The sequence below is a fragment of the Haemorhous mexicanus genome, chromosome 7 (genome assembly GCF_027477595.1).
Source record: "Haemorhous mexicanus isolate bHaeMex1 chromosome 7, bHaeMex1.pri, whole genome shotgun sequence".
Taxonomy (NCBI): Eukaryota; Metazoa; Chordata; class Aves; order Passeriformes; family Fringillidae; genus Haemorhous; species Haemorhous mexicanus.
In genome coordinates, this window is record NC_082347.1 from 8971885 (window position 1) to 9113562 (window position 141678).

Consider the following 141678-nt stretch of genomic DNA (forward strand, 5'->3'; position numbering starts at 1 on the left):
GTCACCAGCCCAGGTTCTTAGTGCCAGATTGCAGCAAGTACTTGGCACTGTCAATCCAGCCTGACTTGCCACTGGTGCCAGCTTCACTCGGGGAGGCATCCTGCGCAATGCCGAATTTCAGGAGCCAGCCAGCCCCTCTGAGCCACAGGCCCTGGAACACATAGGCAGGCCCTTCCACCTAAGAAACGAAAGCGAGCAGCCCAGGTTCTTGGTGTCAGATTGCAGGAGGTACTTGGCACTGTCAAGCCAGCCTGACTTGGCTCTGGTACCAGCTTCACTCGGGGAGGACACCTGAGGAGTGCCGAATTTCAGGAGCCAGCCCTTCACTCTGAGCCACAGGCCCTGGAACACATAGGCCGGCCCTTCCACCTAAGAAACAAAAGAGAGATGCCGAGGTTCTTGGTGTCAGATTGCAGCAGGTACTTGGCACTGTCAATCCAGCCTGACTTGGCTCTGGTGCCAGCTTCACTCGGGGAGGCATCCTGCGCAATGCCGAATTTCAGAAGTCAGCCCTCCAATCTGAGCCACAGGCCCTGGAACACATAGGCAGGCCCTTCCACCTAAGAAACAAAAGTCACCAGACCAGGTTCTTGGTGTCAGATTGCAGCAAGTACTTGGCACTGTCAATCCAGCCTGACCTGGCACTGGTGCCAGCTTCACTTGGGGAGGAATCCTGCACAATGCAGAATTACAGGAGCCAGCGGGCCATTCTGAGCCACAGACCTTGGAACACATAGGCAGGCCCTTCCACCTAAGAAACAAAAGTCACTAGCCCAGGTTCTTGGTGTCAGATTGCAGGAGGTACTTGGCACTGTCAATCCAGCCTGACTTGCCCCTGGTGCCAGCTTCACTCGGGGAGGCATCCTGCGCAATGCCGAATTTCAGGAGCCAGCGGGCCATTCTGAGCCACAGACCCTGGAACACATAGGCAGGCCCTTCCACCTAAGAAACAAAAGTCACCAGCCCAGGTTCTTGGTGTCAGATTGCAGGAGGTACTTTGCACTGTCAATCCAGTCTGACTTGCCACTGGTGCATGCTTTGGTCTGGGAGGAATCCTGTGCAATGCCGAATTTCAGGAGCCAGCCGGCCACTCTGAGCCACAGGCCATGGAAAATATAGGCAGGCGCTTCCACCTAAGAAACAAAAGAGAGACGCCCGGGTTCTTGGTGTCAGTTTGCAGCAGGTACTTGGCACTGTCAAGCCAGCCTTACTTGGCTCTGGTGCCAGCTTAGGTCGAGGAGGCATCCTGCGCAATGCCGAATTTCAGGAGCCAGCCGGCCACTCTGAGCCACAGGCCCTGGAACACATAGGCAGGCCCTTCCACCTAAGAAACAAAAGTCATCAGACCAGGTTCTTGGTGTCAGTTTGCAACAGGTACTTGGCACTGTCAATCCAGCCTGACTTGCCACTGGTGCATGCTTTGGTCTGGGAGGAATCCTGCACAGTGCCGAATTTCAGGAGCCAGCCGGCCACTCTGAGCCACAGGCCCTGGAACACATAGGCAGGCCCTTCCACCTAAGAAACAAAAGTCACCAGACCAGGTTCTTGGTGTCAGTTTGCAGGAGGTACTTGGCACTGTCAATCCAGCCTGACTTGGCTCTGGTGCCAGCTTCACTCGGGGAGGAATCCTGCGCAATGCCGAATTTCAGAAGTCAGCCCTCCAATCTGAGCCACAGGCCCTGGAACACATAGGCAGGCCCTTCCACCTAAGAAACAAAAGTCCCCAGCCCAGGTTCTTGGTGTCAGATTGCAGGAGGTACTTGGCAGTGTCAATCCAGCCTGACTTGCCACTGGTGCATGCTTTGGTCTGGGAGGAATCCTGTGCAATGCCGAATTTCAGGAGCCAGCCCTCCACTCTGAGCCACAGGCCATGGAACACATAGGCAGGCGCTTCCACCTAAGAAACAAAAGTCACCAGCCCAGGTTCTTGGTGTCAGTTTTCAGCAGGTACTTGGCACTGTTAAGTCAGCCTTACTTGGCTCTGGTGGCAGCTTCACTCGGGGAGGAATCCTGCGCAATGCCGAATTTCAGGAGCCAGCCGGCCACTCTGAGCCACAGGCCCTGGAAGACATAGGCAGGCCCTTCCACCTAAGAAACAAAAGTCACCAGCCCAGGTTCTTGGTGTCAGATTGCAGGAGGTACTTGGCACTGTCAATCCAGCCTGACTTGCCACTGGTGCATGCTTTGGTCTGGGAGGAATCCTGCGCAATGCCGAATTTCAGGAGCCAGCCGGCCACTCTGAGCCACAGGCCATGGAACACATAGGCAGGCGCTTCCACCTAAGAAACAAAAGTCACCAGCCCAGGTTCTTGGTGTCATTTTGCAGGAGGTACTTGGCACTGTCAATCCAGCCTGACTTGCCACTGGTGCATGCTTTGGTCTGGGAGGCATCCTGCGCAGTGCCGAATTTAGGAGCCAGCCGGCCACTCTGAGCCACAGGCCCTGGAACACATAGGCTGGCCCTTCCACCTAAGAAAGAAAAGAGAGACGCCCAGGTTCTTGGTGTCAGACTGCAGGAGGTACTTGGCACTGTCAATCCAGCCTGACTTGTCACTGGTGCCAGCTTCACTCGGGGAGGAATCCTGCGCAATGCCGAATTTCAGGAGCCAGCCGGCCCCTCTGAGGCACAGGCCCTGGAAGGCATAGGCAGGCCCTTCCACCTAAGAAACAAAAGTCCCCAGCCCAGGTTCTTGGTGTCGGATTGCAGCAGGTACTTGGCACTGTCAATCCAGCCGGACTTGGCTCTGGTGCCAGCTTCACTCGGGGAGGCATCCTGCGCAATGCCGAATTTCAGAAGTCAGCCCTCCAATCTGAGCCACAGGCCCTGGAACACATAGGCAGGCCCTTCCACCTAAGAAAAAAAAGTCAGCAACCCAGGTTCTTGGTGTCAGTTTGCAGCAAGCACTTGGCACTGTCAATCCAGCCTGACTTGGCTCTGGTGCCAGCTTCAGTCGGGGAGGCATCCTGCGCAATGCCGAATTTCAGGAGCCAGCCGGCCACTCTGAGCCACAGGCCCTGGAACACATAGGCAGGCCCTTCCACCTAAGAAACAAAAGACACCAGCCCAGGTTCTTGGTGTCAGATTGCAGGAGGTACTTGGCACTGTCCATCCAGCCTGACTTGGCTCTGGTGCCAGCTTAACTCGGGGAGGAATCCTGCGCAATGCCGAATTTCAGGAGCCAGCTGGACACTCTGAGCCACAGGCCCTGGAACACATAGGCAGGCCCTTCCACCTAAGAAACGAAAGTCACCAGCCCAGGTTCTTAGTGTCAGTTTGCGACAGGTACTTGGCACTGTATATCCAGCCTGACTTGCCACTGGTGCCAGCTTCACTCGGGGAGGAATCCTGCGCGATGCCGAATTTCAGGAGCCAGCCCTCCACTCTGAGCCACAGGCCCTGGAACACATAGGCAGGCCCTTCCACCTAAGAAACAAAAGTCACCAGCCCAGGTTCTTGGTGTCATTTTGCAGGAGGTACTTGGCACTGTCAAGCCAGCCTGACTTGGCTCTGGTGCCAGCTTCACTCGGGGAGGCATCCTGCGCAATGCCGAATTACAGAAGTCAGCCCTCCAATCTGAGCCACAGGCCCTGGAACACATAGGCAGGCCCTTCCACCTAAGAAACAAAAGAGAGACGCCGAGGTTCTTGGTGTCAGATTGCAGCAGGTACTTGGCACTGTCAATCCAGCCTGACTTGGCTCTGGTGCCAGCTTCACTCGGGGAGGCATCCTGCGCAATGCCGAATTTCAGAAGTCAGCCCTCCAATCTGAGCCACAGGCCCTGGAACACATAGGCAGGCCCTTCCACCTAAGAAAAAAAAGTCAGCAACCCAGGTTCTTGGTGTCAGTTTGCAGCAAGTACTTGGCACTGTCAATCCAGCCTGACTTGGCTCTGGTGCCAGCTTTAGTCGGGGAGGAATCCTGCGCAATGCCGAATTTCAGGAGCCAGCCGGCCACTCTGAGCCACCGGCCCTGGAACACATAGGCAGGCCCTTCCACCTAAGAAACAAAAGTCACCAGCCCAGGTTCTTGGTGTCAGACTGCAGGAGGTACTTGGCACTGTCAATCCAGCCTGACTTGGCTCTGGTGCCAGCTTCAGTCGGGGAGGAATCCTGCGCAATGCCGAATTTCAGGAGCCAGCCCTCCACTCTGAGCCACAGGCCCTGGAACACATAGGCAGGCCCTTCCACCTAAGAAACAAAAGTCACCAGCCCAGGTTCTTAGTGTCAGTGTGCAACAGGTACTTGGCACTGTCAATCCAGCCTGACTTGCCACTGGTGCCAGCATCACTCGGGGAGGAATCCTGCGCAATGCCGAATTTCAGGAGCCAGCCGGCCGGTCTGAGCCACAGGCCCTGGAACACATAGGCAGGCCCTTCCACCTAAGAAACAAAAGTCACCAGCCCAGGTTCTTGGTGTCATTTTGCAGGAGATACTTGGCACTGTCAATCCAGCCTGACTTGGCTCTGGTGCCAGCTTCACTCAGGGAGGAATCCTGCGCAATGGAGAATTTCAGGAGCCAACCCTCCACTCTGAGCCACAGGCCCTGGAACACATAGGCAGGCCCTTCCACCTAAGAAACAAAAGTCACCAGCCCAGGTTCTTAGTGCCAGATTGCAGCAAGTACTTGGCACTGTCAATCCAGCCTGACTTGCCACTGGTGCCAGCTTCACTCGGGGAGGCATCCTGCGCAATGCCGAATTTCAGGAGCCAGCCAGCCCCTCTGAGCCACAGGCCCTGGAACACATAGGCAGGCCCTTCCACCTAAGAAACGAAAGCGAGCAGCCCAGGTTCTTGGTGTCAGATTGCAGGAGGTACTTGGCACTGTCAAGCCAGCCTGACTTGGCTCTGGTGCCAGCTTCACTCGGGGAGGACACCTGAGGAGTGCCGAATTTCAGGAGCCAGCCCTCCACTCTGAGCCACAGGCCCTGGAACACATAGGCCGGCCCTTCCACCTAAGAAACAAAAGAGAGATGCCGAGGTTCTTGGTGTCAGATTGCAGCAGGTACTTGGCACTGTCAATCCAGCCTGACTTGGCTCTGGTGCCAGCTTCACTCGGGGAGGAATCCTGAGCAGTGCCGAATTTCAGGAGCCAGCCCTCCACTCTGAGCCACAGGCCCTGGAACACATAGGCCGGCCCTTCCACCTAAGAAACAAAAGAGAGACGCTGAGGTTCTTGGTGTCAGATTGCAGCAGGTACTTGGCACTGTCAATCCAGCCTGACTTGGCTCTGGTGCCAGCTTCAGTCAGGGAGGCATCCTGCGCAATGCCGAATTTCAGAAGTCAGCCCTCCAATCTGAGCCACAGGCCCTGGAACACATAGGCAGGCCCTTCCACCTAAGAAACAAAAGTCAGCAACCCAGGTTCTTGGTGTCAGTTTGCAGCAAGTACTTGGCACTGTCAATCCAGCCTGACTTGGCTCTGGTGCCAGCTTCAGTCGGGGAGGCATCCTGCGCAATGCCGAATTTCAGGAGCCAGCCGTCCACTCTGAGCCACAGGCCCTGGAACACATAGGCAGGCCCTTCCACCTAAGAAACAAAAGACACCAGCCCAGGTTCTTGGTGTCAGATTGCAGGAGGTACTTGGCACTGTCAATCCAGCCTGACTTGGCTCTGGTGCCAGCTTCACTCGGGGAGGCATCCTGCGCAATGCCGAATTTCAGGAGCCAGACCGCAACTCTGAGCCACAGGCCCTGGAACACATAGGCAGGCCCTTCCACCTAAGAAACAAAAGTCACCAGCCCAGGTTCTTGGTGTCATTTTGCAGGAGGTACTTGGCACTGTCAAGCCAGCCTGACTTGGCTCTGGTGCCAGCTTCACTCGGGGAGGCATCCTGCGCAATGCCGAATTACAGAAGTCAGCCCTCCAATCTGAGCCACAGGCCCTGGAACACATAGGCAGGCCCTTCCACCTAAGAAACAAAAGAGAGACGCCGAGGTTCTTGGTGTCAGATTGCAGCAGGTACTTGGCACTGTCAATCCAGCCTGACTTGGCTCTGGTGCCAGCTTCAGTCAGGGAGGCATCCTGCGCAATGCCGAATTTCAGAAGTCAGCCCTCCAATCTGAGCCACAGACCCTGGAACACATAGGCAGGCCCTTCCACCTAAGAAAAAAAAGTCAGCAACCCAGGTTCTTGGTGTCAGTTTGCAGCAAGTACTTGGCACTGTCAATCCAGCCTGACTTGGCTCTGGTGCCAGCTTCAGTCGGGGAGGAATCCTGCGCAATGCCGAATTTCAGGAGCCAGCCGGCCACTCTGAGCCACAGGCCCTGGAACACATAGGCAGGCCCTTCCACCTAAGAAACAAAAGTCACCAGCCCAGGTTCTTAGTGTCAGACTGCAGGAGGTACTTGGCACTGTCAATCCAGCCTGACTTGCCACTGGTGCCAGCTTCACTCGGGGAGGAATCCTGCGCAATGCCGAATTTCAGGAGCCAGCCCTCCACTCTGAGCCACAGGCCCTGGAACACATAGGCAGGCCCTTCCACCTAAGAAACAAAAGTCACCAGCCCAGGTTCTTGGTGTCATTTTGCAGGAGATACTTGGCACTGTCAATCCAGCCTGACTTGGCACTGGTGCCAGCTTAACTTGGGGAGGCATCCTGCGCAATGCCGAATTTCAGGAGCCAGCCCGCCACTCTGAGCCACAGGCCCTGGAACACATAGGCAGGCCCTTCCACCTAAGAAACAAAAGTCACCAGCCCAGGTTCTTGGTGTCATTTTGCAGGAGATACTTGGCACTGTCAATCCAGCCTGACTTGGCACTGGTGCCAGCTTAACTTGGGGAGGCATCCTGCGCAATGCCGAATTTCAGGAGCCAGCCCGCCACTCTGAGCCACAGGCCCTGGAACACATAGGCAGGCCCTTCCACCTAAGAAACAAAAGTCACCAGCCCAGGTTCTTGGTGTGAGATTGCAGCAGGTACTTGGCACTGTCAATCCAGCCTGACTTGGCTCTGGTGCCAGCTTCACTCAGGGAGGAATCCTGCGCAATGGAGAATTTCAGGAGCCAACCCTCCACTCTGAGCCACAGGCCCTGGAACACATAGGCAGGCCCTTCCACCTAAGAAACAAAAGTCACCAGCCCAGGTTCTTACTGCCAGATTGCAGCAAGTACTTGGCACTGTCAATCCAGCCTGACTTGCCACTGGTGCCAGCTTCACTCGGGGAGGCATCCTGCGCAATGCCGAATTTCAGGAGCCAGCCAGCCCCTCTGAGCCACAGGCCCTGGAACACATAGGCAGGCCCTTCAACCTAAGAAACGAAAGCGAGCAGCGCAGGTTCTTGGTGTCAGATTGCAGGAGGTACTTGGCACTGTCAAGCCAGCCTGACTTGGCTCGGGTACCAGCTTCACTCGGGGAGGACACCTGAGGAGTGCCGAATTTCAGGAGCCAGCCCTTCACTCTGAGCCACAGGCCCTGGAACACATAGGCCGGCCCTTCCACCTAAGAAACAAAAGAGAGATGCCGAGGTTCTTGGTGTCAGATAGCAGCAGGTACTTGGCACTGTCAATCCAGCCTGACTTGGCTCTGGTGCCAGCTTCACTCGGGGAGGCATCCTGCGCAATGCCGAATTTCAGAAGTCAGCCCTCTAATCTGAGCCACAGGCCCTGGAACACATAGGCAGGCCCTTCCACCTAAGAAACAAAAGTCACCAGCCCAGGTTCTTGGTGTCAGTTTGCAGCAAGTACTTGGCACTGTCAATCCAGCCTGACTTGCCACTGGTGCCAGCTTCACTCGGGGAGGAATCCTGCGCATTGGAGAATTTCAGGAGCCAGCCGGCCACTGTGAGCCACAGGCCCTGGAACACATAGGCAGGCCCTTCCACCTAAGAAACAAAAGAGAGACGCCCAGGTTCTTGTTGTCATTTTGCAGGAGATACTTGGCACTGTCAATCCAGCCTGACTTGGCTCTGGTGCCAGCTTCAGTCGGGGAGGCATCCTGCGCAATGCCGAATTTCAGGAGCCAGCCGGCCACTCTGAGCCACAGGCCCTGGAACACATAGGCAGGCCCTTCCACCTAAGAAACAAAAGTCACCAGACCAGGTTCTTGGTGTCAGATTGCAGCAAGTACTTGGCACTGTCAATCCAGCCTGACCTGGCACTGGTGCCAGCTTCACTTGGGGAGGAATCCTGCACAATGCAGAATTACAGGAGCCAGCGGGCCATTCTGAGCCACAGACCTTGGAACACATAGGCAGGCCCTTCCACCTAAGAAACAAAAGTCACTAGCCCAGGTTCTTGGTGTCAGATTGCAGGAGGTACTTGGCACTGTCAATCCAGCCTGACTTGCCCCTGGTGCCAGCTTCACTCGGGGAGGCATCCTGCGCAATGCCGAATTTCAGGAGCCAGCGGGCCATTCTGAGCCACAGACCCTGGAACACATAGGCAGGCCCTTCCACCTAAGAAACGAAAGCGAGCAGCCCAGGTTCTTGGTGTCAGATTGCAGGAGGTACTTTGCACTGTCAATCCAGTCTGACTTGCCACTGGTGCATGCTTTGGTCTGGGAGGAATCCTGTGCAATGCCGAATTTCAGGAGCCAGCCGGCCACTCTGAGCCACAGGCCATGGAACACATAGGCAGGCGCTTCCACCTAAGAAACAAAAGAGAGACGCCCGGGTTCTTGGTGTCAGTTTGCAGCAGGTACTTGGCACTGTCAAGCCAGCCTTACTTGGCTCTGGTGCCAGCTTAGGTCGAGGAGGCATCCTGCGCAATGCCGAATTTCAGGAGCCAGCCGGCCACTCTGAGCCACAGGCCCTGGAAGACATAGGCAGGCCCTTCCACCTAAGAAACAAAAGTCATCAGACCAGGTTCTTGGTGTCAGATTGCAGGAGGTAGTTGGCACTGTCAATCCAGCCTGACTTGGCTCTGGTGCCAGATTCAGTCGGGGAGGCACCCTGCGCAATGCCGAATTTCAGGAGCCAGCCGGCCCCTCTGAGCCACAGGCCCTGGAACACATAGGCAGGCCCTTCCACCTAAGAAACAAAAGTCAGCAACCCAGGTTCTTGGTGTCAGATTGCAGCAGGTACTTGGCACTGTCAATCCAGCCTGACTTGGCTCTGGTGCCAGCTTCACTCGGGGAGGAATCCTGAGCAGTGCCGAATTTCAGGAGCCAGCCGGCCACTCTGAGCCACAGGCCCTGGAACACATAGGCCGGCCCTTCCACCTAAGAAACAAAAGAGAGACGCCGAGGTTCTTGGTGTCAGTTTGCAGCAGGTACTTGGCACTGTCAATCCAGCCTGACTTGGCTCTGGTGCCAGCTTCACTCGGGGAGGCATCCAGCGCGATGCCGAATTTCAGAAGTCAGCCCTCCAATCTGAGCCACAGGCCGTGGAACACATAGGCAGGCCCTTCCACCTAAGAAACAAAAGAGAGACGCCGAGGTTCTTGGTGTCAGATTGCAGGAGGTAGTTGGCACTGTCAATCCAGCCTGACTTGGCTCTGGTGCCAGCTTCACTCGGGGAGGCATCCTGCGTGATGCCGAATTTCAGAAGTTAGCCCTCCAATCTGAGCCACTGGCCCTGGAACACATAGGCAGGCCCTTCCACCTAAGAAACAAAAGTGAGCAGCCCAGGTTCTTGGTGTCAGATTGCAGGAGGTACTTGGCACTGTCAATCCAGCCTGACTTGGCTCTGGTGCCAGCTTCACTCGGGGAGGAATCCTGCGCAATGCCGAATTTCAGGAGCCAGCCGGCCACTCTGAGCCACAGGCCCTGGAACACATAGGCAGGCCCTTCCACCTAAGAAACAAAAGTCACCAGACCAGGTTCTTGGTGTCAGATTGCAGGAGGTACTTGGCACTGTCAATCCAGCCTGACTTGCCACTGGTGCCAGCTTCACTCGGGGAGGAATCCTGCGCAATGCCGAATTTCAGGAGCCAGCCGGCCACTCTGAGCCACAGGCCCTGGAACACATAGGCAGGCCCTTCCACCTAAGAAACAAAAGTCACCAGCCCAGGTTCTTGGTGTCAGATTGCAGGAGGTACTTGGCACTGTCAATCCAGCCTGACTTGCCACTTGTGTCAGCTTCACTCGGGGAGGAATCCTGCGCAATGCCGAATTTCAGGAGCCAGCCGGCCACTCTGAGCCACAGGCCCTGGAACACATAGGCCCGCCCTTCCACCTAAGAAACAAAAGAGAGACGCCGAGGTTCTTGGTGTCAGATTGCAGCAGGTACTTGGCACTGTCAATCCAGCCTGACTTGGCTCTGGTGCCAGCTTCACTCGGGGAGGCATCCTGCGCAATGCCGAATTTCAGAAGTCAGCCCTCCAATCTGAGCCACAGGCCCTGGAACACATAGGCAGGCCCTTCCACCTAAGAAACAAAAGTCAGCAACCCAGGTTCTTGGTGTCAGTTTGCAGCAAGTACTTGGCACTGTCAATCCAGCCTGACTTGGCTCTGGTGCCAGCTTCAGTCAGGGAGGCATCCTGCGCAATGCCGAATTTCAGAAGTCAGCCCTCCAATCTGAGCCACAGACCCTGGAACACATAGGCAGGCCCTTCCACCTAAGAAAAAAAAGTCAGCAACCCAGGTTCTTGGTGTCAGTTTGCAGCAAGTACTTGGCACTGTCAATCCAGCCTGACTTGGCTCTGGTGCCAGCTTCAGTCGGGGAGGAATCCTGCGCAATGCCGAATTTCAGGAGCCAGCCGGCCACTCTGAGCCACAGGCCCTGGAACACATAGGCAGGCCCTTCCACCTAAGAAACAAAAGTCACCAGCCCAGGTTCTTGGTGTCAGACTGCAGGAGGTACATGGCACTGTCAATCCAGCCTGACTTGGCTCTGGTGCCAGCTTCAGTCGGGGAGGAATCCTGCGCAATGCCGAATTTCAGGAGCCAGCCGGCCACTCTGAGCCACAGGCCCTGGAACACATAGGCAGGCCCTTCCACCTAAGAAACAAAAGTCACCAGCCCAGGTTCTTAGTGTCAGACTGCAGGAGGTACTTGGCACTGTCAATCCAGCCTGACTTGCCACTGGTGCCAGCTTCACTCGGGGAGGCATCCTGCGCAATGCCGAATTTCAGAAGTCAGCCGGCCACTCTGAGCCACAGGCCCTGGAACACATAGGCAGGCCCTTCCACCTAAGAAACAAAAGTCACCAGCCCAGGTTCTTGGTGTCATTTTGCAGGAGATACTTGGCACTGTCAATCCAGCCTGACTTGGCACTGGTGCCAGCTTAACTTGGGGAGGCATCCTGCGCAATGCCGAATTTCAGGAGCCAGCCCGCCACTCTGAGCCACAGGCCCTGGAACACATAGGCAGGCCCTTCCACCTAAGAAACAAAAGTCACCAGCCCAGGTTCTTGGTGTGAGATTGCAGCAGGTACTTGGCACTGTCAATCCAGCCTGACTTGGCTCTGGTGCCAGCTTCACTCAGGGAGGAATCCTGCGCAATGGAGAATTTCAGGAGCCAACCCTCCACTCTGAGCCACAGGCCCTGGAACACATAGGCAGGCCCTTCCACCTAAGAAACAAAAGTCACCAGCCCAGGTTCTTACTGCCAGATTGCAGCAAGTACTTGGCACTGTCAATCCAGCCTGACTTGCCACTGGTGCCAGCTTCACTCGGGGAGGCATCCTGCGCAATGCCGAATTTCAGGAGCCAGCCAGCCCCTCTGAGCCACAGGCCCTGGAACACATAGGCAGGCCCTTCAACCTAAGAAACGAAAGCGAGCAGCGCAGGTTCTTGGTGTCAGATTGCAGGAGGTACTTGGCACTGTCAAGCCAGCCTGACTTGGCTCGGGTACCAGCTTCACTCGGGGAGGACACCTGAGGAGTGCCGAATTTCAGGAGCCAGCCCTTCACTCTGAGCCACAGGCCCTGGAACACATAGGCCGGCCCTTCCACCTAAGAAACAAAAGAGAGATGCCGAGGTTCTTGGTGTCAGATAGCAGCAGGTACTTGGCACTGTCAATCCAGCCTGACTTGGCTCTGGTGCCAGCTTCACTCGGGGAGGCATCCTGCGCAATGCCGAATTTCAGAAGTCAGCCCTCCAATCTGAGCCACAGGCCCTGGAACACATAGGCAGGCCCTTCCACCTAAGAAACAAAAGTCACCAGCCCAGGTTCTTGGTGTCAGTTTGCAGCAAGTACTTGGCACTGTCAATCCAGCCTGACTTGCCACTGGTGCCAGCTTCACTCGGGGAGGAATCCTGCGCAATGGAGAATTTCAGGAGCCAGCCGGCCACTGTGAGCCACAGGCCCTGGAACACATAGGCAGGCCCTTCCACCTAAGAAACAAAAGAGAGACGCCCAGGTTCTTGTTGTCATTTTGCAGGAGATACTTGGCACTGTCAATCCAGCCTGACTTGGCTCTGGTGCCAGCTTCAGTCGGGGAGGCATCCTGCGCAATGCCGAATTTCAGGAGCCAGCCGGCCACTCTGAGCCACAGGCCCTGGAACACATAGGCAGGCCCTTCCACCTAAGAAACAAAAGTCACCAGACCAGGTTCTTGGTGTCAGATTGCAGCAAGTACTTGGCACTGTCAATCCAGCCTGACCTGGCACTGGTGCCAGCTTCACTTGGGGAGGAATCCTGCACAATGCAGAATTACAGGAGCCAGCGGGCCATTCTGAGCCACAGACCTTGGAACACATAGGCAGGCCCTTCCACCTAAGAAACAAAAGTCACTAGCCCAGGTTCTTGGTGTCAGATTGCAGGAGGTACTTGGCACTATCAATCCAGCCTGACTTGCCCCTGGTGCCAGCTTCACTCGGGGAGGCATCCTGCGCAATGCCGAATTTCAGGAGCCAGCGGGCCATTCTGAGCCACAGGCCCTGGAACACATAGGCAGGCCCTTCCACCTAAGAAACGAAAGCGAGCAGCCCAGGTTCTTGGTGTCAGATTGCAGGAGGTACTTTGCACTGTCAATCCAGTCTGACTTGCCACTGGTGCATGCTTTGGTCTGGGAGGAATCCTGTGCAATGCCGAATTTCAGGAGCCAGCCGGCCACTCTGAGCCACAGGCCATGGAACACATAGGCAGGCGCTTCCACCTAAGAAACAAAAGAGAGACGCCCGGGTTCTTGGTGTCAGTTTGCAGCAGGTACTTGGCACTGTCAAGCCAGCCTTACTTGGCTCTGGTGCCAGCTTAGGTCGAGGAGGCATCCTGCGCAATGCCGAATTTCAGGAGCAAGCCGGCCACTCTGAGCCACAGGCCCTGGAAGACATAGGCAGGCCCTTCCACCTAAGAAACAAAAGTCATCAGACCAGGTTCTTGGTGTCAGATTGCAGGAGGTAGTTGGCACTGTCAATCCAGCCTGACTTGGCTCTGGTGCCAGATTCAGTCGGGGAGGCACCCTGCGCAATGCCGAATTTCAGGAGCCAGCCGGCCCCTCTGAGCCACAGGCCCTGGAACACATAGGCAGGCCCTTCCACCTAAGAAACAAAAGTCAGCAACCCAGGTTCTTGGTGTCAGATTGCAGGAGGTACTTGGCACTGTCAATCCAGCCTGACTTGGCTCTGGTGCCAGCTTCACTCGGGGAGGACACCTGAGGAGTGCCGAATTTCAGGAGCCAGCCGGCCACTCTGAGCCACAGGCCCTGGAACACATAGGCCGGCCCTTCCACCTAAGAAACAAAAGAGAGACGCCGAGGTTCTTGGTGTCAGTTTGCAGCAGGTACTTGGCACTGTCAATCCAGCCTGACTTGGCTCTGGTGCCAGCTTCAGTCAGGGAGGCATCCTGCGCAATGCCGAATTTCAGAAGTCAGCCCTCCAATCTGAGCCACAGGCCGTGGAACACATAGGCAGGCCCTTCCACCTAAGAAACAAAAGAGAGACGCCGAGGTTCTTGGTGTCAGATTGCAGGAGGTAGTTGGCACTGTCAATCCAGCCTGACTTGGCTCTGGTGCCAGCTTCAGTCGGGGAGGCATCCTGCGTGATGCCGAATTTCAGAAGTTAGCCCTCCAATCTGAGCCACTGGCCCTGGAACACATAGGCAGGCCCTTCCACCTAAGAAACAAAAGTGAGCAGCCCAGGTTCTTGGTGTCAGATTGCAGGAGGTACTTGGCACTGTCAATCCAGCCTGACTTGGCTCTGGTGCCAGCTTCACTCGGGGAGGAATCCTGCGCAATGCCGAATTTCAGGAGCCAGCCGGCCACTCTGAGCCACAGGCCCTGGAACACATAGGCAGGCCCTTCCACCTAAGAAACAAAAGTCACCAGACCAGGTTCTTGGTGTCAGATTGCAGGAGGTACTTGGCACTGTCAATCCAGCCTGACTTGCCACTGGTGCCAGCTTCACTCGGGGAGGAATCCTGCGCAATGCCGAATTTCAGGAGCCAGCCGGCCACTCTGAGCCACAGGCCCTGGAACACATAGGCAGGCCCTTCCACCTAAGAAACAAAAGTCACCAGCCCAGGTTCTTGGTGTCAGATTGCAGGAGGTACTTGGCACTGTCAATCCAGCCTGACTTGCCACTTGTGTCAGCTTCACTCGGGGAGGAATCCTGCGCAATGCCGAATTTCAGGAGCCAGCCGGCCACTCTGAGCCACAGGCCCTGGAACACATAGGCCCGCCCTTCCACCTAAGAAACAAAAGTCAGCAACCCAGGTTCTTGGTGTCAGTTTGCAGCAAGTACTTGGCACTGTCAATCCAGCCTGACTTGGCTCTGGTGCCAGCTTCACTCGGGGAGGAATCCTGCGCAATGCCGAATTTCAGGAGCCAGCCGGCCACTCTGAGCCACAGGCCCTGTAACACATAGGCAGGCCCTTCCACCTAAGAAACAAAAGTCACCAGCCCAGGTTCTTGGTGTCAGATTGCAGGAGGTACTTGGCACTGTCAATCCAGCCTGACTTGCCACTTGTGTCAGCTTCACTCGGGGAGGAATCCTGCGCAATGCCGAATTTCAGGAGCCAGCCGGCCACTCTGAGCCACAGGCCCTGGAACACATAGGCAGGCCCTTCCACCTAAGAAACAAAAGTCACCAGCCCAGGTTCTTGGTGTCATTTTGCAGGAGATACTTGGCACTGTCAAACCAGCCTGACTTGGCTCTGGTGCCAGCTTCAGTCGGGGAGGCATCCTGCGCAATGCCGAATTTCAGGAGCCAGCCGGCCACTCTGAGCCACAGGCCCTGGAACACATAGGCAGGCCCTTCCACCTAAGAAACAAAAGTCACCAGCCCAGGTTCTTGGTGTCAGTTTGCAGCAGGTACTTGGCACTGTCAATCCAGCCTGACTTGCCTCTGGTGCCAGCTTCACTCAGGGAGGAATCCTGCGCAATGGAGAATTTCAGGATCCAACCCTCCACTCTGAGCCACAGGCCCTGGAACACATAGGCAGGCCCTTCCACCTAAGAAACAAAAGTCACCAGACCAGGTTCTTGGTGTCAGATTGCAGGAGGTACTTGGCACTGTCAATCCAGCCTGACTTGCCACTGGTGCCAGCTTCACTTGGGGAGGAATCCTGCGCAATGGAGAATTTCAGGAGCCAGCCGGCCACTGTGAGCCTCAGGCCCTGGAACACATAGGCAGGCCCTTCCACCTAAGAAACAAAAGTCACCAGCCCAGGTTCTTGGTGTCAGATTGCAGGAGGTACTTGGCACTGTCAATCCAGCCTGACTTGGCTCTGGTGCCAGCTTCAGTCGGGGAGGCATCCTGCGCAATGCCGAATTTCAGGAGCCAGCCGTCCACTCTGAGCCACAGGCCCTGGAACACATAGGCAGGCCCTTCCACCTAAGAAACAAAAGTCACCAGCCCAGGTTCTTGATGTCATTTTGCAGGAGATACTTGGCACTGTCAATCCAACCTGACTTGGCTCTGGTGCCAGCTTCAGTCCGGGAGGCATCCTGCGCAATGCCGAATTTCAGGAGCCAGCCGGCCACTCTGAGCCACAGGCCCTGGAACACATATGCAGGCCCTTCCACCTAAGAAACAAAAGTCACCAGCCCAGGTTCTTGGTGTCAGATTGCAGGAGGTACTTTGCACTGTCAATCCAGCCTGACTTGTCTCTGGTGCCAGCTTCACTCAGGGAGGCATCCTGCGCAATGGAGAATTTCAGGAGCCAACCCTCCACTCTGAGCCACAGGCCCTGGAACACATAGGCAGGCCCTTCCACCTAAGAAACAAAAGTCACCAGCCCAGGTTCTTGGTGTCATTTTGCAGGAGGTACTTGGCACTGTCAAGCCAGCCTGACTTGGCTCTGGTGCCAGCTTCAGTCGGGGAGGCATCCTGAGCAGTGCCGAATTTCAGGAGCCAGCCCTCCACTCTGAGCCACAGGCCCTGGAACACATAGGCAGGCCCTTCCACCTAAGAAACAGAAGAGAGACGCCGAGGTTCTTGGTGTCAGATTGCAGCAGGTACTTGGCACTGTCAATCCAGCCTGACTTGGCTCTGGTGCCAGCTTCAGTCGGGGAGGCATCCTGCGCAATGCCGAATTTCAGAAGTCAGCCGGCCACTCTGAGCCACAGGCCCTGGAACACATAGGCAGGCCCTTCCACCTAAGAAAAAAAAGTCAGCAACCCAGGTTCTTGGTGTCAGTTTGCAGCAAGTACTTGGCACTGTCAATCCAGCCTGACTTGGCTCTGGTGCCAGCTTCAGTCGGGGAGGCATCCTGCGCAATGCCGAATTTCAGGAGCCAGCCGGCCACTCTGAGCCACAGGCCCTGGAACACATAGGCAGGCCCTTCCACCTAAGAAACAAAAGTCACCAGCCCAGGTTCTTGGTGTCAGATTGCAGGAGGTACTTGGCACTGTCAATCCAGCCTGACTTGGCTCTGGTGCCAGCTTCAGTCGGGGAGGAATCCTGCGCAATGCCGAATTTCAGGAGCCAGCCGGCCACTCTGAGCCACAGGCCCTGGAACACATAGGCAGGCCCTTCCACCTAAGAAACAAAAGTCACCAGACCAGGTTCTTGGTGTCATTTTGCAGGAGGTACTTGGCACTGTCAATCCAGCCTGACTTGCCACTGGTGCATGCTTTGGTCTGGGAGGCATCCTGCGCAGTGCCGAATTTAGGAGCCAGCCGGCCACTCTGAGCCACAGGCCCTGGAACACATAGGCAGGCCCTTCCACCTAAGAAACAAAAGAGAGACGCCGAGGTTCTTGGTGTCAGTTTCCAGCAGGTACTTGGCACTGTCAATCCAGCCTGACTTGGCTCTGGTGCCAGCTTCACTCGGGGAGGCATCCTGCGCAATGCCGAATTTCAGGAGCCAGCCGGCCACTCTGAGCCACAGGCCCTGGAACACATAGGCAGGCCCTTCCACCTAAGAAACAAAAGTCACCAGCCCAGGTTCTTGGTGTCAGATTGCAGGAGGTACTTGGCACTGTCAATCCAGCCTGACTTGCCACTGGTGCCAGCTTCACTCGGGGAGGAATCCTGCGCAATGCCGAATTTCAGGAGCCAGCCCTCCACTCTGAGCCACAGGCCCTGGAACACATAGGCAGGCCCTTCCACCTAAGAAACAAAAGTCACCAGCCCAGGTTCTTGGTGTCATTTTGCAGGAGGTACTTGGCACTGTCAAGCCAGCCTGACTTGGCTCTGGTGCCAGCTTCAGTCGGGGAGGCATCCTGAGCAGTGCCGAATTTCAGGAGCCAGCCCTCCACTCTGAGCCACAGGCCCTGGAACACATAGGCAGGCCCTGCCACCTAAGAAACAAAAGAGAGACGCCGAGGTTCTTGGTGTCAGATTGCAGCAGGTACTTGGCACTGTCAATCCAGCCTGACTTGGCTCTGGTGCCAGCTTCAGTCGGAGAGGCATCCTGCGCAATGCCGAATTTCAGAAGTCAGCCGGCCACTCTGAGCCACAGGCCCTGGAACACATAGGCAGGCCCTTCCACCTAAGAAAAAAAAGTCAGCAACCCAGGTTCTTGGTGTCATTTTGCAGGAGGTACTTGGCACTGTCAATCCAGCCTGACTTGCCACTGGTGCATGCTTTGGTCTGGGAGGCATCCTGCGCAGTGCCGAATTTAGGAGCCAGCCGGCCACTCTGAGCCACAGGCCCTGGAACACATAGGCAGGCCCTTCCACCTAAGAAACAAAAGTCACCAGCCCAGGTTCTTGGTGTCATTTTGCAGGAGATACTTGGCACTGTCAATCCAGCCTGACTTGGCTCTGGTGCCAGCTTCAGTCGGGGAGGCATTCTGCGCAATGCCGAATTTCAGGAGCCAGCCAGCCACTCTGAGCCACAGGCCCTGGAACACATATGCAGGCCCTTCCACCTAAGAAACAAAAGTCACCAGCCCAGGTTCTTAGTGTCAGACTGCAGGAGGTACTTGGCACTGTCAATCCAGCCTGACTTGCCACTGGTGCCAGCTTCACTCGGGGAGGCATCCTGCGCAATGCCGAATTTCAGAAGTCAGCCGGCCACTCTGAGCCACAGGCCCTGGAACACATAGGCAGGCCCTTCCACCTAAGAAACAAAAGTCACCAGCCCAGGTTCTTGGTGTCATTTTGCAGGAGATACTTGGCACTGTCAATCCAGCCTGACTTGGCACTGGTGCCAGCTTAACTTGGGGAGGCATCCTGCGCAATGCCGAATTTCAGGAGCCAGCCCGCCACTCTGAGCCACAGGCCCTGGAACACATAGGCAGGCCCTTCCACCTAAGAAACAAAAGTCACCAGCCCAGGTTCTTGGTGTGAGATTGCAGCAGGTACTTGGCACTGTCAATCCAGCCTGACTTGGCTCTGGTGCCAGCTTCACTCAGGGAGGAATCCTGCGCAATGGAGAATTTCAGGAGCCAACCCTCCACTCTGAGCCACAGGCCCTGGAACACATAGGCAGGCCCTTCCACCTAAGAAACAAAAGTCACCAGCCCAGGTTCTTACTGCCAGATTGCAGCAAGTACTTGGCACTGTCAATCCAGCCTGACTTGCCACTGGTGCCAGCTTCACTCGGGGAGGCATCCTGCGCAATGCCGAATTTCAGGAGCCAGCCAGCCCCTCTGAGCCACAGGCCCTGGAACACATAGGCAGGCCCTTCAACCTAAGAAACGAAAGCGAGCAGCGCAGGTTCTTGGTGTCAGATTGCAGGAGGTACTTGGCACTGTCAAGCCAGCCTGACTTGGCTCGGGTACCAGCTTCACTCGGGGAGGACACCTGAGGAGTGCCGAATTTCAGGAGCCAGCCCTTCACTCTGAGCCACAGGCCCTGGAACACATAGGCCGGCCCTTCCACCTAAGAAACAAAAGAGAGATGCCGAGGTTCTTGGTGTCAGATAGCAGCAGGTACTTGGCACTGTCAATCCAGCCTGACTTGGCTCTGGTGCCAGCTTCACTCGGGGAGGCATCCTGCGCAATGCCGAATTTCAGAAGTCAGCCCTCTAATCTGAGCCACAGGCCCTGGAACACATAGGCAGGCCCTTCCACCTAAGAAACAAAAGTCACCAGCCCAGGTTCTTGGTGTCAGTTTGCAGCAAGTACTTGGCACTGTCAATCCAGCCTGACTTGCCACTGGTGCCAGCTTCACTCGGGGAGGAATCCTGCGCATTGGAGAATTTCAGGAGCCAGCCGGCCACTGTGAGCCACAGGCCCTGGAACACATAGGCAGGCCCTTCCACCTAAGAAACAAAAGAGAGACGCCCAGGTTCTTGTTGTCATTTTGCAGGAGATACTTGGCACTGTCAATCCAGCCTGACTTGGCTCTGGTGCCAGCTTCAGTCGGGGAGGCATCCTGCGCAATGCCGAATTTCAGGAGCCAGCCGGCCACTCTGAGCCACAGGCCCTGGAACACATAGGCAGGCCCTTCCACCTAAGAAACAAAAGTCACCAGACCAGGTTCTTGGTGTCAGATTGCAGCAAGTACTTGGCACTGTCAATCCAGCCTGACCTGGCACTGGTGCCAGCTTCACTTGGGGAGGAATCCTGCACAATGCAGAATTACAGGAGCCAGCGGGCCATTCTGAGCCACAGACCTTGGAACACATAGGCAGGCCCTTCCACCTAAGAAACAAAAGTCACTAGCCCAGGTTCTTGGTGTCAGATTGCAGGAGGTACTTGGCACTGTCAATCCAGCCTGACTTGCCCCTGGTGCCAGCTTCACTCGGGGAGGCATCCTGCGCAATGCCGAATTTCAGGAGCCAGCGGGCCATTCTGAGCCACAGACCCTGGAACACATAGGCAGGCCCTTCCACCTAAGAAACGAAAGCGAGCAGCCCAGGTTCTTGGTGTCAGATTGCAGGAGGTACTTTGCACTGTCAATCCAGTCTGACTTGCCACTGGTGCATGCTTTGGTCTGGGAGGAATCCTGTGCAATGCCGAATTTCAGGAGCCAGCCGGCCACTCTGAGCCACAGGCCATGGAACACATAGGCAGGCGCTTCCACCTAAGAAACAAAAGAGAGACGCCCGGGTTCTTGGTGTCAGTTTGCAGCAGGTACTTGGCACTGTCAAGCCAGCCTTACTTGGCTCTGGTGCCAGCTTAGGTCGAGGAGGCATCCTGCGCAATGCCGAATTTCAGGAGCCAGCCGGCCACTCTGAGCCACAGGCCCTGGAAGACATAGGCAGGCCCTTCCACCTAAGAAACAAAAGTCATCAGACCAGGTTCTTGGTGTCAGATTGCAGGAGGTAGTTGGCACTGTCAATCCAGCCTGACTTGGCTCTGGTGCCAGATTCAGTCGGGGAGGCACCCTGCGCAATGCCGAATTTCAGGAGCCAGCCGGCCCCTCTGAGCCACAGGCCCTGGAACACATAGGCAGGCCCTTCCACCTAAGAAACAAAAGTCAGCAACCCAGGTTCTTGGTGTCAGATTGCAGCAGGTACTTGGCACTGTCAATCCAGCCTGACTTGGCTCTGGTGCCAGCTTCACTCGGGGAGGAATCCTGAGCAGTGCCGAATTTCAGGAGCCAGCCGGCCACTCTGAGCCACAGGCCCTGGAACACATAGGCCGGCCCTTCCACCTAAGAAACAAAAGAGAGACGCCGAGGTTCTTGGTGTCAGTTTGCAGCAGGTACTTGGCACTGTCAATCCAGCCTGACTTGGCTCTGGTGCCAGCTTCACTCGGGGAGGCATCCAGCGCGATGCCGAATTTCAGAAGTCAGCCCTCCAATCTGAGCCACAGGCCGTGGAACACATAGGCAGGCCCTTCCACCTAAGAAACAAAAGAGAGACGCCGAGGTTCTTGGTGTCAGATTGCAGGAGGTAGTTGGCACTGTCAATCCAGCCTGACTTGGCTCTGGTGCCAGCTTCACTCGGGGAGGCATCCTGCGTGATGCCGAATTTCAGAAGTTAGCCCTCCAATCTGAGCCACTGGCCCTGGAACACATAGGCAGGCCCTTCCACCTAAGAAACAAAAGTGAGCAGCCCAGGTTCTTGGTGTCAGATTGCAGGAGGTACTTGGCACTGTCAATCCAGCCTGACTTGGCTCTGGTGCCAGCTTCACTCGGGGAGGAATCCTGCGCAATGCCGAATTTCAGGAGCCAGCCGGCCACTCTGAGCCACAGGCCCTGGAACACATAGGCAGGCCCTTCCACCTAAGAAACAAAAGTCACCAGACCAGGTTCTTGGTGTCAGATTGCAGGAGGTACTTGGCACTGTCAATCCAGCCTGACTTGCCACTGGTGCCAGCTTCACTCGGGGAGGAATCCTGCGCAATGCCGAATTTCAGGAGCCAGCCGGCCACTCTGAGCCACAGGCCCTGGAACACATAGGCAGGCCCTTCCACCTAAGAAACAAAAGTCACCAGCCCAGGTTCTTGGTGTCAGATTGCAGGAGGTACTTGGCACTGTCAATCCAGCCTGACTTGCCACTTGTGTCAGCTTCACTCGGGGAGGAATCCTGCGCAATGCCGAATTTCAGGAGCCAGCCGGCCACTCTGAGCCACAGGCCCTGGAACACATAGGCCCGCCCTTCCACCTAAGAAACAAAAGAGAGACGCCGAGGTTCTTGGTGTCAGATTGCAGCAGGTACTTGGCACTGTCAATCCAGCCTGACTTGGCTCTGGTGCCAGCTTCACTCGGGGAGGCATCCTGCGCAATGCCGAATTTCAGAAGTCAGCCCTCCAATCTGAGCCACAGGCCCTGGAACACATAGGCAGGCCCTTCCACCTAAGAAACAAAAGTCAGCAACCCAGGTTCTTGGTGTCAGTTTGCAGCAAGTACTTGGCACTGTCAATCCAGCCTGACTTGGCTCTGGTGCCAGCTTCAGTCAGGGAGGCATCCTGCGCAATGCCGAATTTCAGAAGTCAGCCCTCCAATCTGAGCCACAGACCCTGGAACACATAGGCAGGCCCTTCCACCTAAGAAAAAAAAGTCAGCAACCCAGGTTCTTGGTGTCAGTTTGCAGCAAGTACTTGGCACTGTCAATCCAGCCTGACTTGGCTCTGGTGCCAGCTTCAGTCGGGGAGGAATCCTGCGCAATGCCGAATTTCAGGAGCCAGCCGGCCACTCTGAGCCACAGGCCCTGGAACACATAGGCAGGCCCTTCCACCTAAGAAACAAAAGTCACCAGCCCAGGTTCTTGGTGTCAGACTGCAGGAGGTACATGGCACTGTCAATCCAGCCTGACTTGGCTCTGGTGCCAGCTTCAGTCGGGGAGGAATCCTGCGCAATGCCGAATTTCAGGAGCCAGCCGGCCACTCTGAGCCACAGGCCCTGGAACACATAGGCAGGCCCTTCCACCTAAGAAACAAAAGTCACCAGCCCAGGTTCTTAGTGTCAGACTGCAGGAGGTACTTGGCACTGTCAATCCAGCCTGACTTGCCACTGGTGCCAGCTTCACTCGGGGAGGCATCCTGCGCAATGCCGAATTTCAGAAGTCAGCCGGCCACTCTGAGCCACAGGCCCTGGAACACATAGGCAGGCCCTTCCACCTAAGAAACAAAAGTCACCAGCCCAGGTTCTTGGTGTCATTTTGCAGGAGATACTTGGCACTGTCAATCCAGCCTGACTTGGCACTGGTGCCAGCTTAACTTGGGGAGGCATCCTGCGCAATGCCGAATTTCAGGAGCCAGCCCGCCACTCTGAGCCACAGGCCCTGGAACACATAGGCAGGCCCTTCCACCTAAGAAACAAAAGTCACCAGCCCAGGTTCTTGGTGTGAGATTGCAGCAGGTACTTGGCACTGTCAATCCAGCCTGACTTGGCTCTGGTGCCAGCTTCACTCAGGGAGGAATCCTGCGCAATGGAGAATTTCAGGAGCCAACACTCCACTCTGAGCCACAGGCCCTGGAACACATAGGCAGGCCCTTCCACCTAAGAAACAAAAGTCACCAGCCCAGGTTCTTACTGCCAGATTGCAGCAAGTACTTGGCACTGTCAATCCAGCCTGACTTGCCACTGGTGCCAGCTTCACTCGGGGAGGCATCCTGCGCAATGCCGAATTTCAGGAGCCAGCCAGCCCCTCTGAGCCACAGGCCCTGGAACACATAGGCAGGCCCTTCAACCTAAGAAACGAAAGCGAGCAGCGCAGGTTCTTGGTGTCAGATTGCAGGAGGTACTTGGCACTGTCAAGCCAGCCTGACTTGGCTCGGGTACCAGCTTCACTCGGGGAGGACACCTGAGGAGTGCCGAATTTCAGGAGCCAGCCCTTCACTCTGAGCCACAGGCCCTGGAACACATAGGCCGGCCCTTCCACCTAAGAAACAAAAGAGAGATGCCGAGGTTCTTGGTGTCAGATAGCAGCAGGTACTTGGCACTGTCAATCCAGCCTGACTTGGCTCTGGTGCCAGCTTCACTCGGGGAGGCATCCTGCGCAATGCCGAATTTCAGAAGTCAGCCCTCCAATCTGAGCCACAGGCCCTGGAACACATAGGCAGGCCCTTCCACCTAAGAAACAAAAGTCACCAGCCCAGGTTCTTGGTGTCAGTTTGCAGCAAGTACTTGGCACTGTCAATCCAGCCTGACTTGCCACTGGTGCCAGCTTCACTCGGGGAGGAATCCTGCGCAATGGAGAATTTCAGGAGCCAGCCGGCCACTGTGAGCCACAGGCCCTGGAACACATAGGCAGGCCCTTCCACCTAAGAAACAAAAGAGAGACGCCCAGGTTCTTGTTGTCATTTTGCAGGAGATACTTGGCACTGTCAATCCAGCCTGACTTGGCTCTGGTGCCAGCTTCAGTCGGGGAGGCATCCTGCGCAATGCCGAATTTCAGGAGCCAGCCGGCCACTCTGAGCCACAGGCCCTGGAACACATAGGCAGGCCCTTCCACCTAAGAAACAAAAGTCACCAGACCAGGTTCTTGGTGTCAGATTGCAGGAGGTACTTGGCACTGTCAATCCAGCCTGACCTGGCACTGGTGCCAGCTTCACTTGGGGAGGAATCCTGCACAATGCAGAATTACAGGAGCCAGCGGGCCATTCTGAGCCACAGACCTTGGAACACATAGGCAGGCCCTTCCACCTAAGAAACAAAAGTCACTAGCCCAGGTTCTTGGTGTCAGATTGCAGGAGGTACTTGGCACTATCAATCCAGCCTGACTTGCCCCTGGTGCCAGCTTCACTCGGGGAGGCATCCTGCGCAATGCCGAATTTCAGGAGCCAGCGGGCCATTCTGAGCCACAGACCCTGGAACACATAGGCAGGCCCTTCCACCTAAGAAACGAAAGCGAGCAGCCCAGGTTCTTGGTGTCAGATTGCAGGAGGTACTTTGCACTGTCAATCCAGTCTGACTTGCCACTGGTGCATGCTTTGGTCTGGGAGGAATCCTGTGCAATGCCGAATTTCAGGAGCCAGCCGGCCACTCTGAGCCACAGGCCATGGAACACATAGGCAGGCGCTTCCACCTAAGAAACAAAAGAGAGACGCCCGGGTTCTTGGTGTCAGTTTGCAGCAGGTACTTGGCACTGTCAAGCCAGCCTTACTTGGCTCTGGTGCCAGCTTAGGTCGAGGAGGCATCCTGCGCAATGCCGAATTTCAGGAGCAAGCCGGCCACTCTGAGCCACAGGCCCTGGAAGACATAGGCAGGCCCTTCCACCTAAGAAACAAAAGTCATCAGACCAGGTTCTTGGTGTCAGATTGCAGGAGGTAGTTGGCACTGTCAATCCAGCCTGACTTGGCTCTGGTGCCAGATTCAGTCGGGGAGGCACCCTGCGCAATGCCGAATTTCAGGAGCCAGCCGGCCCCTCTGAGCCACAGGCCCTGGAACACATAGGCAGGCCCTTCCACCTAAGAAACAAAAGTCACCAGCCCAGGTTCTTGGTGTCAGATTGCAGGAGGTACTTGGCACTGTCAATCCAGCCTGACTTGCCACTTGTGTCAGCTTCACTCGGGGAGGAATCCTGCGCAATGCCGAATTTCAGGAGCCAGCCGGCCACTCTGAGCCACAGGCCCTGGAACACATAGGCCCGCCCTTCCACCTAAGAAACAAAAGAGAGACGCCGAGGTTCTTGGTGTCAGATTGCAGCAGGTACTTGGCACTGTCAATCCAGCCTGACTTGGCTCTGGTGCCAGCTTCACTCGGGGAGGCATCCTGCGCAATGCCGAATTTCAGAAGTCAGCCCTCCAATCTGAGCCACAGGCCCTGGAACACATAGGCAGGCCCTTCCACCTAAGAAACAAAAGTCAGCAACCCAGGTTCTTGGTGTCAGTTTGCAGCAAGTACTTGGCACTGTCAATCCAGCCTGACTTGGCTCTGGTGCCAGCTTCAGTCAGGGAGGCATCCTGCGCAATGCCGAATTTCAGAAGTCAGCCCTCCAATCTGAGCCACAGACCCTGGAACACATAGGCAGGCCCTTCCACCTAAGAAAAAAAAGTCAGCAACCCAGGTTCTTGGTGTCAGTTTGCAGCAAGTACTTGGCACTGTCAATCCAGCCTGACTTGGCTCTGGTGCCAGCTTCAGTCGGGGAGGAATCCTGCGCAATGCCGAATTTCAGGAGCCAGCCGGCCACTCTGAGCCACAGGCCCTGGAACACATAGGCAGGCCCTTCCACCTAAGAAACAAAAGTCACCAGCCCAGGTTCTTGGTGTCAGACTGCAGGAGGTACATGGCACTGTCAATCCAGCCTGACTTGGCTCTGGTGCCAGCTTCAGTCGGGGAGGAATCCTGCGCAATGCCGAATTTCAGGAGCCAGCCGGCCACTCTGAGCCACAGGCCCTGGAACACATAGGCAGGCCCTTCCACCTAAGAAACAAAAGTCACCAGCCCAGGTTCTTAGTGTCAGACTGCAGGAGGTACTTGGCACTGTCAATCCAGCCTGACTTGCCACTGGTGCCAGCTTCACTCGGGGAGGCATCCTGCGCAATGCCGAATTTCAGAAGTCAGCCGGCCACTCTGAGCCACAGGCCCTGGAACACATAGGCAGGCCCTTCCACCTAAGAAACAAAAGTCACCAGCCCAGGTTCTTGGTGTCATTTTGCAGGAGATACTTGGCACTGTCAATCCAGCCTGACTTGGCACTGGTGCCAGCTTAACTTGGGGAGGCATCCTGCGCAATGCCGAATTTCAGGAGCCAGCCCGCCACTCTGAGCCACAGGCCCTGGAACACATAGGCAGGCCCTTCCACCTAAGAAACAAAAGTCACCAGCCCAGGTTCTTGGTGTGAGATTGCAGCAGGTACTTGGCACTGTCAATCCAGCCTGACTTGGCTCTGGTGCCAGCTTCACTCAGGGAGGAATCCTGCGCAATGGAGAATTTCAGGAGCCAACACTCCACTCTGAGCCACAGGCCCTGGAACACATAGGCAGGCCCTTCCACCTAAGAAACAAAAGTCACCAGCCCAGGTTCTTACTGCCAGATTGCAGCAAGTACTTGGCACTGTCAATCCAGCCTGACTTGCCACTGGTGCCAGCTTCACTCGGGGAGGCATCCTGCGCAATGCCGAATTTCAGGAGCCAGCCAGCCCCTCTGAGCCACAGGCCCTGGAACACATAGGCAGGCCCTTCAACCTAAGAAACGAAAGCGAGCAGCGCAGGTTCTTGGTGTCAGATTGCAGGAGGTACTTGGCACTGTCAAGCCAGCCTGACTTGGCTCGGGTACCAGCTTCACTCGGGGAGGACACCTGAGGAGTGCCGAATTTCAGGAGCCAGCCCTTCACTCTGAGCCACAGGCCCTGGAACACATAGGCCGGCCCTTCCACCTAAGAAACAAAAGAGAGATGCCGAGGTTCTTGGTGTCAGATAGCAGCAGGTACTTGGCACTGTCAATCCAGCCTGACTTGGCTCTGGTGCCAGCTTCACTCGGGGAGGCATCCTGCGCAATGCCGAATTTCAGAAGTCAGCCCTCCAATCTGAGCCACAGGCCCTGGAACACATAGGCAGGCCCTTCCACCTAAGAAACAAAAGTCACCAGCCCAGGTTCTTGGTGTCAGTTTGCAGCAAGTACTTGGCACTGTCAATCCAGCCTGACTTGCCACTGGTGCCAGCTTCACTCGGGGAGGAATCCTGCGCAATGGAGAATTTCAGGAGCCAGCCGGCCACTGTGAGCCACAGGCCCTGGAACACATAGGCAGGCCCTTCCACCTAAGAAACAAAAGAGAGACGCCCAGGTTCTTGTTGTCATTTTGCAGGAGATACTTGGCACTGTCAATCCAGCCTGACTTGGCTCTGGTGCCAGCTTCAGTCGGGGAGGCATCCTGCGCAATGCCGAATTTCAGGAGCCAGCCGGCCACTCTGAGCCACAGGCCCTGGAACACATAGGCAGGCCCTTCCACCTAAGAAACAAAAGTCACCAGACCAGGTTCTTGGTGTCAGATTGCAGGAGGTACTTGGCACTGTCAATCCAGCCTGACCTGGCACTGGTGCCAGCTTCACTTGGGGAGGAATCCTGCACAATGCAGAATTACAGGAGCCAGCGGGCCATTCTGAGCCACAGACCTTGGAACACATAGGCAGGCCCTTCCACCTAAGAAACAAAAGTCACTAGCCCAGGTTCTTGGTGTCAGATTGCAGGAGGTACTTGGCACTATCAATCCAGCCTGACTTGCCCCTGGTGCCAGCTTCACTCGGGGAGGCATCCTGCGCAATGCCGAATTTCAGGAGCCAGCGGGCCATTCTGAGCCACAGACCCTGGAACACATAGGCAGGCCCTTCCACCTAAGAAACGAAAGCGAGCAGCCCAGGTTCTTGGTGTCAGATTGCAGGAGGTACTTTGCACTGTCAATCCAGTCTGACTTGCCACTGGTGCATGCTTTGGTCTGGGAGGAATCCTGTGCAATGCCGAATTTCAGGAGCCAGCCGGCCACTCTGAGCCACAGGCCATGGAACACATAGGCAGGCGCTTCCACCTAAGAAACAAAAGAGAGACGCCCGGGTTCTTGGTGTCAGTTTGCAGCAGGTACTTGGCACTGTCAAGCCAGCCTTACTTGGCTCTGGTGCCAGCTTAGGTCGAGGAGGCATCCTGCGCAATGCCGAATTTCAGGAGCAAGCCGGCCACTCTGAGCCACAGGCCCTGGAAGACATAGGCAGGCCCTTCCACCTAAGAAACAAAAGTCATCAGACCAGGTTCTTGGTGTCAGATTGCAGGAGGTAGTTGGCACTGTCAATCCAGCCTGACTTGGCTCTGGTGCCAGATTCAGTCGGGGAGGCACCCTGCGCAATGCCGAATTTCAGGAGCCAGCCGGCCCCTCTGAGCCACAGGCCCTGGAACACATAGGCAGGCCCTTCCACCTAAGAAACAAAAGTCAGCAACCCAGGTTCTTGGTGTCAGATTGCAGGAGGTACTTGGCACTGTCAATCCAGCCTGACTTGGCTCTGGTGCCAGCTTCACTCGGGGAGGACACCTGAGGAGTGCCGAATTTCAGGAGCCAGCCGGCCACTCTGAGCCACAGGCCCTGGAACACATAGGCCGGCCCTTCCACCTAAGAAACAAAAGAGAGACGCCGAGGTTCTTGGTGTCAGTTTGCAGCAGGTACTTGGCACTGTCAATCCAGCCTGACTTGGCTCTGGTGCCAGCTTCACTCGGGGAGGCATCCAGCGCGATGCCGAATTTCAGAAGTCAGCCCTCCAATCTGAGCCACAGGCCGTGGAACACATAGGCAGGCCCTTCCACCTAAGAAACAAAAGAGAGACGCCGAGGTTCTTGGTGTCAGATTGCAGGAGGTAGTTGGCACTGTCAATCCAGCCTGACTTGGCTCTGGTGCCAGCTTCAGTCGGGGAGGCATCCTGCGTGATGCCGAATTTCAGAAGTTAGCCCTCCAATCTGAGCCACTGGCCCTGGAACACATAGGCAGGCCCTTCCACCTAAGAAACAAAAGTGAGCAGCCCAGGTTCTTGGTGTCAGATTGCAGGAGGTACTTGGCACTGTCAATCCAGCCTGACTTGGCTCTGGTGCCAGCTTCACTCGGGGAGGAATCCTGCGCAATGCCGAATTTCAGGAGCCAGCCGGCCACTCTGAGCCACAGGCCCTGGAACACATAGGCAGGCCCTTCCACCTAAGAAACAAAAGTCACCAGACCAGGTTCTTGGTGTCAGATTGCAGGAGGTACTTGGCACTGTCAATCCAGCCTGACTTGCCACTGGTGCCAGCTTCACTCGGGGAGGAATCCTGCGCAATGCCGAATTTCAGGAGCCAGCCGGCCACTCTGAGCCACAGGCCCTGGAACACATAGGCAGGCCCTTCCACCTAAGAAACAAAAGTCACCAGCCCAGGTTCTTGGTGTCAGATTGCAGGAGGTACTTGGCACTGTCAATCCAGCCTGACTTGCCACTTGTGTCAGCTTCACTCGGGGAGGAATCCTGCGCAATGCCGAATTTCAGGAGCCAGCCGGCCACTCTGAGCCACAGGCCCTGGAACACATAGGCCCGCCCTTCCACCTAAGAAACAAAAGTCAGCAACCCAGGTTCTTGGTGTCAGTTTGCAGCAAGTACTTGGCACTGTCAATCCAGCCTGACTTGGCTCTGGTGCCAGCTTCACTCGGGGAGGAATCCTGCGCAATGCCGAATTTCAGGAGCCAGCCGGCCACTCTGAGCCACAGGCCCTGTAACACATAGGCAGGCCCTTCCACCTAAGAAACAAAAGTCACCAGCCCAGGTTCTTGGTGTCAGATTGCAGGAGGTACTTGGCACTGTCAATCCAGCCTGACTTGCCACTTGTGTCAGCTTCACTCGGGGAGGAATCCTGCGCAATGCCGAATTTCAGGAGCCAGCCGGCCACTCTGAGCCACAGGCCCTGGAACACATAGGCAGGCCCTTCCACCTAAGAAACAAAAGTCACCAGCCCAGGTTCTTGGTGTCATTTTGCAGGAGATACTTGGCACTGTCAAACCAGCCTGACTTGGCTCTGGTGCCAGCTTCAGTCGGGGAGGCATCCTGCGCAATGCCGAATTTCAGGAGCCAGCCGGCCACTCTGAGCCACAGGCCCTGGAACACATAGGCAGGCCCTTCCACCTAAGAAACAAAAGTCACCAGCCCAGGTTCTTGGTGTCAGTTTGCAGCAGGTACTTGGCACTGTCAATCCAGCCTGACTTGCCTCTGGTGCCAGCTTCACTCAGGGAGGAATCCTGCGCAATGGAGAATTTCAGGATCCAACCCTCCACTCTGAGCCACAGGCCCTGGAACACATAGGCAGGCCCTTCCACCTAAGAAACAAAAGTCACCAGACCAGGTTCTTGGTGTCAGATTGCAGGAGGTACTTGGCACTGTCAATCCAGCCTGACTTGCCACTGGTGCCAGCTTCACTTGGGGAGGAATCCTGCGCAATGGAGAATTTCAGGAGCCAGCCGGCCACTGTGAGCCTCAGGCCCTGGAACACATAGGCAGGCCCTTCCACCTAAGAAACAAAAGTCACCAGCCCAGGTTCTTGGTGTCAGATTGCAGGAGGTACTTGGCACTGTCAATCCAGCCTGACTTGGCTCTGGTGCCAGCTTCAGTCGGGGAGGCATCCTGCGCAATGCCGAATTTCAGGAGCCAGCCGTCCACTCTGAGCCACAGGCCCTGGAACACATAGGCAGGCCCTTCCACCTAAGAAACAAAAGTCACCAGCCCAGGTTCTTGATGTCATTTTGCAGGAGATACTTGGCACTGTCAATCCAACCTGACTTGGCTCTGGTGCCAGCTTCAGTCCGGGAGGCATCCTGCGCAATGCCGAATTTCAGGAGCCAGCCGGCCACTCTGAGCCACAGGCCCTGGAACACATATGCAGGCCCTTCCACCTAAGAAACAAAAGTCACCAGCCCAGGTTCTTGGTGTCAGATTGCAGGAGGTACTTTGCACTGTCAATCCAGCCTGACTTGTCTCTGGTGCCAGCTTCACTCAGGGAGGCATCCTGCGCAATGGAGAATTTCAGGAGCCAACCCTCCACTCTGAGCCACAGGCCCTGGAACACATAGGCAGGCCCTTCCACCTAAGAAACAAAAGTCACCAGCCCAGGTTCTTGGTGTCATTTTGCAGGAGGTACTTGGCACTGTCAAGCCAGCCTGACTTGGCTCTGGTGCCAGCTTCAGTCGGGGAGGCATCCTGAGCAGTGCCGAATTTCAGGAGCCAGCCCTCCACTCTGAGCCACAGGCCCTGGAACACATAGGCAGGCCCTTCCACCTAAGAAACAGAAGAGAGACGCCGAGGTTCTTGGTGTCAGATTGCAGCAGGTACTTGGCACTGTCAATCCAGCCTGACTTGGCTCTGGTGCCAGCTTCAGTCGGGGAGGCATCCTGCGTAATGCCGAATTTCAGAAGTCAGCCGGCCACTCTGAGCCACAGGCCCTGGAACACATAGGCAGGCCCTTCCACCTAAGAAAAAAAAGTCAGCAACCCAGGTTCTTGGTGTCAGTTTGCAGCAAGTACTTGGCACTGTCAATCCAGCCTGACTTGGCTCTGGTGCCAGCTTCAGTCGGGGAGGCATCCTGCGCAATGCCGAATTTCAGGAGCCAGCCGGCCACTCTGAGCCACAGGCCCTGGAACACATAGGCAGGCCCTTCCACCTAAGAAACAAAAGTCACCAGCCCAGGTTCTTGGTGTCAGATTGCAGGAGGTACTTGGCACTGTCAATCCAGCCTGACTTGGCTCTGGTGCCAGCTTCAGTCGGGGAGGAATCCTGCGCAATGCCGAATTTCAGGAGCCAGCCGGCCACTCTGAGCCACAGGCCCTGGAACACATAGGCAGGCCCTTCCACCTAAGAAACAAAAGTCACCAGACCAGGTTCTTGGTGTCATTTTGCAGGAGGTACTTGGCACTGTCAATCCAGCCTGACTTGCCACTGGTGCATGCTTTGGTCTGGGAGGCATCCTGCGCAGTGCCGAATTTAGGAGCCAGCCGGCCACTCTGAGCCACAGGCCCTGGAACACATAGGCAGGCCCTTCCACCTAAGAAACAAAAGAGAGACGCCGAGGTTCTTGGTGTCAGTTTCCAGCAGGTACTTGGCACTGTCAATCCAGCCTGACTTGGCTCTGGTGCCAGCTTCACTCGGGGAGGCATCCTGCGCAATGCCGAATTTCAGGAGCCAGCCGGCCACTCTGAGCCACAGGCCCTGGAACACATAGGCAGGCCCTTCCACCTAAGAAACAAAAGTCACCAGCCCAGGTTCTTGGTGTCAGATTGCAGGAGGTACTTGGCACTGTCAATCCAGCCTGACTTGCCACTGGTGCCAGCTTCACTCGGGGAGGAATCCTGCGCAATGCCGAATTTCAGGAGCCAGCCCTCCACTCTGAGCCACAGGCCCTGGAACACATAGGCAGGCCCTTCCACCTAAGAAACAAAAGTCACCAGCCCAGGTTCTTGGTGTCATTTTGCAGGAGGTACTTGGCACTGTCAAGCCAGCCTGACTTGGCTCTGGTGCCAGCTTCAGTCGGGGAGGCATCCTGAGCAGTGCCGAATTTCAGGAGCCAGCCCTCCACTCTGAGCCACAGGCCCTGGAACACATAGGCAGGCCCTGCCACCTAAGAAACAAAAGAGAGACGCCGAGGTTCTTGGTGTCAGATTGCAGCAGGTACTTGGCACTGTCAATCCAGCCTGACTTGGCTCTGGTGCCAGCTTCAGTCGGAGAGGCATCCTGCGCAATGCCGAATTTCAGAAGTCAGCCGGCCACTCTGAGCCACAGGCCCTGGAACACATAGGCAGGCCCTTCCACCTAAGAAAAAAAAGTCAGCAACCCAGGTTCTTGGTGTCATTTTGCAGGAGGTACTTGGCACTGTCAATCCAGCCTGACTTGCCACTGGTGCATGCTTTGGTCTGGGAGGCATCCTGCGCAGTGCCGAATTTAGGAGCCAGCCGGCCACTCTGAGCCACAGGCCCTGGAACACATAGGCAGGCCCTTCCACCTAAGAAACAAAAGTCACCAGCCCAGGTTCTTGGTGTCATTTTGCAGGAGATACTTGGCACTGTCAATCCAGCCTGACTTGGCTCTGGTGCCAGCTTCAGTCGGGGAGGCATTCTGCGCAATGCCGAATTTCAGGAGCCAGCCAGCCACTCTGAGCCACAGGCCCTGGAACACATATGCAGGCCCTTCCACCTAAGAAACAAAAGTCACCAGCCCAGGTTCTTGGTGTCAGATTGCAGGAGGTACTTTGCACTGTCAATCCAGCCTGACTTGTCTCTGGTGCCAGCTTCACTCAGGGAGGCATCCTGCGCAATGGAGAATTTCAGGAGCCAACCCTCCACTCTGAGCCACAGGCCCTGGAACACATAGGCAGGCCCTTCCACCTAAGAAACAAAAGTCACCAGCCCAGGTTCTTGGTGTCAGATTGCAGCAAGTACTTGGCACTGTCAATCCAGCCTGACTTGGCACTGGTGCCAGCTTCAGTCGGGGAGGCATCCTGCGCAATGCCGAATTTCAGGAGCCAGCCGGCCACTCTGAGCCACAGGCCCTGGAACACATAGGCAGGCCCTTCCACCTAAGAAACAAAAGAGAGACGCCGAGGTTCTTGGTGTCAGTTTCCAGCAGGTACTTGGCACTGTCAATCCAGCCTGACTTGGCTCTGGTGCCAGCTTCACTCGGGGAGGCATCCTGCGCAATGCCGAATTTCAGGAGCCAGCCGGCCACTCTGAGCCACAGGCCCTGGAACACATAGGCAGGCCCTTCCACCTAAGAAACAAAAGTCACCAGCCCAGGTTCTTGGTGTCAGATTGCAGCAGGTACTTGGCACTGTCAATCCAGCCTGACTTGCCACTGGTGCCAGCTTCACTCGGGGAGGAATCCTGCGCAATGCCGAATTTCAGGAGCCAGCCCTCCACTCTGAGCCACAGGCCCTGGAACACATAGGCAGGCCCTTCCACCTAAGAAACAAAAGTCACCAGCCCAGGTTCTTGGTGTCATTTTGCAGGAGGTACTTGGCACTGTCAAGCCAGCCTGACTTGGCTCTGGTGCCAGCTTCAGTCGGGGAGGCATCCTGAGCAGTGCCGAATTTCAGGAGCCAGCCCTCCACTCTGAGCCACAGGCCCTGGAACACATAGGCAGGCCCTGCCACCTAAGAAACAAAAGAGAGACGCCGAGGTTCTTGGTGTCAGATTGCAGCAGGTACTTGGCACTGTCAATCCAGCCTGACTTGGCTCTGGTGCCAGCTTCAGTCGGAGAGGCATCCTGCGCAATGCCGAATTTCAGAAGTCAGCCGGCCACTCTGAGCCACAGGCCCTGGAACACATAGGCAGGCCCTTCCACCTAAGAAAAAAAAGTCAGCAACCCAGGTTCTTGGTGTCAGTTTGCAGCAAGTACTTGGCACTGTCAATCCAGCCTGACTTGCCACTGGTGCATGCTTTGGTCTGGGAGGCATCCTGCGCAGTGCCGAATTTAGGAGCCAGCCGGCCACTCTGAGCCACAGGCCCTGGAACACATAGGCAGGCCCTTCCACCTAAGAAACAAAAGTCACCAGCCCAGGTTCTTGGTGTCATTTTGCAGGAGATACTTGGCACTGTCAATCCAGCCTGACTTGGCTCTGGTGCCAGCTTCAGTCGGGGAGGCATTCTGCGCAATGCCGAATTTCAGGAGCCAGCCAGCCACTCTGAGCCACAGGCCCTGGAACACATATGCAGGCCCTTCCACCTAAGAAACAAAAGTCACCAGCCCAGGTTCTTGGTGTCAGATTGCAGGAGGTACTTTGCACTGTCAATCCAGCCTGACTTGTCTCTGGTGCCAGCTTCACTCAGGGAGGCATCCTGCGCAATGGAGAATTTCAGGAGCCAGCCGGCCACTCTGAGCCACAGGCCCTGGAAGACATAGGCAGGCCCTTCCACCTAAGAAACAAAAGTCACCAGCCCAGGTTCTTGGTGTCAGATTGCAGCAAGTACTTGGCACTGTCAATCCAGCCTGACTTGGCACTGGTGCCAGCTTCAGTCGGGGAGGCATCCTGCGCAATGCCGAATTTCAGGAGCCAGCCGGCCACTCTGAGCCACAGGCCCTGGAACACATAGGCAGGCCCTTCCACCTAAGAAACAAAAGTCACCAGCCCAGGTTCTTGGTGTCAGTTTGCAGCAGGTACTTGGCACTGTCAATCCAGCCTGACTTGGCTCTGGTGCCAGCTTCACTCGGGGAGGCATCCTGCGCAATGCCGAATTTCAGGAGCCAGCCAGCCACTCTGAGCCACAGGCCCTGGAACACATAGGCAGGCCCTTCCACCTAAGAAACAAAAGTCACCAGCCCAGGTTCTTGGTGTCAGATTGCAGGAGGTACTTGGCACTGTCAATCCAGCCTGACTTGCCACTGGTGCCAGCTTCACTCGGGGAGGAATCCTGCGCAATGCCGAATTTCAGGAGCCAGCCCTCCACTCTGAGCCACAGGCCCTGGAACACATAGGCAGGCCCTTCCACCTAAGAAACAAAAGTCACCAGCCCAGGTTCTTGGTGTCATTTTGCAGGAGGTACTTGGCACTGTCAAGCCAGCCTGACTTGGCTCTGGTGCCAGCTTCAGTCGGGGAGGCATCCTGAGCAGTGCCGAATTTCAGGAGCCAGCCCTCCACTCTGAGCCACAGGCCCTGGAACACATAGGCAGGCCCTGCCACCTAAGAAACAGAAGAGAGACGCCGAGGTTCTTGGTGTCAGATTGCAGCAGGTACTTGGCACTGTCAATCCAGCCTGACTTGGCTCTGGTGCCAGCTTCAGTCGGAGAGGCATCCTGCGCAATGCCGAATTTCAGAAGTCAGCCGGCCACTCTGAGCCACAGGCCCTGGAACACATAGGCAGGCCCTTCCACCTAAGAAAAAAAAGTCAGCAACCCAGGTTCTTGGTGTCAGTTTGCAGCAAGTACTTGGCACTGTCAATCCAGCCTGACTTGGCTCTGGTGCCAGCTTCAGTCGGGGAGGCATCCTGCGCAATGCCGAATTTCAGAAGCCAGCCGGCCACTCTGAGCCACAGGCCCTGGAACACATAGGCAGGCCCTTCCACCTAAGAAACAAAAGTCACCAGCCCAGGTTCTTGGTGTCAGATTGCAGGAGGTACTTGGCACTGTCAATCCAGCCTGACTTGCGACTTGTGTCAGCTTCTGTCGGGGAGGAATCCTGCGCAATGCCGAATTTCAGGAGCCAGCCGGCCACTCTGAGCCACAGGCCCTGGAACACATAGGCAGGCCCTTCCACCTAAGAAACAAAAGTCACCAGACCAGGTTCTTGGTGTCATTTTGCAGGAGGTACTTGGCACTGTCAATCCAGCCTGACTTGCCACTGGTGCATGCTTTGGTCTGGGAGGCATCCTGCGCAGTGCCGAATTTAGGAGCCAGCCGGCCACTCTGAGCCACAGGCCCTGGAACACATAGGCAGGCCCTTCCACCTAAGAAACAAAAGTCACCAGCCCAGGTTCTTGGTGTCATTTTGCAGGAGATACTTGGCACTGTCAATCCAGCCTGACTTGGCTCTGGCGCCAGCTTCAGTCGGGGAGGCATTCTGCGCAATGCCGAATTTCAGGAGCCAGCCAGCCACTCTGAGCCACAGGCCCTGGAACACATAGGCAGGCCCTTCCACCTAAGAAACAAAAGTCAGCAGCCCAGGTTCTTGGTGTCAGATTGCAGCAAGTACTTGGCACTGTCAATCCAGCCTGACTTGGCTCTGGTGCCAGCTTCAGTCGGGGAGGCATCCTGCGCAATGCCGAATTTCAGGAGCCAGCCGGCACTCTGAGCTACAGGCCCTGGAACACATAGGCAGGCCCTTCCACCTAAGAAACAAAAGTCACCAGCCCAGGTTCTTGGTGTCAGATTGCAGGAGGTACTTGGCACTGTCAATCCAGCCTGACTTGGCTCTGGTGCCAGCTTCACTCGGGGAGGAATCCTGCGCAATGCCGAATTTCAGAAGCCAGCAGGCCACTCTGAGCCACAGGCCCTGGAACACATAGGCAGGCCCTTCCACCTAAGAAACAAAAGTCACCAGCCCAGGTTCTTGGTGTCAGATTGCAGGAGGTACTTGGCACTGTCAATCCAGCCTGACTTGCCACTGGTGCCAGCTTCACTCGGGGAGGAATCCTGCGCAATGCCGAATTTCAGGAGCCAGCCGGCCACTGTGAGCCACAGGCCCTGGAACACATAGGCAGGCCCTTCCACCTAAGAAACAAAAGTCACCAGCCCAGGTTCTTGGTGTCAGATTGCAGCAGGTACTTGGCACTGTCAATCCAGCCTGACTTGCCACTTGTGTCAGCTTCACTCGGGGAGGAATCCTGCGCAATGCCGAATTTCAGGAGCCAGCCGGCCACTCTGAGCCACAGGCCCTGGAACACATAGGCCGGCCCTTCCACCTAAGAAACAAAAGAGAGACGCCGAGGTTCTTGGTGTCAGATTGCAGCAGGTACTTGGCACTGTCAATCCAGCCTGACTTGGCTCTGGTGCCAGCTTCACTCGGGGAGGCATCCTGCGCAATGCCGAATTTCAGAAGTCAGCCCTCCAATCTGAGCCACAGGCCCTGGAACACATAGGCAGGCCCTTCCACCTAAGAAACAAAAGTCAGCAACCCAGGTTCTTGGTGTCAGTTTGCAGCAAGTACTTGGCACTGTCAATCCAGCCTGACTTGGCTCTGGTGCCAGCTTCACTCGGGGAGGAATCCTGCGCAATGCCGAATTTCAGGAGCCAGCCGGCCACTCTGAGCCACAGGCCCTGGAACACATCGGCAGGCCCTTCCACCTAAGAAACAAAAGTCACCAGCCCAGGTTCTTGGTGTCAGATTGCAGGAGGTACTTGGCACTGTCAATCCAGCCTGACTTGCCACTTGTGTCAGCTTCACTCGGGGAGGAATCCTGCGCAATGCCGAATTTCAGGAGCCAGCCGGCCACTCTGAGCCACAGGCCCTGGAACACATAGGCAGGCCCTTCCACCTAAGAAACAAAAGTCACCAGCCCAGGTTCTTGGTGTCATTTTGCAGGAGGTACTTGGCACTGTCAATCCAGCCTGACTTGGCTCTGGTACCAGCTTCACTCGGGGAGGCATCCTGCGCAATGCCGAATTTCAGGAGCCAGCCGGCCACTCTGAGCCACAGGCCCTGGAACACATAGGCAGGCCCTTCCACCTAAGAAACAAAAGTCACCAGCCCAGGTTCTTGGTGTCAGTTTGCAGCAGGTACTTGGCACTGTCAATCCAGCCTGACTTGGCTCTGGTGCCAGCTTCACTCAGGGAGGAATCCTGCGCAATGTAGAATTTCAGGAGCCAACCCTCCACTCTGAGCCACAGGCCCTGGAACACATAGGCAGGCCCTTCCACCTAAGAAACAAAAGTCACCAGCCCAGGTTCTTGGTGTCAGATTGCAGGAGGCACTTGGCACTGTCAATCCAGCCTGACTTGCCACTGGTGCCAGCTTCACTTGGGGAGGAATCCTGCGCAATGGAGAATTTCAGGAGCCAGCCGGCCACTGTGAGCCACAGGCCCTGGAACACATAGGCAGGCCCTTCCACCTAAGAAACAAAAGTCACCAGCCCAGGTTCTTGGTGTCAGATTGCAGGAGGTACTTGGCACTGTCAATCCAGCCTGACTTGTCTCTGGTGCCAGCTTCACTCGGGGAGGAATCCTGCGCAATGGAGAATTTCAGGAGCCAACCCTCCACTCTGAGCCACAGGCCCTGGAACACATAGGCAGGCCCTTCCACCTAAGAAACAGAAGAGAGACGCCGAGGTTCTTGGTGTCAGATTGCAGCAGGTACTTGGCACTGTCAATCCAGCCTGACTTGGCTCTGGTGCCAGCTTCAGTCGGGGAGGCATCCTGCGCAATGCCGAATTTCAGAAGTCAGCCGGCCACTCTGAGCCACAGGCCCTGGAACACATAGGCAGGCCCTTCCACCTAAGAAAAAAAAGTCAGCAACCCAGGTTCTTGGTGTCAGTTTGCAGCAAGTACTTGGCACTGTCAATCCAGCCTGACTTGGCTCTGGTGCCAGCTTCAGTCGGGGAGGCATCCTGCGCAATGCCGAATTTCAGGAGCCAGCCGGCCACTCTGAGCCACAGGCCCTGGAACACATAGGCAGGCCCTTCCACCTAAGAAACAAAAGTCACCAGCCAAGGTTCTTGGTGTCAGATTGCAGGAGGTACTTGGCACTGTCAATCCAGCCTGACTTGCGACTTGTGTCAGCTTCTGTCGGGGAGGAATCCTGCGCAATGCCGAATTTCAGGAGCCAGCCGGCCACTCTGAGCCACAGGCCCTGGAACACATAGGCAGGCCCTTCCACCTAAGAAACAAAAGTCACCAGCCCAGGTTCTTGGTGTCATTTTGCAGGAGGTACTTGGCACTGTCAATCCAGCCTGACTTGCCACTGGTGCATGCTTTGGTCTGGGAGGCATCCTGCGCAATGCCGAATTTAGGAGCCAGCCGGCCACTCTGAGCCACAGGCCCTGGAACACATAGGCAGGCCCTTCCACCTAAGAAACAAAAGTCACCAGCCCAGGTTCTTGGTGTCATTTTGCAGGAGATACTTGGCACTGTCAATCCAGCCTGACTTGGCTCTGGCGCCAGCTTCAGTCGGGGAGGCATTCTGCGCAATGCCGAATTTCAGGAGCCAGCCAGCCACTCTGAGCCACAGGCCCTGGAACACATAGGCAGGCCCTTCCACCTAAGAAACAAAAGTGAGCAGCCCAGGTTCTTGGTGTCAGATTGCAGCAAGTACTTGGCACTGTCAATCCAGCCTGACTTGGCTCTGGTGCCAGCTTCAGTCGGGGAGGAATCCTGCGCAATGCCGAATTTCAGGAGCCAGCCGGCACTCTGAGCTACAGGCCCTGGAACACATAGGCAGGCCCTTCCACCTAAGAAACAAAAGTGAGCAGCCCAGGTTCTTGGTGTCAGATTGCAGGAGGTACTTGGCACTGTCAATCCAGCCTGACTTGGCTCTGGTGCCAGCTTCACTCGGGGAGGAATCCTGCGCAATGCCGAATTTCAGGAGCCAGCCGGCCACTCTGAGCCACAGGCCCTGGAACACATAGGCAGGCCCTTCCACCTAAGAAACAAAAGTCACCAGCCCAGGTTCTTGGTGTCAGATTGCAGGAGGTACTTGGCACTGTCAATCCAGCCTGACTTGCCACTGGTGCCAGCTTCACTCGGGGAGGAATCCTGCGCAATGCCGAATTTCAGGAGCCAGCCGGCCACTCTGAGCCACAGGCCCTGGAACACATAGGCAGGCCCTTCCACCTAAGAAACAAAAGTCACCAGACCAGGTTCTTGGTGTCAGATTGCAGGAGGTACTTGGCACTGTCAATCCAGCCTGACTTGCCACTTGTGTCAGCTTCTGTCGGGGAGGAATCCTGCGCAATGCCGAATTTCAGGAGCCAGCCGGCCACTCTGAGCCACAGGCCCTGGAACACATAGGCCGGCCCTTCCACCTAAGAAACAAAAGAGAGACGCCGAGGTTCTTGGTGTCAGATTGCAGCAGGTACTTGGCACTGTCAATCCAGCCTGACTTGCCACTGGTGCATGCTTTGGTCTGGGAGGCATCCTGCGCAGTGCCGAATTTAGGAGCCAGCCGGCCACTCTGAGCCACAGGCCCTGGAACACATAGGCAGGCCCTTCCACCTAAGAAACAAAAGTCACCAGCCCAGGTTCTTGGTGTCATTTTGCAGGAGATACTTGGCACTGTCAATCCAGCCTGACTTGGCTCTGGTGCCAGCTTCAGTCGGGGAGGCATTCTGCGCAATGCCGAATTTCAGGAGCCAGCCAGCCACTCTGAGCCACAGGCCCTGGAACACATAGGCAGGCCCTTCCACCTAAGAAACAAAAGTGAGCAGCCCAGGTTCTTGGTGTCAGATTGCAGCAAGTACTTGGCACTGTCAATCCAGCCTGACTTGGCTCTGGTGCCAGCTTCAGTCGGGGAGGAATCCTGCGCAATGCCGAATTTCAGGAGCCAGCCGGCACTCTGAGCTACAGGCCCTGGAACACATAGGCAGGCCCTTCCACCTAAGAAACAAAAGTGAGCAGCCCAGGTTCTTGGTGTCAGATTGCAGGAGGTACTTGGCACTGTCAATCCAGCCTGACTTGGCTCTGGTGCCAGCTTCACTCGGGGAGGAATCCTGCGCAATGCCGAATTTCAGGAGCCAGCCGGCCACTCTGAGCCACAGGCCCTGGAACACATAGGCAGGCCCTTCCACCTAAGAAACAAAAGTCACCAGCCCAGGTTCTTGGTGTCAGATTGCAGGAGGTACTTGGCACTGTCAATCCAGCCTGACTTGCCACTGGTGCCAGCTTCACTCGGGGAGGAATCCTGCGCAATGCCGAATTTCAGGAGCCAGCCGGCCACTCTGAGCCACAGGCCCTGGAACACATAGGCAGGCCCTTCCACCTAAGAAACAAAAGTCACCAGCCCAGGTTCTTGGTGTCAGATTGCAGGAGGTACTTGGCACTGTCAATCCAGCCTGACTTGCCACTGGTGCATGCTTTGGTCTGGGAGGCATCCTGCGCAGTGCCGAATTTCAGGAGCCAGCCGGCCACTCTGAGCCACAGGCCCTGGAACACATAGGCAGGCCCTTCCACCTAAGAAACAAAAGTCACCAGCCCAGGTTCTTGGTGTCATTTTGCAGGAGATACTTGGCACTGTCAATCCAGCCTGACTTGGCTCTGGTGCCAGCTTCAGTCGGGGAGGCATTCTGCGCAATGCCGAATTTCAGGAGCCAGCCAGCCACTCTGAGCCACAGGCCCTGGAACACATAGGCAGGCCCTTCCACCTAAGAAACAAAAGTGAGCAGCCCAGGTTCTTGGTGTCAGATTGCAGCAAGTACTTGGCACTGTCAATCCAGCCTGACTTGGCTCTGGTGCCAGCTTCAGTCGGGGAGGAATCCTGCGCAATGCCGAATTTCAGGAGCCAGCCGGCACTCTGAGCTACAGGCCCTGGAACACATAGGCAGGCCCTTCCACCTAAGAAACAAAAGTCACCAGCCCAGGTTCTTGGTGTCAGATTGCAGGAGGTACTTGGCACTGTCAATCCAGCCTGACTTGCCACTGGTGCCAGCTTCACTCGGGGAGGAATCCTGCGCAATGCCGAATTTCAGGAGCCAGCCGGCCACTCTGAGCCACAGGCCCTGGAACACATAGGCCGGCCCTTCCACCTAAGAAACAAAAGAGAGACGCCGAGGTTCTTGGTGTCAGATTGCAGCAGGTACTTGGCACTGTCAATCCAGCCTGACTTGCCACTGGTGCATGCTTTGGTCTGGGAGGCATCCTGCGCAGTGCCGAATTTAGGAGCCAGCCGGCCACTCTGAGCCACAGGCCCTGGAACACATAGGCAGGCCCTTCCACCTAAGAAACAAAAGTCACCAGCCCAGGTTCTTGGTGTCATTTTGCAGGAGATACTTGGCACTGTCAATCCAGCCTGACTTGGCTCTGGTGCCAGCTTCAGTCGGGGAGGCATTCTGCGCAATGCCGAATTTCAGGAGCCAGCCAGCCACTCTGAGCCACAGGCCCTGGAACACATAGGCAGGCCCTTCCACCTAAGAAACAAAAGTGAGCAGCCCAGGTTCTTGGTGTCAGATTGCAGCAAGTACTTGGCACTGTCAATCCAGCCTGACTTGGCTCTGGTGCCAGCTTCACTCGGGGAGGAATCCTGCGCAATGCCGAATTTCAGGAGCCAGCCGGCACTCTGAGCTACAGGCCCTGGAACACATAGGCAGGCCCTTCCACCTAAGAAACAAAAGTGAGCAGCCCAGGTTCTTGGTGTCAGATTGCAGGAGGTACTTGGCACTGTCAATCCAGCCTGACTTGGCTCTGGTGCCAGCTTCACTCGGGGAGGAATCCTGCGCAATGCCGAATTTCAGGAGCCAGCCGGCCACTCTGAGCCACAGGCCCTGGAACACATAGGCAGGCCCTTCCACCTAAGAAACAAAAGTCACCAGCCCAGGTTCTTGGTGTCAGATTGCAGGAGGTACTTGGCACTGTCAATCCAGCCTGACTTGCCACTGGTGCCAGCTTCACTCGGGGAGGAATCCTGCGCAATGGCGAATTTCAGGAGCCAGCCGGCCACTCTGAGCCACAGGCCCTGGAACACATAGGCAGGCCCTTCCACCTAAGAAACAAAAGTCACCAGACCAGGTTCTTGGTGTCATTTTGCAGGAGGTACTTGGCACTGTCAATCCAGCCTGACTTGCCACTGGTGCATGCTTTGGTCTGGGAGGCATCCTGCGCAGTGCCGAATTTCAGGAGCCAGCCGGCCACTCTGAGCCACAGGCCCTGGAACACATAGGCAGGCCCTTCCACCTAAGAAACAAAAGTCACCAGCCCAGGTTCTTGGTGTCATTTTGCAGGAGATACTTGGCACTGTCAATCCAGCCTGACTTGGCTCTGGTGCCAGCTTCAGTCGGGGAGGCATTCTGCGCAATGCCGAATTTCAGGAGCCAGCCAGCCACTCTGAGCCACAGGCCCTGGAACACATAGGCAGGCCCTTCCACCTAAGAAACAAAAGTGAGCAGCCCAGGTTCTTGGTGTCAGATTGCAGCAAGTACTTGGCACTGTCAATCCAGCCTGACTTGGCTCTGGTGCCAGCTTCAGTCGGGGAGGAATCCTGCGCAATGCCGAATTTCTGGAGCCAGCCGGCACTCTGAGCTACAGGCCCTGGAACACATAGGCAGGCCCTTCCACCTAAGAAACAAAAGTGAGCAGCCCAGGTTCTTGGTGTCAGATTGCAGGAGGTACTTGGCACTGTCAATCCAGCCTGACTTGGCTCTGGTGCCAGCTTCACTCGGGGAGGAATCCTGCGCAATGCCGAATTTCAGGAGCCAGCCGGCCACTCTGAGCCACAGGCCCTGGAACACATAGGCAGGCCCTTCCACCTAAGAAACAAAAGTCACCAGCCCAGGTTCTTGGTGTCAGATTGCAGGAGGTACTTGGCACTGTCAATCCAGCCTGACTTGCCACTGGTGCCAGCTTCACTCGGGGAGGAATCCTGCGCAATGCCGAATTTCAGGAGCCAGCCGGCCACTCTGAGCCACAGGCCCTGGAACACATAGGCAGGCCCTTCCACCTAAGAAACAAAAGTCACCAGCCCAGGTTCTTGGTGTCAGATTGCAGGAGGTACTTGGCACTGTCAATCCAGCCTGACTTGCCACTTGTGTCAGCTTCTGTCGGGGAGGAATCCTGCGCAATGCCGAATTTCAGGAGCCAGCCGGCCACTCTGAGCCACAGGCCCTGGAACACATAGGCCGGCCCTTCCACCTAAGAAACAAAAGAGAGACGCCGAGGTTCTTGGTGTCAGATTGCAGCAGGTACTTGGCACTGTCAATCCAGCCTGACTTGCCACTGGTGCATGCTTTGGTCTGGGAGGCATCCTGCGCAGTGCCGAATTTAGGAGCCAGCCGGCCACTCTGAGCCACAGGCCCTGGAACACATAGGCAGGCCCTTCCACCTAAGAAACAAAAGTCACCAGCCCAGGTTCTTGGTGTCATTTTGCAGGAGATACTTGGCACTGTCAATCCAGCCTGACTTGGCTCTGGTGCCAGCTTCAGTCGGGGAGGCATTCTGCGCAATGCCGAATTTCAGGAGCCAGCCAGCCACTCTGAGCCACAGGCCCTGGAACACATAGGCAGGCCCTTCCACCTAAGAAACAAAAGTGAGCAGCCCAGGTTCTTGGTGTCAGATTGCAGCAAGTACTTGGCACTGTCAATCCAGCCTGACTTGGCTCTGGTGCCAGCTTCAGTCGGGGAGGAATCCTGCGCAATGCCGAATTTCAGGAGCCAGCCGGCACTCTGAGCTACAGGCCCTGGAACACATAGGCAGGCCCTTCCACCTAAGAAACAAAAGTGAGCAGCCCAGGTTCTTGGTGTCAGATTGCAGGAGGTACTTGGCACTGTCAATCCAGCCTGACTTGGCTCTGGTGCCAGCTTCACTCGGGGAGGAATCCTGCGCAATGCCGAATTTCAGGAGCCAGCCGGCCACTCTGAGCCACAGGCCCTGGAACACATAGGCAGGCCCTTCCACCTAAGAAACAAAAGTCACCAGCCCAGGTTCTTGGTGTCAGATTGCAGGAGGTACTTGGCACTGTCAATCCAGCCTGACTTGCCACTGGTGCCAGCTTCACTCGGGGAGGAATCCTGCGCAATGCCGAATTTCAGGAGCCAGCCGACCACTCTGAGCCACAGGCCCTGGAACACATAGGCAGGCCCTTCCACCTAAGAAACAAAAGTCACCAGACCAGGTTCTTGGTTTCAGATTGCAGGAGGTACTTGGCACTGTCAATCCAGCCTGACTTGCCACTTGTGTCAGCTTCACTCGGGGAGGAATCCTGCGCAATGCCGAATTTCAGGAGCCAGCCGGCCACTCTGAGCCACAGGCCCTGGAACACATAGGCCGGCCCTTCCACCTAAGAAACAAAAGAGAGACGCCGAGGTTCTTGGTGTCATTTTGCAGGAGATACTTGGCACTGTCAATCCAGCCTGACTTGGCTCTGGTGCCAGCTTCACTCGGGGAGGCATCCTGCGCAATGCCGAATTTCAGAAGTCAGCCCTCCAATCTGAGCCACAGGCCCTGGAACACATAGGCAGGCCCTTCCACCTAAGAAACAAAAGTCAGCAACCCAGGTTCTTGGTGTCAGTTTGCAGCAAGTACTTGGCACTGTCAATCCAGCCTGACTTGGCTCTGGTGCCAGCTTCACTCGGGGAGGAATCCTGCGCAATGCCGAATTTCAGGAGCCAGCCGGCCACTCTGAGCCACAGGCCCTGGAACACATCGGCAGGCCCTTCCACCTAAGAAACAAAAGTCACCAGCCCAGGTTCTTGGTGTCAGATTGCAGGAGGTACTTGGCACTGTCAATCCAGCCTGACTTGCCACTTGTGTCAGCTTCACTCGGGGAGGAATCCTGCGCAATGCCGAATTTCAGGAGCCAGCCGGCCACTCTGAGCCACAGGCCCTGGAACACATAGGCAGGCCCTTCCACCTAAGAAACAAAAGTCACCAGCCCAGGTTCTTGGTGTCATTTTGCAGGAGGTACTTGGCACTGTCAATCCAGCCTGACTTGGCTCTGGTGCCAGCTTCAGTCGGGGAGGAATCCTGCGCAATGCCGAATTTCAGGAGCCAGCCGGCCACTCTGAGCCACAGGCCCTGGAACACATAGGCAGGCCCTTCCACCTAAGAAACAAAAGTCACCAGCCCAGGTTCTTGGTGTCATTTTGCAGGAGATACTTGGCACTATCAATCCAGCCTGACTTGGCTCTGGTGCCAGCTTCACTCAGGGAGGAATCCTGCGCAATGTAGAATTTCAGGAGCCAACCCTCCACTCTGAGCCACAGGCCCTGGAACACATAGGCAGGCCCTTCCACCTAAGAAACAAAAGTCACCAGACCAGGTTCTTGGTGTCAGATTGCAGGAGGCACTTGGCACTGTCAATCCAGCCTGACTTGCCACTGGTGCCAGCTTCACTTGGGGAGGAATCCTGCGCAATGGAGAATTTCAGGAGCCAGCCGGCCACTGTGAGCCACAGGCCCTGGAACACATAGGCAGGCCCTTCCACCTAAGAAACAAAAGTCACCAGCCCAGGTTCTTGGTGTCAGATTGCAGGAGGTACTTGGCACTGTCAATCCAGCCTGACTTGGCTCTGGTGCCAGCTTCAGTCGGGGAGGCATCCTGCGCAATGCCGAATTTCAGGAGCCAGCCGTCCACTCTGAGCCACAGGCCCTGGAACACATAGGCAGGCCCTTCCACCTAAGAAACAAAAGTCACCAGCCCAGGTTCTTGGTGTCATTTTGCAGGAGATACTTGGCACTGTCAATCCAGCCTGACTTGGCTCTGGTGCCAGCTTCAGTCCGGAGGCATCCTGCGCAATGCCGAATTTCAGGAGCCAGCCGGCCACTCTGAGCCACAGGCCCTGGAACACATATGCAGGCCCTTCCACCTAAGAAACAAAAGTCACCAGCCCAGGTTCTTGGTGTCAGATTGCAGGAGGTACTTGGCACTGTCAATCCAGCCTGACTTGTCTCTGGTGCCAGCTTCACTCAGGGAGGAATCCTGCGCAATGGAGAATTTCAGGAGCCAACCCTCCACTCTGAGCCACAGGCCCTGGAACACATAGGCAGGCCCTTCCACCTAAGAAACAAAAGTCACCAGCCCAGGTTCTTGGTGTCAGATTGCAGGAGGTACTTGGCACTGTCAATCCAGCCTGACTTGGCACTGGTGCCAGCTTCAGTCGGGGAGGCATCCTGCGCAATGCCGAATTTCAGGAGCCAGCCGGCCACTCTGAGCCACAGGCCCTGGAACACATAGGCAGGCCCTTCCACCTAAGAAACAAAAGAGAGACGCCGAGGTTCTTGGTGTCAGTTTGCAGCAGGTACTTGGCACTGTCAATCCAGCCTGACTTGGCTCTGGTGCCAGCTTCACTCGGGGAGGCATCCTGCGCAATGCCGAATTTCAGGAGCCAGCCGGCCACTCTGAGCCACAGGCCCTGGAACACATAGGCAGGCCCTTCCACCTAAGAAACAAAAGTCACCAGCCCAGGTTCTTGGTGTCAGATTGCAGGAGGTACTTGGCACTGTCAATCCAGCCTGACTTGCCACTGGTGCCAGCTTCACTCGGGGAGGAATCCTGCGCAATGCCGAATTTCAGGAGCCAGCCCTCCACTCTGAGCCACAGGCCCTGGAACACATAGGCAGGCTCTTCCACCTAAGAAACAAAAGTCACCAGCCCAGGTTCTTGGTGTCATTTTGCAGGAGGTACTTGGCACTGTCAAGCCAGCCTGACTTGGCTCTGGTGCCAGCTTCAGTCGTGGAGGCATCCTGAGCAGTGCTGAATTTCAGGAGCCAGCCCTCCACTCTGAGCCACAGGCCCTGGAACACATAGGCAGGCCCTTCCACCTAAGAAACAAAAGAGAGACGCCGAGGTTCTTGGTGTCAGATTGCAGCAGGTACTTGGCACTGTCAATCCAGCCTGACTTGCCACTTGTGTCAGCTTCAGTCGGGGAGGAATCCTGCGCAATGCCGAATTTCAGGAGCCAGCCGGCCACTCTGAGCCACAGGCCCTGGAACACATAGGCAGGCCCTTCCACCTAAGAAACAAAAGTCACCAGCCCAGGTTCTTGGTGTCATTTTGCAGGAGATACTTGGCACTGTCAATCCAGCCTGACTTGGCTCTGGTGCCAGCTTCAGTCGGGGAGGCATCCTGCGCAATGCCGAATTTCAGGAGCCAGAGGGCCATTCTGAGCCACAGGCCCTGGAACACATAGGCAGGCCCTTCCACCTAAGAAACAAAAGTCACCAGCCCAGGTTCTTGGTGTCAGATTGCAGGAGGTACTTGGCACTGTCAAGCCAGCCTGACCTGGCTCTGGTGCCAGCTTCAGTAGGGTAGGCATCCTGCGCAATGCCGAATTTCAGGAGCCAGCCCTCCACTCTGAGCCACAGGCCCTGGAACATATAGGCCGTCACTTCCACCTAAGAAACAAAAGAGAGACGCCGAGGTTCTTAGTGGCAGATTGCAGCAGGTACTTGGCACTGTCAATCCAGCCTGACTTGGCTCTGGTGCCAGCTTCAGTCGGGGAGGCATCCTGCGCAATGCCGAATTTCAGGAGCCAGCCGGCCACTCTGAGCCACAGGCCCTGGAACACATAGGCAGGCCCTTCCACCTAAGAAACAAAAGTCACCAGCCCAGGTTCTTGGTGTCATATTGCAGCAAGTACATGGCACTGTCAAGCCAGCCTGACTTGGCTCTGGTGCCAGCTTCACTCGGGGAGGAATCCTGAGCAGTGCCGAATTGCAGGAGCCAGCCCTCCACTCTGAGCCACAGGCCCTGGAACACATAGGCAGGCCCTTCCACCTAAGAAACAAAAGAGAGACGCCGAGGTTCTTGGTGTCAGATTGCAGCAGGTACTTGGCACTGTCAATCCAGCCTGACTTGGCTCTGGTGCCAGCTTCACTCGGGGAGGCATCCTGCGCAATTCCGAATTTCAGAAGTCAGCCCTCCAATCTGAGCCACAGGCCCTGGAACACATAGGCAGGCCCTTCCACCTAAGAAACAAAAGTCAGCAACCCAGGTTCTTGGTGTCATTTTCCAGGAGGTACTTGGCACTGTCAATCCAGCCTGACTTGGCTCTGGTGCCAGCTTCACTTGGGGAGGAATCCTGCGCAATGCCGAATTTCAGGAGCCAGCCGGCACTCTGAGCTACAGGCCCTGGAACACATAGGCAGGCCCTTCCACCTAAGAAACAAAAGTCACCAGCCCAGGTTCTTGGTGTCAGATTGCAGGAGGTACTTGGCACTGTCAATCCAGCCTGACTTGGCACTGGTGCCAGCTTCAGTCGGGGAGGCATCCTGCGCAATGCCGAATTTCAGGAGCCAGCCGGCCACTCTGAGCCACAGGCCCTGGAACACATAGGCAGGCCCTTCCACCTAAGAAACAAAAGAGAGACGCCGAGGTTCTTGGTGTCAGTTTGCAGCAGGTACTTGGCACTGTCAATCCAGCCTGACTTGGCTCTGGTGCCAGCTTCACTCGGGGAGGCATCCTGCGCAATGCCGAATTTCAGGAGCCAGCCGGCCACTCTGAGCCACAGGCCCTGGAACACATAGGCAGGCCCTTCCACCTAAGAAACAAAAGTCACCAGCCCAGGTTCTTGGTGTCAGATTGCAGGAGGTACTTGGCACTGTCAATCCAGCCTGACTTGCCACTGGTGCCAGCTTCACTCGGGGAGGAATCCTGCGCAATGCCGAATTTCAGGAGCCAGCCCTCCACTCTGAGCCACAGGCCCTGGAACACATAGGCAGGCTCTTCCACCTAAGAAACAAAAGTCACCAGCCCAGGTTCTTGGTGTCATTTTGCAGGAGGTACTTGGCACTGTCAAGCCAGCCTGACTTGGCTCTGGTGCCAGCTTCAGTCGTGGAGGCATCCTGAGCATTGCTGAATTTCAGGAGCCAGCCCTCCACTCTGAGCCACAGGCCCTGGAACACATAGGCAGGCCCTTCCACCTAAGAAACAAAAGAGAGACGCCGAGGTTCTTGGTGTCAGATTGCAGCAGGTACTTGGCACTGTCAATCCAGCCTGACTTGCCACTTGTGTCAGCTTCAGTCGGGGAGGAATCCTGCGCAATGCCGAATTTCAGGAGCCAGCCGGCCACTCTGAGCCACAGGCCCTGGAACACATAGGCAGGCCCTTCCACCTAAGAAACAAAAGTCACCAGCCCAGGTTCTTGGTGTCATTTTGCAGGAGATACTTGGCACTGTCAATCCAGCCTGACTTGGCTCTGGTGCCAGCTTCAGTCGGGGAGGCATCCTGCGCAATGCCGAATTTCAGGAGCCAGAGGGCCATTCTGAGCCACAGGCCCTGGAACACATAGGCAGGCCCTTCCACCTAAGAAACAAAAGTCACCAGCCCAGGTTCTTGGTGTCAGATTGCAGGAGGTACTTGGCACTGTCAAGCCAGCCTGACCTGGCTCTGGTGCCAGCTTCAGTAGGGTAGGCATCCTGCGCAATGCCGAATTTCAGGAGCCAGCCCTCCACTCTGAGCCACAGGCCCTGGAACATATAGGCCGTCACTTCCACCTAAGAAACAAAAGAGAGACGCCGAGGTTCTTAGTGGCAGATTGCAGCAGGTACTTGGCACTGTCAATCCAGCCTGACTTGGCTCTGGTGCCAGCTTCAGTCGGGGAGGCATCCTGCGCAATGCCGAATTTCAGGAGCCAGCCGGCCACTCTGAGCCACAGGCCCTGGAACACATAGGCAGGCCCTTCCACCTAAGAAACAAAAGTCACCAGCCCAGGTTCTTGGTGTCATATTGCAGCAAGTACATGGCACTGTCAAGCCAGCCTGACTTGGCTCTGGTGCCAGCTTCACTCGGGGAGGAATCCTGAGCAGTGCCGAATTGCAGGAGCCAGCCCTCCACTCTGAGCCACAGGCCCTGGAACACATAGGCAGGCCCTTCCACCTAAGAAACAAAAGAGAGACGCCGAGGTTCTTGGTGTCAGATTGCAGCAGGTACTTGGCACTGTCAATCCAGCCTGACTTGGCTCTGGTGCCAGCTTCACTCGGGGAGGCATCCTGCGCAATTCCGAATTTCAGAAGTCAGCCCTCCAATCTGAGCCACAGGCCCTGGAACACATAGGCAGGCCCTTCCACCTAAGAAACAAAAGTCAGCAACCCAGGTTCTTGGTGTCATTTTCCAGGAGGTACTTGGCACTGTCAATCCAGCCTGACTTGGCTCTGGTGCCAGCTTCACTTGGGGAGGAATCCTGCGCAATGCCGAATTTCAGGAGCCAGCCGGCACTCTGAGCTACAGGCCCTGGAACACATAGGCAGGCCCTTCCACCTAAGAAACAAAAGTCACCAGCCCAGGTTCTTGGTGTCAGATTGCAGCAGGTACTTGGCACTGTCAATCCAGCCTGACTTGGCTCTGGTGCCAGCTTCAGTCGGGGAGGCATCCTGCGCAATGCCGAATTTCAGGAGCCGGCCCTCCACTCTGAGCCACAGGCCCTGGAACACATAGGCCGGCCCTTCCACCTAAGAAACAAAAGTCACCAGCCCAGGTTCTTGGTGTCATTTTGCAGGAGATACTTGGCACTGTCAATCCAGCCTGACTTGGCTCTGGTGCCAGCTTCAGTCCGGGAGGCATCCTGCGCAATGCCGAATTTCAGGAGCCAGCCGGCCACTCTGAGCCACAGGCCCTGGAACACATATGCAGGCCCTTCCACCTAAGAAACAAAAGTCACCAGCCCAGGTTCTTGGTGTCAGATTGCAGGAGGTACTTGGCACTGTCAATCCAGCCTGACTTGGCTCTGGTGCCAGCTTCAGTCGGGGAGGCATCCTGCGCAATGCCGAATTTCAGGAGCCAGCCGGCCACTCTGAGCCACAGGCCCTGGAACACATAGGCAGGCCCTTCCACCTAAGAAACAAAAGTCACCAGCCCAGGTTCTTGGTGTCAGATTGCAGGAGGTACTTGGCACTGTCAATCCCGCCTGACTAGCCACTGGTGCCAGCTTCACTCGGGGAGGCATCCTGCGCAATTCCGAATTTCAGAAGTCAGCCCTCCAATCTGAGCCACAGGCCCTGGAACACATAGGCAGGCCCTTCCACCTAAGAAACAAAAGTCAGCAACCCAGGTTCTTGGTGTCATTTTCCAGGAGGTACTTGGCACTGTCAATCCAGCCTGACTTGGCTCTGGTGCCAGCTTCACTTGGGGAGGAATCCTGCGCAATGCCGAATTTCAGGAGCCAGCCGGCACTCTGAGCTACAGGCCCTGGAACACATAGGCAGGCCCTTCCACCTAAGAAACAAAAGTCACCAGCCCAGGTTCTTGGTGTGAGATTGCAGCAGGTACTTGGCACTGTCAATCCAGCCTGACTTGGCTCTGGTGCCAGCTTCAGTCGGGGAGGCATCCTGCGCAATGCCGAATTTCAGGAGCCAGCCCTCCACTCTGAGCCACAGGCCCTGGAACACATAGGCCGGCCCTTCCACCTAAGAAACAAAAGTCACCAGCCCAGGTTCTTGGTGTCATTTTGCAGGAGATACTTGGCACTGTCAATCCAGCCTGACTTGGCTCTGGTGCCAGCTTCAGTCCGGGAGGCATCCTGCGCAATGCCGAATTTCAGGAGCCAGCCGGCCACTCTGAGCCACAGGCCCTGGAACACATATGCAGGCCCTTCCACCTAAGAAACAAAAGTCACCAGCCCAGGTTCTTGGTGTCAGATTGCAGGAGGTACTTGGCACTGTCAATCCAGCCTGACTTGGCTCTGGTGCCAGCTTCAGTCGGGGAGGCATCCTGCGCAATGCCGAATTTCAGGAGCCAGCCGGCCACTCTGAGCCACAGGCCCTGGAACACATAGGCAGGCCCTTCCACCTAAGAAACAAAAGTCACCAGCCCAGGTTCTTGGTGTCAGATTGCAGGAGGTACTTGGCACTGTCAATCCAGCCTGACTAGCCACTGGTGCCAGCTTCACTCGGGGAGGAATCCTGCGCAATGCCGAATTTCAGGAGCCAGCCCTCCACTCTGAGCCACAGCCCCTGGAACACATAGGCAGGCCCTTCCACCTAAGAAACAAAAGTCACCAGCCCAGGTTCTTGGTGTCATTTTGCAGGAGGTACTTGGCACTGTCAAGCCAGCCTGACTTGGCTCTGGTGCCAGCTTCAGTCGGGGAGGCATCCTGAGCAGTGCCGAATTTCAGGAGCCAGCCCTCCACTCTGAGCCACAGGCCCTGGAACACATAGGCAGGCCCTTCCACCTAAGAAACAGAAGAGAGACGCCGAGGTTCTTGGTGTCAGATTGCAGCAGGTACTTGGCACTGTCAATCCAGCCTGACTTGGCTCTGGTGCCAGCTTCAGGCGGGGAGGCATCCTGCGCAATGCCGAATTTCAGAAGTCAGCCGGCCACTCTGAGCCACAGGCCCTGGAACACATAGGCCGGCCCTTCCACCTAAGAAACAAAAGAGAGACGCCGAGGTTCTTGGTGTCATTTTGCAGCAGGTACTTGGCACTGTCAATCCAGCCTGACTTGGCTCTGGTGCCAGCTTCACTCGGGGAGGCATCCTGCGCAATTCCGAATTTCAGAAGTCAGCCCTCCAATCTGAGCCACAGGCCCTGGAACACATAGGCAGGCCCTTCCACCTAAGAAACAAAAGTCAGCAACCCAGGTTCTTGGTGTCATTTTCCAGGAGGTACTTGGCACTGTCAATCCAGCCTGACTTGGCTCTGGTGCCAGCTTCACTTGGGGAGGAATCCTGCGCAATGCCGAATTTCAGGAGCCAGCCGGCACTCTGAGCTACAGGCCCTGGAACACATAGGCAGGCCCTTCCACCGAAGAAACAAAAGTCACCAGACCAGGTTCTTGGTGTCAGATTGCAGCAGGTACTTGGCACTGTCAATCCAGCCTGACTTGGCTCTGGTGCCAGCTTCACTCGGGGAGGCATCCTGCGCAATGCCGAATTTCAGAAGTCAGCCCTCCAATCTGAGCCACAGGCCCTGGAACACATAGGCAGGCCCTTCCACCTAAGAAACAAAAGTCAGCAACCCAGGTTCTTGGTGTCAGTTTGCAGCAAGTACTTGGCACTGTCAATCCAGCCTGACTTGGCTCTGGTGCCAGCTTCACTCGGGGAGGAATCCTGCGCAATGCCGAATTTCAGGAGCCAGCCCTCCACTCTGAGCCACAGGCCCTGGAACACATAGGCAGGCCCTTCCACCTAAGAAACAAAAGTCACCAGCCCAGGTTCTTGGTGTCAGATTACAGGAGGTACTTGGCACTGTCAATCCAGCCTGACTTGGCTCTGGTGCCAGCTTCACTCAGGGAGGAATCCTGCGCAATGGAGAATTTCAGGAGCCAACCCTCCACTCTGAGCCACAGGCCCTGGAACACATAGGCAGGCCTTTCCACCTAAGAAACAAAAGTCACCAGACCAGGTTCTTGGTGTCAGATTGCAGGAGGTACTTGGCACTGTCAATCCAGCCTGACTTGCCACTGGTGCCAGCTTCACTTGGGGAGGAATCCTGCGCAATGGAGAATTTCAGGAGCCAGCCGGCCACTGTGAGCCACAGGCACTGGAACACATAGGCAGGCCCTTCCACCTAAGAAACAAAAGTCACCAGCCCAGGTTCTTGGTGTCAGATTGCAGGAGGTACTTGGCACTGTCAATCCAGCCTGACTTGGCTCTGGTGCCAGCTTCAGTCGGGGAGGCATCCTGCGCAATGCCGAATTTCAGGAGCCAGCCCTCCACTCTGAGCCACAGGCCCTGGAACACATAGGCCGGCCCTTCCACCTAAGAAACAAAAGTCACCAGCCCAGGTTCTTGGTGTCATTTTGCAGGAGATACTTGGCACTGTCAATCCAGCCTGACTTGGCTCTGGTGCCAGCTTCAGTCCGGGAGGCATCCTGCGCAATGCCGAATTTCAGGAGCCAGCCGGCCACTGTGAGCCACAGGCCCTGGAACATATATGCAGGCCCTTCCACCTAAGAAACAAAAGTCACCAGCCCAGGTTCTTGGTGTCAGATTGCAGGAGGTACTTGGCACTGTCAATCCAGCCTGACTTGTCTCTGGTGCCAGCTTCACTCAGGGAGGAATCCTGCGCAATGGAGAATTTCAGGAGCCAACCCTCCACTCTGAGCCACAGGCCCTGGAACACATAGGCAGGCCCTTCCACCTAAGAAACAAAAGTCACCAGCCCAGGTTCTTGGTGTCAGATTGCAGCAAGTACTTGGCACTGTCAATCCAGCCTGACTTGGCACTGGTGCCAGCTTCAGTCGGGGAGGCATCCTGCGCAATGCCGTATTTCAGGAGCCAGCCGGCCACTCTGAGCCACAGGCCCTGGAACACATAGGCAGGCCCTTCCACCTAAGAAACAAAAGAGAGACGCCGAGGTTCTTAGTGGCAGATTGCAGCAGGTACTTGGCACTGTCAAGCCAGCCTGACTTGGCTCTGGTGCCAGCTTCACTCGGGGAGGCATCCTGCGCAATACCGAATTTCAGGAGCCAGCCGGCCACTCTGAGCCACAGGCCCTGGAACACATAGGCAGGCCCTTCCACCTAAGAAACAAAAGTCACCAGCCCAGGTTCTTGGTGTCAGATTGCAGGAAGTACTTGGCACTGTCAAGCCAGCCTGACTTGGCTCTGGTGCCAGCTTCACTCGGGGAGGAATCCTGAGCAGTGCCGAATTTCAGGAGCCAGCCCTCCACTCTGAGCCACAGGCCCTGGAACACATAGGCCGGCCCTTCCACCTAAGAAACAAAAGAGAGACGCCGAGGTTCTTAGTGGCAGATTGCAGCAGGTACTTGGCACTGTCAATCCAGCCTGACTTGGCTCTGGTGCCAGCTTCACTCGGGGAGGCATCCTGCGCAATTCCGAATTTCAGAAGTCAGCCCTCCAATCTGAGCCACAGGCCCTGGAACACATAGGCAGGCCCTTCCACCTAAGAAACAAAAGTCAGCAACCCAGGTTCTTGGTGTCATTTTGCAGGAGGTACTTGGCACTGTCAATCCAGCCAGACTTGGCTCTGGTGCCAGCTTCACTTGGGGAGGAATCCTGCGCAATGCCGAATTTCAGGAGCCAGCCGGCACTCTGAGCTACAGGCCCTGGAAAACATAGGCAGGCCCTTCCACCTAAGAAACAAAAGTCACCAGCCCAGGTTCTTGGTGTCAGATTGCAGGAGGTACTTGGCACTGTCAATCCAGCCTGACTTGGCTCTGGTGCCAGCTTCAGTCGGGGAGGAATCCTGCGCAATGCCGAATTTCAGGAGCCAGCCGGCCACTCTGAGCCACAGGCCCTGGAACACATAGGCAGGCCCTTCCACCTAAGAAACAAAAGTCACCAGCCCAGGTTCTTGGTGTCAGATTGCAGGAGGTACTTGGCACTGTCAATCCAGCCTGACTCGCCACTGGTGCCAGCTTCACTCGGGGAGGAATCCTGCGCAATGCCGAATTTCAGGAGCCAGCCCTCCACTCTGAGCCACAGGCCCTGGAACACATAGGCAGGCCCTTCCACCTAAGAAACAAAAGTCACCAGCCCAGGTTCTTGGTGTCATTTTGCAGGAGGTACTTGGCACTGTCAAGCCAGCCTGACTTGGCTCTGGTGCCAGCTTCACTCGGGGAGGAATCCTGAGCAGTGCCGAATTTCAGGAGCCAGCCCTCCACTCTGAGCCACAGGCCCTGGAACACATAGGCAGGCCCTTCCACCTAAGAAACAAAAGTCAGCAACCCAGGTTCTTGGTGTCAGTTTGCAGCAAGTACTTGGCACTGTCAATCCAGCCTGACTTGGCTCTGGTGCCAGCTTCACTCGGGGAGGAATCCTGCGCAATGCCGAATTTCAGGAGCCAGCCGGCCAGTCTGAACCACAGGCCCAGGAACACATAGGCAGGCCCTTCCACCTAAGAAACAAAAGTCACCAGCCCAGGTTCTTGGTGTCAGATTGCAGGAGGTACTTGGCACTGTCAATCCAGCCTGACTTGGCTCTGGTGCCAGCTTCACTCGGGGAGGAATCCTGCGCAATGCCGAATTTCAGGAGCCAGCCCTCCACTCTGAGCCACAGGCCCTGGAACACATAGGCCGGCCCTTCCACCTAAGAAACAAAAGAGAGACGCCGAGGTTCTTGGTGTCAGATTGCAGCAGGTACTTGGCACTGTCAATCCAGCCTGACTTGGCTCTGGTGCCAGCTTCACTCGGGGAGGCATCCTGCGCAATGCCGAATTTAAGAAGTCAGCCCTCCAATCTGAGCCACAGGCCCTGGAACACATAGGCAGGCCCTTCCACCTAAGAAACAAAAGTCAGCAACCCAGGTTCTTGGTGTCAGTTTGCAGCAAGTACTTGGCACTGTCAATCCAGCCTGACTTGGCTCTGGTGCCAGCTTCACTCGGGGAGGAATCCTGCGCAATGCCGAATTTCAGGAGCCAGCCGGCCAGTCTGAGCCACAGGCCCTGGAACACATAGGCAGGCCCTTCCACCTAAGAAACAAAAGTCACCAGCCCAGGTTCTTGGTGTCAGATTGCAGGAGGTACTTGGCACTGTCAATCCAGCCTGACTTGCCACTTGTGTCAGCTTCACTCGGGGAGGAATCCTGCGCAATGCCGAATTTCAGGAGCCAGCCGGCCACTCTGAGCCACAGGCCCTGGAACACATAGGCAGGCCCTTCCACCTAAGAAACAAAAGTCACCAGCCCAGGTTCTTGGTGTCATTTTGCAGGAGGTACTTGGCACTGTCAATCCAGCCTGACTTGGCTCTGGTGCCAGCTTCAGTCGGGGAGGAATCCTGCGCAATGCCGAATTTCAGGAGCCAGCCGGCCACTGTGAGCCACAGGCCCTGGAACACATAGGCAGGCCCTTCCACCTAAGAAACAAAAGTCACCAGCCCAGGTTCTTGGTGTCAGATTACAGGAGGTACTTGGCACTGTCAATCCAGCCTGACTTGGCTCTGGTGCCAGCTTCACTCAGGGAGGAATCCTGCGCAATGGAGAATTTCAGGAGCCAGCCGGCCACTGTGAGCCACAGGCCCTGGAACACATAGGCAGGCCCTTCCACCTAAGAAACAAAAGTCACCAGCCCAGGTTCTTGGTGTCAGATTGCAGGAGGTACTTGGCACTGTCAATCCAGCCTGACTTGGCTCTGGTGCCAGCTTCAGTCGGGGAGGCATCCTGCGCAATGCCGAATTTCAGGAGCCAGCCCTCCACTCTGAGCCACAGGCCCTGGAACACATAGGCCGGCCCTTCCACCTAAGAAACAAAAGTCACCAGCCCAGGTTCTTGGTGTCAGATTGCAGCAAGTACTTGGCACTGTCAATCCAGCCTGACTTGGCTCTGGTGCCAGCTTCACTTGGGGAGGCATCCTGCGCAATGCCGAATTTCAGGAGCCAGCCGGCCACTCTGAGCCACAGGCCCTGGAACACATATGCAGGCCCTTCCACCTAAGAAACAAAAGTCACCAGCCCAGGTTCTTGGTGTCAGATTGCAGGAGGTACTTGGCACTGTCAATCCAGCCTGACTTGTCTCTGGTGCCAGCTTCACTCAGGGAGGAATCCTGCGCAATGGAGAATTTCAGGAGCCAACCCTCCACTCTGAGCCACAGGCCCTGGAACACATAGGCAGGCCCTTCCACCTAAGAAACAAAAGTCACCAGCCCAGGTTCTTGGTGTCAGATTGCAGCAAGTACTTGGCACTGTCAATCCAGCCTGACTTGGCACTGGTGCCAGCTTCAGTCGGGGAGGCATCCTGCGCAATGCCGTATTTCAGGAGCCAGCCGGCCACTCTGAGCCACAGGCCCTGGAACACATAGGCAGGCCCTTCCACCTAAGAAACAAAAGAGAGACGCCGAGGTTCTTAGTGGCAGATTGCAGCAGGTACTTGGCACTGTCAAGCCAGCCTGACTTGGCACTGGTGCCAGCTTCACTCGGGGAGGAATCCTGAGCAGTGCTGAATTTCAGGAGCCAGCCCTCCACTCTGAGCCACAGGCCCTGGAACACATAGGCCGGCCCTTCCACCTAAGAAACAAAAGAGAGACGCCGAGGTTCTTGGTGTCAGATTGCAGCAGGTACTTGGCACTGTCAATCCAGCCTGACTTGGCTCTGGTGCCAGCTTCACTCGGGGAAGCATCCTGCGCAATGCCGAATTTCAGAAGTCAGCCCTCCAATCTGAGCCACAGGCCCTGGAACACATAGGCAGGCCCTTCCACCTAAGAAACAAAAGTCAGCAACCCAGGTTCTTGGTGTCAGTTTGCAGCAAGTACTTGGCACTGTCAATCCAGCCTGACTTGGCTCTGGTGCCAGCTTCAGTCGGGGAGGAATCCTGCGCAATGGAGAATTTCAGGAGCCAACCCTCCACTCTGAGCCACAGGCCCTGGAACACATAGGCAGGCCCTTCCACCTAAGAAACAAAAGTCACCAGCCCAGGTTCTTGGTGTCAGATTGCAGGAGGTACTTGGCAGTGTCAATCCAGCCTGACTTGGCTCTGGTGCCAGCTTCACTCGGGGAGGCATCCGGCGCAATGCCGAATTTCAGGAGCCAGCCGGCCACTCTGAGCCACAGGCCCTGGAACACATAGGCAGGCCCTTCCACCTAAGAAACAAAAGTCAGCAACCCAGGTTCTTGGTGTCATTTTGCAGGAGATACTTGGCACTGTCAATCCAGCCTGACTTGGCTCTGGTGCCAGCTTCAGTCGGGGAGGAATCCTGCGCAATGCCGAATTTCAGGAGCCAGCCGGCTACTGTGAGCCACTGGCCCTGGAACACATAGGCAGGCCCTTCCACCTAAGAAACAAAAGTCACCAGCCCAGGTTCTTGGTGTCAGATTGCAGGAGGTACTTGGCACTGTCAATCCAGCCTGACTTGGCTCTGGTGCCAGCTTCACTCGGGGAGGAATCCTGCGCAATGCCGAATTTCAGGAGCCAGCCCTCCACTCTGAGCCACAGGCCCTGGAACACATAGGCCGGCCCTTCCACCTAAGAAACAAAAGAGAGACGCCGAGGTTCTTGGTGTCAGATTGCAGCAGGTACTTGGCACTGTCAATCCAGCCTGACTTGGCTCTGGTGCCAGCTTCACTCGGGGAGGCATCCTGCGCAATGCCGAATTTAAGAAGTCAGCCCTCCAATCTGAGCCACAGGCCCTGGAACACATAGGCCGGCCCTTCCACCTAAGAAACAAAAGTCAGCAACCCAGGTTCTTGGTGTCAATTTGCAGCAAGTACTTGGCACTGTCAATCCAGCCTGACTTGGCTCTGGTGCCAGCTTCACTTGGGGAGGAATCCTGCGCAATGCCGAATTTCAGGAGCCAGCCGGCAACTCTGAGCCACAGGCCCTGGAACACATAGGCAGGCCCTTCCACCTAAGAAACAAAAGTCACCAGCCCAGGTTCTTGGTGTCAGATTGCAGGAGGTACTTGGCACTGTCAATCCAGCCTGACTTGCCACTTGTGTCAGCTTCACTCGGGGAGGAATCCTGCGCAATGCCGAATTTCAGGAGCCAGCCGGCCACTCTGAGCCACAGGCCCTGGAACACATAGGCAGGCCCTTCCACCTAAGAAACAAAAGTCACCAGCCCAGGTCCTTGGTGTCATTTTGCAGGAGATACTTGGCACTGTCAATCCAGCCTGACTTGGCTCTGGTGCCAGCTTCAGTCGGGAGGAATCCTGCGCAATGCCGAATTTCAGGAGCCAGCCGGCCACTGTGAGCCACAGGCCCTGGAACACATAGGCAGGCCCTTCCACCTAAGAAACAAAAGTCACCAGCCCAGGTTCTTGGTGTCAGATTACAGGAGGTACTTGGCACTGTCAATCCAGCCTGACTTGGCTCTGGTGCCAGCTTCACTCAGGGAGGAATCCTGCGCAATGGAGAATTTCAGGAGACAACCCTCCACTCTGAGCCACAGGCCCTGGAACACATAGGCAGGCCCTTCCACCTAAGAAACAAAAGTCACCAGACCAGGTTCTTGGTGTCAGATTGCAGCAAGTACTTGGCACTGTCAATCCAGCCTGACTTGGCTCTGGTGCCAGCTTCAGTTGGGGAGGAATCCTGCGCAATGCCGAATTTCAGGAGCCAGCCGGCCACTCTGAGCCACAGGCCCTGGAACACATAAGCAGGCCCTTCCACCTAAGAAACAAAAGTCACCAGCCCAGGTTCTTGGTGTCAGATTGCAGGAGGTACTTGGCACTGTCAATCCAGCCTGACTTGGCTCTGGTGCCAGCTTCAGTCGGGGAGGCATCCTGCGCAATGCCGAATTTCAGGAGCCAGCCCTCCACTCTGAGCCACAGGCCCTGGAACACATAGGCAGGCCCTTCCACCTAAGAAACAAAAGTCACCAGCCCAGGTTCTTGGTGTCAGATTGCAGCAAGTACTTGGCACTGTCAATCCAGCCTGACTTGGCACTGGTGCCAGCTTCAGTCGGGGAGGCATCCTGCGCAATGCCGAATTTCAGGAGCCAGCCGGCCAGTCTGAGCCACAGGCCCTGGAACACAGAGGCCGGCCCTTCCACCTAAGAAACAAAAGAGAGACGCCGAGGTTCTTAGTGGCAGATTGCAGCAGGTACTTGGCACTGTCAATCCAGCCTGACTTGGCTCTGGTGCCAGCTTCACTCGGGGAGGCATCCTGCGCAATGCCGAATTTCAGGAGCCAGCCGGCCACTCTGAGCCACAGGCCCTGGAACACATAGGCAGGCCCTTCCACCTAAGAAACAAAAGTGAGCAGCCCAGGTTCTTGGTGTCAGATTGCAGGAGGTACTTGGCACTGTCAATCCAGCCTGACTTGCTACTGGTGCCAGCTTCACTCGGGGAGGCATCCTGCGCAATGCCGAATTTCAGGAGCCAGCCCGCCACTCTGAGCCACAGGCCCTGGAACACATAGGCAGGCCCTTCCACCTAAGAAACAAAAGTCACCAGCCCAGGTTCTTGGTGTCATTTTGCAGGAGGTACTTGGCACTGTCAAGCCAGCCTGACTTGGCTCTGGTGCCAGCTTCAGTCGGGGAGGCATCCTGCGCAATGCCGAATTTCAGGAGCCAGCCCTCCACTCTGAGCCACAGGCCCTGGAACACATAGGCAGGCCCTTCCACCTAAGAAACAGAAGAGAGACGCCGAGGTTCTTGGTGTCAGATTGCAGCAGGTACTTGGCACTGTCAATCCAGCCTGACTTGGCTCTGGTGCCAGCTTCACTCGGGGAGGCATCCAGCGCAATGCCGAATTTCAGAAGTCAGCCCTCCAATCTGAGCCACAGGCCCTGGAACACATAGGCAGGCCCTTCCACCTAAGAAAAAAAAGTCAGCAACCCAGGTTCTTGGTGTCAGTTTGCAGCAAGTACTTGGCACTGTCAATCCAGCCTGACTTGGCTCTGGTGCCAGCTTCAGTAGGGGAGGCATCCTGCGCAATGCCGAATTTCAGGAGCCAGCCCTCCACTCTGAGCCACAGGCCCTGGAACATATAGGCCGTCACTTCCACCTAAGAAACAAAAGAGAGACGCCCAGGGTCTTAGTGGAGGATTGCAGCAGGTACTTGGCACTGTCAATCCAGCCTGACTTGGCTCTGGTGCCAGCTTCAGTCGGGGAGGCATCCTGCGCAATACCGAATTTCAGGAGCCAGCCGGCCACTCTGAGCCACAGGCCCTGGAACACATAGGCAGGCCCTTCCACCTAAGAAACAAAAGTCACCAGCCCAGGTTCTTGGTGTCAGATTGCAGGAAGTACTTGGCACTGTCAAGCCAGCCTGACTTGGCTCTGGTGCCAGCTTCACTCGGGGAGGAATCCTGCGCAATGCCGAATTTCAGGAGCCAGCCGGCAACTCTGAGCCACAGGCCCTGGAACACATAGGCAGGCCCTTCCACCTAAGAAACAAAAGTCACCAGCCCAGGTTCTTGGTGTCAGATTGCAGGAGGTACTTGGCACTGTCAATCCAGCCTGACTTGCCACTTGTGTCAGCTTCACTCGGGGAGGAATCCTGCGCAATGCCGAATTTCAGGAGCCAGCCGGCCACTCTGAGCCACAGGCCCTGGAACACAGAGGCCGGCCCTTCCACCTAAGAAACAAAAGAGAGACGCCGAGGTTCTTAGTGGCAGATTGCAGCAGGTACTTGGCACTGTCAATCCAGCCTGACTTGGCTCTGGTGCCAGCTTCACTCGGGGAGGCATCCTGCGCAATGCCGAATTTCAGGAGCCAGCCGGCCACTCTGAGCCACAGGCCCTGGAACACATAGGCAGGCCCTTCCACCTAAGAAACAAAAGTGAGCAGCCCAGGTTCTTGGTGTCAGATTGCAGGAAGTACTTGGCACTGTCAAGCCAGCCTGACTTGGCTCTGGTGCCAGCTTCACTCGGGGAGGAATCCTGAGCAGTGCCGAATTTCAGGAGCCAGCCCTCCACTCTGAGCCACAGGCCCTGGAACACATAGGCAGGCCCTTCCACCTAAGAAACAAAAGTCACCAGACCAGGTTCTTGGTGTCAGATTGCAGGAGGTACATGGCACTGTCAATCCAGCCTGACTTGCCACTGGTGCCAGCTTCACTTGTGGAAGAATCCTGCGCAATGCCGAATTTCAGGAGCCAGCCCTCCACTCTGAGCCACAGGCCCTGGAACACATAGGCAGGCCCTTCCACCTAAGAAACAAAAGTCACCAGCCCAGGTTCTTGGTGTCAGATTGCAGGAGGTACTTGGCACTGTCAATCCAGCCTGACTTGGCTCTGGTGCCAGCTTCAGTCGGGGAGGCATCCTGCGCAATGCCGAATTTCAGGAGCCAGCCCTCCACTCTGAGCCACAGGCCCTGGAACACATAGGCAGGCCCTTCCACCTAAGAAACAAAAGTCACCAGCCCAGGTTCTTGGTGTCAGATTGCAGCAAGTACTTGGCACTGTCAATCCAGCCTGACTTGGCACTGGTGCCAGCTTCAGTCGGGGAGGCATCCTGCGCAATGCCGAATTTCAGGAGCCAGCCGGCCAGTCTGAGCCACAGGCCCTGGAACACAGAGGCCGGCCCTTCCACCTAAGAAACAAAAGAGAGACGCCGAGGTTCTTAGTGGCAGATTGCAGCAGGTACTTGGCACTGTCAATCCAGCCTGACTTGGCTCTGGTGCCAGCTTCACTCGGGGAGGCATCCTGCGCAATGCCGAATTTCAGGAGCCAGCCGGCCACTCTGAGCCACAGGCCCTGGAACACATAGGCAGGCCCTTCCACCTAAGAAACAAAAGTGAGCAGCCCAGGTTCTTGGTGTCAGATTGCAGGAGGTACTTGGCACTGTCAATCCAGCCTGACTTGCTACTGGTGCCAGCTTCACTCGGGGAGGCATCCTGCGCAATGCCGAATTTCAGGAGCCAGCCCTCCACTCTGAGCCACAGGCCCTGGAACACATAGGCAGGCCCTTCCACCTAAGAAACAAAAGTCACCAGCCCAGGTTCTTGGTGTCATTTTGCAGGAGGTACTTGGCACTGTCAAGCCAGCCTGACTTGGCTCTGGTGCCAGCTTCAGTCGGGGAGGCATCCTGCGCAATGCCGAATTTCAGGAGCCAGCCCTCCACTCTGAGCCACAGGCCCTGGAACACATAGGCAGGCCCTTCCACCTAAGAAACAGAAGAGAGACGCCGAGGTTCTTGGTGTCAGATTGCAGCAGGTACTTGGCACTGTCAATCCAGCCTGACTTGGCTCTGGTGCCAGCTTCACTCGGGGAGGCATCCAGCGCAATGCCGAATTTCAGAAGTCAGCCCTCCAATCTGAGCCACAGGCCCTGGAACACATAGGCAGGCCCTTCCACCTAAGAAAAAAAAGTCAGCAACCCAGGTTCTTGGTGTCAGTTTGCAGCAAGTACTTGGCACTGTCAATCCAGCCTGACTTGGCTCTGGTGCCAGCTTCAGTAGGGGAGGCATCCTGCGCAATGCCGAATTTCAGGAGCCAGCCCTCCACTCTGAGCCACAGGCCCTGGAACATATAGGCCGTCACTTCCACCTAAGAAACAAAAGAGAGACGCCCAGGGTCTTAGTGGAGGATTGCAGCAGGTACTTGGCACTGTCAATCCAGCCTGACTTGGCTCTGGTGCCAGCTTCAGTCGGGGAGGCATCCTGCGCAATACCGAATTTCAGGAGCCAGCCGGCCACTCTGAGCCACAGGCCCTGGAACACATAGGCAGGCCCTTCCACCTAAGAAACAAAAGTCACCAGCCCAGGTTCTTGGTGTCAGATTGCAGGAAGTACTTGGCACTGTCAAGCCAGCCTGACTTGGCTCTGGTGCCAGCTTCACTCGGGGAGGAATCCTGAGCAGTGCCGAATTTCAGGAGCCAGCCCTCCACTCTGAGCCACAGGCCCTGGAACACATAGGCAGGCCCTTCCACCTAAGAAACAAAAGTCACCAGACCAGGTTCTTGGTGTCAGATTGCAGGAGGTACATGGCACTGTCAATCCAGCCTGACTTGCCACTGGTGCCAGCTTCACTTGTGGAAGAATCCTGCGCAATGCCGAATTTCAGGAGCCAGCCCTCCACTCTGAGCCACAGGCCCTGGAACACATAGGCAGGCCCTTCCACCTAAGAAACAGAAGAGAGACGCCGAGGTTCTTGGTGTCAGATTGCAGCAGGTACTTGGCACTGTCAATCCAGCCTGACTTGGCTCTGGTGCCAGCTTCACTCGGGGAGGCATCCAGCGCAATGCCGAATTTCAGAAGTCAGCCCTCCAATCTGAGCCACAGGCCCTGGAACACATAGGCAGGCCCTTCCACCTAAGAAAAAAAAGTCAGCAACCCAGGTTCTTGGTGTCAGTTTGCAGCAAGTACTTGGCACTGTCAATCCAGCCTGACTTGGCTCTGGTGCCAGCTTCAGTAGGGGAGGCATCCTGCGCAATGCCGAATTTCAGGAACCAGCCCTCCACTCTGAGCCACAGGCCCTGGAACATATAGGCCGTCACTTCCACCTAAGAAACAAAAGAGAGACGCCCCAGGGTCTTAGTGGCAGATTGCAGCAGGTACTTGGCACTGTCAATCCAGCCTGACTTGGCTCTGGTGCCAGCTTCAGTCGGGGAGGCATCCTGCGCAATACCGAATTTCAGGAGCCAGCCGGCCACTCTGAGCCACAGGCCCTGGAACACATAGGCAGGCCCTTCCACCTAAGAAACAAAAGTCACCAGCCCAGGTTCTTGGTGTCAGATTGCAGCAAGTACTTGGCACTGTCAAGCCAGCCTGACTTGGCTCTGGTGCCAGCTTCACTCGGGGAGGAATCCTGAGCAGTGCCGAATTTCAGGAGCCAGCCCTCCACTCTGAGCCACAGGCCCTGGAACACATAGGCAGGCCCTTCCACCTAAGAAACAAAAGTCACCAGACCAGGTTCTTGGTGTCAGATTGCAGGAGGTACATGGCACTGTCAATCCAGCCTGACTTGCCACTGGTGCCAGCTTCACTTGTGGAAGAATCCTGCGCAATGCCGAATTTCAGGAGCCAGCCCTCCACTCTGAGCCACAGGCCCTGGAACACATAGGCAGGCCCTTCCACCTAAGAAACAGAAGAGAGACGCCGAGGTTCTTGGTGTCAGATTGCAGCAGGTACTTGGCACTGTCAATCCAGCCTGACTTGGCTCTGGTGCCAGCTTCACTCGGGGAGGCATCCAGCGCAATGCCGAATTTCAGAAGTCAGCCCTCCAATCTGAGCCACAGGCCCTGGAACACATAGGCAGGCCCTTCCACCTAAGAAAAAAAAGTCAGCAACCCAGGTTCTTGGTGTCAGTTTGCAGCAAGTACTTGGCACTGTCAATCCAGCCTGACTTGGCTCTGGTGCCAGCTTCAGTAGGGGAGGCATCCTGCGCAATGCCGAATTTCAGGAGCCAGCCCTCCACTCTGAGCCACAGGCCCTGGAACATATAGGCCGTCACTTCCACCTAAGAAACAAAAGAGAGACGCCCAGGGTCTTAGTGGCAGATTGCAGCAGGTACTTGGCACTGTCAATCCAGCCTGACTTGGCTCTGGTGCCAGCTTCAGTCGGGGAGGCATCCTGCGCAATACCGAATTTCAGGAGCCAGCCCTCCACTCTGAGCCACAGGCCCTGGAACACATAGGCAGGCCCTTCCACCTAAGAAACAAAAGAGAGACGCCGAGGTTCTTGGTGTCAGATTGCAGCAGGTACTTGGCACTGTCAATCCAGCCTGACTTGGCTCTGGTGCCAGCTTCACTCGGGGAGGAATCCTGCGCAATGCCGAATTTCAGGAGCCAGCCCTCCACTCTGAGCCACAGGCCCTGGAACACATAGGCAGGCCCTTCCACCTAAGAAACAAAAGAGAGACGCCGAGGTTCTTGGTGTCAGATTGCAGCAGGTACTTGGCACTGTCAATCCAGCCTGACTTGGCTCTGGTGCCAGCTTCACTCGGGGAGGCATCCTGCGCAATGCCGAATTTCAGAAGTCAGCCCTCCAATCTGAGCCACAGGCCCTGGAACACATAGGCAGGCCCTTCCACCTAAGAAACAAAAGTCAGCAACCCAGGTTCTTGGTGTCATTTTCCAGGAGGTACTTGGCACTGTCAATCCAGCCTGACTTGGCTCTGGTGCCAGCTTCACTTGGGGAGGAATCCTGCGCAATGCCGAATTTCAGGAGCCAGCCGGCACTCTGAGCTACAGGCCCTGGAACACATAGGCAGGCCCTTCCACCTAAGAAACAAAAGTCACCAGCCCAGGTTCTTGGTGTCAGTTTGCAGCAGGTACTTGGCACTGTCAATCCAGCCTGACTTGGCTCTGGTGCCAGCTTCAGTCGGGGAGGAATCCTGCGCAATGCCGAATTTCAGGAGCCAGCCGGCCACTCTGAGCCACAGGCCCTGGAACACATAGGCAGGCCCTTCCACCTAAGAAACAAAAGTCACCAGCCCAGGTTCTAGGTGTCAGTTTGCAACAGGTACTTGGCACTGTCAATCCAGCCTGACTTGCCACTGTTGCCAGCTTCAGTCGGGGAGGAATCCTGCGCAATGCCGAATTTCAGGAGCCAGCCCTCCACACTGAGCCACAGGCCCTGGAACACATAGGCAGGCCCTTCCACCTAAGAAAAAAAAGTCAGCAACCCAGGTTCTTGGTGTCAGTTTGCAGCAAGTACTTGGCACTGTCAATCCAGCCTGACTTGGCTCTGGTGCCAGCTTCAGTAGGGGAGGCATCCTGCGCAATGCCGAATTTCAGGAGCCAGCCCTCCACTCTGAGCCACAGGCCCTGGAACATATAGGCCGTCACTTCCACCTAAGAAACAAAAGAGAGACGCCCAGGTTCTTAGTGGCAGATTGCAGCAGGTACTTGGCACTGTCAATCCAGCCTGACTTGGCTCTGGTGCCAGCTTCAGTCGGGGAGGCATCCTGCGCAATACCGAATTTCAGGAGCCAGCCGGCCACTCTGAGCCACAGGCCCTGGAACACATAGGCAGGCCCTTCCACCTAAGAAACAAAAGTCACCAGCCCAGGTTCTTGGTGTCAGATTGCAGCAAGTACTTGGCACTGTCAATCCAGCCTGACTTGGCTCTGGTGCCAGCTTCACTCGGGGAGGAATCCTGAGCAGTGCCGAATTTCAGGAGCCAGCCCTCCACTCTGAGCCACAGGCCCTGGAACACATAGGCAGGCCCTTCCACCTAAGAAACAAAAGAGAGACGCCGAGGTTCTTGGTGTCAGATTGCAGCAGGTACTTGGCACTGTCAATCCAGCCTGACTTGGCTCTGGTGCCAGCTTCACTCGGGGAGGCATCCTGCGCAATGCCGAATTTCAGAAGTCAGCCCTCCAATCTGAGCCACAGGCCCTGGAACACATAGGCAGGCCCTTCCACCTAAGAAACAAAAGTCAGCAACCCAGGTTCTTGGTGTCATTTTCCAGGAGGTACTTGGCACTGTCAATCCAGCCTGACTTGGCTCTGGTGCCAGCTTCACTTGGGGAGGAATCCTGCGCAATGCCGAATTTCAGGAGCCAGCCGGCACTCTGAGCTACAGGCCCTGGAACACATAGGCAGGCCCTTCCACCTAAGAAACAAAAGTGAGCAGCCCAGGTTCTTGGTGTCAGATTGCAGGAGGTACTTGGCACTGTCAATCCAGCCTGACTTGGCTCTGGTGCCAGCTTCACTCGGGGAGGCATCCTGCGCAATGCCGAATTTCAGGAGCCAGCCGGCCACTCTGAGCCACAGGCCCTGGAACACATAGGCAGGCCCTTCCACCAAAGAAACAAAAGTCACCAGCCCAGGTTCTTAGTGTCAGTTTGCAACAGGTACTTGGCACTGTCAATCCAGCCTGACTTGCCACTGTTGCCAGCTTCACTCGGGGAGGAATCCTGCGCAATGCCGAATTTCAGGAGCCAGCCCTCCACACTGAGCCACAGGCCCTGGAACACATAGGCAGGCCCTTCCACCTAAGAAACAAAAGTCACCAGCCCAGGTTCTTAGTGTCAGTTTGCAGCAGGTACTTGGCACTGTCAAGCCACCCTGACTTGGCTCTGGTGCCAGCTTCACTCGGGGAGGAATCCTGAGCAGTGCCGAATTTCAGGAGCCAGCCCTCCACTCTGAGCCACAGGCCCTGGAACACATAGGCAGGCCCTTCCACCTAAGAAACAGAAGAGAGACGCCGAGGTTCTTGGTGTCAGATTGCAGGAGGTACTTGGCACTGTCAATCCAGCCTGACATGGCTCTGGTGCCAGCTTCAGTCGGGGAGGCATCCTGCGCAATGCCGAATTTCAGGAGCCAGCCGGCCACTCTGAGCCACAGGCCCTGGAACACATAGGCAGGCCCTTCCACCTAAGAAACAAAAGTCACCAGCCCAGGTTCTTATTGTCAGTTTGCAACAAGTACTTGGCACTGTCAATCCAGCCTGACTTGCCACTTGTGTCAGCTTCACTCGGGGAGGAATCCTGCGCAATGCCGAATTTCAGGAGCCAGCCCTCCACTCTGAGCCACAGGCCCTGGAACAGATAGGCAGGCCCTTCCACCTAAGAAACAAAAGTCACCAGCCCAGGTTCTTGGTGTCATTTTGCAGGAGATACTTGGCACTGTCAATCCAGCCTGACTTGGCTCTGGTGCCAGCTTCACTCGGGGAGGAATCCTGCGCAATGCCGAATTTCAGGAGCCAGCCCGCCACTCTGAGCCACTGGCCCTGGAACACATAGGCAGGCCCTTCCACCTAAGAAACAAAAGTCACCAGCCCAGGTTCTTGGTGTCAGATTACAGGAGGTACTTGGCACTGTCAATCCAGCCTGACTTGGCTCTGGTGCCAGAGTCACTCAGGGAGGAATCCTGCGCAATGGAGAATTTCAGGAGCCAACCCTCCAATCTGAGCCACAGGCCCTGGAACACATAGGCAGGCCCTTCCACCTAAGAAACAAAAGTCACCAGCCCAGGTTCTTGGTGTCAGATTGCAGGAGGTACTTGGCACTGTCAATCCAGCCTGACTTGGCTCTGGTGCCAGCTTCAGTCGGGGAGGAATCCTGCGCAATGGAGAATTTCAGGAGCCAGCCGGCCACTGTGAGCCACAGGCCCTGGAACACATAGGCAGGCCCTTCCACCTAAGAAACAAAAGTCACCAGCCCAGGTTCTTGGTGTCATTTTGCAGGAGATACTTGGCACTGTCAATCCAGCCTGACTTGGCTCTGGTGCCAGCTTCAGTCGGGGAGGCATCCTGCGCAATGCCGAATTTCAGGAGCCAGCCCTCCACTCTGAGCCACAGGCCCTGGAACACATAGGCAGCCCCTTCCACCTAAGAAACAAAAGTCACCAGCCCAGGTTCTTGGTGTCAGATTGCAGCAAGTACTTGGCACTGTCAATCCAGCCTGACTTGCCACTGGTGCCAGCTTCAGTCGGGGAGGCATCCTGCGCAATGCCGAATTTCAGGAGCCAGCCCTCCACTCTGAGCCACAGGCCCTGGAACACATAGGCCGGCACTTCCACCTAAGAAACAAAAGAGAGACGCCGAGGTTCTAAGTGGCAGATTGCAGGAGGTACTTGGCACTGTCAATCCAGCCTGACTTGCCACTTGTGTCAGCTTCACTCGGGGAGGAATCCTGCGCAAAGGAGAATTTCAGGAGCCAGCCGGCCACTGTGAGCCACAGGCCCTGGAACACATAGGCAGGCCCTTCCACCTAAGAAACAAAAGTCACCAGCCCAGGTTCTTGGTGTCAGATTGCAGGAGGTACTTGGCACTGTCAATCCAGCCTGACTTGGCTCTGGTGCCAGCTTCAGTCGGGGAGGCATCCTGCGCAATGCCGAATTTCAGGAGCCAGCCCTCCACTCTGAGCCACAGGCCCTGGAACACATAGGCCGGCCCTTCCACATAAGAAACAAAAGTCACCAGCCCAGGTTCTTGGTGTCAGATTGCAGCAAGTACTTGGCACTGTCAATCCAGCCTGACTTGGCTCTGGTGCCAGCTTCAGTCCGGGAGGCATCCTGCGCAATGCCGAATATTCAGGAGCCAGCCGGGCACTCTGAGCCACAGGCCCTGGAACACATATGCAGGCCCTTCCACCTAAGAAACAAAAGTCACCAGCCCAGGTTCTTGGTGTCAGATTGCAGGAGGTACTTGGCACTGTCAATCCAGCCTGACTTGTCTCTGGTGCCAGCTTCACTCAGGGAGGAATCCTGCGCAATGGAGAATTTCAGGAGCCAACCCTCCACTCTGAGCCACAGGCCCTGGAACACATAGGCAGGCCCTTCCACCTAAGAAACAAAAGTCACCAGCCCAGGTTCTTGGTGTCAGATTGCAGCAAGTACTTGGCACTGTCAATCCAGCCTGACTTGGCACTGGTGCCAGCTTCAGTCGGGGAGGCATCCTGCGCAATGCCGAATTTCAGGAGCCAGCCGGCCAGTCTGAGCCACAGGCCCTGGAACACATAGGCCGGCCCTTCCACCTAAGAAACAAAAGAGAGACGCCGAGGTTCTTAGTGGCAGATTGCAGCAGGTACTTGGCACTGTCAATCCAGCCTGACTTGGCTCTGGTGCCAGCTTCACTCGGGGAGGCATCCTGCGCAATGCCGAATTTCAGGAGCCAGCCGGCCACTCTGAGCCACAGGCTCTGGAACACATAGGCAGGCCCTTCCACCTAAGAAACAAAAGTGAGCAGCCCAGGTTCTTGGTGTCAGATTGCAGGATGTACTTGGCACTGTCAATCCAGCCTGACTTGCCACTGGTGCCAGCTTCACTCGGGGAGGCATCCTGCGCAATGCCGAATTTCAGGAGCCAGCCCTCCACTCTGAGCCACAGGCCCTGGAACACATAGGCAGGCCCTTCCACCTAAGAAACAAAAGTCACCAGCCCAGGTTCTTGGTGTCATTTTGCAGGAGGTACTTGGCACTGTCAAGCCAGCCTGACTTGGCTCTGGTGCCAGCTTCAGTCGGGGAGGCATCCTGCGCAATGCCGAATTTCAGGAGCCAGCCCTCCACTCTGAGCCACAGGCCCTGGAACACATAGGCAGGCCCTTCCACCTAAGAAACAGAAGAGAGACGCCGAGGTTCTTGGTGTCAGATTGCAGCAGGTACTTGGCACTGTCAATCCAGCCTGACTTGGCTCTGGTGCCAGCTTCACTCGGGGAGGCATCCTGCGCAATGCCGAATTTCAGAAGTCAGCCCTCCAATCTGAGCCACAGGCCCTGGAACACATAGGCAGGCCCTTCCACCTAAGAAAAAAAAGTCAGAAACCCAGGTTCTTGGTGTCAGTTTGCAGCAAGTACTTGGCACTGTCAATCCAGCCTGACTTGGCTCTGGTGCCAGCTTCAGTAGGGGAGGCATCCTGCGCAATGCCGAATTTCAGGAGCCAGCCCTCCAATCTGAGCCACAGGCCCTGGAACATATAGGCCGTCACTTCCACCTAAGAAACAAAAGAGAGACGCCCAGGTTCTTAGTGGCAGATTGCAGCAGGTACTTGGCACTGTCAATCCAGCCTGACTTGGCTCTCGTGCCAGCTTCAGTCGGGGAGGCATCCTGCGCAATACCGAATTTCAGGAGCCAGCCGGCCACTCTGAGCCACAGGCCCTGGAACACATAGGCAGGCCCTTCCACCTAAGAAACAAAAGTCACCAGCCCAGGTTCTTGGTGTCAGATTGCAGCAAGTACTTGGCACTGTCAAGCCAGCCTGACTTGGCTCTGGTGCCAGCTTCACTCGGGGAGGAATCCTGAGCAGTGCCGAATTTCAGGAGCCAGCCCTCCACTCTGAGCCACAGGCCCTGGAACACATAGGCAGGCCCTTCCACCTAAGAAACAAAAGAGAGACGCCGAGGTTCTTGGTGTCAGATTGCAGCAGGTACTTGGCACTGTCAATCCAGCCTGACTTGGCTCTGGTGCCAGCTTCAGTCGGGGAGGCATCCTGCGCAATGCCGAATTTCAGAAGTCAGCCCTCCAATCTGAGCCACAGGCCCTGGAACACATAGGCAGGCCCTTCCACCTAAGAAACAAAAGTCACCAGCCCAGGTTCTTGGTGTCATTTTGCAGGAGGTACTTGGCACTGTCAATCCAGCCTGCCTTGGCTCTGGTGCCAGCTTCACTTGGGGAGGAATCCTGCGCAATGCCGAATTTCAGGAGCCAGCCGGCACTCTGAGCTACAGGCCCTGGAACACATAGGCAGGCCCTTCCACCTAAGAAACAAAAGTGAGCAGCCCAGGTTCTTGGTGTCAGATTGCAGGAGGTACTTGGCACTGTCAATCCAGCCTGACTTGGCTCTGGTGCCAGCTTCACTCGGGGAGGAATCCTGCGCAATGCCGAATTTCAGGAGCCAGCCGGCCACTCTGAGCCACAGGCCCTGGAACACATAGGCAGGCCCTTCCACCTAAGAAACAAAAGTCACCAGCCCAGGTTCTTAGTGTCAGTTTGCAACAGGTACTTGGCACTGTCAATCCAGCCTGACTTGCCACTGTTGCCAGCTTCACTCGGGGAGGAATCCTGCGCAATGCCGAATTTCAGGAGCCAGCCGGCCACTCTGAGCCACAGGCCCTGGAACACATAGGCAGGCCCTTCCACCTAAGAAACAAAAGTCACCAGCCCAGGTTCTTGGTGTCATTTTGCAGGAGGTACTTGGCACTGTCAATCCAGCCTGACTTGGCTCTGGTGCCAGCTTCACTTGGGGAGGAATCCTGCACAATGCCGAATTTCAGGAGCCAGCCGGCACTCTGAGCTACAGGCCCTGGAACACATAGGCAGGCCCTTCCACCTAAGAAACAAAAGTGAGCAGCCCAGGTTCTTGGTGTCAGATTGCAGGAGGTACTTGGCACTGTCAATCCAGCCTGACTTGGCTCTGGTGCCAGCTTCAGTCGGGGAGGCATCCTGCGCAATGCCGAATTTCAGAATTCAGCCCTCCAATCTGAGCCACAGGCCCTGGGACACATAGGCAGGCCCTTCCACCTAAGAAACAAAAGTCAGCAACCCAGGTTCTTGGTGTCATTTTGCAGGAGGTACTTGGCACTGTCAATCCAGCCTGACTTGGCTCTGGTGCCAGCTTCACTTGGGGAGGAATCCTGCGCAATGCCGAATTTCAGGAGCCAGCCGGCACTCTGAGCTACAGGCCCTGGAACACATAGGCAGGCCCTTCCACCTAAGAAACAAAAGTGAGCAGCCCAGGTTCTTGGTGTCAGATTGCAGGAGGTACTTGGCACTGTCAATCCAGCCTGACTTGGCTCTGGTGCCAGCTTCACTCGGGGAGGAATCCTGCGCAATGCCGAATTTCAGGAGCCAGCCGGCCACTCTGAGCCACAGGCCCTGGAACACATAGGCAGGCCCTTCCACCTAAGAAACAAAAGTCACCAGCCCAGGTTCTTAGTGTCAGTTTGCAACAGGTACTTGGCACTGTCAATCCAGCCTGACTTGGCACTGTTGCCAGCTTCACTCGGGGAGGAATCCTGCGCAATGCCGAATTTCAGGAGCCAGCCCTCCACACTGAGCCACAGGCCCTGGAACACATAGGCAGGCCCTTCCACCTAAGAAACAAAAGTCACCAGCCCAGGTTCTTGGTGTCAGTTTGCAGCAGGTACTTGGCACTGTCAAGCCACCCTGACTTGGCTCTGGTGCCAGCTTCACTCGGGGAGGAATCCTGAGCAGTGCCGAATTTCAGGAGCCAGCCCTCCACTCTGAGCCACAGGCCCTGGAACACATAGGCAGGCCCTTCCACCAAAGAAACAGAAGAGAGACGCCGAGGTTCTTGGTGTCAGATTGCAGGAGGTACTTGGCACTGTCAATCCAGCCTGACTTGGCTCTGGTGCCAGCTTCAGTAGGGGAGGCATCCTGCGCAATGCCGAATTTCAGGAGCCAGCCCTCCACTCTGAGCCACAGGCCCTGGAACATATAGGCCGTCACTTCCACCTAAGAAACAAAAGAGAGACGCCCAGGGTCTTAGTGGCAGATTGCAGCAGGTACTTGGCACTGTCAATCCAGCCTGACTTGGCTCAGGTGCCAGCTTCAGTCGGGGAGGCATCCTGCGCAATACCGAATTTCAGGAGCCAGCCGGCCACTCTGAGCCACAGGCCCTGGAACACATAGGCAGGCCCTTCCACCTAAGAAACAAAAGTCACCAGCCCAGGTTCTTGGTGTCAGATTGCAGCAAGTACTTGGCACTGTCAAGCCAGCCTGACTTGGCTCTGGTGCCAGCTTCACTCGGGGAGGAATCCTGAGCAGTGCCGAATTTCAGGAGCCAGCCCTCCACTCTGAGCCACAGGCCCTGGAACACATAGGCAGGCCCTTCCACCTAAGAAACAAAAGAGAGACGCCGAGGTTCTTGGTGTCAGATTGCAGCAGGTACTTGGCACTGTCAATCCAGCCTGACTTGGCTCTGGTGCCAGCTTCACTCGGGGAGGCATCCTGCGCAATGCCGAATTTCAGAAGTCAGCCCTCCAATCTGAGCCACAGGCCCTGGAACACATAGGCAGGCCCTTCCACCTAAGAAACAAAAGTCAGCAACCCAGGTTCTTGGTGTCATTTTCCAGGAGGTACTTGGCACTGTCAATCCAGCCTGACTTGGCTCTGGTGCCAGCTTCACTTGGGGAGGAATCCTGCGCAATGCCGAATTTCAGGAGCCAGCCGGCACTCTGAGCTACAGGCCCTGGAACACATAGGCAGGCCCTTCCACCTAAGAAACAAAAGTCACCAGCCCAGGTTCTTGGTGTCAGTTTGCAGCAGGTACTTGGCACTGTCAATCCAGCCTGACTTGGCTCTGGTGCCAGCTTCAGTCGGGGAGGAATCCTGCGCAATGCCGAATTTCAGGAGCCAGCCGGCCACTCTGAGCCACAGGCCCTGGAACACATAGGCAGGCCCTTCCACCTAAGAAACAAAAGTCACCAGCCCAGGTTCTTAGTGTCAGTTTGCAACAGGTACTTGGCACTGTCAATCCAGCCTGACTTGCCACTGTTGCCAGCTTCAGTCGGGGAGGAATCCTGCGCAATGCCGAATTTCAGGAGCCAGCCCTCCACACTGAGCCACAGGCCCTGGAACACATAGGCAGGCCCTTCCACCTAAGAAAAAAAAGTCAGCAACCCAGGTTCTTGGTGTCAGTTTGCAGCAAGTACTTGGCACTGTCAATCCAGCCTGACTTGGCTCTGGTGCCAGCTTCAGTAGGGGAGGCATCCTGCGCAATGCCGAATTTCAGGAGCCAGCCCTCCACTCTGAGCCACAGGCCCTGGAACATATAGGCCGTCACTTCCACCTAAGAAACAAAAGAGAGACGCCCAGGTTCTTAGTGGCAGATTGCAGCAGGTACTTGGCACTGTCAATCCAGCCTGACTTGGCTCTGGTGCCAGCTTCAGTCGGGGAGGCATCCTGCGCAATACCGAATTTCAGGAGCCAGCCGGCCACTCTGAGCCACAGGCCCTGGAACACATAGGCAGGCCCTTCCACCTAAGAAACAAAAGTCACCAGCCCAGGTTCTTGGTGTCAGATTGCAGCAAGTACTTGGCACTGTCAAGCCAGCCTGACTTGGCTCTGGTGCCAGCTTCACTCGGGGAGGAATCCTGAGCAGTGCCGAATTTCAGGAGCCAGCCGGCCACTCTGAGCCACAGGCCCTGGAACACATAGGCAGGCCCTTCCACCTAAGAAACAAAAGAGAGACGCCGAGGTTCTTGGTGTCAGATTGCAGCAGGTACTTGGCACTGTCAAGCCAGCCTGACTTGGCTCTGGTGCCAGCTTCACTCGGGGAGGCATCCTGCGCAATGCCGAATTTCAGAAGTCAGCCCTCCAATCTGAGCCACAGGCCCTGGAACACATAGGCAGGCCCTTCCACCTAAGAAACAAAAGTCAGCAACCCAGGTTCTTGGTGTCATTTTCCAGGAGGTACTTGGCACTGTCAATCCAGCCTGACTTGGCTCTGGTGCCAGCTTCACTTGGGGAGGAATCCTGCGCAATGCCGAATTTCAGGAGCCAGCCGGCACTCTGAGCTACAGGCCCTGGAACACATAGGCAGGCCCTTCCACCTAAGAAACAAAAGTGAGCAGCCCAGGTTCTTGGTGTCAGATTGCAGGAGGTACTTGGCACTGTCAATCCAGCCTGACTTGGCTCTGGTGCCAGCTTCACTCGGGGAGGAATCCTGCGCAATGCCGAATTTCAGGAGCCAGCCGGCCACTCTGAGCCACAGGCCCTGGAACAGATAGGCAGGCCCTTCCACCTAAGAAACAAAAGTCACCAGCCCAGGTTCTTGGTGTCATTTTGCAGGAGATACTTGGCACTGTCAATCCAGCCTGACTTGGCTCTGGTGCCAGCTTCACTCGGGGAGGAATCCTGCGCAATGCCGAATTTCAGGAGCCAGCCCTCCACACTGAGCCACAGGCCCTGGAACACATAGGCAGGCCCTTCCACCTAAGAAACAAAAGTCACCAGCCCAGGTTCTTGGTGTGAGTTTGCAGCAGGTACTTGGCACTGTCAAGCCACCCTGACTTGGCTCTGGTGCCAGCTTCACTCGGGGAGGAATCCTGAGCAGTGCCGAATTTCAGGAGCCAGCCCTCCACTCTGAGCCACAGGCCCTGGAACACATAGGCAGCCCCTTCCACCTAAGAAACAGAAGAGAGACGCCGAGGTTCTTGGTGTCAGATTGCAGCAGGTACTTGGCACTGTCAATCCAGCCTGACTTGGCTCTGGTGCCAGCTTCAGTCGGGGAGGCATCCTGCGCAATGCCGAATTTCAGGAGCCAGCCGGCCACTCTGAGCCACAGGCCCTGGAACACATAGGCAGGCCCTTCCACCTAAGAAACAAAAGTCACCAGCCCAGGTTCTTATTGTCAGTTTGCAACAAGTACTTGGCACTGTCAATCCAGCCTGACTTGCCACTTGTGTCAGCTTCACTCGGGGAGGAATCCTGCGCAATGCCGAATTTCAGGAGCCAGCCCTCCACTCTGAGCCACAGGCCCTGGAACAGATAGGCAGGCCCTTCCACCTAAGAAACAAAAGTCACCAGCCCAGGTTCTTGGTGTCATTTTGCAGGAGATACTTGGCACTGTCAATCCAGCCTGACTTGGCTCTGGTGCCAGCTTCACTCGGGGAGGAATCCTGCGCAATGCCGAATTTCAGGAGCCAGCCCGCCACTCTGAGCCACTGGCCCTGGAACACATAGGCAGGCCCTTCCACCTAAGAAACAAAAGTCACCAGCCCAGGTTCTTGGTGTCAGATTACAGGAGGTACTTGGCACTGTCAATCCAGCCTGACTTGGCTCTGGTGCCAGAGTCACTCAGGGAGGAATCCTGCGCAATGGAGAATTTCAGGAGCCAACCCTCCACTCTGAGCCACAGGCCCTGGAACACATAGGCAGGCCCTTCCACCTAAGAAACAAAAGTCACCAGCCCAGGTTCTTGGTGTCAGATTGCAGGAGGTACTTGGCACTGTCAATCCAGCCTGACTTGGCTCTGGTGCCAGCTTCAGTCGGGGAGGAATCCTGCGCAATGGAGAATTTCAGGAGCCAGCCGGCCACTGTGAGCCACAGGCCCTGGAACACATAGGCAGGCCCTTCCACCTAAGAAACAAAAGTCACCATCCCAGGTTCTTGGTGTCATTTTGCAGGAGATACTTGGCACTGTCAATCCAGCCTGACTTGGCTCTGGTGCCAGCTTCAGTCGGGGAGGCATCCTGCGCAATGCCGAATTTCAGGAGCCAGCCCTCCACTCTGAGCCACAGGCCCTGGAACACATAGGCAGCCCCTTCCACCTAAGAAACAAAAGTCACCAGCCCAGGTTCTTGGTGTCAGATTGCAGCAAGTACTTGGCACTGTCAATCCAGCCTGACTTGCCACTGGTGCCAGCTTCAGTCGGGGAGGCATCCTGCGCAATGCCGAATTTCAGGAGCCAGCCCTCCACTCTGAGCCACAGGCCCTGGAACACATAGGCCGGCACTTCCACCTAAGAAACAAAAGAGAGACGCCGAGGTTCTAAGTGGCAGATTGCAGGAGGTACTTGGCACTGTCAATCCAGCCTGACTTGCCACTTGTGTCAGCTTCACTCGGGGAGGAATCCTGCGCAAAGGAGAATTTCAGGAGCCAGCCGGCCACTGTGAGCCACAGGCCCTGGAACACATAGGCAGGCCCTTCCACCTAAGAAACAAAAGTCACCAGCCCAGGTTCTTGGTGTCAGATTGCAGGAGGTACTTGGCACTGTCAATCCAGCCTGACTTGGCTCTGGTGCCAGCTTCAGTCGGGGAGGCATCCTGCGCAATGCCGAATTTCAGGAGCCAGCCCTCCACTCTGAGCCACAGGCCCTAGAACACATAGGCCGGCCCTTCCACCTAAGAAACAAAAGTCACCAGCCCAGGTTCTTGGTGTCAGATTGCAGCAAGTACTTGGCACTGTCAATCCAGCCTGACTTGGCTCTGGTGCCAGCTTCAGTCCGGGAGGCATCCTGCGCAATGCCGAATATTCAGGAGCCAGCCGGCCACTCTGAGCCACAGGCCCTGGAACACATATGCAGGCCCTTCCACCTAAGAAACAAAAGTCACCAGCCCAGGTTCTTGGTGTCAGATTGCAGCAAGTACTTGGCACTGTCAATCCAGCCTGACTTGTCTCTGGTGCCAGCTTCACTCAGGGAGGAATCCTGCGCAATGGAGAATTTCAGGAGCCAACCCTCCACTCTGAGCCACAGGCCCTGGAACACATAGGCAGGCCCTTCCACCTAAGAAACAAAAGTCACCAGCCCAGGTTCTTGGTGTCAGATTGCAGCAAGTACTTGGCACTGTCAATCCAGCCTGACTTGGCACTGGTGCCAGCTTCAGTCGGGGAGGCATCCTGCGCAATGCCGAATTTCAGGAGCCAGCCGGCCACTCTGAGCCACAGGCCCTGGAACACATAGGCCGGCCCTTCCACCTAAGAAACAAAAGAGAGACGCCGAGGTTCTTAGTGGCAGATTGCAGCAGGTACTTGGCACTGTCAATCCAGCCTGACTTGGCTCTGGTGCCAGCTTCACTCGGGGAGGCATCCTGCGCAATGCCGAATTTCAGGAGCCAGCCGGCCACTCTGAGCCACAGGCTCTGGAACACATAGGCAGGCCCTTCCACCTAAGAAACAAAAGTGAGCAGCCCAGGTTCTTGGTGTCAGATTGCAGGATGTACTTGGCACTGTCAATCCAGCCTGACTTGCCACTGGTGCCAGCTTCACTCGGGGAGGCATCCTGCGCAATGCCGAATTTCAGGAGCCAGCCCTCCACTCTGAGCCACAGGCCCTGGAACACATAGGCAGGCCCTTCCACCTAAGAAACAAAAGTCACCAGCCCAGGTTCTTGGTGTCATTTTGCAGGAGGTACTTGGCACTGTCAAGCCAGCCTGACTTGGCTCTGGTGCCAGCTTCAGTCGGGGAGGCATCCTGCGCAATGCCGAATTTCAGGAGCCAGCCCTCCACTCTGAGCCACAGGCCCTGGAACACATAGGCAGGCCCTTCCACCTAAGAAACAGAAGAGAGACGCCGAGGTTCTTGGTGTCAGATTGCAGCAGGTACTTGGCACTGTCAATCCAGCCTGACTTGGCTCTGGTGCCAGCTTCACTCGGGGAGGCATCCTGCGCAATGCCGAATTTCAGAAGTCAGCCCTCCAATCTGAGCCACAGGCCCTGGAACACATAGGCCGGCACTTCCACCTAAGAAACAAAAGAGAGACGCCGAGGTTCTAAGTGGCAGATTGCAGGAGGTACTTGGCACTGTCAATCCAGCCTGACTTGCCACTTGTGTCAGCTTCACTCGGGGAGGAATCCTGCGCAAAGGAGAATTTCAGGAGCCAGCCGGCCACTGTGAGCCACAGGCCCTGGAACACATAGGCAGGCCCTTCCACCTAAGAAACAAAAGTCACCAGCCCAGGTTCTTGGTGTCAGATTGCAGGAGGTACTTGGCACTGTCAATCCAGCCTGACTTGGCTCTGGTGCCAGCTTCAGTCGGGGAGGCATCCTGCGCAATGCCGAATTTCAGGAGCCAGCCCTCCACTCTGAGCCACAGGCCCTAGAACACATAGGCCGGCCCTTCCACCTAAGAAACAAAAGTCACCAGCCCAGGTTCTTGGTGTCAGATTGCAGCAAGTACTTGGCACTGTCAATCCAGCCTGACTTGGCTCTGGTGCCAGCTTCAGTCCGGGAGGCATCCTGCGCAATGCCGAATATTCAGGAGCCAGCCGGCCACTCTGAGCCACAGGCCCTGGAACACATATGCAGGCCCTTCCACCTAAGAAACAAAAGTCACCAGCCCAGGTTCTTGGTGTCAGATTGCAGCAAGTACTTGGCACTGTCAATCCAGCCTGACTTGTCTCTGGTGCCAGCTTCACTCAGGGAGGAATCCTGCGCAATGGAGAATTTCAGGAGCCAACCCTCCACTCTGAGCCACAGGCCCTGGAACACATAGGCAGGCCCTTCCACCTAAGAAACAAAAGTCACCAGCCCAGGTTCTTGGTGTCAGATTGCAGCAAGTACTTGGCACTGTCAATCCAGCCTGACTTGGCACTGGTGCCAGCTTCAGTCGGGGAGGCATCCTGCGCAATGCCGAATTTCAGGAGCCAGCCGGCCACTCTGAGCCACAGGCCCTGGAACACATAGGCCGGCCCTTCCACCTAAGAAACAAAAGAGAGACGCCGAGGTTCTTAGTGGCAGATTGCAGCAGGTACTTGGCACTGTCAATCCAGCCTGACTTGGCTCTGGTGCCAGCTTCACTCGGGGAGGCATCCTGCGCAATGCCGAATTTCAGGAGCCAGCCGGCCACTCTGAGCCACAGGCTCTGGAACACATAGGCAGGCCCTTCCACCTAAGAAACAAAAGTGAGCAGCCCAGGTTCTTGGTGTCAGATTGCAGGATGTACTTGGCACTGTCAATCCAGCCTGACTTGCCACTGGTGCCAGCTTCACTCGGGGAGGCATCCTGCGCAATGCCGAATTTCAGGAGCCAGCCCTCCACTCTGAGCCACAGGCCCTGGAACACATAGGCAGGCCCTTCCACCTAAGAAACAAAAGTCACCAGCCCAGGTTCTTGGTGTCATTTTGCAGGAGGTACTTGGCACTGTCAAGCCAGCCTGACTTGGCTCTGGTGCCAGCTTCAGTCGGGGAGGCATCCTGCGCAATGCCGAATTTCAGGAGCCAGCCCTCCACTCTGAGCCACAGGCCCTGGAACACATAGGCAGGCCCTTCCACCTAAGAAACAGAAGAGAGACGCCGAGGTTCTTGGTGTCAGATTGCAGCAGGTACTTGGCACTGTCAATCCAGCCTGACTTGGCTCTGGTGCCAGCTTCACTCGGGGAGGCATCCTGCGCAATGCCGAATTTCAGAAGTCAGCCCTCCAATCTGAGCCACAGGCCCTGGAACACATAGGCAGGCCCTTCCACCTAAGAAAAAAAAGTCAGAAACCCAGGTTCTTGGTGTCAGTTTGCAGCAAGTACTTGGCACTGTCAATCCAGCCTGACTTGGCTCTGGTGCCAGCTTCAGTAGGGGAGGCATCCTGCGCAATGCCGAATTTCAGGAGCCAGCCCTCCAATCTGAGCCACAGGCCCTGGAACATATAGGCCGTCACTTCCACCTAAGAAACAAAAGAGAGACGCCCAGGTTCTTAGTGGCAGATTGCAGCAGGTACTTGGCACTGTCAATCCAGCCTGACTTGGCTCTCGTGCCAGCTTCAGTCGGGGAGGCATCCTGCGCAATACCGAATTTCAGGAGCCAGCCGGCCACTCTGAGCCACAGGCCCTGGAACACATAGGCAGGCCCTTCCACCTAAGAAACAAAAGTCACCAGCCCAGGTTCTTGGTGTCAGATTGCAGCAAGTACTTGGCACTGTCAAGCCAGCCTGACTTGGCTCTGGTGCCAGCTTCACTCGGGGAGGAATCCTGAGCAGTGCCGAATTTCAGGAGCCAGCCCTCCACTCTGAGCCACAGGCCCTGGAACACATAGGCAGGCCCTTCCACCTAAGAAACAAAAGAGAGACGCCGAGGTTCTTGGTGTCAGATTGCAGCAGGTACTTGGCACTGTCAATCCAGCCTGACTTGGCTCTGGTGCCAGCTTCAGTCGGGGAGGCATCCTGCGCAATGCCGAATTTCAGAAGTCAGCCCTCCAATCTGAGCCACAGGCCCTGGAACACATAGGCAGGCCCTTCCACCTAAGAAACAAAAGTCAGCAACCCAGGTTCTTGGTGTCATTTTGCAGGAGGTACTTGGCACTGTCAATCCAGCCTGACTTGGCTCTGGTGCCAGCTTCACTTGGGGAGGAATCCTGCGCAATGCCGAATTTCAGGAGCCAGCCGGCACTCTGAGCTACAGGCCCTGGAACACATAGGCAGGCCCTTCCACCTAAGAAACAAAAGTGAGCAGCCCAGGTTCTTGGTGTCAGATTGCAGGAGGTACTTGGCACTGTCAATCCAGCCTGACTTGGCTCTGGTGCCAGCTTCACTCGGGGAGGAATCCTGCGCAATGCCGAATTTCAGGAGCCAGCCGGCCACTCTGAGCCACAGGCCCTGGAACACATAGGCAGGCCCTTCCACCTAAGAAACAAAAGTCACCAGCCCAGGTTCTTAGTGTCAGTTTGCAACAGGTACTTGGCACTGTCAATCCAGCCTGACTTGCCACTGTTGCCAGCTTCAGTCGGGGAGGAATCCTGCGCAATGCCGAATTTCAGGAGCCAGCCCGCCACACTGAGCCACAGGCCCTGGAACACATAGGCAGGCCCTTCCACCTAAGAAACAAAAGTCACCAGCCCAGGTTCTTGGTGTCAGTTTGCAGCAGGTACTTGGCACTGTCAAGCCACCCTGACTTGGCTCTGGTGCCAGCTTCAGTCGGGGAGGCATCCTGCGCAATGCCGAATTTCAGAAGTCAGCCCTCCAATCTGAGCCACAGGCCCTGGAACACATAGGGAGGCCCTTCCACCTAAGAAACAAAAGTCAGCAACCCAGGTTCTTGGTGTCATTTTGCAGGAGGTACTTGGCACTGTCAATCCAGCCTGACTTGGCTCTGGTGCCAGCTTCACTTGGGGAGGAATCCTGCACAATGCCGAATTTCAGGAGCCAGCCGGCACTCTGAGCTACAGGCCCTGGAACACATAGGCAGGCCCTTCCACCTAAGAAACAAAAGTGAGCAGCCCAGGTTCTTGGTGTCAGATTGCAGGAGGTACTTGGCACTGTCAATCCAGCCTGACTTGGCTCTGGTGCCAGCTTCAGTCGGGGAGGCATCCTGCGCAATGCCGAATTTCAGAATTCAGCCCTCCAATCTGAGCCACAGGCCCTGGGACACATAGGCAGGCCCTTCCACCTAAGAAACAAAAGTCAGCAACCCAGGTTCTTGGTGTCATTTTGCAGGAGGTACTTGGCACTGTCAATCCAGCCTGACTTGGCTCTGGTGCCAGCTTCACTTGGGGAGGAATCCTGCGCAATGCCGAATTTCAGGAGCCAGCCGGCACTCTGAGCTACAGGCCCTGGAACACATAGGCAGGCCCTTCCACCTAAGAAACAAAAGTGAGCAGCCCAGGTTCTTGGTGTCAGATTGCAGGAGGTACTTGGCACTGTCAATCCAGCCTGACTTGGCTCTGGTGCCAGCTTCACTCGGGGAGGAATCCTGCGCAATGCCGAATTTCAGGAGCCAGCCGGCCACTCTGAGCCACAGGCCCTGGAACACATAGGCAGGCCCTTCCACCTAAGAAACAAAAGTCACCAGCCCAGGTTCTTAGTGTCAGTTTGCAACAGGTACTTGGCACTGTCAATCCAGCCTGACTTGCCACTGTTGCCAGCTTCACTCGGGGAGGAATCCTGCGCAATGCCGAATTTCAGGAGCCAGCCCTCCACACTGAGCCACAGGCCCTGGAACACATAGGCAGGCCCTTCCACCTAAGAAACAAAAGTCACCAGCCCAGGTTCTTGGTGTCAGTTTGCAGCAGGTACTTGGCACTGTCAAGCCAGCCTGACTTGGCTCTGGTGCCAGCTTCACTCGGGGAGGAATCCTGAGCAGTGCCGAATTTCAGGAGCCAGCCCTCCACTCTGAGCCACAGGCCCTGGAACACATAGGCAGGCCCTTCCACCTAAGAAACAGAAGAGAGACGCCGAGGTTCTTGGTGTCAGATTGCAGGAGGTACTTGGCACTGTCAATCCAGCCTGACATGGCTCTGGTGCCAGCTTCAGTCGGGGAGGCATCCTGCGCAATGCCGAATTTCAGGAGCCAGCCGGCCACTCTGAGCCACAGGCCCTGGAACACATAGGCAGGCCCTTCCACCTAAGAAACAAAAGTCACCAGCCCAGGTTCTTATTGTCAGTTTGCAACAAGTACTTGGCACTGTCAATCCAGCCTGACTTGCCACTTGTGTCAGCTTCACTCGGGGAGGAATCCTGCGCAATGCCGAATTTCAGGAGCCAGCCCTCCACTCTGAGCCACAGGCCCTGGAACAGATAGGCAGGCCCTTCCACCTAAGAAACAAAAGTCACCAGCCCAGGTTCTTGGTGTCATTTTGCAGGAGATACTTGGCACTGTCAATCCAGCCTGACTTGGCTCTGGTGCCAGCTTCACTCGGGGAGGAATCCTGCGCAATGCCGAATTTCAGGAGCCAGCCCGCCACTCTGAGCCACTGGCCCTGGAACACATAGGCAGGCCCTTCCACCTAAGAAACAAAAGTCACCAGCCCAGGTTCTTGGTGTCAGATTACAGGAGGTACTTGGCACTGTCAATCCAGCCTGACTTGGCTCTGGTGCCAGAGTCACTCAGGGAGGAATCCTGCGCAATGGAGAATTTCAGGAGCCAACCCTCCACTCTGAGCCACAGGCCCTGGAACACATAGGCAGGCCCTTCCACCTAAGAAACAAAAGTCACCAGCCCAGGTTCTTGGTGTCAGATTGCAGGAGGTACTTGGCACTGTCAATCCAGCCTGACTTGCCACTGGTGCCAGCTTCACTCGGGGAGGAATCCTGCGCAATGCCGACTTTCAGGAGCCAGCCGGTCACTGTGAGCCACAGGCCCTGGAACACATAGGCAGGCCCTTCCACCTAAGAAACAAAAGTCACCAGCCCAGGTTCTTGGTGTCATTTTGCAGGAGATACTTGGCACTGTCAATCCAGCCTGACTTGGCTCTGGTGCCAGCTTCAGTCGGGGAGGCATCCTGCGCAATGCCGAATTTCAGGAGCCAGCCCTCCACTCTGAGCCACAGGCCCTGGAACACATAGGCAGGCCCTTCCACCTAAGAAACAAAAGTCACCAGCCCAGGTTCTTGGTGTCAGTTTGCAGCAGGTACTTGGCACTGTCAATCCAGCCTGACTTGGCTCTGGTGCCAGCTTCAGTCCGGGAGGCATCCTGCGCAATGCCGAATTTCAGGAGCCAGCCGGCCACTCTGAGCCACAGGCCCTGGAACACATAGGCAGGCCCTTCCACCTAAGAAACAAAAGTCACCAGCCCAGGTTCTTGGTGTCAGATTGCAGGAGGTACTTGGCACTGTCAATCCAGCCTGACTTGTCTCTGGTGCCAGCTTCACTCAGGGAGGAATCCTGCGCAATGTAGAATTTCAGGAGCCAACCCTCCACTCTGAGCCACAGGCCCTGGAACACATAGGCAGGCCGTTCGACCTAGAAACAAAAGTCACCAGCCCAGGTTCTTGGTGTCAGATTGCAGCAAGTACTTGGCACTGTCAATCCAGCCTGACTTGCCACTGGTGCCAGCTTCAGTCGGGGAGGCATCCTGCGCAATGCCGAATTTCAGGAGCCAGCCCTCCACTCTGAGCCACAGGCCCTGGAACATATAGGCCGGCACTTCCACCTAAGAAACAAAAGAGAGACGCCGAGGTTCTAAGTGGCAGATTGCAGGAGGTACTTGGCACTGTCAATCCAGCCCGACTTGGCACTGGTGCCAGCTTCAGTCAGGGAGGCATCCTGCGCAATGCCGAATTTCAGGAGCCAGCCCTCCACTCTGAGACACAGGGCCTGGAACACATAGGCAGGCCCTTCCACCTAAGAAACAAAAGTCCCCAGCCCAGATTCTTGGTGTCAGATTGCAGGAGGTACTTGGCACTGTCAATCCAGCCTGACTTGGCTCTGGTGCCAGCTTCACTCGGGGAGGCATCCTGCGCAATGCCGAATTTCAGGTGCCAGCTGGCCACTCTGAGCCACAGGCCCTGGAACACATAGGCAGGCCCTTCCACCTAAGAAACAAAAGTCACCAGCCCAGATTCTTGGTGTCAGATTGCAGCAAGTACTTGGCACTGTCAATCCAGCCTGACTTGGCTCTGGTGCCAGCTTCACTCGGGGAGGCATCCTGCGCAATGCCGAATTTCAGGAGCCAGCCAGCCACTCTGAGCCACAGGCCCTGGAACACATAGGCAGGCCCTTCGACCTAGAAACAAAAGTCACCAGCCCAGGTTCTTGGTGTCAGATTGCAGCAAGTACTTGGCACTGTCAATCCAGCCTGACTTGCCACTGGTGCATGCTTTGGTCTGGGAGGCATCCTGCGCAATGCCGAATTTCAGAAGTCAGCCCTCCACTCTGAGCCACAGGCCCTGAAACACATAGGCAGGCCCTTCCACCTAAGAAACAAAAGTCAGCAACCCAGGTTCTTGGTGTCAGATTGCAGCAAGTACTTGGCACTGTCAATCCAGACTGACTTGGCTCTGGTGCCAGCTTCATTCGGGGAGGAATCCTGCGCAATGCCGAATTTCAGGAGTCAGCCGGCCACTCTGAGCCAGAGGCCCTGGAACACATAGGCAGGCCCTTCCACCTAAGAAACAAAAGTCACCAGCCCAGGTTCTTGGTGTCAGATTGCAGGAGGTACTTGGCACTGTCAATCCAGCCTGACTTGGCTCTGGTGCCAGCTTCAGTCGGGGAGGCATCCTGCGCAATGCCGAATTTCAGGAGCCAGCCGGCCACTCTGAGCCACAGGCCCTGGAACACATAGGCAGGCCCTTCCACCTAAGAAACAAAAGTCACCAGCCCAGGTTCTTGGTGTCAGTTTGCAGCAAGTACTTGGCACTGTCAATCCAGCCTGACTTGCCACTGGTGCCAGCTTCAGTCGGGGAGGCATCCTGCGCAATGCCGAATTTCAGGAGCCAGCCCTCCACTCTGAGCCACAGGCCCTGGAACATATAGGCCGGCACTTCCACCTAAGAAACAAAAGAGAGACGCCGAGGTTCTAAGTGGCAGATTGCAGGAGGTACTTGGCACTGTCAATCCAGCCCGACTTGGCACTGGTGCCAGCTTCAGTCAGGGAGGCATCCTGCGCAATGCCGAATTTCAGGAGCCAGCCCTCCACTCTGAGACACAGGGCCTGGAACACATAGGCAGGCCCTTCCACCTAAGAAACAAAAGTCCCCAGCCCAGATTCTTGGTGTCAGATTGCAGGAGGTACTTGGCACTGTCAATCCAGCCTGACTTGGCTCTGGTGCCAGCTTCACTCGGGGAGGCATCCTGCGCAATGCCGAATTTCAGGTGCCAGCTGGCCACTCTGAGCCACAGGCCCTGGAACACATAGGCAGGCCCTTCCACCTAAGAAACAAAAGTCACCAGCCCAGATTCTTGGTGTCAGATTGCAGCAAGTACTTGGCACTGTCAATCCAGCCTGACTTGGCTCTGGTGCCAGCTTCACTCGGGGAGGCATCCTGCGCAATGCCGAATTTCAGGAGCCAGCCAGCCACTCTGAGCCACAGGCCCTGGAACACATAGGCAGGCCCTTCGACCTAGAAACAAAAGTCACCAGCCCAGGTTCTTGGTGTCAGATTGCAGCAAGTACTTGGCACTGTCAATCCAGCCTGACTTGCCACTGGTGCATGCTTTGGTCTGGGAGGCATCCTGCGCAATGCCGAATTTCAGAAGTCAGCCCTCCACTCTGAGCCACAGGCCCTGGAACACATAGGCAGGCCCTTCCACCTAAGAAACAAAAGTCAGCAACCCAGGTTCTTGGTGTCAGATTGCAGCAAGTACTTGGCACTGTCAATCCAGACTGACTTGGCTCTGGTGCCAGCTTCATTCGGGGAGGAATCCTGCGCAATGCCGAATTTCAGGAGTCAGCCGGCCACTCTGAGCCAGAGGCCCTGGAACACATAGGCAGGCCCTTCCACCTAAGAAACAAAAGTCACCAGCCCAGGTTCTTGGTGTCAGATTGCAGGAGGTACTTGGCACTGTCAATCCAGCCTGACTTGGCTCTGGTGCCAGCTTCAGTCGGGGAGGCATCCTGCGCAATGCCGAATTTCAGGAGCCAGCCGGCCACTCTGAGCCACAGGCCCTGGAACACATAGGCAGGCCCTTCCACCTAAGAAACAAAAGTCACCAGCCCAGGTTCTTAGTGTCAGTTTGCAACAGGTACTTGGCACTGTCAATCCAGCCTGACTTGCCACTGGTGCCAGCTTCACTCGGGGAGGAATCCTGCGCAGTGCCGAATTTCAGGAGCCAGCCCTCCACTCAGAGCCACAGGCCCTGGAACACATAGGCAGGCCCTTCCACCTAAGAAACAAAAGTCACCAGCCCAGGTTCTTGGTGTCAGTTTGCAGCAGGTACTTGGCACTGTCAATCCAGCCTGACTTGCCACTGGTGCATGCTTTGGTCTGGGAGGAATCCTGCGCAATGCCGAATTTCAGGAGCCAGCCGGCCACTCTGAGCCACAGGCACTGGAACATATATGCAGGCCCTTCCACCTAAGAAACAAAAGAGAGACGCCCAGGTTCTTGGTGTCAGATTGCAGGAGATACTTGGTACTGCCAATCCAGCCTGACTTGCCACTGGTGCCAGCTTCAGTCGGGGAGGCATCCTGCGCAATGCCGAATTTCAGGAGCCAGCCGGCCACTCTGAGCCACAGGCCCTGGAACACATAGGCAGGCCCTTCCACCTAAGAAACAAAAGTGAGCAGCCCAGGTCCTTGGAGTCAGATTGCAGGAGGTACTTGGCACTGTCAATCCAGCCTGACTTGGCTCTGGTGCCACCTTCACTCGAGGAGGAATCCTGCGCAATGCCGAATTTCAGGAGCCAGCCGGCCACTCTGAGCCACAGGCCCTGGAACGCATAGGCAGGCCCTTCCACCTAAGAAACAAAAGTCACCAGCCCAGGTTCTTGGTGTCAGTTTGCAGCAGGTATTTGGCACTGTCAATCCAGCCTGACTTGGCTCAGGTGCCAGCTTCAGTCGGGGAGGCATCCTGCACAATGCCGAATTTCAGGAGCCAGCCGGCCAGTCTGAGCCACAGGCCCTGGAACACATAGGCAGGCCCTTCCACCTAAGAAACAAAAGTCACCAGCCCAGGTTCTTGGTGTCAGATTGTGCAGGATTCCTTCCAGACCAAATCATGCACCAGTGGCAAGTTAGGCTGGATTGACAGCGCCAAGTACCTGCTGCAGTGCCGAATTTCAGGAGCCAGCCGGCCACTCTGAGCCACAGGCCCTGGAACACATAGGCAGGCCCTTCCACCTAAGAAACAAAAGTCACCAGCCCAGGTTCTTGGAGTCAGATTGCAGGAGGTACTTGGCACTGTCAATCCAGCCTGACTTGCCACTGGTGCATGCTTTGGTCTGGGAGGCATCCTGCGCAGTGCCGAATTTAGGAGCCAGCCCGCCTCTCCAAGCCAAGAGCCCTGGAAGACATAGGCAGGCCCTTCCACCTAAGAAACAAAAGTCACCAGCCCAGGTTCTTGGTGTCAGATTGCAGGAGGTACTTGGCACTGTCAAGCCAGCCTGACTTGGCTCTGGTGCCAGCTTCACTCGGGGAGGAATCCTGAGCAGTGCCGAATTTCAGGAGCCAGCCCGCCACTCAGAGCCACAGGCCCTGGAATACATAGGCAGGCCCTTCCACCTAAGAAACAAAAGTCACCAGCCCAGGTTCTTGGTGTCAGTTTGCAGCAGGTACTTGGCACTGTCAATCCAGCCTGACTTGGCTCAGGTGCCAGCTTCAGTCGGGGAGGCATCCTGCACAATGCCGAATTTCAGGAGTCAGCCCTCCACTCTAAGCCACAGGCCCTGGAACATATAGGCAGGCCCTCCCACCTAAGAAACAAAAGTCACCAGCCCAGGTTCTTGGTGTCAGATTGCAGGAGGTACTTGGCACTGTCAATCCAGCCTGACTTGCCACTGGTGCATACTTTTGTCGGGGAGGCCTCCTGCGCAATGCCGAATTTCAGGAGCCAGCCGGCCACTCTGAGCCACAGGCCCTGGAACACATAGGCAGGCCCTTCCACCTAAGAAACAAAAGAGAGTCGCCCAGGTTCTTGGTGTCATTTTGCAGGAGGTACTTGGCACTGTCAATCCAGCCTGACTTGGCTCTGGTGCCAGCTTCACTCGGGGAGGCATCCTGCGCAATGCCGAATTTCAGAAGTCAGCCCTCCAATCTGAGCCACAGGCCCTGGAACACAGAGGCAGGCCCTTCCACCTAAGAAACAAAAGAGAGACGCCGAGGTTCTTGGTGTCAGATTGCAGCAGGTACTTGGCAGTGTCAATCCAGCCTGACTTGGCTCTGGTGCCAGCTTCAGTCGGGGAGGCATCCTGCGCAATGCCGAATTTCAGAAGTCAGCCCTCCAATCTGAGCCACAGGCCCTGGAACACATAGGCAGGCCCTTCCACCTAAGAAACAATAGTCACCAGCCCAGGTTCTTGGTGTCAGATTGTGCAGGATTCCTCCCAGACCAAAGCATGCACCAGTGGCAAGTCAGGCTGGATTGACAGTGCCAAGTACCTGCTGCAGTGCCGAATTTCAGGAGCCAGCCGGCCACTCTGAGCCACAGGCCCTGGAACACATAGGCAGGCCCTTCCACCTAAGAAACAAAAGTCACCAGCCCAGGTTCTTGGTGTCATTTTGCAGGAGGTACTTGGCACTGTCAATCCAGCCTGACTTGCCACTGGTGCATGCTTTGGTCTGGGAGGCATCCTGCGCAGTGCCGAATTTAGGAGCCAGCCCGCCTCTACAAGACACAGGCACTGGAACACATAGGCAGGCCCTTCCACCTAAGAAACAAAAGAGAGACGCCGAGGTTCTTGGTGTCAGATTGCAGCAGGTACTTGGTACTCTCAATCCAGCCTGACTTGCCACTGGTGCCAGCTTCACTCGGGGAGGCATCCTGCGCAATGCCGAATTTCAGGAGCCAGCCGGCCACTCTGAGCCACAGGCCCTGGAAGACATAGGCAGGCCCTTCCACCTAAGAAACAAAAGTCACCAGACCAGGTTCTTGGTGTCAGATTGCAGGAGGTACTTGGCACTGTCAATCCAGCCTGACTTGGCTCTGGTGCCAGCTTCAGTCGGGGAGGCATCCTGCGCAATGCCGAATTTCAGGAGCCAGCCGGCCACTCTGAGCTACAGGCCCTGGAACGCATAGGCAGGCCCTTCCACCTAAGAAACAAAAGTCACCAGCCCAGGTTCTTGGTGTCAGATTGCAGGAGGTAGTTGGTACAGTCAATCCAGCCTGACTAGGCTCTGGTGCCAGCTTCACTCGGGGAGGCATCCTGCGCACTGCCGAATTTCAGGTGCCAGCCGGCCACTCTGAGCCACAGGCCCTGGAACACATAGGCAGGCCCTTCCACCTAAGAAACAAAAGTCACCAGCCCAGGTTCTTGGTGTCAGTTTGCAGGAGGTACTTGGCACTGTCAATGCAGCCTGACTTGGCACTGGTGCCAGCTTCACTCGGGGAGGCACCCTGCGCAAGGCCAAATTTCAGGAGCCAGCCGGCCCCTCTGAGGCACAGGCCCTGGAAGACATAGGCAGGCCCTTCCACCTAAGAAACAAAAGTCACCAGACCAGGTTCTTGGTGTCAGATTGCAGGAGGTACTTGGCACTGTCAAGCCAGCCTGACTTGGCTCTGGTGCCAGCTTCACTCGGGGAGGAATCCTGAGCAGTGCCGAATTTCAGGAGCCAGCCGGCCACTCAGAGTCACAGGCCCTGGAACACATAGTCCGGCCCTTCCACCTAAGAAACAAAAGAGAGACGCCGAGGTTCTTGGTGTCAGATTGCAGCAGGTACTTGGCACTGTCAATCCAGCCTGACTTGGCTCTGGTGCCAGCTTCACTCGGGGAGGAATCCTGCGCAATGCCGAATTTCAGAAGTTAGCCCTCCAATCTGAGCCACAGGCCCTGGAACACATAGGCAGGCCCTTCCACCTAAGAAACAAAAGTCAGCAACCCAGGTTCTTGGTGTCAGTTTCAGCAAGTACTTGGCACTGTCAATCCAGCCTGACTTGGCTCTGGTGCCAGCTTCACTGGGGGAGGAATCCTGCGCAATGCCGAATTTCAGGAGCCAGCCGGCCAGTCTGAGCCACAGGCCCTGGAACACATAGGCAGGCCCTTCCACCTAAGAAACAAAAGTCACCAGCCCAGGTTCTTGGTGTCAGATTGCAGGAGGTACTTGGCACTGTCAATCCAGCCTGACTTGGCTCTGGTGCCAGCTTCACTCGGGGAGGAATCCTGCGTAATGCCGAATTTCAGGAGCCAGCCGGCCACTCTGAGCCACAGGCCCTGGAACACATAGGCAGGCCGTTCCACCTAAGAAACAAAAGTCACCAGCCCAGGTTCTTAGTGTCAGATTGCAACAGGTACTTGGCACTGTCAATCCAGCCTGACTCTCCACTGGTGCCAGCTTCACTCGGGGAGGCATCCTGCGCAATGCCGAATTTCAGGAGTCAGCCCTGCACTCTGAGCCACAGGCCCTGGAACACATAGGCAGGCCCTTCCACCTAAGAAACAAAAGTCACCAGCCCAGGTTCTTGGTGTCATTTTGCAGGAGGTACTTGGCACTGTCAAGCCAGCCTGACTTGGCTCTGGTGCCAGCTTCAGTCAGGGAGGCATCCTGCGCAATGCCGAATTTCAGGAGCCAGCCGGCCACTCTGAGCCACAGGCCCTGGAACGCATAGGCAGGCCCTTCCACCTAAGAAACAAAAGTCACCAGCCCAGGTTCTTGGTGTCAGATTGCAGGAGGTACTTGGCACTGTCAATGCAGCCTGACTTGGCACTGGTGCCAGCTTCACTCGGGGAGGCACCCTGCGCAAGGCCAAATTTCAGGAGCCAGCCGGCCCCTCTGAGGCACAGGCCCTGGAAGACATAGGCAGGCCCTTCCACCTAAGAAACAAAAGTCACCAGACCAGGTTCTTGGTGTCAGATTGCAGGAGGTACTTGGCACTGTCAAGCCAGCCTGACTTGGCTCTGGTGCCAGCTTCACTCGGGGAGGAATCCTGAGCAGTGCCGAATTTCAGGAGCCAGCCGGCCACTCAGAGTCACAGGCCCTGGAACACATAGTCCGGCCCTTCCACCTAAGAAACAAAAGAGAGACGCCGAGGTTCTTGGTGTCAGATTGCAGCAGGTACTTGGCACTGTCAATCCAGCCTGACTTGGCTCTGGTGCCAGCTTCACTTGGGGAGGAATCCTGCGCAATGCCGAATTTCAGAAGTTAGCCCTCCAATCTGAGCCACAGGCCCTGGAACACATAGGCAGGCCCTTCCACCTAAGAAACAAAAGTCAGCAACCCAGGTTCTTGGTGTCAGTTTCAGCAAGTACTTGGCACTGTCAATCCAGCCTGACTTGGCTCTGGTGCCAGCTTCACTGGGGGAGGAATCCTGCGCAATGCCGAATTTCAGGAGCCAGCCGGCCAGTCTGAGCCACAGGCCCTGGAACACATAGGCAGGCCCTTCCACCTAAGAAACAAAAGTCACCAGCCCAGGTTCTTGGTGTCAGATTGCAGGAGGTACTTGGCACTGTCAATCCAGCCTGACTTGGCTCTGGTGCCAGCTTCACTCGGGGAGGAATCCTGCGTAATGCCGAATTTCAGGAGCCAGCCGGCCACTCTGAGCCACAGGCCCTGGAACACATAGGCAGGCCGTTCCACCTAAGAAACAAAAGTCACCAGCCCAGGTTCTTAGTGTCAGATTGCAACAGGTACTTGGCACTGTCAATCCAGCCTGACTCTCCACTGGTGCCAGCTTCACTGGGGGAGGCATCCTGCGCAATGCCGAATTTCAGGAGTCAGCCCTGCACTCTGAGCCACAGGCCCTGGAACACATAGGCAGGCCCTTCCACCTAAGAAACAAAAGTCACCAGCCCAGGTTCTTGGTGTCATTTTGCAGGAGGTACTTGGCACTGTCAAGCCAGCCTGACTTGGCTCTGGTGCCAGCTTCAGTCAGGGAGGCATCCTGCGCAATGCCGAATTTCAGGAGCCAGCCGGCCACTCTGAGCCACAGGCCCTGGAACACATAGGCAGGCCCTTCCACCTAAGAAACAAAAGTCACCAGCCCAGGTTCTTGGTGTCAGATTGCAGGAGGTAGTTGGCACTGTCAATCCAGCCTGACTTGGCTCTGGTGCCAGCTTCACTCGGGGAGGCATCCTGCGCAATGCAGAATTTCAGGTGCCAGCCCGCCACTCTGAGCCACAGCCCCTGGAACGCATAGGCAGGCCCTTCCACCTAAGAAACAAAAGTCACCAGCCCAGGTTCTTGGTGTCAGATTGCAGGAGGTACTTGGCACTGTCAATCCAGCCTGACTTGTCTCTGGTGCCAGCTTCACTCAGGGAGGAATCCTGCGCAATGGAGAATTTCAGGAGCCATCCCTCCACTCTGAGCCACAGGCCCTGGAACACATAGGCAGGGCCTTCCACCTAAGAAACAAAAGTCACCAGCCCAGGTTCTTGGTGTCAGTTTGCAGCAAGTACTTGGCACTGTCAATCCAGCCTGACTTGGCTCAGGTGCCAGCTTCACTTGGGGAGGAATCCTGCACAATGCAGAATTAGAGGAGCCAGCAGGCCATTCTGAGCCACAGACCTTGGAACACATAGGCAGGCCCTTCCACCTAAGAAACAAAAGTCACCAGCCCAGGTTCTTGGTGTCAGATTGCAGCAGGTACTTGGCACTGTCAATCCAGCCTGACTTGCCCCTGTTGCCAGCTTCAGTCGGGGAATCATCCTGCGCAATGCCGAATTTCAGGAGCCAGCCCGCCACTCTGAGCCACAGGCCCTGGAACACAGAGGCAGGCCCTTCCACCTAAGTAACAAAAGTCACCAGCCCAGGTTCTTGGTGTCATTTTGCAGGAGGTACTTGGCACTGTCAATCCAGCCTGACTTGGCTCTGGTGCATGCTTTGGTCTGGGAGGCATCCTGCGCAGTGCCGAATTTAGGATCCAGCCCGCCTCTCGAAGCCACAGGCACTGGAACATATAGGCAGGCCCTTCCACCTAAGAAACAAAAGAGAGACGCCCAGGTTCTTGGTGTCAGATTGCAGGACATACTTGGTACTGTCAATCCAGCCTGACTTGGCTCTGGTGCCAGCTTAACTCGGGGAGGCATCCTGCGCAATGCCGAATTTCAGGAGCCAGCCCTGCACTCTGAGCCACAGGCCCTGGAAGACATAGGCAGGCCCTTCCACCTAAGAAACAAAAGTCACCAGACCAGGTTCTTGGTGTCAGATTGCAGGAGGTACTTGGCACTGTCAATCCAGCCTGACTTGGCTCTGGTGCCAGCTTCAGTCAGGGAGGCATCCTGCGCAATGCTGAATTTCAGGAGCCAGCCGGACACTCTGAGCCACAGGCCCTGGAACGCATAGGCAGGCCCTTCCACCTAAGAAACAAAAGTCACCAGCCCACGTTCTTGGCGTCAGATTGCAGGAGGTAGTTGGCACTGTCAATCCAGCCTGACTTGGCTCTGGTGCCAGCTTCACTCGGGGAGGCATCCTGCGTAATGCCGAATTTCAGGTGCCAGCCCGCCACTCTGAGCCACAGGCCCTGGAACACATAGGCAGGCCCTTCCACCTAAGAAACAAAAGTCACCAGCCCAGGTTCTTGGTGTCAGATTGCAGGAGGTACTTGGCACTGTCAATGCAGCCTGACTTGGCACTGGTGCCAGCTTCACTCGGGGAGGCACCCTGCGCAATGCAGAATTTCAGGAGCCAGCCGGCCACTCTGAGCCACAGGCCCTGGAACACATAGGCAGGCCCTTCCACCTAAGAAACAAAAGTCACCAGCCCAGGTTCTTCTAGTCAGATTGCAGGAGGTACTTGGCACTGTCAAGCCAGCCTGACTTGGCTCTGGTGCCAGCTTCACTCGGGGAAGAATCCTGAGCAGTGCTGAATTTCAGGAGCCAGCCAGCCACTCTGAGCCACAGGCCCTGGAACACATAGTCCGGCCCTTCCACCTAAGAAACAAAAGAGAGACGCCGAGGTTCTTGGTGTCAGTTTGCAGCAGGTACTTGGCACTGTCAATCCAGCCTGACTTGGCTCTGGTGCCAGCTTCACTCGGGGAGGCATCCTGCGCAATGCCGAATTTCAGAAGTCAGCCCTCCAATCTGAGCCACAGGCCTTGGAACACATAGGCAGGCCCTTCCACCTAAGAAACAAAAGAGAGACGCCGAGGTTCTTGGTGTCAGATTGCAGGAGGTAGTTGGCACAGTCAATCCAGCCTGACTAGGCTCTGGTGCCAGCTTCACTCGGGGAGGCATCCTGCGCAATGCAGAATTTCAGGTGCCAGCCGGCCACTCTGAGCCACAGGCCCTGGAACACATAGGCAGGCCCTTCCACCTAAGAAACAAAAGTCACCAGCCCAGGTTCTTGGTGTCATTTTGCAGGAGGTACTTGGCACTGTCAATCCAGCCTGACTTGCCAGTGGTGCATGCTTTGGTCTGGGAGGCATCCTGCGCAGTGCCGAATTTAGGATCCAGCCCGCCTCTCGAAGCCACAGGCACTGGAACATATAGGCAGGCCCTTCCACCTAAGAAACAAAAGAGAGACGCCCAGGTTCTTGGTGTCAGATTGCAGGACATACTTGGTACTGTCAATCCAGCCTGACTTGGCACTGGTGCCAGCTTCAGTCGGGGAGGCATCCTGCGCAATGCCGAATTTCAGGAGCCAGCCCGCCACTCTGAGCCACAGGCCCTGGAACACATAGGCAGGCCCTTCCACCTAAGAAACAAAAGTCACCAGCCCAGGTTCTTGGTGTCAGATTGCAGCAGGTACTTGGCATTGTCAATCCAGCCTGACTTGGCTCTGGTGCCTGCTTCAGTCGGGGAGGCATCCTGCGCAATGCCGAATTTCAGGAGCCAGCCGGCCACTCTGAGCCACAGGCCCTGGAACACATAGGCAGGCCCTTCCACCTAAGAAACAAAAGACACCAGCCCAGGTTCTTGGTGTCATTTTGCAGGAGGTACTTGGCACTGTCAATCCAGCCTGACCTGGCAATGGCGCCAGCTTCACTCGGGGAAGAATCCTGCGCAATGCCGAATTTCAGGAGCCAGCCCTCCACTCTGAGCCACAGGCCCTGGAACACATAGGCAGGCCCTTCCACCTAAGAAACAAAAGACACCAGCCCAGGTTCTTGGTGTCATTTTGCAGGAGGTACTTGGCACTGTCAATCCAGCCTGACTTGGCTCTGGTGCCAGCTTCACTCGGGGAGGAATCCTGCGCAATGCCGAATTTCAGAAGTTAGCCCTCCAATCTGAGCCACAGGCCCTGGAACACATAGGCAGGCCCTTCCACCTAAGAAACAAAAGTCAGCAACCCAGGTTCTTGGTGTCAGTTTCAGCAAGTACTTGGCACTGTCAATCCAGCCTGACTTGGCTCTGGTGCCAGCTTCACTTGGGGAGGAATCCTGCGCAGTGCCGAATTTCAGGAGCCAGCCCTCCACTCAGAGCCACAGGCCCTGGAACACATAGGCAGGCCCTTCCACCTAAGAAACAAAAGTCACCAGCCCAGGTTCTTGGTGTCAGTTTGCAGCAGGTACTTGGCACTGTCAATCCAGCCTGACTTGCCACTGGTGCATGCTTTGGTCTGGGAGGAATCCTGCGCAATGCCGAATTTCAGGAGCCAGCCGGCCACTCTGAGCCACAGGCACTGGAACATATATGCAGGCCCTTCCACCTAAGAAACAAAAGAGAGACGCCCAGGTTCTTGGTGTCAGATTGCAGGAGATACTTGGTACTGCCAATCCAGCCTGACTTGCCACTGGTGCCAGCTTCAGTCGGGGAGGCATCCTGCGCAATGCCGAATTTCAGGAGCCAGCCGGCCACTCTGAGCCACAGGCCCTGGAACACATAGGCAGGCCCTTCCACCTAAGAAACAAAAGTGAGCAGCCCAGGTCCTTGGAGTCAGATTGCAGCAAGTACTTGACACTGTCAAGGCAGCCTGACTTGGCTCTGGTGCCAGCTTCACTCGGGGAAGAATCCTGCGCAATGCCGAATTTCAGGAGCCAGTCGGCCACTCTGAGCCAAAGGCCCTGGAACACATAGGCAGGCCCTTCCACCTAAGAAACAAAAGTCACCAGCCCAGGCAATTGGTGTCAGATTGCAGCAAGTACTTGACACTGTCAATCCAGCCTGACTTGGCTCTGGTGCCAGCTTCACTCGGGGAGGCATCCTGCGCAATGCCGAGTTTAGGAGCCAGCCCTCCACTCTGAGCCACAGGCCCTGGAACACATAGGCAGGCCCTTCCAGCTAAGAAACAAAAGTCACCAGCCCAGGTTCTTGGTGTCAGATTGCAGGAGGTACTTGGCACTGTCAATCCAGCCTGACTTGGCTCTGGTGCCAGCTTCACTCGGGGAGGCATCCTGCGCAATGCCGAATTTCAGGTGCCAGCTGGCCACTCTGAGCCACAGGCCCTGGAACACATAGGCAGGCCCTTCCACCTAAGAAACAAAAGTCACCAGCCCAGATTCTTGGTGTCAGATTGCAGCAAGTACTTGGCACTGTCAATCCAGCCTGACTTGGCTCTGGTGCCAGCTTCACTCGGGGAGGCATCCTGCGCAATGCCGAATTTCAGGAGCCAGCCAGCCACTCTGAGCCACAGGCCCTGGAACACATAGGCAGGCCCTTCGACCTAGAAACAAAAGTCACCAGCCCAGGTTCTTGGTGTCAGATTGCAGCAAGTACTTGGCACTGTCAATCCAGCCTGACTTGCCACTGGTGCATGCTTTGGTCTGGGAGGCATCCTGCGCAATGCCGAATTTCAGAAGTCAGCCCTCCACTCTGAGCCAGAGGCCCTGGAACACATAGGCAGGCCCTTCCACCTAAGAAACAAAAGTCACCAGCCCAGGTTCTTGGTGTCAGATTGCAGGAGGTACTTGGCACTGTCAATCCAGCCTGACTTGGCACTGGTGCCAGCTTCACTCGGGGAGGAATCCTGCACAATGCCGAATTTCAGGAGCCAGCCGGCCACTCCGAGCCACAGGCCCTGGAACACATAGGCAGGCCCTTCCACCTAAGAAACAAAAGTCACCAGCCCAGGTTCTTGGTGTCATTTTGCAGGAGGTACTTGGCACTGTCAATCCAGCCTGACTTGGCTCTGGTGCATGCTTTGGTCTGGGAGGCATCCTGCGCAGTGCCGAATTTAGGATCCAGCCCGCCACTCTGAGCCACAGGCCCTGGAACACATAGGCAGGCCCTTCCACCTAAGAAACAAAAGTCACCAGCCCAGGTTCTTGGTGTCAGTTTGCAGCAGGTACTTGGCACTGTCAATCCAGCCTGACTTGGCACTGGTGCCAGCTTCAGTCGGGGAGGCATCCTGCGCAATGCCGAATTTCAGGAGCCAGCCGGCCACTCTGAGCCACAGGCCCTGGAACACATAGGCAGGCCCTTCCACCTAAGAAACAAAAGTCACCAGCCCAGGTTCTTGGTGTCAGATTGCAGGAGGTACTTTGCACTGTCAATCCAGCCTGACTTGGCTCTGGTGCCAGCTTCAGTCGGGGAGGCATCCTGCACAATGCCGAATTTCAGGAGCCAGCCCTCCACTCCGAGCCACAGGCCCTGGAACACATAGGCAGGCCCTTCCACCTAAGAAACAAAAGTCACCAGACCAGGTTCTTGGTGTCAGATTGCAGCAAGTACTTGGCACTGTCAATCCAGCCTGACTTGGCTCTGGTGCCAGCTTCAGTCGGGGAGGCATACTGCGCAATGCCGAATTTCAGGAGCCAGCCCGCCACTCTGAGCCACAGGCCCTGGAACACATAGGCAGGCCCTTCCACCTAAGAAACAAAAGTCACCAGCCCAGGTTCTTGGTGTCAGATTGCAGGAGGTACTTGGCACTGTCAATCCAGCCTGACTTGGCTCTGGTGCCAGCTTCACTCAGGGAGGCATCCTGCGCAATGCCGTATTTCAGGAGCCCGCCCACCACTCTGAGCCACAGGCCCTGGAACACATAGGCAGGCCCTTCCACCTAAGAAACAAAAGTCACCAGCCCAGGTTCTTGGTGTCAGATTGCAGGAGGTACTTTGCACTGTCAAGCCAGCCTGACTTGGCTCTGGTGCCAGCTTCACTCGGGGAGGAATCCTGAGCAGTGCCGAATTTCAGGAGCCAGCCGGCCACTCTGAGCCACAGGCCCTGGAACACATAGGCAGGCCCTTCCACCTAAGAAACAAAAGACACCAGCCCAGGTTCTTGGTGTCATTTTGCAGGAGGTACTTGGCACTGTCAATCCAGCCTGACTTGGCTCTGGTGCCAGCTTCACTCGGGGAAGAATCCTGCGCAATGCCGAATTTCAGGAGCCAGCCCTCCACTCTGAGCCACAGGCCCTGGAACACATAGGCAGGCCCTTCCACCTAAGAAACAAAAGACACCAGCCCAGGTTCTTGGTGTCATTTTGCAGGAGGTACTTGGCACTGTCAATCCAGCCTGACTTGGCACTGGTGCCAGCTTCACTCGGGGAGGCATCCTGCGCAATGCCGAATTTCAGGAGCCAGCCGGCCACTCTGAGCCACAGGCCCTGGAACACATAGGCAGGCCCTTCCACCTAAGAAACAAAAGTCACCAGCCCAGGTTCTTGGTGTCAGATTGCAGCAAGTACTTGACACTGTCAATCCAGCTTGACTTGCCACTGGTGCCAGCTTCACTCGGGGGGGCATCCTGCACAATGCCGAATTTCAGGAGCCAGCCCTCCACTCCGAGCCACAGGCCCTGGAACACATAGGCAGGCCCTTCCACCTAAGAAACAAAAGTCACCAGACCAGGTTCTTGGTGTCAGATTGCAGCAAGTACTTGGCACTGTCAATCCAGCCTGACTTGGCTCTGGTGCCAGCTTCAGTCGGGGAGGCATCCTGCGCAATGCCGAGTTTAGGAGCCAGCCCTCCACTCTGAGCCACAGGCCCTGGAACACATAGGCAGGCCCTTCCACCTAAGAAACAAAAGTCACCAGCCCAGGTTCTTGGAGTCAGATTGCAGGAGGTACTTGGCACTGTCAATCCAGCCTGACTTGGCTCTGGTGCCAGCTTCACTCGGGGAGGCATCCTGCGCAATGCCGAATTTCAGGAGCCAGCCCTCCACTCTGAGCCACAGGCCCTGGAACACATAGGCAGGCCCTTCCAGCTAAGAAACACAAGTCACCAGCCCAAGTTCTTGGTGTCAGTTTGCAGCAGGTACTTGGAACTGTCAATCCAGCCTGACTTGGCTCTGGTGCCAGCTTCACTCGGGGAGGCATCCTGCGCAATGCCGAGTTTAGGTGCCAGCCCTCCACTCTGAGCCACAGGCCCTGGAACACATAGGCAGGCCCTTCCACCTAAGAAACAAAAGTCACCAGCCCAGGTTCTTGGTGTCAGATTGCAGGAGGTACTTGGCACTGTCAATCCAGCCTGACTTGGCACTGGTGCCAGCTTCACTCGGGGAGGCATCCTGCGCAATGCCGAGTTTAGGAGCAAGCCCTCCACTCTGAGCCACAGGCCCTGGAACACATAGGCAGGCCCTTCCACCTAAGAAACAAAAGTCACCAGCCCAGGTTCTTCTAGTCAGATTGCAGGAGGTACTTTGCACTGTCAAGGCAGCCTGACTTGGCTCTGGTGCCAGCTTCACTCGGGGAAGAATCCTGCGCAATGCCGAATTTCAGGAGCCAGTCGGCCACTCTGAGCCAAAGGCCCTGGAACACATAGGCAGGCCCTTCCACCTAAGAAACAAAAGTCACCAGCCCAGGCAATTGGTGTCAGATTGCAGCAAGTACTTGACACTGTCAATCCAGCCTGACTTGGCTCTGGTGCCAGCTTCAGTCGTGGAGGCATCCTGCGCAATGCCGAGTTTAGGAGCCAGCCCTCCACTCTGAGCCACAGGCCCTGGAACACATAGGCAGGCCCTTCCAGCTAAGAAACAAAAGTCACCAGCCCAGGTTCTTGGTGTCAGATTGCAGGAGGTACTTGGCACTGTCAATCCAGCCTGACTTGGCTCTGGTGCCAGCTTCACTCAGGGAGGCATCCTGCGCAATGCCGAATTTCAGGAGCCAGCTGGCCACTCTGAGCCACAGGCCCTGGAACACATAGGCAGGCCCTTCCACCTAAGAAACAAAAGTCACCAGCCCAGGTTCTTGGTGTCAGATTGCAGGAGGTACTTTGCACTGTCAAGCCAGCCTGACTTGGCTCTGGTGCCAGCTTCACTCGGGGAGGAATCCTGCGCAATGCCGAATTTCAGGAGCCAGCCGGCCACTCTGAGCCACAGGCCCTGGAACACATAGGCAGGCCCTTCCACCTCAGAAACAAAAGTCAGCAGCCCAGGTTCTTGGTGTCAGATTGCAGGAGGTAGTTTGCACTGTCAATCCAGCCTGACTTGGCTCTGGTGCCAGCTTCACTCGGGGAAGAATCCTGCGCAATGCCGAATTTCAGGAGCCAGCCCTCCACTCTGAGCCACAGGCCCTGGAACACATAGGCAGGCCCTTCCACCTCAGAAACAAAAGTCAGCAGCCCAGGTTCTTGGTGTCAGATTGCAGGAGGTACTTGGCACTGTCAATCCAGCCTGACTTGGCACTGGTGCCAGCTTCAGTCGGGGAGGCATCCTGCGCAATGCCGAATTTCAGGAGCCAGCCCGCCACTCTGAGCCACAGGCCCTGGAACACATAGGCAGGCCCTTCCACCTAAGAAACAAAAGTCACCAGCCCAGGTTCTTGGTGTCAGTTTGCAGCAGGTACTTGGCACTGTCAATCCAGCCTGACTTGGCACTGGTGCCAGCTTCAGTTGGGGAAGAATCCTGCGCAATGCCGAATTTCAGGAGCCAGCCGGCCACTCTGAGCCACAGGCCCTGGAACACATAGGCAGGCCCTTCCACCTAAGAAACAAAAGTCACCAGACCAGGTTCTTGGTGTCAGTTTGAAGCAGGTACTTGGCACTGTCAATCCAGCCTGACTTGGCTCTGGTGCCAGCTTCACTCGGGGAGGCATCCTGCGCAATGCCGAATTTCAGGAGCCAGCCCTCCACTCTGAGCGACAGGCCCTGGAACCCATAGGCAGGCCCTTCCACCTAAGAAACAAAAGTCACCAGCCCAGGTTCTTGGTGTCAGATTTCAGGAGGTACTTTGCACTGTCAAGGCAGCCTGACTTGGCTTTGGTGCCAGCATCAGTCTTGGAGGCATACTGCGCAATGCCGAATTTCAGGAGCCAGCCCGCCACTCTGAGCCACAGGCCCTGGAACACATAGGCAGGCCCTTCCACCTAAGAAACAAAAGTCACCAGCCCAGGTTCTTGGTGTCAGATTGCAGGAGGTACTTGGCACTGTCAATCCAGCCTGACTTGCCACTGGTGCCAGCTTCACTCGGGGAGGCATCCTGCACAATGCCGAATTTCAGGAGCCAGCCGGCCACTCTGAGCCACAGGCCCTGGAACACATAGGCAGGCCCTTCCACCTAAGAAACAAAAGTCACCAGCCCAGGTTCTTGGTGTCAGTTTGCAGCAGGTACTTGGCACTGTCAAGCCAGCCTGACTTGGCTCTGGTGCCAGCTTCACTCGGGGAGGCATCCTGCGCAATGCCGAGTCTAGGTGCCAGCCCTCCACTCTGAGCCACAGGCCCTGGAACACATAGGCATGCCCTTCCACCTAAGAAACAAAAGTCACCAGCCCAGGTTCTTGGTGTCAGATTGCAGGAGGTACTTGGCACTGTCAATCCAGCCTGACTTGGCACTGGTGCCAGCTTCACTCGGGGAGGCATCCTGCGCAATGCCGAGTTTAGGAGCCAGCCCTCCACTCTGAGCCACAGGCCCTGGAACACATAGGCAGGCCCTTCCAGCTAAGAAACAAAAGTCACCAGCCCAGGTTCTTGGTGTCAGATTGCAGGAGGTACTTGGCACTGTCAAGCCAGCCTGACTTGGCTCTGGTGCCAGCTTCACTCGGGGAAGAATCCTGCGCAATGCCGAATTTCAGGAGCCAGCCCTCCACTCCGAGCCACAGGCCCTGGAACACATAGGCAGGCCCTTCCACCTAAGAAACAAAAGTCACCAGACCAGGTTCTTGGTGTCAGATTGCAGGAGGTTCTTTGCACTGTCAATCCAGCCTGACTTGGCTCTGGTGCCAGCTTCAGTCGGGGAGGCATACTGCGCAATGCCGAATTTCAGGAGCCAGCCCGCCACTCTGAGCCACAGGCCCTGGAACACATAGGCAGGCCCTTCCACCTAAGAAACAAAAGTCACCAGCCCAGGTTCTTGGTGTCAGATTGCAGGAGGTACTTGGCACTGTCAATCCAGCCTGACTTGGCTCTGGTGCCAGCTTCACTCAGGGAGGCATCCTGCGCAATGCCGTATTTCAGGAGCCCGCCCACCACTCTGAGCCACAGGCCCTGGAACACATAGGCAGGCCCTTCCACCTAAGAAACAAAAGTCACCAGCCCAGGTTCTTCTAGTCAGATTGCAGGAGGTACTTGGCACTGTCAAGCCAGCCTGACTTGGCTCTGGTGCCAGCTTCACTCGGGGAAGAATCCTGCGCAATGCCGAATTTCAGGAGCCAGCCCTCCACTCTGAGCCACAGGCCCTGGAACACATAGGCAGGCCCTTCCACCTAAGAAACAAAAGACACCAGCCCAGGTTCTTGGTGTCATTTTGCAGGAGGTACTTGGCACTGTCAATCCAGCCTGACTTGGCACTGTTGCCAGCTTCAGTCGGGGAGGCATCCTGCGCAATGCCGAATTTCAGGAGCCAGCCGGCCACTCTGAGCCACAGGCCCTGGAACACATAGGCAGGCCCTTCCACCTAAGAAACAAAAGTCACCAGCCCAGGTTCTTGGTGTCAGATTGCAGCAAGTACTTGGCACTGTCAATCCAGCCTGACTTGCCACTGGTGCCAGCTTCAGTCGGGGAGGCATCCTGCACAATGCCGAATTTCAGGAGCCAGCCCTCCACTCCGAGCCACAGGCCCTGGAACACATAGGCAGGCCCTTCCACCTAAGAAACAAAAGTCACCAGACCAGGTTCTTGGTGTCAGATTGCAGCAAGTACTTGGCACTGTCAATCCAGCCTGACTTGGCTCTGGTGCCAGCTTCAGTCGGGGAGGCATCCTGCGCAATGCCGAGTTTAGGAGCCAGCCCTCCACTCTGAGCCACAGGCCCTGGAACACATAGGCAGGCCCTTCCACCTAAGAAACAAAAGTCACCAGCCCAGGTTCTTGGAGTCAGATTGCAGGAGGTACTTGGCACTGTCAATCCAGCCTGACTTGGCTCTGGAGCCAGCTTCACTCGGGGAGGCATCCTGCGCAATGCCGAATTTCAGGAGCCAGCCCGCCACTCTGAGCCACAGGCCCTGGAACACATAGGCAGGCCCTTCCAGCTAAGAAACACAAGTCACCAGCCCAGGTTCTTGGTGTCAGTTTGCAGCAGGTACTTGGCACTGTCAAGCCAGCCTGACTTGGCTCTGGTGCCAGCTTCACTCGGGGAGGCATCCTGCGCAATGCCGAGTTTAGGAGCCAGCCCTCCACTCTGAGCCACAGGCCCTGGAACACATAGGCAGGCCCTTCCAGCTAAGAAACAAAAGTCACCAGCCCAGGTTCTTGGTGTCAGATTGCAGGAGGTACTTGGCACTGTCAATCCAGCCTGACTTGGCTCTGGTGCCAGCTTCACTCAGGGAGGCATCCTGCGCAATGCCGAATTTCAGGAGCCAGCTGGCCACTCTGAGCCACAGGCCCTGGAACACATAGGCAGGCCCTTCCACCTAAGAAACAAAAGTCACCAGCCCAGGTTCTTGGTGTCAGATTGCAGGAGGTACTTTGCACTGTCAAGCCAGCCTGACTTGGCTCTGGTGCCAGCTTCACTCGGGGAAGAATCCTGCGCAATGCCGAATTTCAGGAGCCAGCCGGCCACTCTGAGCCACAGGCCCTGGAACACATAGGCAGGCCCTTCCACCTAAGAAACAAAAGTCACCAGACCAGGTTCTTGGTGTCAGTTTGAAGCAGGTACTTGGCACTGTCAATCCAGCCTGACTTGGCTCTGGTGCCAGCTTCACTCGGGGAGGCATCCTGCGCAATGCCGAATTTCAGGAGCCAGCCCTCCACTCTGAGCGACAGGCCCTGGAACCCATAGGCAGGCCCTTCCACCTAAGAAACAAAAGTCACCAGCCCAGGTTCTTGGTGTCAGATTTCAGGAGGTACTTTGCACTGTCAAGGCAGCCGGACTTGGCTCTGGTGCCAGCATCAGTCTTGGAGGCATACTGCGCAATGCCGAATTTCAGGAGCCAGCCCGCCACTCTGAGCCACAGGCCCTGGAACACATAGGCAGGCCCTTCCACCTAAGAAACAAAAGTCACCAGCCCAGGTTCTTGGTGTCAGTTTGCAGGAGGTACTTGGCACTGTCAATGCAGCCGGACTTGGCTCTGGTGCCAGCTTCACTCGGGGAGGCATCCTGAGCAGTGCCGAATTTCAGGAGCCAGCCCGCCACTCTGAGCCACAGGCCCTGGAACACATAGGCAGGCCCTTCCACCTAAGAAACAAAAGTCACCAGCCCAGGTTCTTGGTGTCAGATTGCAGGAGGTACTTGGCACTGTCAATCCAGCCTGACTTGGCACTGGTGCCAGCTTCACTCGGGGAGGCATCCTGCACAATGCCGAATTTCAGGAGCCAGCCGGCCACTCTGAGCCACAGGCCCTGGAACACATAGGCAGGCCCTTCCACCTAAGAAACAAAAGTCACCAGCCCAGGTTCTTGGTGTCAGTTTGCAGCAGGTACTTGGCACTGTCAAGCCAGCCTGACTTGGCTCTGGTGCCAGCTTCACTCGGGGAGGCATCCTGCGCAATGCCGAGTTTAGGTGCCAGCCCTCCACTCTGAGCCACAGGCCCTGGAACACATAGGCAGGCCCTTCCACCTAAGAAACAAAAGTCACCAGCCCAGGTTCTTGGTGTCAGATTGCAGGAGGTACTTGGCACTGTCAATCCAGCCTGACTTGGCACTGGTGCCAGCTTCACTCGGGGAGGCATCCTGCGCAATGCCGAGTTTAGGAGCCAGCCCTCCACTCTGAGCCACAGGCCCTGGAACACATAGGCAGGCCCTTCCACCTAAGAAACAAAAGTCACCAGCCCAGGTTCTTGGTGTCACATTGCAGGAGGTACTTTGCACTGTCAAGGCAGCCTGACTTGGCTCTGGTGCCAGCTTCACTCGGGGAGGCATCCTGCACAATGCCGAATTTCAGGAGCCAGCCGGCCACTCTGAGCCACAGGCCCTGGAACACATAGGCAGGCCCTTCCACCTAAGAAACAAAAGTCACCAGCCCAGGTTCTTGGTGTCAGTTTGCAGCAGGTACTTGGCACGGTCAAGCCAGCCTGACTTGGCTCTGGTGCCAGCTTCACTCGGGGAGGCATCCTGCGCAATGCCGAGTTTAGGTGCCAGCCCTCCACTCTGAGCCACAGGCCCTGGAACACATAGGCAGGCCCTTCCACCTAAGAAACAAAAGTCACCAGCCCAGGTTCTTGGTGTCAGATTGCAGGAGGTACTTGGCACTGTCAATCCAGCCTGACTTGGCACTGGTGCCAGCTTCACTCGGGGAGGCATCCTGCGCAATGCCGAGTTTAGGAGCCAGCCCTCCACTCTGAGCCACTGGCCCTGGAACACATAGGCAGGCCCTTCCACCTAAGAAACAAAAGTCACCAGCCCAGGTTCTTGGTGTCACATTGCAGGAGGTACTTTGCACTGTCAAGGCAGCCTGACTTGGCTCTGGTGCCAGCTTCACTCGGGGAGGCATCCTGCGCAATGCCGAATTTCAGGAGCCAGTCGGCCACTCTGAGCCAAAGGCCCTGGAACACATAGGCAGGCCCTTCCAGCTAAGAAACAAAAGTCACCAGACCAGGCAATTGGTGTCAGATTGCAGCAAGTACTTGACACTGTCAATCCAGCCTGACTTGGCTCTGGTGCCAGCTTCACTCGGGGAGGCATCCTGCGCAATGCCGAGTTTAGGAGCCAGCCCTCCACTCTGAGCCACAGGCCCTGGAACACATAGGCAGGCCCTTCCACCTAAGAAACAAAAGTCACCAGCCCAGGTTCTTGGTGTCAGATTGCAGGAGGTACTTGGCACTGTCAATCCAGCCTGACTTGGCTCTGGTGCCAGCTTCACTCAGGGAGGCATCCTGCGCAATGCCGAATTTCAGGAGCCAGCTGGCCACTCTGAGCCACAGGCCCTGGAACACATAGGCAGGCCCTTCCACCTAAGAAACAAAAGTCACCAGACCAGGTTCTTGGTGTCAGATATCAGGAGGTACTTGGCACTGTAAAGCCAGCCTGACTTGGCTCTGGTGCCAGCTTCACTCGGGGAAGAATCCTGCGCAATGCCGAATTTCAGGAGCCAGCCGGCCACTCTGAGCCACAGGCCCTGGAACACATAGGCAGGCCCTTCCACCTAAGAAACAAAAGTCACCAGACCAGGTTCTTGGTGTCAGTTTGAAGCAGGTACTTGGCACTGTCAATCCAGCCTGACTTGCCACTGGTGCCAGCTTCACTCGGGGAGGCATCCTGCGCAATGCCGAATTTCAGGAGCCAGCCCTCCACTCTGAGCGACATGCCCTGGAACCCATAGGCAGGCCCTTCCACCTAAGAAACAAAAGTCACCAGCCCAGGTTCTTGGTGTCAGATTGCAGGAGGTACTTTGCACTGTCAAGGCAGCCTGACTTGGCTCTGGTGCCAGCTTCAGTCTTGGAGGCATACTGCGCAATGCCGAATTTCAGGAGCCAGCCCGCCACTCTGAGCCACAGGCCCTGGAACACATAGGCAGGCCCTTCCACCTAAGAAACAAAAGTCACCAGCCCAGGTTCTTGGTGTCAGTTTGCAGGAGGTACTTGGCACTGTCAATGCAGCCGGACTTGGCTCTGGTGCCAGCTTCACTCGGGGAGGCATCCTGAGCAGTGCCGAATTTCAGGAGCCAGCCCGCCACTCTGAGCCACAGGCCCTGGAACCCATAGGCAGGCCCTTCCACCTAAGAAACACAAGTCAGCAGCCCAGGTTCTTGGTGTCAGATTGCAGGAGGTACTTGGCACTGTCAATCCAGCCTGACTTGGCACTGGTGCCAGCTTCACTCGGGGAGGCATCCTGCACAATGCCGAATTTCAGGAGCCAGCCGGCCACTCTGAGCCACAGGCCCTGGAACACATAGGCAGGCCCTTCCACCTAAGAAAGAAAAGTCACCAGCCCAGGTTCTTGGTATCAGATTGCAGGAGGTACTTGGCACTGTCAATCCAGCCTGACTTGGCACTGGTGCCAGCTTCACTCGGGGAGGCATCCTGCGCAATGCCGAGTTTAGGAGCCAGCCCTCCACTCTGAGCCACAGGCCCTGGAACACATAGGCAGGCCCTTCCACCTAAGAAACAAAAGTCACCAGACCAGGTTCTTGGTGTCAGATTGCAGGAGGTACTTTGCACTGTCAAGGCAGCCTGACTTGGCTCTGGTGCCAGCTTCACTCGGGGAAGAATCCTGCGCAATGCCGAATTTCAGGAGCCAGTCGGCCACTCTGAGCCAAAGGCCCTGGAACACATAGGCAGGCCCTTCCACCTAAGAAACAAAAGTCACCAGCCCATGCAATTGGTGTCAGATTGCAGCAAGTACTTGACACTGTCAATCCAGCCTGACTTGGCTCTGGTGCCAGCTTCACTCGGGGAGGCATCCTGCGCAATGCCGAGTTTAGGAGCCAGCCCTCCACTCTGAGCCACAGGCCCTGGAACACATAGGCAGGCCCTTCCACCTAAGAAACAAAAGTCACCAGCCCAGGTTCTTGGTGTCAGATTGCAGGAGGTACTTGGCACTGTCAATCCAGCCTGACTTGGCTCTGGCGCCAGCTTCACTCAGGGAGGCATCCTGCGCAATGCCGAATTTCAGGAGCCAGCTGGCCACTCTGAGCCACAGGCCCTGGAACACATAGGCAGGCCCTTCCACCTAAGAAACAAAAGTCACCAGACCAGGTTCTTGGTGTCAGATTGCAGGAGGTACTTGGCACTGTAAAGCCAGCCTGACTTGGCTCTGGTGTTAGCTTCACTCGGGGAAGAATCCTGCGCAATGCCGAATTTCAGGAGCCAGCCGGCCACTCTGAGCCACAGGCCCTGGAACACATAGGCAGGCCCTTCCACCTAAGAAACAAAAGTCACCAGACCAGGTTCCTGGTGTCAGTTTGAAGCAGGTACTTGGCACTGTCAATCCAGCCTGACTTGGCTCTGGTGCCAGCTTCACTCGGGGAGGCATCCTGCGCAATGCCGAATTTCAGGAGCCAGCCCTCCACTCTGAGCGACAGGCCCTGGAACCCATAGGCAGGCCCTTCCACCTAAGAAACAAAAGTCACCAGCCCAGGTTCTTGGTGTCAGATTGCAGGAGGTACTTTGCACTGTCAAGGCAGCCTGACTTGGCTCTGGTGCCAGCTTCAGTCTTGGAGGCATACTGCGCAGTGCCGAATTTCAGGAGCCAGCCCTCCACTCTGAGCCACAGGCCCTGGAACACATAGGCAGGCCCTTCCACCTAAGAAACAAAAGTCACCAGACCAGGTTCTTGGTGTCAGATTGCAGGAGGTACTTGGCACTGTCAATCCAGCCTGACTTGGCACTGGTGCCAGCTTCACTCGGGGAGGCATCCTGCGCAATGCCGAGTTTAGGAGCCAGCCGGCCACTCTGAGCCACAGGCCCTGGAACACATAGGCAGGCCCTTCCACCTAAGAAACAAAAGTCACCAGCCCAGGTTCTTGGTGTCAGATTGCAGGAGGTACTTGGCACTGTCAATCCAGCCTGACTTGGCACTGGTGCATGCTTCACTCGGGGAGGCATCCTGCGCAATGCCGAGTTTAGGAGCCAGCCCTCCACTCTGAGCCACAGGCCCTGGAACACATAGGCAGGCCCTTCCACCTAAGAAACAAAAGTCACCAGCCCAGGTTCTTGGTGTCAGATTGCAGGAGGTACTTTGCACTGTCAAGGCAGCCGGACTTGGCTCTGGTGCCAGCTTCACTCGGGGAAGAATCCCGCGCAATGCCGAATTTCAGTAGCCAGTCGGCCACTCTGAGCCAAAGGCCCTGGAACACATAGGCAGGCCCTTCCACCTAAGAAACAAAAGTCACCAGACCAGGCAATTGGTGTCAGATTGCAGCAAGTACTTGACACTGTCAATCCAGCCTGACTTGGCTCTGGTGCCAGCTTCACTCGGGGAGGCATCCTGCGCAATGCCGAGTTTAGGAGCCAGCCCTCCACTCTGAGCCACAGGCCCTGGAACACATAGGCAGGCCCTTCCAGCTAAGAAACAAAAGTCACCAGCCCAGGTTCTTGGTGTCAGATTGCAGGAGGTACTTGGCACTGTCAATCCAGCCTGACTTGGCTCTGGTGCCAGCTTCACTCAGGGAGGCATCCTGCGCAATGCCGAATTTCAGGAGCCAGCTGGCCACTCTGAGCCACAGGCCCTGGAACACATAGGCAGGCCCTTCCACCTAAGAAACAAAAGTCACCAGCCCAGGTTCTTGGTGTCAGATTGCAGGAGGTACTTGGCACTGTCAAGCCAGCCTGACTTGGCTCTGGTGCCAGCTTCACTCGGGGAAGAATCCTGCGCAATGCCGAATTTCAGGAGCCAGCCGGCCACTCTGAGCCACAGGCCCTGGAACACATAGGCAGGCCCTTCCACCTAAGAAACAAAAGTCACCAGACCAGGTTCTTGGTGTCAGTTTGAAGCAGGTACTTGGCACTGTCAATCCAGCCTGACTTGGCTCTGGTGCCAGCTTCACTCGGGGAGGCATCCTGCGCAATGCCGAATTTCAGGAGCCAGCCCTCCACTCTGAGCCACAGGCCCTGGAACCCATAGGCAGGCCCTTCCACCTAAGAAACAAAAGTCACCAGCCCAGGTTCTTGGTGTCAGATTGCAGGAGGTACTTTGCACTGTCAAGGCAGCCTGACTTGGCTCTGGTGCCAGCTTCAGTCTTGGAGGCATACTGCGCAATGCCGAATTTCAGGAGCCAGCCCGCCACTCTGAGCCACAGGCCCTGGAACACATAGGCAGGCCCTTCCACCTAAGAAACAAAAGTCACCAGCCCAGGTTCTTGGTGTCAGTTTGCAGGAGGTACTTTGCACTGTCAATGCAGCCTGACTTGGCTCTGGTGCCAGCTTCACTCGGGGAGGCATCCTGAGCAGTGCCGAATTTCAGGAGCCAGCCCGCCACTCTGAGCCACAGGCCCTGGAACACATAGGCAGGCCCTTCCACCTAAGAAACAAAAGTCACCAGCCCAGGTTCTTGGTGTCAGTTTGCAGCAGGTACTTGGCACTGTCAAGCCAGCCTGACTTGGCTCTGGTGCCAGCTTCACTCGGGGAGGCATCCTGCGCAATGCCGAGTTTAGGTGCCAGCCCTCCACTCTGAGCCACAGGCCCTGGAACACATAGGCAGGCCCTTCCACCTAAGAAACAAAAGTCACCAGCCCAGGTTCTTGGTGTCAGATTGCAGGAGGTACTTTGCACTGTCAAGGCAGCCGGACTTGGCTCTGGTGCCAGCTTCACTCGGGGAAGAATCCCGCGCAATGCCGAATTTCAGGAGCCAGTCGGCCACTCTGAGCCAAAGGCCCTGGAACACATAGGCAGGCCCTTCCACCTAAGAAACAAAAGTCACCAGACCAGGCAATTGGTGTCAGATTGCAGCAAGTACTTGACACTGTCAATCCAGCCTGACTTGGCTCTGGTGCCAGCTTCACTCGGGGAGGCATCCTGCGCAATGCCGAGTTTAGGAGCCAGCCCTCCACTCTGAGCCACAGGCCCTGGAACACATAGGCAGGCCCTTCCAGCTAAGAAACAAAAGTCACCAGCCCAGGTTCTTGGTGTCAGATTGCAGGAGGTACTTGGCACTGTCAATCCAGCCTGACTTGGCTCTGGTGCCAGCTTCACTCAGGGAGGCATCCTGCGCAATGCCGAATTTCAGGAGCCAGCTGGCCACTCTGAGCCACAGGCCCTGGAACACATAGGCAGGCCCTTCCACCTAAGAAACAAAAGTCACCAGCCCAGGTTCTTGGTGTCAGATTGCAGGAGGTACTTGGCACTGTCAAGCCAGCCTGACTTGGCTCTGGTGCCAGCTTCACTCGGGGAAGAATCCTGCGCAATGCCGAATTTCAGGAGCCAGCCGGCCACTCTGAGCCACAGGCCCTGGAACACATAGGCAGGCCCTTCCACCTAAGAAACAAAAGTCACCAGACCAGGTTCTTGGTGTCAGTTTGAAGCAGGTACTTGGCACTGTCAATCCAGCCTGACTTGGCTCTGGTGCCAGCTTCACTCGGGGAGGCATCCTGCGCAATGCCGAATTTCAGGAGCCAGCCCTCCACTCTGAGCGACAGGCCCTGGAACCCATAGGCAGGCCCTTCCACCTAAGAAACAAAAGTCACCAGCCCAGGTTCTTGGTGTCAGATTGCAGGAGGTACTTTGCACTGTCAAGGCAGCCTGACTTGGCTCTGGTGCCAGCTTCAGTCTTGGAGGCATACTGCGCAATGCCGAATTTCAGGAGCCAGCCCGCCACTCTGAGCCACAGGCCCTGGAACACATAGGCAGGCCCTTCCACCTAAGAAACAAAAGTCACCAGCCCAGGTTCTTGGTGTCAGTTTGCAGGAGGTACTTTGCACTGTCAATGCAGCCTGACTTGGCTCTGGTGCCAGCTTCACTCGGGGAGGCATCCTGAGCAGTGCCGAATTTCAGGAGCCAGCCCGCCACTCTGAGCCACAGGCCCTGGAACACATAGGCAGGCCCTTCCACCTAAGAAACAAAAGAGAGATGCCCAGGTTCTTGGTGTCAGATTGCAGGAGGTACTTGGCACTGTCAATCCAGCCTGACTTGGCATTGGTGCCAGCTTCACTCGGGGAGGCATCCTGCACAATGCCGAATTTCAGGAGCCAGCCGGCCACTCTGAGCCACAGGCCCTGGAACACATAGGCAGGCCCTTCCACCTAAGAAACAAAAGTCACCAGCCCAGGTTCTTGGTGTCAGTTTGCAGCAGGTACTTGGCACTGTCAAGCCAGCCTGACTTGGCTCTGGTGCCAGCTTCACTCGGGGAGGCATCCTGCGCAATGCCGAGTTTAGGTGCCAGCCCTCCACTCTGAGCCACAGGCCCTGGAACACATAGGCAGGCCCTTCCACCTAAGAAACAAAAGTCACCAGCCCAGGTTCTTGGTGTCAGATTGCAGGAGGTACTTGGCACTGTCAATCCAGCCTGACTTGGCACTGGTGCCAGCTTCACTCGGGGAGGCATCCTGCGCAATGCCGAGTTTAGGAGCCAGCCCTCCACTCTGAGCCACAGGCCCTGGAACACATAGGCAGGCCCTTCCACCTAAGAAACAAAAGTCACCAGCCCAGGTTTTTCTAGTCAGATTGCAGGAGGTACTTTGCACTGTCAAGGCAGCCTGACTTGGCTCTGGTGCCAGCTTCACTCGGGGAAGAATCCTGCGCAATGCCGAATTTCAGGAGCCAGTCGGCCACTCTGAGCCAAAGGCCCTGGAACACATAGGCAGGCCCTTCCACCTAAGAAACAAAAGTCACCAGCCCAGGCAATTGGTGTCAGATTGCAGCAAGTACTTGACACTGTCAATCCAGCCTGACTTGGCTCTGGTGCCAGCTTCACTCGGGGAGGCATCCTGCGCAATGCCGAATTTCAGAAGTCAGCCCGCCAATCTGAGCCACAGGCCCTGGAACACATAGGCAGGCCCTTCCACCTAAGAAACAAAAGTCACCAGCCCAGGTTCTTGGTGTCAGATTGCAGGAGGTACTTTGCACTGTCAAGGCAGCCTGACTTGGCTCTGGTGCCAGCTTCACTCGGGGAGGCATACTGCGCAATGCCGAATTTCAGGAGCCAGCCCGCCACTCTGAGCCACAGGCCCTGGAACACATAGGCAGGCCCTTCCACCTAAGAAACAAAAGTCACCAGCCCAGGTTCTTGGTGTCAGTTTGCAGGAGGTACTTGGCACTGTCAATGCAGCCGGACTTGGCTCTGGTGCCAGCTTCACTCGGGGAGGCATCCTGAGCAGTGCCGAATTTCAGGAGCCAGCCCGCCACTCTGAGCCACAGGCCCTGGAACACATAGGCAGGCCCTTCCACCTAAGAAACAAAAGTCACCAGCCCAGGTTCTTGGTGTCAGATTGCAGGAGGTACTTGGCACTGTCAATCCAGCCTGACTTGGCACTGGTGCCAGCTTCACTCGGGGAGGCATCCTGCACAATGCCGAATTTCAGGAGCCAGCCGGCCACTCTGAGCCACAGGCCCTGGAACACATAGGCAGGCCCTTCCACCTAAGAAACAAAAGTCACCAGCCCAGGTTCTTGGTGTCAGATTGCAGGAGGTACTTGGCACTGTCAATCCAGCCTGACCTGGCAATGGCGCCATCTTCACTCGGGGAGGAATCCTGTGCAATGCCGAATTTCAGGAGCCAGCCCTCCACTCTGAGCCACAGGCCCTGGAACACATAGGCAGGCCCTTCCACCTAAGAAACAAAAGTCACCAGCCCAGGTTCTTGGTGTCAGATTGCAGGAGGTACTTGGCACTGTCAATCCAGCCTGACCTGGCAATGGCGCCATCTTCACTCGGGGAGGAATCCTGCGCAATGCCGAATTTCAGGAGCCAGCCGGCCACTCTGAGCCACAGGCCCTGGAACACATAGGCAGGCCCTTCCACCTAAGAAACAAAAGAGAGCCACCCAGGTTCTTGGTGTCAGTTTGCAGCAAGTACTTGTGCACTGTCAATCCAGCCTGACCTGGCAATGACGCCAGCTTCACTCGGGGAGGAATCCTGCGCAAGGCCAAATTTCAGGAGCCAGCCCTCCACTCCGAGCCAAAGGCCCTGGAACACATAGGCAGGCCCTTCCACCTAAGAAACAAAAGTCACCAGCCCAGGTACTTGGTGTCAGATTGCAGCAAGTACTTGACACTGTCAATCCAGCCTGACTTGCCACTGGTGCCAGCTTCACTCGGGGAGGCATCCTGCACAATGCCGAATTTCAGGAGCCAGCCGGCCACTCTGAGCCACAGGCCCTGGAACACATAGGCAGGCCCTTCCACCTAAGAAACAAAAGTCACCAGCCCAGGTTCTTCGTGTCAGATAACAGTAAGTACTTGGCACTGTCAAGGCAGCCTGACTTGGCTCTGGTGCCAGCTTCACTCGGGGAGGCATCCTGCGCAATGCCGAATTTCAGGAGCCAGCCCACCACTCTGAGCCACAGGCCCTGGAACACATAGGCAGGCCCTTCCACCTAAGAAACAAAAGTCACCAGACCAGGTTCTTGGTGTCAGATTGCAGGAGGTTCTTTGCACTGTCAAGCCAGCCTGACTTTGCACTGGTGCCAGCTTCACTCAGGGAGGCATCCTGCGCAATGCCGAATTTCAGGAGCCAGCCGGCCACTCTGAGCCACAGGCCCTGGAACACATAGGCAGGCCCTTCCACCTAAGAAACAAAAGTCACCAGCCCAGGTTCTTGGTGTCAGATTGCAGGAGGTACTTGGCACTGTCAAGCCAGCCTGACTTGGCTCTGGTGCCAGCTTCACTCGGGGAAGAATCCTGCGCAATGCCGAATTTCAGGAGCCAGCCCTCCACTCTGAGCCACAGGCCCTGGAACACATAGGCAGGCCCTTCCAGCTAAGAAACAAAAGTCACCAGCCCAGGTTCTTGGTGTCAGATTGCAGGAGGTACTTGGCACTGTCAATCCAGCCTGACTTGGCTCTGGTGCCAGCTTCACTCAGGGAGGCATCCTGCGCAATGCCGAATTTCAGGAGCCAGCTGGCCACTCTGAGCCACAGGCCCTGGAACACATAGGCAGGCCCTTCCACCTAAGAAACAAAAGTCACCAGACCAGGTTCTTGGTGTCAGATTACAGGAGGTACTTGGCACTGTAAAGCCAGCCTGACTTGGCTCTGGTGCCAGCTTCACTCGGGGAAGAATCCTGCGCAATGCCGAATTTCAGGAGCCAGCCGGCCACTCTGAGCCACAGGCCCTGGAACACATAGGCAGGCCCTTCCACCTAAGAAACAAAAGTCACCAGACCAGGTTCTTGGTGTCAGTTTGAAGCAGGTACTTGGCACTGTCAATCCAGCCTGACCTGGCAATGGCGCCAGCTTCACTCGGGGAGGCATCCTGCGCAATGCCGAATTTCAGGAGCCAGCCCTCCACTCTGAGCGACAGGCCCTGGAACCCATAGGCAGGCCCTTCCACCTAAGAAACAAAAGTCACCAGCCCAGGTTCTTGGTGTCAGATTGCAGGAGGTACTTTGCACTGTCAAGGCAGCCTGACTTGGCTCTGGTGCCAGCTTCAGTCTTGGAGGCATACTGCGCAATGCCGAATTTCAGGAGCCAGCCCGCCACTCTGAGCCACAGGCCCTGGAACACATAGGCAGGCCCTTCCACCTAAGAAACAAAAGTCACCAGCCCAGGTTCTTGGTGTCAGTTTGCAGGAGGTACTTGGCACTGTCAATGCAGCCGGACTTGGCTCTGGTGCCAGCTTCACTCGGGGAGGCATCCTGAGCAGTGCCGAATTTCAGGAGCCAGCCCGCCACTCTGAGCCACAGGCCCTGGAACACATAGGCAGGCCCTTCCACCTAAGAAACAAAAGTCACCAGCCCAGGTTCTTGGTGTCAGATTGCAGGAGGTACTTGGCACTGTCAATCCAGCCTGACTTGCCACTGGTGCCAGCTTCACTCGGGGAGGCATCCTGCACAATGCCGAATTTCAGGAGCCAGCCGGCCACTCTGAGCCACAGGCCCTGGAACACATAGGCAGGCCCTTCCACCTAAGAAACAAAAGTCACCAGCCCAGGTTCTTGGTGTCAGATTGCAGGAGGTACTTGGCACTGTCAATCCAGCCTGACCTGGCAATGGCGCCATCTTCACTCGGGGAGGCATCCTGCACAATGCCGAATTTCAGGAGCCAGCCGGCCACTCTGAGCCACAGGCCCTGGAACACATAGGCAGGCCCTTCCACCTAAGAAACAAAAGTCACCAGCCCAGGTTCTTGGTGTCAGATTGCAGTAAGTACTTGGCACTGTCAAGGCAGCCTGACTTGGCTCTGGTGCCAGCTTCACTCGGGGAGGCATCCTGCGCAATGGAGAATTTCAGGAGCCAGCCCACCACTCTGAGCCACAGGCCCTGGAACACATAGGCAGGCCCTTCCACCTAAGAAACAAAAGTCACCAGACCAGGTTCTTGGTGTCAGATTGCAGGAGGTTCTTTGCACTGTCAAGCCAGCCTGACTTGGCACTGGTGCCAGCTTCACTCAGGAAGGCATCCTGCGCAATGCCGAATTTCAGGAGCCAGCCGGCCACTCTGAGCCACAGGCCCTGGAACACATATGCAGGCCCTTCCACCTAAGAAACAAAAGTCACCAGCCCAGGTTCTTGGTGTCAGATTGCAGGAGGTACTTTGCACTGTCAAGCCAGCCTGACTTGGCTCTGGTGCCAGCTTCACTCGGGGAAGAATCCTGCGCAATGCCGAATTTCAGGAGCCAGCCGGCCACTCTGAGCCACAGGCCCTGGAACACATAGGCAGGCCCTTCCACCTAAGAAACAAAAGTCACCAGCCCAGGTTCTTGGTGTCAGATTGCAGGAGGTACTTGGCACTGTCAATGCAGCCGGACTTGGCTCTGGTGCCAGCTTCACTCGGGGAAGAATCCTGCGCAATGCCGAATTTCAGGAGCCAGCCGGCCACGCTGTGCCACAGGCCCTGGAACACATAGGCAGGCCCTTCCACCTAAGAAACAAAAGAGAGCCACCCAGGTTCTTGGTGTCAGATTGCAGGAGGTACTTTGCACTGTCAAGCCAGCCTGACTTGGCTCTGGTGCCAGCTTCACTCGGGGAAGAATCCTGCGCAATGCCGAATTTCAGGAGCCAGCCCTCCACTCTGAGCCACAGGCCCTGGAACACATAGGCAGGCCCTTCCAGCTAAGAAACAAAAGTCACCAGCCCAGGTTCTTGGTGTCAGATTGCAGGAGGTACTTGGCACTGTCAATCCAGCCTGACTTGGCTCTGGTGCCAGCTTCACTCAGGGAGGCATCCTGCGCAATGCCGAATTTCAGGAGCCAGCTGGCCACTCTGAGCCACAGGCCCTGGAACACATAGCCAGGCCCTTCCACCTAAGAAACAAAAGTCACCAGACCAGGTTCTTGGTGTCAGATTACAGGAGGTACTTGGCACTGTAAAGCCAGCCTGACTTGGCTCTGGTGCCAGCTTCACTCGGGGAAGAATCCTGCGCAATGCCGAATTTCAGGAGCCAGCCGGCCACTCTGAGCCACAGGCCCTGGAACACATAGGCAGGCCCTTCCACCTAAGAAACAAAAGTCACCAGACCAGGTTCTTGGTGTCAGATTACAGGAGGTACTTGGCACTGTAAAGCCAGCCTGACTTGGCTCTGGTGCCAGCTTCACTCGGGGAAGAATCCTGCGCAATGCCGAATTTCAGGAGCCAGCCGGCCACTCTGAGCCACAGGCCCTGGAACACATAGGCAGGCCCTTCCACCTAAGAAACAAAAGTCACCAGACCAGGTTCTTGGTGTCAGTTTGAAGCAGGTACTTGGCACTGTCAATCCAGCCTGACCTGGCAATGGCGCCAGCTTCACTCGGGGAGGCATCCTGCGCAATGCCGAATTTCAGGAGCCAGCCCTCCACTCTGAGCGACAGGCCCTGGAACCCATAGGCAGGCCCTTCCACCTAAGAAACAAAAGTCACCAGCCCAGGTTCTTGGTGTCAGATTGCAGGAGGTACTTTGCACTGTCAAGGCAGCCTGACTTGGCTCTGGTGCCAGCTTCAGTCTTGGAGGCATACTGCGCAATGCCGAATTTCAGGAGCCAGCCCGCCACTCTGAGCCACAGGCCCTGGAACACATAGGCAGGCCCTTCCACCTAAGAAACAAAAGTCACCAGCCCAGGTTCTTGGTGTCAGTTTGCAGGAGGTACTTGGCACTGTCAATCCAGCCGGACTTGGCTCTGGTGCCAGCTTCACTCGGGGAGGCATCCTGAGCAGTGCCGAATTTCAGGAGCCAGCCCGCCACTCTGAGCCACAGGCCCTGGAACACATAGGCAGGCCCTTCCACCTAAGAAACAAAAGTCACCAGCCCAGGTTCTTGGTGTCAGATTGCAGGAGGTACTTGGCACTGTCAATCCAGCCTGACTTGCCACTGGTGCCAGCTTCACTCGGGGAGGCATCCTGCACAATGCCGAATTTCAGGAGCCAGCCGGCCACTCTGAGCCACAGGCCCTGGAACACATAGGCAGGCCCTTCCACCTAAGAAACAAAAGTCACCAGCCCAGGTTCTTGGTGTCAGATTGCAGCAGGTACTTGGCACTGTCAATCCAGCCTGACCTGGCAATGGCGCCATCTTCACTCGGGGAGGCATCCTGCACAATGCCGAATTTCAGGAGCCAGCCGGCCACTCTGAGCCACAGGCCCTGGAACACATAGGCAGGCCCTTCCACCTAAGAAACAAAAGTCACCAGCCCAGGTTCTTGGTGTCAGATTGCAGTAAGTACTTGGCACTGTCAAGGCAGCCTGACTTGGCTCTGGTGCCAGCTTCACTCGGGGTTGGCATCCTGCGCAATGGAGAATTTCAGGAGCCAGCCCACCACTCTGAGCCACAGGCCCTGGAACACATAGGCAGGCCCTTCCACCTAAGAAACAAAAGTCACCAGACCAGGTTCTTGGTGTCAGATTGCAGGAGGTTCTTTGCACTGTCAAGCCAGCCTGACTTGCCACTGGTGCCAGCTTCACTCAGGAAGGCATCCTGCGCAATGCCGAATTTCAGGAGCCAGCCGGCCACTCTGAGCCACAGGCCCTGGAACACATAGGCAGGCCCTTCCACCTAAGAAACAAAAGTCACCAGCCCAGGTTCTTGGTGTCAGATTGCAGGAGGTACTTTGCACTGTCAAGCCAGCCTGACTTGGCACTGGTGCCAGCTTCACTCGGGGAGGCATCCTGCGCAATGCCGAATTTCAGGAGCCAGCCGGCCACTCTGAGCCACAGGCCCTGGAACACATAGGCAGGCCCTTCCACCTAAGAAACAAAAGTCACCAGCCCAGGTTCTTGGTGTCAGATTGCAGGAGGTACTTGGCACTGTCAATGCAGCCGGACTTGGCTCTGGTGCCAGCTTCACTCGGGGAAGAATCCTGCGCAATGCCGAAATTCAGGAGCCAGCCGGCCACGCTGTGCCACAGGCCCTGGAACACATAGGCAGGCCCTTCCACCTAAGAAACAAAAGAGAGCCACCCAGGTTCTTGGTGTCAGATTGCAGGAGGTACTTTGCACTGTCAAGGCAGCCTGACTTGGCTCTGGTGCCAGCTTCACTCGGGGAAGAATCCCGCGCAATGCCGAATTTCAGGAGCCAGTCGGCCACTCTGAGCCAAAGGCCCTGGAACACATAGGCAGGCCCTTCCACCTAAGAAACAAAAGTCACCAGACCAGGCAATTGGTGTCAGATTGCAGCAAGTACTTGACACTGTCAATCCAGCCTGACTTGGCTCTGGTGCCAGCTTCAGTCGGGGAGGCATCCTGCGCAATGCCGAGTTTAGGAGCCAGCCCTCCACTCTGAGCCACAGGCCCTGGAACACATAGGCAGGCCCTTCCAGCTAAGAAACAAAAGTCACCAGCCCAGGTTCTTGGTGTCAGATTGCAGGAGGTACTTGGCACTGTCAATCCAGCCTGACTTGGCTCTGGTGCCAGCTTCACTCAGGGAGGCATCCTGCGCAATGCCGAATTTCAGGAGCCAGCTGGCCACTCTGAGCCACAGGCCCTGGAACACATAGGCAGGCCCTTCCACCTAAGAAACAAAAGTCACCAGCCCAGGTTCTTGGTGTCAGATTGCAGGAGGTACTTGGCACTGTAAAGCCAGCCTGACTTGGCTCTGGTGCCAGCTTCACTCGGGGAAGAATCCTGCGCAATGCCGAATTTCAGGAGCCAGCCGGCCACTCTGAGCCACAGGCCCTGGAACACATAGGCAGGCCCTTCCACCTAAGAAACAAAAGTCACCAGACCAGGTTCTTGGTGTCAGTTTGAAGCAGGTACTTGGCACTGTCAATCCAGCCTGACTTGGCTCTGGTGCCAGCTTCACTCGGGGAGGCATCCTGCGCAATGCCGAATTTCAGGAGCCAGCCCTCCACTCTGAGCGACAGGCCCTGGAACCCATAGGCAGGCCCTTCCACCTAAGAAACAAAAGTCACCAGCCCAGGTTCTTGGTGTCAGATTGCAGGAGGTACTTGGCACTGTCAATCCAGCCTGACTTGGCACTGGTGCCAGCTTCACTCGGGGAGGCATCCTGCGCAATGCCGAGTTTAGGAGCCAGCCCTCCACTCTGAGCCACAGGCCCTGGAACACATAGGCAGGCCCTTCCACCTAAGAAACAAAAGTCACCAGCCCAGGTTCTTCTAGTCAGATTGCAGGAGGTACTTTGCACTGTCAAGGCAGCCTGACTTGGCTCTGGTGCCAGCTTCACTCGGGGAGGCATCCTGCGCAATGCCGAATTTCAGGAGCCAGCCGGCCACTCTGAGCCACAGGCCCTGGAACACATAGGCAGGCCCTTCCACCTAAGAAACAAAAGAGAGCCGCCCAGGTTCTTGGTGTCAGTTTGCAGCAAGTACTTGTGCACTGTCAATCCAGCCTGACCTGGCAATGACGCCAGCTTCACTCGGGGAGGAATCCTGCGCAATGCCGAATTTCAGGAGCCAGCCCTCCACTCCGAGCCAAAGGCCCTGGAACACATAGGCAGGCCCTTCCACCTAAGAAACAAAAGTCACCAGCCCAGGTACTTGGTGTCAGATTGCAGCAAGTACTTGACAATGTCAATCCAGCCTGACTTGCCACTGGTGCCAGCTTCACTCGGGGAGGCATCCTGCACAATGCCGAATTTCAGGAGCCAGCCCTCCACTCTGAGCCACAGGCCCTGGAACACATAGGCAGGCCCTTCCACCTAAGAAACAAAAGTCACCAGCCCAGGTTCTTGGTGTCAGATTGCAGTAAGTACTTGGCACTGTCAAGGCAGCCTGACTTGGCTCTGGTGCCAGCTTCACTCGGGGAGGCATCCTGCGCAATGCCGAATTTCAGGAGCCAGCCCACCACTCTGAGCCACAGGCCCTGGAACACATAGGCAGGCCCTTCCACCTAAGAAACAAAAGTCACCAGACCAGGTTCTTGGTGTCAGATTGCAGGAGGTTCTTTGCACTGTCAAGCCAGCCTGACTTGGCTCTGGTGCCAGCTTCACTCAGGGAGGCATCCTGCGCAATGCCGAATTTCAGGAGCCAGCCGGCCACTCTGAGCCACAGGCCCTGGAACACATAGGCAGGCCCTTCCACCTAAGAAATAAAAGTCACCAGCCCAGGTTCTTGGTGTCAGATTGCAGGAGGTACTTTGCACTGTCAAGCCAGCCTGACTTGGCACTGGTGCCAGCTTCACTCGGGGAAGAATCCTGCGCAATGCCGAATTTCAGGAGCCAGCCGGCCACTCTGAGCCACAGGCCCTGGAACACATAGGCAGGCCCTTCCACCTAAGAAACAAAAGTCACCAGCCCAGGTTCTTGGTGTCAGATTGCAGGAGGTACTTTGCACTGTCAAGCCAGCCTGACTTGGCTCTGGTGCCAGCTTCACTCGGGGAAGAATCCTGCGCAATGCCGAATTTCAGGAGCCAGCCGGCCACTCTGAGCCACAGGCCCTGGAACACATAGGCAGGCCCTTCCACCTAAGAAACAAAAGAGAGCCACCTAGGTTCTTGTTGTCAGTTTGCAGCAAGTACTTGACACTGTCAATCCAGCCTGACCTGGCAATGACGCCAGCTTCACTCGGGGAGGCATCCTGCGCAATGGCGAATTTCAGGAGCCAGCCGGCCACTCTGAGCCACAGGCCCTGGAACACATAGGCAGGCCCTTCCACCTAAGAAACAAAAGTCACCAGCCCAGGTTCTTGGTGTCAGATTGCAGGAGGTACTTTGCACTGTCAAGCCAGCCTGACTTGGCTCTGGTGCCAGCTTCACTCGGGGAAGAATCCTGCGCAATGCCGAATTTCAGGAGCCAGCCGGCCACTCTGAGCCACAGGCCCTGGAACACATAGGCAGGCCCTTCCACCTAAGAAACAAAAGAGAGCCACCCAGGTTCTTGGTGTCAGTTTGCAGCAAGTACTTGGCACTGTCAATCCAGCCTGACCTGGCAATGGCGCCAGCTTCACTCGGGGAGGAATCCGGCGCAATGCCGAATTTCAAGAGCCAGCCCTCCACTCCGAGCCAAAGTCCCTGGAACACATAGGCAGGCCCTTCCACCTAAGAAACAAAAGTCACCAGCCCAGGTACTTGGTGTCAGTTTGCAGCAAGTACTTGACACTGTCAATCCAGCCTGACTTGGCTCTGGTGCCAGCTTCACTCGGGGAGGAATCCTGAGCAGTGCTGAATTTCAGGAGCCAGCCGGCCACTCTGAGCCACAGGCCCTGGAACACATAGGCAGGCCCTTCCACCTAAGAAACAAAAGTCACCAGCCCAGGTTCTTGGTGTCAGATTGCAGGAGGTACTTGGCACTGTCAATCCAGCCTGACTTGGCACTGGTGTCAGCTTCAGTCGGGGAGGAATCCTGCGCAATGTCGAATTTCAGGAGCCAGCCCTCCACTCCGAGCCAAAGCCCTGGAACACATAGGCAGGCCCCTCCACCTAAGAAACAAAAGTCACCAGCCCAGTTTCTTGGTGTCAGATTGCAGGAGGTACTTTGCACTGTCAAGGCAGCCTGACTTGGCTCTGGTGCCAGCTTCACTCGGGGAGGAATCCTGAGCAGTGCTGAATTTCAGGAGCCAGACGGCCACTCTGAGCCACAGACCCTGGAACACATAGGCAGGCCCTTCCACCTAAGAAACAAAAGTCACCAGCCCAGGTTCTTGGTGTCAGATTGCAGGAGGTACTTGGCACTGTCAAGCCAGCCTGACTTGGCTCTGGTGCCAGCTTAACTCGGGGAGGCATCCTGCGCAATGGAGAATTTCAGGAGCCAGCCCGCCACTCTGAGCCACAGGCCCTGGAACACATAGGCAGGCCCTTCCACCTAAGAAACAAAAGTCACCAGCCCAGGTTCTTGGTGTCAGATTGCAGGAGGTACTTGGCACTGTCAATCCAGCCTGACTTGGCTCTGGTGCCAGCTTCACTCGGGGAAGAATCCTGCGCAATGCCGAATTTCAGGAGCCAGCCGGCCACTCTGAGCCACAGGCCCTGGAACACATAGGCAGGCCCTTCCACCTAAGAAACAAAAGTCAGCAGCCCAGGTTCTTGGTGTCAGATTGCAGGAGGTACTTGGCACTGTCAATCCAGCCTGACTTGGCACTGGTGTCAGCTTCAGTCGGGGAGGAATCCTGCGCAATGTCGAATTTCAGGAGCCAGCCCTCCACTCCGAGCCAAAGGCCCTGGAACACATAGGCAGGCCCTTCCACCTAAGAAACAAAAGTCACCAGCCCAGGTTCTTCTAGTCAGATTGCAGCAAGTACTTGGCACTGTCAATCCAGCCTGACTTGGCTCTGGTGCCAGCTTCACTCTGGGAGGCATCCTGCGCAATGCCGAGTTTAGGAGCCAGCCCGCCACTCTGACCCACAGGCCCTGGAACACATAGGCAGGCCCTTCCACCTAAGAAACAAAAGTCACCAGCCCAGGTTCTTGGTGTCAGATTGCAGGAGGTACTTTGCACTGTCAAGCCAGCCTGACTTGGCTCTGGTGCCAGCTTAACTCGGGGAGGCATCCTGCGCAATGCCGAATTTCAGGAGCCAGCCCTCCACTCTGAGCCACAGGCCCTGGAACACATAGGCAGGCCCTTCCACCTAAGAAACAAAAGTCACCAGCCCAGGTTCTTGGTGTCAGATTGCAGGAGGTACTTGGCACTGTCAATCCAGCCTGACTTGGCACTGGTGTCAGCTTCAGTCGGGGAGGAATCCTGCACAATGCCGAATTTCAGGAGCCAGCCCTCCACTCAGAGCCAAAGGCCCTGTAACACATAGGCAGGCCCTTCCACCTAAGAAACAAAAGTCACCAGCCCAGGTTCTTGGTGTCAGATTGCAGGAGGTACTTGGCACTGTCAATCCAGCCTGACTTGGCTCTGGTGCCATCTTCACTCAGGGAGGCATCCTGCGCAATGCCGAATTTCAGGAGCCAGCCGGCCACTCTGAGCCACAGGCCCTGGAACACATAGGCAGGCCCTTCCACCTAAGAAACAAAAGTCACCAGCCCAGGTTCTTGGTGTCAGATTGCAGGAGGTACTTTGCACTGTCAATCCAGCGTGACCTGGCTGTGGTGCCAGCTTCATTCGGGGAGGAATCCTGAGCAGTGCCGAATTTCAGGAGCCAGCCGGCCACTCTGAGCCACAGGCCCTGGAACACATAGGCAGGCCCTTCCACCTAAGAAACAAAAGTCACCAGATCAGGTTCTTGGTGTCAGATTGCAGCAGGTACTTGGCACTGTCAATCCAGCCGAGCCTGGCAATGGCGCCAACTTCAGTCGGGGAGGCATCCTGCGCAATGCCGAATTTCAGGAGCCAGCCGGCCACTCTGAGCCACAGGCCCTGGAACACATAGGCAGGCCCTTCCACCTAAGAAACAAAAGTCACCAGCCCAGGTTCTTGGTGTCAGATTGCAGCAGGTACTTTGCACTGTCAAGCCAGCCTGACTTGGCTCTGGTGCCAGCTTCAGTCGGGGAGGCATCCTGCGCAATGCCGAATTTCAGGAGCCAGCCGGCCACTCTGAGCCACAGGCCCTGGAACACATAGGCAGGCCCTTCCACCTAAGAAACAAAAGAGAGCCACCCAGGTTCTTGGTGTCAGATTGCAGGAGGTACTTGGCACTGTCAATCCAGCCTGACTTGGCTCTGGTGCCAGCTTCCGTCGGGGAGGCATCCTGCGCGATGCCGAATTTCAGGAGCCAGCCGGCCACTCTGAGCCACAGGCCCTGGAACACATAGGCAGGCCCTTCCACCTAAGAAACATAAGTCACCAGACCAGGTCCTTGGTGTCATTTCGCAGGAGGTACTTGGCACTGTCAATCCAGCCTGACTTGGCACTGGTGCCAGCTTCAGTCGGGGAGGCATCCTGCGCAATGCCGAATTTCAGGAGCCAGCCCTCCACTCTGAGCCACAGGCCCTGGAACACATAGGCAGGCCCTTCCACCTAAGAAACAAAAGTCACCAGCCCAGGTCCTTGGTGTCAGATTGCAGGAGGTACTTGGCACTGTCAATCCAGCCTGACTTGCCACTGGTGACAGCTTCCCTTGGGGAGGAATCCTGCGCAATGCCGAATTTCAGGAGCCAGCCCTCCACTCCGAGCCACAGGCCCTGGAACACATAGGCAGGCCCTTCCACCTCAGAAACAAAAGTCACCAGACCAGGTTCTTGGTGTCAGATTGCAGGAGGTACTTGGCACTGTCAATCCAGCCTGACTTGGCTCTGGTGCCAGCTTCAGTCGGGGAGGAATCCTGCGCAATGCCGAATTTCAGGAGCCAGCCGGCCACTCTGAGCCACAGGCCCTGGAACACATAGGCAGGCCCTTCCACCTAAGAAACAAAAGTCACCAGCCCAGGTTCTTGGTGTCAGATTGCAGGAGGTACTTTGCACTGTCAAGGCAGCCTGACTTGGCTCTGGTGCCAGCTTCACTCGGGGAGGAATCCTGAGCAGTGCCGAATTTCAGGAGCCAGCCAGCCACTCTGACCCACAGGCCCTGGAACACATAGGCAGGCCCTTCCACCTAAGAAACAAAAGTCACCAGACCAGGTTCTTGGTGTCAGATTGCAGGAGGTACTTGGCACTGTCAAGCCAGCCTGACTTGGCACTGGTGCCAGCTTCAGTCAGGGAGGCATCCTGCGCAATGCCGAATTTCAGGAGCCAGCCGGCCACTCTGAGCCACAGGCCCTGGAACACATAGGCAGGCCCTGCCACCTAAAAAACATAAGTCAGCAGCCCAGGTCCTTGGTGTCATTTCGCAGGAGGTACTTTGCACTGTCAATCCAGCCTGACTTGGCACTGGTGCCAGCTTCACTCGGGGAGGCATCCTGCGCAATGCCGAATTTCAGGAGCCAGCCGGCCACTCTGAGCCACAGACCCTGGAACACATAGGCAGGCCCTTCCACCTAAGAAACAAAAGTCACCAGCCCAGGTCCTTGGTGTCAGATTGCAGGAGGTACTTGGCACTGTCAATCCAGCCTGACCTGGCAATGGCGCCAGCTTCAGTCTTGGAGGCATCCTGCGCAATGCCGAATTTCAGGAGCCAGCCCTCCACTCTGAGCCACAGGCCCTGGAACACATAGGCAGGCCCTTCCACCTAAGAAACAAAAGTCACCAGACCAGGTTCTTGGTGTCAGATTGCAGCAGGTACTTGGCACTGTCAATCCAGCCTGACTTGCTACTGGTGACAGCTTCACTTGGGGAGGAATCCTGCGCAATGCCGAATTTCAGGAGCCAGCCCTCCACTCTGAGCCACAGGCCCTGGAACCCATAGGCAGGCCCTTCCACCTAAGAAACACAAGTCAGCAGCCCAGGTTCTTGGTGTCAGATTGCAGGAGGTACTTGGCACTGTCAATCCAGCCTGACTTGGCACTGGTGCCAGCTTCAGTCGGGGAGGAATCCTGAGCAATGCCGAATTTCAGGAGCCAGCTGGCCACTCTGAGCCACAGGCCCTGGAACACATAGGCAGGCCCTTCCACCTAAGAAACAAAAGTCAGCAGCCCAGGTTCTTGGAGTCATTTTGCAGGAGGTACTTGGCACTGTCAATCCAGCCTGACTTGGCTCTTGTGCCAGCTTCACTCGGGGAGGCATCCTGCGCAATGCTGAGTTTAGGAGCCAGCCCGCCACTCTGATCCACAGGACCTGGAACACATAGGCAGGCCCTTCCACCTAAGAAACAAAAGTCACCAGCCCAGGTTCCTGGTGTCAGATTGCAGGAGGTACTTGGCACTGTCAATCCAGCCTGACCTGGCAATGGCGCCAGCTTCACTAGGGGAGGAATCCTGCGCAATGCCAAATTTCAGGAGCCAGCCGGCCACTCTGAGCCACAGGCCCTGGAACACATAGGCAGGCCCTTCCACCTAAGAAACAAAAGTCACCAGCCCAGGTTCTTAGTGTCAGATTGCAGCAGGTACTTTGCACTGTCAAGGCAGCCTGACTTGGCTCTGGTGCCAGCTTCACTCGGGGAGGAACCCTGAGCAGTGCCGAATTTCAGGAGCCAGCCGGCCACTCTGAGCCACAGGCCCTGGAACACATAGGCAGGCCCTTCCACCTAAGAAACAAAAGTCACCAGACCAGGTTCTTGGTGTCAGATTGCAGGAGGTACTTTGCACTGTCAAGCCAGCCTGACTCTGCTCTGGTGCCAGCTTCAGTCGGGGAGGCATCCTGCGCAATGCCGAATTTCAGAAGCCAGCCGGCCACTCTGAGCCACAGGCCCTGGAACACATAGGCAGGCCCTTCCACCTAAGAAACAAAAGTCACCTGCCCAGGTTCTTGGTGTCAGTTTGAAGCAGGTACTTGGCACTGTCAATCCAGCCTGACTTGGCACTGGTGCCAGCTTCTGTCGGGGAGGCATCCTGCGCAATGCCGAATTTCAGGAGCCAGCCGGCCACTCTGAGCCACAGGCCCTGGAACACATAGGCAGGCCCTTCCACCTAAGAAACAAAAGTCACCAGCCCAGGTCCTTGGTGTCAGATTGCAGGAGGTACTTGGCACAGTCAATCCAGCCTGACTTGGTACTGGTGCCAGCTTCAGTCGGGGAGGCATCCTGCGCAATGGCGAATTTCAGGAGCCAGCCCTCCACTCTGAGCCACAGGCCCTGGAACACATAGGCAGGCCCTTCCACCTAAGAAACAAAAGTCACCAGCCCAGGTTCTTGGTGTCAGATTGCAGCAAGTACTTGGCACTGTCAATCCAGCCTGACTTGCCACTGGTGCCAGCTTCACTCGGGGAGGCATCCTGCGCAATGCCGAGTTTAGGAGCCAGCCGGCCACTCTGAGCCACAGGCCCTGGAACACATAGGCAGGCCCTTCCACCTAAGAAACAAAAGTCACCAGCCCAGGTTCTTGGTGTCAGATTGCAGGAGGTACTTTGCACTGTCAATCCAGCCTGACTTGCCACTGGAGCCAGCTTCAGTCGGGGAGGCATCCTGCGCAATGCCGAATTTCAGGAGCCAGCCGGCCACTCTGAGCCACAGGCCCTGGAACACATAGGCAGGCCCTTCCACCTAAGAAACAAAAGTCACCAGCCCAGGTTCTTGGTGTCAGATTGCCGGAGGTACTTGGCACTGTCAATCCAGCCTGACTTGGCTCTGGTGCCAGCTTCAGTCGGGGAGGCATCCTGCGCAATGCCGAATTTCAGGAGCCAGCCGGCCACTCTGAGCCACAGGCCCTGGAACACATAGGCAGGCCCTTCCACCTAAGAAACAAAAGTCAGCAGCCCAGGTTCTTGGTGTCAGATTGCAGGAGGTACTTGGCACTGTCAATCCAGCCTGACCTGGCAATGGCGCCAGCTTCACTCGTGGAGGAATCCTGCGCAATGCCGAATTTCAGGAGCCAGCCCTCCACTCTGAGCCACAGGCCCTGGAACACATAGGCCGGCACTTCCACCTAAGAAACAAAAGAGAGACGCCGAGGTTCTAAGTGGCAGATTGCAGGAGGTACTTGGCACTGTCAATCCAGCCTGACTTGCCACTTGTGTCAGCTTCACTCGGGGAGGAATCCTGCGCAAAGGAGAATTTCAGGAGCCAGCCGGCCACTGTGAGCCACAGGCCCTGGAACACATAGGCAGGCCCTTCCACCTAAGAAACAAAAGTCACCAGCCCAGGTTCTTGGTGTCAGATTGCAGGAGGTACTTGGCACTGTCAATCCAGCCTGACTTGGCTCTGGTGCCAGCTTCAGTCGGGGAGGCATCCTGCGCAATGCCGAATTTCAGGAGCCAGCCGGCCACTCTGAGCCACAGGCCCTGGAACACATAGGCAGGCCCTTCCACCTAAGAAACAAAAGTCAGCAGCCCAGGTTCTTGGTGTCAGATTGCAGGAGGTACTTGGCACTGTCAATCCAGCCTGACCTGGCAATGGCGCCAGCTTCACTCGTGGAGGAATCCTGCGCAATGCCGAATTTCAGGAGCCAGCCCTCCACTCTGAGCTACAGGCCCTGGAACACATAGGCAGGCCCTTCCACCTAAGAAACAAAAGTCACCAGCCCAGGTTCTTGGAGTCAGATTGCAGCAGGTACTTGGCACTGTCAATCCAGCCTGACTTGGCACTGGTGCCAGCTTCACTCGGGGAGGAATCCTGCGAAATGCCGAGTTTAGGAGCCAGCCCTCCACTCTGAGCCACAGGCCCTGGAACACATAGGCAGGCCCTTCCAGCTAAGAAACAAAAGTCACCAGCCCAGGTTCTTGGTGTCAGATTGCAGGAGGTACTTTGCACTGTCAAGGCAGCCTGACTTGGCACTGGTGCCAGCTTCACTTGGGGAGGAATCCTGAGCAGTGCCGAATTTCAGGAGCCAGCCGGCCACTCTGAGCCACAGGCCCTGGAACACATAGGCAGGCCCTTCCACCTAAGAAACAAAAGTCACCAGCCCAGATTCTTGGTGTCAGTTTGAAGCAGGTACTTGGCACTGTCAATCCAGCCTGACTTGGCACTGGTGCCAGCTTCTGTCGGGGAGGCATCCTGCGCAATGCCGAATTTCAGGAGCCAGCCGGCCACTCTGAGCCACAGGCCCTGGAACACATAGGCAGGCCCTTCCACCTAAGAAACAAAAGTCACCAGCCCAGGTCCTTGGTGTCAGATTGCAGGAGGTACTTGGCACTGTCAATCCAGCCTGACTTGGTACTGGTGCCAGCTTCAGTTGGGGAGGCATCCTGCGCAATGGCGAATTTCAGGAGCCAGCCCTCCACTCTGAGCCACAGGACCTGGAACACATAGGCAGGCCCTTCCACCTAAGAAACAAAAGTCACCAGCCCAGGTTCTTGGTGTCAGATTGCAGCAGGTACTTGGCACTGTCAATCCAGCCTTCTTGGCTCTGGTGCCAGCTTCACTTGGGGAGGAATCCTGAGCAATGCCAAATTTCAGTAGCCAGCCCTCCACTCTGAGCCACAGGCCCTGGAACACATAGGCAGGCCCTTCCACCTAAGAAACAAAAGTCACCAGCCCAGGTTCTTGGTGTCAGATTGCAGGAGGTACTTGGCACTGTCAATCCAGCCTGACTTGGCTCTGGTGCCAGCTTCAGTCGGGGAGGCATCCTGCGCAATGCCGAATTTCAGGAGCCAGCCCGCCACTCTGAGCCACAGGCCCTGGAACACATAGGCAGGCCCTTCCACCTAAGAAACAAAAGTCACCAGCCCAGGTTCTTGGTGTCAGATTGCAGGAGGTACTTGGCACTGTCAATCCAGCCTGACCTGGCAATGGCGCCAGCTTCACTCGGGGAAGAATCCTGCGCAATGCCGAATTTCAGGAGCCAGCCCTCCACTCTGAGCTACAGGCCCTGGAACACATAGGCAGGCCCTTCCACCTAAGAAACAAAAGTCACCAGCCCAGGTACTTGGTGTCAGATTGCAGCAAGTACTTGGCACTGTCAATCCAGCCTGACTTGGCTCTGGTGCCAGCTTCCGTCGGGGAGGCATCCTGCGCAATGCCGAATTTCAGGAGCCAGCTGGCCACTCTGAGCCACAGGCCCTGGAACACATAGGCAGGCCCTTCCACCTAAGAAACAAAAGTCACCAGCCCAGGTTCTTGGTGTCAGATTGCAGGAGGTACTTGGCACTGTCAATCCAGCCTGACTTGGCTCTGGTGCCAGCTTCACTCGGGGAAGAATCCTGCGCAATGCCGAATTTCAGGAGCCAGCCGGCCACTCTGAGCCACAGGCCCTGGAACACATAGGCAGGCCCTTCCACCTAAGAAACACAAGTCAGCAGCCCAGGTTCTTGGTGTCAGATTGCAGCAAGTACTTGGCACTGTCAATCCAGCCTGACCTGGAAATGGCGCCAGCTTCACTCGGGGAGGCATCCTGCGCAATGCCGAATTTCAGGAGCCAGCCCTCCACTCTGAGCCACAGGCCCTGGAACACATAGGCAGGCCCTTCCACCTAAGAAACAAAAGTCACCAGCCCAGGTACTTGGTGTCAGATTGCAGCAAGTACTTGGCACTGTCAATCCAGCCTGACTTGGCACTGGTGCCAGCTTCTGTCGGGGAGGCATCCTGCACAATGCCGAATTTCAGGAGCCAGCCCGCCACTCTGAGCCACAGGCCCTGGAACACATAGGCAGGCCCTTCCACCTAAGAAACAAAAGTCACCAGCCCAGGTTCTTGGTGTCAGATTGCAGGAGGTACTTGGCACTGTCAATCCAGCCTGACTTGGCTCTGGTGCCAGCTTCACTCGGGGAGGCATCCTGCGCAATGCCGAATTTCAGGAGCCAGCCGGCCACTCTGAGCCACAGGCCCTGGAACACATAGGCAGGCCCTTCCACCTAAGAAACAAAAGTCACCAGCCCAGGTTCTTCTAGTCAGATTGCAGCAAGTACTTGGCACTGTAAATCCAGCCTGACTTGGCTCTGGTACCAGCTTCACTCAGGGAGGCATCCTGCGCAATGCCGAATTTCAGGAGCCAGCTGGCCACTCTGAGCCACAGGCCCTGGAACACATAGGCAGGCCCTTCCACCTAAGAAACAAAAGTCAGCAGCCCAGGTACTTGGTGTCAGATTGCAGGAGGTACTTGGCACTGTCAAGGCAGCCTGACTTGGCTCCGGTGCCAGCTTCACTCGGGGAGGAATCCTGCGCAATGCCGAATTTCAGGAGCCAGCCGGCCACTCTGAGCCACAGGCCCTTGAACACATAGGCAGGCCCTTCCACCTAAGAAACACAAGTCACCTGATCAGGTTCTTGGTGTCAGATTGCAGCAGGTACTTGGCACTGTCAATCCAGCCGAGCCTGGCAATGGCGCCAGCTTCACTCGGGGAGGCATCCTGCGCAATGCCGAATTCCAGGGGCCATCCGGCCACTCTGAGCCACAGGCCCTGGAACACATAGGCAGGCCCTTCCACCTAAGAAACAAAAGTCACCAGCCAAGGTTCTTGGTGTCAGATTGCAGCAGGTACTTGGCACTGTCAATCCAGCCTGACTTGGCTCTGGTGCCAGCTTCACTCGGGGAGGAATCCTGAGCAGTGCCGAATTTCAGGAGCCAGCCCTCCACTCTGAGCCACAGGCCCTGGAACACATAGGCAGGCCCTTCCACCTAAGAAACAAAAGTCACCAGACCAGGTTCTTCTAGTCAGATTGCAGCAAGTACTTGGCACTGTCAATCCAGCCTGACTTGGCTCTGGTGCCAGCTTCCGTCGGGGAGGCATCCTGCGCAATGCCGAATTTCAGGAGCCAGCTGGCCACTCTGAGCCACAGGCCCTGGAACACATAGGCAGGCCCTTCCACCTAAGAAACAAAAGTCACCAGCCCAGGTTCTTGGTGTCAGATTGCAGGAGGTACTTTGCACTGTCAAGCCAGCCTGACTTGGCTCTGGTGCCAGCTTCACTCGGGGAAGAATCCTGCGCAATGCCGAATTTCAGGAGCCAGCCGGCCATTCTGAGCCACAGGCCCTGGAACACATAGGCAGGCCCTTCCACCTAAGAAACACAAGTCAGCAGCCCAGGTTCTTGGTGTCAGATTGCAGCAAGTACTTGGCACTGTCAATCCAGCCTGACCTGGAAATGGCGCCAGCTTCACTCGGGGAGGCATCCTGCGCAATGCCGAATTTCAGGAGCCAGCCCTCCACTCTGAGCCACAGGCCCTGGAACACATAGGCAGGCCCTTCCACCTAAGAAACAAAAGTCACCAGCCCAGGTTCTTGGTGTCAGTTTGCAGCAAGTACTTGGCACTGTCAATCCAGCCTGACTTGGCACTGGTGCCAGCTTCACTCGGGGAGGAATCCTGAGCAGTGCCGAATTTCAGGAGCCAGCCCTCCACTCTGAGCCACAGGCCCTGGAACACATAGGCAGGCCCTTCCACCTAAGAAACAAAAGTCACCAGCCCAGGTTCTTGGTGTCAGTTTGAAGCAGGTAGTTGGCACTGTCAATCCAGCCTGACTTGGCTCTGGTGCCAGCTTCCGTCGGGGAGGCATCCTGCGCAATGCCGAATTTCAGGAGCCAGCCCTCCACTCTGAGCCACAGGCCCTGGAACACATAGGCAGGCCCTTCCACCTAAGAAACAAAAGTCACCAGACCAGGTTCTTGGTGTCAGATTGCAGGAGGTACTTTGCAATGTCAAGCCAGCCTGACTTGGCTCTGGTGCCAGCTTCACTCGGGGAGGAATCCTGAGCAGTGCCGAATTTCAGGAGCAAGCCGGCCACTCTGAGCCACAGGCCCTGGAACACATAGGCAGGCCCTTCCACCTAAGAAACAAAAGTCACCAGACCAGGTTCTTGGTGTCAGATTGCAGGAGGTACTTGGCACTGTCAAGCCAGCCTGACTTGGCACTGGTGCCAGCTTCAGTCGGGGAGGCATCCTGCGCAATGCCGAATTTCAGGAGCCAGCCGGCCACTCTGAGCCACAGGCCCTGGAACACATAGGCAGGCCCTTCCACCTAAGAAACAAAAGAGAGCCACCCAGGTTCTTGGTGTCAGTTTGCAGCAAGTACTTGGCACTGTCAATCCAGCCTGACTTGGCTCTGGTGCCAGCTTCACTCGGGGAAGAATCCTGCGCAATGCCGAATTCCAGGGGCCAGCCGGCCACTCTGAGCCACAGGCCCTGGAACACATAGGCAGGCCCTTCCACCTAAGAAACAAAAGTCACCAGCCCAGGTTCTTGGTGTCAGATTGCAGGAGGTACTTTGCACTGTCAAGCCAGCCTGACTTGGCTCTGGTGCCAGCTTCACTCGGGGAGGAATCCTGAGCAGTGCCGAATTTCAGGAGCCAGCCGGCCACTCTGAGCCACAGGCCCTGGAACACATAGGCAGGCCCTTCCACCTAAGAAACAAAAGTCACCAGCCCAGGTTCTTGGTGTCAAATTGCAGGAGGTACTTGGCACTGTCAAGCCAGCCTGACTTGGCACTGGTGCCAGCTTCAGTCGGGGAGGCATCCTGCGCAATGGCGAATTTCAGGAGCCAGCCGGCCACTCTGAGCCACAGGCCCTGGAACACATAGGCAGGCCCTTCCACCTAAGAAACAAAAGTCACCAGCCCAGGTTCTTGGTGTCAGATTGCAGGAGGTAGTTGGCACTGTCAATCCAGCCTGACTTGGCACTGGTGCCAGCTTCAGTCGGGGAGGCATCCTGCGCAATGCCGAATTTCAGGAGCCAGCCGGCCACTCTGAGCCACAGGCCCTGGAACACATAGGCAGGCCCTTCCACCTAAGAAACAAAAGTCACCAGAGCAGGTTCTTGGTGTCAGTTTGCAGCAGGTACTTTGCACTGTCAAGCCAGCCTGACTTGGCTCTGGTGCCAGCTTCAGTCGGGGAGGCATCCTGCGCAATGCCGAATTTCAGGAGCCAGCCGGCCACTCTGAGCCACAGGCCCTGGAACACATAGGCAGGCCCTTCCACCTAAGAAACAAAAGTCACCAGAGCAGGTTCTTGGTGTCAGTTTGCAGGAGGTACTTTGCACTGTCAAGCCAGCCTGACTTGGCTCTGGTGCCAGCTTCAGTCGGGGAGGCATCCTGCGCAATGCCGAATTTCAGGAGCCAGCCGGCCACTCTGAGCCACAGGCCCTGGAACACATAGGCAGGCCCTTCCACCTAAGAAACAAAAGAGAGCCACCCAGGTTCTTGGTGTCAGATTGCAGGAGGTACTTGGCACTGTCAATCCAGCCTGACTTGGCTCTGGTGCCAGCTTCAGTCGGGGAGGCATCCTGCGCAATGCCGAATTTCAGGAGCCAGCCGGCCACTCTGAGCCACAGGCCCTGGAACACATAGGCAGGCCCTTCCACCTAAGAAACAAAAGTCACCAGCCCAGGTTCTTGGTGTCAGATTGCAGGAGGTACTTTGCACTGTCAAGCCAGCCTGACTTGGCTCTGGTGCCAGCTTCACTCGGGGAAGAATCCTGCGCAATGCCGAATTTCAGGAGCCAGCCGGCCATTCTGAGCCACAGGCCCTGGAACACATAGGCAGGCCCTTCCACCTAAGAAACACAAGTCAGCAGCCCAGGTTCTTGGTGTCAGATTGCAGCAAGTACTTGGCACTGTCAATCCAGCCTGACCTGGAAATGGCGCCAGCTTCACTCGGGGAGGCATCCTGCGCAATGCCGAATTTCAGGAGCCAGCCCTCCACTCTGAGCCACAGGCCCTGGAACACATAGGCAGGCCCTTCCACCTAAGAAACAAAAGTCACCAGCCCAGGTTCTTGGTGTCAGTTTTCAGCAAGTACTTGGCACTGTCAATCCAGCCTGACTTGGCACTGGTGCCAGCTTCACTCGGGGAGGAATCCTGAGCAGTGCCGAATTTCAGGAGCCAGCCCTCCACTCTGAGCCACAGGCCCTGGAACACATAGGCAGGCCCTTCCACCTAAGAAACAAAAGTCACCAGCCCAGGTTCTTGGTGTCAGTTTGAAGCAGGTAGTTGGCACTGTCAATCCAGCCTGACTTGGCTCTGGTGCCAGCTTCCGTCGGGGAGGCATCCTGCGCAATGCCGAATTTCAGGAGCCAGCCCTCCACTCTGAGCCACAGGCCCTGGAACACATAGGCAGGCCCTTCCACCTAAGAAACAAAAGTCACCAGACCAGGTTCTTGGTGTCAGATTGCAGGAGGTACTTTGCAATGTCAAGCCAGCCTGACTTGGCATTGGTGCCAGCTTCACTCGGGGAGGAATCCTGAGCAGTGCCGAATTTCAGGAGCAAGCCGGCCACTCTGAGCCACAGGCCCTGGAACACATAGGCAGGCCCTTCCACCTAAGAAACAAAAGTCACCAGACCAGGTTCTTGGTGTCAGATTGCAGGAGGTACTTGGCACTGTCAAGCCAGCCTGACTTGGCACTGGTGCCAGCTTCAGTCGGGGAGGCATCCTGCGCAATGCCGAATTTCAGGAGCCAGCCGGCCACTCTGAGCCACAGGCCCTGGAACACATAGGCAGGCCCTTCCACCTAAGAAACAAAAGAGAGCCACCCAGGTTCTTGGTGTCAGTTTGCAGCAAGTACTTGGCACTGTCAATCCAGCCTGACTTGGCTCTGGTGCCAGCTTCACTCGGGGAAGAATCCTGCGCAATGCCGAATTCCAGGGGCCAGCCGGCCACTCTGAGCCACAGGCCCTGGAACACATAGGCAGGCCCTTCCACCTAAGAAACAAAAGTCACCAGCCCAGGTTCTTGGTGTCAGATTGCAGGAGGTACTTTGCACTGTCAAGCCAGCCTGACTTGGCTCTGGTGCCAGCTTCACTCGGGGAGGAATCCTGAGCAGTGCCGAATTTCAGGAGCCAGCCGGCCACTCTGAGCCACAGGCCCTGGAACACATAGGCAGGCCCTTCCACCTAAGAAACAAAAGTCACCAGCCCAGGTTCTTGGTGTCAAATTGCAGGAGGTACTTGGCACTGTCAAGCCAGCCTGACTTGGCACTGGTGCCAGCTTCAGTCGGGGAGGCATCCTGCGCAATGGCGAATTTCAGGAGCCAGCCGGCCACTCTGAGCCACAGGCCCTGGAACACATAGGCAGGCCCTTCCACCTAAGAAACAAAAGTCACCAGCCCAGGTTCTTGGTGTCAGATTGCAGGAGGTAGTTGGCACTGTCAATCCAGCCTGACTTGGCACTGGTGCCAGCTTCAGTCGGGGAGGCATCCTGCGCAATGCCGAATTTCAGGAGCCAGCCGGCCACTCTGAGCCACAGGCCCTGGAACACATAGGCAGGCCCTTCCACCTAAGAAACAAAAGTCACCAGAGCAGGTTCTTGGTGTCAGTTTGCAGCAGGTACTTTGCACTGTCAAGCCAGCCTGACTTGGCTCTGGTGCCAGCTTCAGTCGGGGAGGCATCCTGCGCAATGCCGAATTTCAGGAGCCAGCCGGCCACTCTGAGCCACAGGCCCTGGAACACATAGGCAGGCCCTTCCACCTAAGAAACAAAAGTCACCAGAGCAGGTTCTTGGTGTCAGTTTGCAGGAGGTACTTTGCACTGTCAAGCCAGCCTGACTTGGCTCTGGTGCCAGCTTCAGTCGGGGAGGCATCCTGCGCAATGCCGAATTTCAGGAGCCAGCCGGCCACTCTGAGCCACAGGCCCTGGAACACATAGGCAGGCCCTTCCACCTAAGAAACAAAAGAGAGCCACCCAGGTTCTTGGTGTCAGATTGCAGGAGGTACTTGGCACTGTCAATCCAGCCTGACTTGGCTCTGGTGCCAGCTTCAGTCGGGGAGGCATCCTGCGCAATGCCGAATTTCAGGAGCCAGCCGGCCACTCTGAGCCACAGGCCCTGGAACACATAGGCAGGCCCTTCCACCTAAGAAACATAAGGCAGCAGCCCAGGTCCTTGGTGTCATTTCGCAGGAGGTACTTGGCACTGTCAATCCAGCCTGACTTGGCTCTGGTGCCAGCTTCAGTCGGGGAGGCATCCTGCGCAATGCCGAATTTCAGGAGCCAGCCCGCCACTCTGAGCCACAGGCCCTGGAACACATAGGCAGGCCCTTCCACCTAAGAAACAAAAGTCACCAGCCCAGGTTCTTGGTGTCAGATTGCAGGAGGTACTTGGCACTGTCAATCCAGCCTGACCTGGCAATGGCGCCAGCTTCACTCGGGGAAGAATCCTGCGCAATGCCGAATTCCAGGGGCCATCCGGCCACTCTGAGCCACAGGCCCTGGAACACATAGGCAGGCCCTTCCACCTAAGAAACAAAAGTCACCAGCCAAGGTTCTTGGTGTCAGATTGCAGCAGGTACTTGGCACTGTCAATCCAGCCTGACTTGGCTCTGCTGCCAGCTTCACTCGGGGAGGAATCCTGAGCAGTGCCGAATTTCAGGAGCCAGCCCTCCACTCTGAGCCACAGGCCCTGGAACACATAGGCAGGCCCTTCCACCTAAGAAACAAAAGTCACCAGCCCAGGTTCTTCTAGTCAGATTGCAGCAAGTACTTGGCACTGTCAATCCAGCCTGACTTGGCTCTGGTGCCAGCTTCCGTCGGGGAGGCATCCTGCGCAATGCCGAATTTCAGGAGCCAGCTGGCCACTCTGAGCCACAGGCCCTGGAACACATCGGCAGGCCCTTCCACCTAAGAAACAAAAGTCACCAGCCCAGGTTCTTGGTGTCAGATTGCAGGAGGTACTTTGCACTGTCAAGCCAGCCTGACTTGGCTCTGGTGCCAGCTTCACTCGGGGAAGAATCCTGCGCAATGCCGAATTTCAGGAGCCAGCCGGCCATTCTGAGCCACAGGCCCTGGAACACATAGGCAGGCCCTTCCACCTAAGAAACACAAGTCAGCAGCCCAGGTTCTTGGTGTCAG